General features: G+C 36.3%; 9 protein-coding genes across 43 annotated transcripts in view; 7 read left to right on the top strand and 2 right to left on the bottom strand.

The window, feature by feature from the left end:
* Positions 1–31,741: 31,741 nt before the first annotated feature.
* Positions 31,742–59,486, top strand: LOC106082291 (myosin heavy chain, muscle). Of its 31 annotated transcripts, XM_059364779.1 has the most exons (19): positions 31,742–31,764; positions 35,272–35,628; positions 36,242–36,385; positions 37,453–37,833; positions 37,916–37,979; positions 38,301–38,399; positions 38,724–38,827; positions 41,954–42,361; positions 43,508–43,678; positions 45,095–45,681; positions 45,931–46,048; positions 49,730–49,993; positions 52,317–52,526; positions 52,696–53,582; positions 53,764–53,842; positions 54,772–55,947; positions 56,057–56,962; positions 57,520–57,586; positions 58,269–58,359. In XM_059364779.1, the coding sequence occupies exons 2-18, from the start codon at positions 35,425–35,427 to the stop codon at positions 57,565–57,567; spliced, it is 5,850 nt and encodes a 1,949-aa protein (XP_059220762.1). In that variant the 5' UTR covers positions 31,742–31,764; positions 35,272–35,424; the 3' UTR covers positions 57,568–57,586; positions 58,269–58,359. The 31 variants fall into 31 exon arrangements, with proteins under 31 accessions (XP_059220762.1, XP_059220760.1, XP_013100163.1 ...); XM_059364777.1 differs by lacking the exons at positions 38,724–38,827; positions 43,508–43,678; positions 45,931–46,048; positions 53,764–53,842; positions 57,520–57,586 and adding exons at positions 40,386–40,489; positions 44,173–44,343; positions 47,518–47,635; positions 54,169–54,247 and having other exon boundaries at positions 58,269–59,486; XM_013244709.2 differs by lacking the exons at positions 38,724–38,827; positions 45,931–46,048; positions 53,764–53,842; positions 57,520–57,586 and adding exons at positions 40,386–40,489; positions 47,518–47,635; positions 54,169–54,247 and having other exon boundaries at positions 58,269–59,486.
* A 4,751-nt stretch (positions 59,487–64,237) lies between these two features.
* LOC106082297 (cytochrome b5-related protein) lies at positions 64,238–113,938 on the bottom strand. Of its 2 annotated transcripts, none has more exons than XM_013244730.2 (5): positions 113,765–113,938; positions 71,412–71,580; positions 71,225–71,352; positions 64,961–65,343; positions 64,238–64,861 (listed from the first exon to the last, which is right to left on the bottom strand). In XM_013244730.2, exons 2-5 carry the CDS (start codon positions 71,497–71,499, stop codon positions 64,351–64,353), a joined length of 1,110 nt encoding a protein of 369 aa, XP_013100184.1. In that variant the 5' UTR covers positions 71,500–71,580; positions 113,765–113,938; the 3' UTR covers positions 64,238–64,350. The 2 variants fall into 2 exon arrangements, with proteins under 2 accessions (XP_013100184.1, XP_013100183.1); XM_013244729.2 differs by having other exon boundaries at positions 71,022–71,352; positions 71,417–71,580; positions 113,765–113,927.
* On the top strand, positions 87,476–93,658 carry LOC106082296 (cytochrome b5-related protein). The gene is made up of 4 exons (XM_013244728.2): positions 87,476–87,795; positions 87,851–88,181; positions 92,558–92,940; positions 92,997–93,658. The coding sequence occupies exons 1-4, from the start codon at positions 87,689–87,691 to the stop codon at positions 93,520–93,522; spliced, it is 1,347 nt and encodes a 448-aa protein (XP_013100182.2). The 5' UTR covers positions 87,476–87,688; the 3' UTR covers positions 93,523–93,658.
* On the top strand, positions 97,545–101,687 carry LOC106082295 (UDP-glucosyltransferase 2). The gene is made up of 3 exons (XM_013244727.2): positions 97,545–98,311; positions 98,375–98,546; positions 100,758–101,687. The coding sequence occupies exons 1-3, from the start codon at positions 97,614–97,616 to the stop codon at positions 101,514–101,516; spliced, it is 1,629 nt and encodes a 542-aa protein (XP_013100181.1). The 5' UTR covers positions 97,545–97,613; the 3' UTR covers positions 101,517–101,687.
* LOC106082298 (UDP-glucosyltransferase 2) lies at positions 110,704–113,758 on the top strand. The gene is made up of 3 exons (XM_013244731.2): positions 110,704–111,397; positions 111,452–111,626; positions 113,002–113,758. Exons 1-3 carry the CDS (start codon positions 110,709–110,711, stop codon positions 113,746–113,748), a joined length of 1,611 nt encoding a protein of 536 aa, XP_013100185.2. The 5' UTR covers positions 110,704–110,708; the 3' UTR covers positions 113,749–113,758.
* A 1,029-nt stretch (positions 113,939–114,967) lies between the features above and the next one.
* Positions 114,968–115,519, top strand: LOC106082289 (U6 snRNA-associated Sm-like protein LSm7). The gene is made up of 2 exons (XM_059364782.1): positions 114,968–115,067; positions 115,129–115,519. The coding sequence occupies exons 1-2, from the start codon at positions 115,050–115,052 to the stop codon at positions 115,438–115,440; spliced, it is 330 nt and encodes a 109-aa protein (XP_059220765.1). The 5' UTR covers positions 114,968–115,049; the 3' UTR covers positions 115,441–115,519.
* A 27-nt stretch (positions 115,520–115,546) lies between these two features.
* LOC106082294 (chitin deacetylase 1) lies at positions 115,547–125,643 on the bottom strand. The gene is made up of 5 exons (XM_013244724.2): positions 125,269–125,643; positions 120,381–120,635; positions 116,931–117,399; positions 115,941–116,463; positions 115,547–115,878 (listed from the first exon to the last, which is right to left on the bottom strand). Exons 1-5 carry the CDS (start codon positions 125,525–125,527, stop codon positions 115,597–115,599), a joined length of 1,788 nt encoding a protein of 595 aa, XP_013100178.2. The 5' UTR covers positions 125,528–125,643; the 3' UTR covers positions 115,547–115,596.
* Positions 125,644–129,416: 3,773 nt separating this feature from the next.
* On the top strand, positions 129,417–137,443 carry LOC106082293 (serine-rich adhesin for platelets). 4 transcript variants are annotated; one of them, XM_059364962.1, is made up of 5 exons: positions 129,417–129,604; positions 129,692–129,890; positions 132,846–132,867; positions 132,931–134,471; positions 134,547–137,443. In XM_059364962.1, the coding sequence occupies exons 4-5, from the start codon at positions 132,951–132,953 to the stop codon at positions 137,235–137,237; spliced, it is 4,212 nt and encodes a 1,403-aa protein (XP_059220945.1). In that variant the 5' UTR covers positions 129,417–129,604; positions 129,692–129,890; positions 132,846–132,867; positions 132,931–132,950; the 3' UTR covers positions 137,238–137,443. The 4 variants fall into 4 exon arrangements, with proteins under 4 accessions (XP_059220945.1, XP_059220947.1, XP_059220946.1 ...); XM_059364964.1 differs by lacking the exon at positions 129,692–129,890; XM_059364963.1 differs by having other exon boundaries at positions 129,417–129,885.
* A 6,705-nt stretch (positions 137,444–144,148) lies between these two features.
* The window catches only part of LOC106082292 (structural maintenance of chromosomes protein 4), a 5,802-nt gene continuing 5,771 nt past the window's right edge, over positions 144,149–144,179 (top strand). Inside the window, exon 1 of the mRNA XM_013244722.2 lies at positions 144,149–144,179. This exon is cut by the window's right edge and continues 740 nt beyond it. The gene's annotated coding sequence lies outside the window, so the exon portion shown is untranslated.

Genomic DNA, 144,179 nt, shown 5'->3' with positions numbered 1-144,179 from the left:
ACGACCTTAAATTTTTACGCCAAAAAAGATTTGGTTTTTGCGATTTTTTTCGTAGAAAACTTTACATTATTGCTTCGTCCAGCACCATTACGGAAAGGGAATTTCTTGACGAATCCAACGGTGTCCTCCGAATGTTGATATTCGCAAAACTAAGAATGTTACAGCAATTTCAAACTCACCTCGATTTTTTACAATTTTTCGAATATTAATTACGCGATTTTGAGCTTGTTTTTTTAAAGAAAAACCATAGGAGTTGCACTAATCCGATTTTTTTGCGATAATCTTCAATACTGTATACTCAACTCGAAAAATTTTTTCGCACCAAAAATCGAAAATTTTCATAAGGGGTTAGCCTTTGCCAAAAAAATGCAAAAAAATAAAATGTGAAATTTTAGGTAATTCTGTTTAATGTACGAATCTTCTTTGAATTTAGAACTGCGGAATTCTGGAAAATTTTCGAAATTCGAAATAATTAAGGAGCTACAGCGTTTTTGACCTTGAAAACGACCTTAAATTTTTACGCCAAAAAAGATTTGGTTTTTGCTTCGTCCAGCACCATTACGGAAAGGGAATTTCTTGACGAATCCAACGGTGTCCTCAGAATGTTGATATTCGCAAAACTAAGGATGTTACAGCAATTTCAAACTCACCTCGATTTTTTACCATTTTTCGAATATTAATTACGCGATTTTGAGCTTGTTTTTTTAAAGAAAAACCATAGGAGTTGCACTAATCCGATTTTTTTGCGATAATCTTCAATACTGTATACTCAACTCGAAAAATTTTTTCGCACCAAAAATCGAAAATTTTCATAAGGGGTTAGCCTTTGCCAAAAAAATGCAAAAAAATAAAATGTGAAATTTTAGGTAATTCTGTTTATTGTACGAATCTTCTTTGAATTTAGAACTGCGGAATTCTGGAAAATTTTCGAAATTCGAAATAATTAAGGAGTTACAGCGCTTTTGACCTTGAAAACGACCTTAAATTTTTACGCCAAAAAAGATTTGGTTTTGCGATGTTTTTCATAGAAAACTTTACATTATTGCTTCATCTAGCACCACTACGGAAAGAGATTTTCCTCACGAATCCAACGGTGTGTGAAAAATTGTAAAGTTTGCAAAACTAAGGAAGTTACAGCAATTGCAAACTCACGTTGGTTTTTTTAATTTTTTGGATATTAATTATGCGATTTTGAAGCAATACTCTAAAGTTTTCAAGTGAATAGGAAAGAGTATTGCTCCGTCCAGCACCATTACGGAAAGGGAATTTCTTGACGAATCCAACGGTGTCCTCAGAATTTTGAAATTCGCAAAACTAAGGATGTTACAGCAATTTCAAACTCACCTTGATTTTTTACCATTTTTCGAATATTAATTACGCGATTTTGAGCTTGTTTTTTTAAAAGAAAAACCATAGGAGCTGCACTGATCCGATTTTTTTGCGATAATCTTCAATACTGTATACTCAACTCCCAACATTTTTTCGCACCAAAAATCGAAAATTTTCATAAGGGGTTAGCCTTTGCCAAAAAAAAATGCAAAAAAAAAATAAAATGTGAAATTTTAGGTAATTCTGTTTAATGTACGAATCTTCTTTGAATTTAGAACTGCGAAATTCTGGAAAATTTTCGAAATTCGAAATAATTAAGGAGTTACAGCGTTTTTGACCTTGAAAACGACCTTAAATTTTTACGCCAAAGAAGATTTGGTTTTTGCGATTTTTTTCGTAGAAAACTTTACATTATTGCTTCGTCCAGCACCATTACGGAAAGGGAATTTCTTGACGAATCCAACGGTGTCCTTAGAATGTTGATATTCGCAAAACTAAGGATGTTACAGCAATTTCAAACTCACCTCGATTTTTTACCATTTTTCGAATATTAATTACGCGATTTTGAGCTTGTTTTTTTTAAAGGAAAACCATAGGAGATGCACTAGTCCGATTTTTTTGCGATAATCTTCAATACTGTATACTCAACTCGAAAAATTTTATCGCACCAAAAATCGAAAATTTTGCCAAAAAAATGCAAAAAAAATAAAATGTGAAACTTTAGGTAATTCTGTTTATTGTACGAATCTTCTTCGAATTTCGAACTGCGGAATTCTGGAAAATTTTCGAAATGATTAAGGAGTTACAGCGTGTTTGACCTTGAAAACGACCTTAAATTTTTACGCCAAAAAAGATTTGGTTTTGCGATGTTTTTCATAGAAAACTTTACATTATTGCTTCATCTAGCACCACTAATCCGATTTTTTTACGATAATCTTCGAAAAAATTTTTTTTTACCTAAAATCGAAAATTTTCATAAAAAATTTTTGCTAAAAAAAATAAAATGTGAAATTTTAAGTAATATTGTTAATTGTACGAATCGTTCTCGAATTTCTATCTGAGGAATGCTGGAAAATTTTCGAAATTCGGAAAAATGAAACAGTAACAGCGTTTTTTACCTTAAAAACGTCCTTGAATTTTTACGCCCAAAAAAATTGATTTTAGCGGTGTTTTTTTCAAATTTTTCTCATTAATCCGACGGTGTCTAAAAATTTCTGAAGTTTGCAAAACTAAGGGAGTTACAGCAACTGTAAACTCATGCTGTTTTTTTTAATTTGTTTTTTGGATATGAATTATGCGATTTTGCAGCAATATTTCAAAGTTTCCAAGCAAACAGAAAAGTGTATTGCTTCGTCCAGCACCATTACGGGAAGAGATATTCCTCGCGAATTCAACATATATATGGAAACTATATTTAAATCTGAATCGATTTCTATGAAATTCACCATTAATGTTTAGAATTATCAGAAACCCCCTCGTGCGAGCATCGTGAGCATCGGTTTACAAATGACCATTTTATTGACCTTTCCTTTGTACACAAATTAACATGAACAGACAGACGGACGGACAGACAAACAGACAGGCGGACGAACAAACAGACAGACGGATTAACAGATAGACATACAGACGGACATAGCTAAACCGATATAGAAAGTATTTCTGAGTCGATCGGTATACTTATCAATGGCTCTATATCTCTTTCTTCTGGGTATCACAAACAAATTCGCTGAGTTATAATAATCTGTACCACAGTACTGGTGGTATCGGTACAAAAACCATGGAATTTCTTGTGTTAACCTTCCAATAAAAGAAAACAGTGCAAAAAACTTGACAAATGCTATCCATGGTGAAGGCTATATGCTTTAACTTGCTTAAAATATTATTGCAAATGCTAGTGTAATTGGTTATAATTATCGCCTTATTGTAAAAACCTATCTAAAGCCACCACTATTCCACCAATAAATATAATAAACCAAACGCATACAGACAGCTCAAAAAGTAAAATTTCAAGTATTTGTCACAGATGAACAAATATTTGATTCATTGATATTTCATAAAAATTGTTGAAGAGGAAATGATGTGTCATATACCATGTTATGTATCAGTGGCCACAATGTGACTATACTAGACAAATTCAAATTGATGTTTGTTTATGGTCTGCAGAAATGGATGTCTTTTCCCATTAAAATCTTTTCTTCTTTACCTCCGAGAAAATGTAATAAAATTAGAACCAAAAATAGATATTCTCAAATGAAATATTGATGACACATTCATATACATACATATATACACGACATATACGGGCATATTTGCACACGTGTGAGTGTAAAGATATTTGTCAAATTTTTGCTCATAACTGTGAGTATGTAAAATCCACAATTTTATTGCAAAAATTTACATACCTATACTATAGACACTCATTAAGCCAGACATACCCCCATAATAATACCAGTGAAAATTGGCTTGTTAAAACCATTTAGAAGGCGATGAAATGTATTTGTATCGATTTAGCTGATAATAAGAAATCAAATTATGTTAAATTTAAATAAAAACCAGTAAGGAAGGGCAAACATCAGGCGGAGCAGACTATATAATACCCTACACCTACCCTATAAGTACAATGGGCCCCATCCGGAGCTCCCCCAAAATGATTTTTACTAAAGAAAAATTGTAAACTAAATTTTTACTAAACTAAAATAATATTTTTTAAAATGACAAAATTGCAATAAGCAGGGAAAATTGTAAAAAACACAAACTTATTATTCATCAGCATATACAACAAGAGTTGGATTCAATTTTTACCGGACATCTTTTCCATAAAAAATGGGTTTTCGATCGACTTTAATTAAGTTCGTAGAATATATGAGCGCAAATGAAATCATGTAATCAAAATACTGAAGCTGATTCGCTGAAACTTTTCCTATTAAACTAAGATGTTCGCAAAGACAACTGCACTTTGAAGGCTTTGATAGATTAGGATCGGTCTTTAAATAGTGTGTTGGCAATCACTACAAAATTCAGCTCTGGCTTTATGACCAAATGTCACCGGCGATGGTTCAGTTGCTGAAACCAACAACGACCACAATTTTCCAAAAAAAAAAAAATAATTATATTTGAGGTTTATTTGCCAAGTTAACTGTAACAGAAGAATTATGTCAATTTTCGATTTTGAAAATCCTGACTACGTCCCTGATGGGAGCTATAACTAAATCTAAACCGATTGGGAGCAAACTTCGAAGATATTGTGGTAGTAATCGAGAAAAGCGTTGTACAAAGTTTTGGCAAGATTAATCAATAAATGCGCTTGCAGTGGCTCTGGGAGTGAAAATCGGGCGATATACATATATGACAGCTATATTTAAGTCTCGGCCGATTTTTATGTAATTCTCCAAGAATGTTGAGAGTCATAAAAAAACCCTTCGTGCCAAATATCGAGAGAATTGGTTAACAAATAAGCACTTTATTGCAATATTTTTCAAAATCGGACGAACATATATATGGGAGCTTTATCTAAATCTGAACCGATTTCGACCAAACTCCCCAGATATTGTGATAGTCGTCAAGAAAAGCGTTGTGAAGAACTTTGGCAAGATTAGTCATTAAATGCACTTGCAGTGGCTCTAGGAGTGAAAATCGGGAGATATACATATATGACAGCTATATCTAAGTCTAGACCGATTTCTTTGAAATTCACCAGTAATGTCGAGGGAGCTATATCTAAATCTGAACCGATTTTTTCCAATTTCAATAGGCTTCGTCCCTAGGTCGGAAAACATGCCTGTACCAAATTTCAAGATGATTGGACAAAAACTGCGACCTGTAATTTGTACACAACTTAACCTGGACAGACGGGCAGACAGACGGACATAGCTAAACCGAATCAGAAAGCGATTCTGAGTCTATTGGTATACTTAGCAAGGGGTCTACCTCTCTTCCTTCTGGTTGTTACAAACAAATGCCACTGTACCACAGTTGTGGTGTAGGGTATAATTAATATAATTAATGCATTAAATTCGGCAGGGTTGAAACTTGTGTATCCTCCACAGTCCAACAAAAAACTTGCTGAATTTTTACCAACTTTGTAAGGGAAGTTCAAGCCATACAGCGCCACCGGTGCACTTAAGTCATCGGTGAAATAATTCCGCCATGTATGGAATTCAGCGCATGAACAATCACAAAATGGAGAATAGGAAATCAGCAACACTCCCATATTCATTTCAAATCGTTACATCTTCTGACATTCTTTAACGATCTTGCCAGAAAACAAAAACAATGCTTCCATACAGGAGTGCAACTATGTAAGGAAGCACCCGCTTACGCTAGAACACCGACAACGCGCTAGTTTCGGTACTACCATGTTTTTTCATTGGAACAATCCATTGCACTATAATAAATATTTTCTCCCTTACAAAATTACTAAAAATAGCGCCAAATTCAACACAAGAAATAATTGGAAAGAAAAGCTAGAGATCGCAACACACGCCAACCACTATGGAACGCGTTTCGTCATTTGGTTAGACTAACACATGGGCCGTATTAGGTGTGAAGGGCCTTTTCATTGAGCTCAAAACTTGAAGCGGATAGACCTCACCATAGGATGGAGGTGTACTAATTTCGTCATTCTGTTTGTAACACATCGAAATATAAGTCTAAGACACCATAAAGTATATATGTATATTCTAGATCGTCATTACATTTTAAGCCGATCTAGCGATGTCCGTCCTTTCGTCTGTCGAAAGCACGCCAACTTTTGAAGAACTAAACCTAGGCGTTTGAAATTTTGTACAAATACTTTTTAATAGTGTAGGTCAATTAGGCATTTACAATTCCAAAACGGCCCATGAATTGATATAGCTGCCATATGAACCGATCTTGGGTCTTGACTTCTTGATCCTCTAGAGGGCGCAATTCTCGTCCGATTTGACTGAAATTTTGCACTTGGTGTTTTGATATCACTTCCAAGAACTGTGCAAAGTATGGTTCCAATTGGTTCTTAACTTGATATAGCAGCCATATAAACCGATCTGGGATCTTGACTTCTTGAGCTTTTAGAGGGCGCAATTTTTATCCGATTTGGCTGTAATTTTGCATGTGTTGTTTATGTATCACATCCGACAAATGCGCTAAGTATATTTTAAATCGGTACATAAACTGATATAGCTGCCATATAAACCGTTCTGGGATCTTGACTTGTTGAGCCACCAGCTCCCATATAAACCGATCTCCCGATTTTGCTCCTTAAGCCCCTAAAAGGATCAATTCTTATCCAAATGGACTGAAATACTACAAAATGACTTCTACAATGTTCAACATTCAATTCATTTATGGTATAAATCGAACTATAACTTGAGATAGCTCCAATAGCATAACAGTTCTTATTCATTATTCTTTGTTTGCCTAAAAGAGATACAAAAAACTCGACTAAATCGATCCTGGTGGAGGGAATATAAGATTTGGCCCGGCCGAACATAGCATGCATTTACTTCTTATTATTTTTTAATGTTTTTTGGGTTTTTTAACCTTTGACTTACTTTTCGATTTCACATTTTAAGGCTTGTATTGGAAATGTTTTTTTTTTTAAGTGAAGTATTGGCTACTCTGGTTGTATAGTAGCCTCAACAGGGTATATCCCACATACATTCTAACAAGACAAGAATTTATTGAACCCTTTTTATTAATATGATTGTCTAAGAAATACATATAAGCGAAAATATTTCTAATTTTTTTTTTCATTAACAATTTAAAGCAATTAAAACATTTGGCACACGGCAAACAAATGCGATTTCATATTTACGCTGATGCTGATGATGGTGATGGCGATGGGTATGGCAATGTTGCACCCAACGACAGTCCGACCAAAAATGTCACAAAGAATGGTCATATTGATGGCGGCATTTTTCAAGCATATTTGGGGGCATTTTGAAATGTGGCAAGCGCCACAAGGATCGGAGCTTTTTGAATTGAAATTGATTGCAGCAACTGAATGTCAATGCAACAAAAATGAAAACAAATTTCCCTTAATGTCCCCAATGATAGAATTCAAATTGTACACTTATGTGAATTCTTCAATAAAATTATGTGAACATTCTTAACACGTTGAGAGATTGCTGCAACAGATTTCCCACATTTTATTAATTTTGTGACATTTTTGCCAGCCATAACATCACAAACCAATAAAATCAGTGAAATTGTGAAAAATTCTCAATCACATACAAACTGACTTTGAAAGACGGTTTAACCGGGGGCGAACACCATTATTGCGAAAGTCTTCTGCCGAAAGGTTTAGAATTTTTCAGAGAGCCCCATAGTCTCACTTCTCAAGCAGATGTACTCGTTTGAGCATGAGGAAACATAATATTTTGGCTTGGACCTTTCATAATATGAATTTAGCAAATTTCTTGATTTGATTTTCGAACACGCTTCCCCATCAGGGAACTGAACGCCGAGTATGATTGGCCTCTTGTTCTGTTTCTGGCAGCGACAAACAAATAAATAAGCAAACAAAAGTTTTCAAAAGTTGCGAGATGTCATCGAAATGTAGTATGAGTGCGTCTGCCTTATGCTCATGGTGTTGGCTTTCTTTTTGTGTCTTCGCCTTAATTTTTTGGCTAAAGGCATATTTTTATACAGCAAATATTTTTATACATTAGAATATTTTTTCTTTTGGTCTAGTTTGTTTATTATACGAAGACACCATGAAAATTTACGTATTGGAATATATACTCAATTCATGGATAAGGTTTTCTTAAATAATACATTAGTTTTGAAAGGTTTAAAACTACAAAAATTTTAAAAATGTTGAGAATAATATGTGAAAAACGATTTTCATGGAAAAGCGGTTGCCAATATAGGCCTATTGTAAAAATTCATCTTTCTTTACTCACCACCAGAGGATAGGAGGTATATTCTTTTGCAGTGAAAAATTTGTTGTCCTAATTTTAAAGATTCGAGCCAAAGATTAGCAAACTTAGTATAAAGAAGATCAAATTTCCAACCTTTTAAGGAAACATTTCCTTTGGTGAAAATTTTTCTCCTCCATATTAAGGATTTTTATACCCTCCACCATAGGAGGGGGGTATATTAATTTCATCATTCTGTTTTTAACTCTTCGAAATATTCGTCTAAGACCCCATAAAGTATATATATTGGTGATCGTCATGACATTTTAAGTTGATCTAGCCATGTCTGCCCGTCCGTCTATCTGTCGAAAGCACGCTAACTTTCTAAAAAGTAAAGCTAGCCCCTTGAAATTTTGCATGAAATTTTTTGTTATGATTTCCAATATATGTGCAAAGTATGGTTGAAATCGGTCCAGAACCTAATATAGCTGTCATATAAACCGACCTGGTATGGTATGGTTCAAATCGGTCTATAACCTGATATAGCTGTCATATAATCCGATCTTGGATTTTGATTTCATGAACCACTAGAGGGTGAAATTCTTATCCGTTCGGGCTGAAATGTAGCATGACGTGTTTTGTTATGACTTCCAACAAGTGTGCAAAGTATGGATTAAATTTGTTCATACCCTAATATAGCTGTCAAATAAACGGATCTGGGATCTTAACTTCTTGAGCTTCTAGAGGGCGTAATTATTATCCGATTTGGTTGAAATTTACTACAGCGGCTTCTCCCATGACCGCCAACATACATGTCATTTTAAATGATATTAACTAGTTATGTCGAAAAATGTAAGAAAATACCTCCTGCCAAATTACAAACGAATCGGTTAACAAATAAGAACTTTATTGCACTATTTCTCAAAATCGGACAAACATATACATGGGAGCTATTATATCTATATCTGAACCGATTTCGTGTAAACTTCTCAGATATTGTAGCAGTTATCGATAAATGCGCTGTGCAAAATTTTGGCAAGATTGGTCAATAAATGCGTTTGCTGTGATTCTAAAAGTTAAAATCGGGAGATGTATAGAGATGAGAGCTATATCTAAATCTGAACCGATTTCCATGAAATTCACCAGTAATTTTTCCCAAATTTCGAGAGAATCGGTCTAAAAATTACCATTTTATTGCATTATTCCGGCAAATTGGACAAATGGGAGCTAAGCAAATCTGAACCTTTTTTCTCCAATTTCAATAGGCTTCGTCTCTAGGTCGATTTTGCTTCTTGAGCCCCAGATCGGACTATAACATGTATTTGGATATTTTGGCCTATAACAGCCAAACCATTGAGATTTTCAATCCAATATTAAGAAAAAAATTGTAGCTAAGACAATAGTTAAGAATTCTCATCGCAAAAGAATTGGAACGCTCCTTCAAGCAGTTTGGCCTTGTGAAAGTTCAAATTTTTCGTGAAAATACGAGTATTGATAAATTACTATGAACTGAAAATGGTCTCGACAGATCGGCAAATCGGCAGATCGGTCTATATGGCAGCTATATCGAAATATAGTCCGATTTGGACCATATTCGGTTTGGACATCAGTAGGCATGATAAATGTGGCTTTTATGTATTTTTCGCCGCTCTTTCCATACAAGTTCGATCACAGTGGGTCGGTAGGACGACGAAAATCTTTTGGAGAAAACCGAACCATGAGAAGACAAAGCTATTACTGAAAGGAAGTAAAAAAGGAAGTGAACATGGCTTTCGGTATCAAAATGGGACACATAGTACTACGAGCTCTCTTATGCAAAATCGGTGCGGCAAGTGAAAGCATGAGTAGGGCATGTGATCGATCGGATCGGATTTATTGCCCTATTTTGCTGAAACTGTGACTTTTACAAGAGTACTCGGTCCTTAATCAAAATACGATTCAGACCAGCCCATATGACTAAGGTTATAGCAGTGTAGTAAAGGCCAAAACAAAATGTTTTTGAGCGATGCGTTGAAAAATTAAACTCTGCAAATAAAGGGTAATTTACAGCAATTATCTTTTTGGCAACACTAGTTTTAACAGCTCACGCACGATTCGTGTTTTGATTCACTGTCAAACATCTACAGTTTGGTCTATAATTTAATCATGAATCATCTTACAAACGAACAACGCTTGCAAATTGCTCTATTAAGAAAGTTTATCGAGCGCTTCTTCCATTGAGCGACGATGCTCATTTTTGGCTCCATGGTTACGTAAATAAGCGGAATTTTCGATTTTGGCCTGAAGCACTGCTAGAGCTACCAATGTATCCAGAAAAAGTGCGGTTTATGGGCTGGTGGCATCATTGGACCGTACTTCTTCAAAGACGATGTGAATCGTAACGTAACTGTGAATGATGAGCGCTATCGTGAGATGATATCCAACATTTTTTTACCCAAAAAGGCAAGAGGTTGACTTGCTGGTGACTTGGGATGGTGGCATCATTGGACCGTACTTCTTCAAAAACGATGTGAAACGTAACGTAACTGTGAATGGTGAGCGCTATCGTGAGATGATATCCAACATTTTTTTTGCCCAGAAAGGCAAGAGCTTGACTTGCATGACATGTGGTTTCAACAAAACGGTGCCACAACCACGCAGCACGCGTAACAACGGACTTAATGAGAGGCGAGTTCGGTGAACATTTTATTTCACGTTCGGGACCGGTCAATTGGCCGCCTCGATCGTGCGATTTAACGCCTTTAGACTATTTTTTATAGGGCTATGTTAAAGCTCATATCTATACAGACAAGCCCGCTTCAATTGATGCATTGGAAGGCAGCATTGAAGCATTTTTTCATGAATAATCAGCCGAAATATTGGAAAGAGTATGCCAAAATTGGACTCAGCGAATAGACCATTTGAGGCGCAGTCACGGTCAACATTTGCATAAAATAATCTTCAAACATTAAATTATATGGACCATACTATCGATTTAAATAAAGATTTCATGTATTTTACTGAATTTTATGTGTTTTTTTTATGCTTTCCTGTAGGTCTTAAAAATCACCCTTTAAATCCCAAAAAAGCAAGTCACAAAAGTTAAACGATTTTTCACTTTTTGTTTGCATTCTTATAGTAATCTAAAATAGAAATTTATTATCTAAATTTTGGTTAGGGTGGCTAAGGGGGCCGCCTCTTCCCAAAGCCCCCCAAATGAATATATAAACCAATCTGGACAATATGGGATTCAAGTGAAAGGTATTTGAAAGTAAAAAACGAACTTGATAACCAAATGTGGAACCAAGTGTTCGGGGGGAGTGCATCCCCCTAAACACTCTCCAAAATTGACATACATACCGACCGTGACGATATGGGACTCAAATAAAAAGTCTTTGAGGGTAGAGCATGAATCTGATATTCTTAACATTCGGGACAAAAAGCCTAGGTCACGGCGTCACCCCCATGCCAGCCACCAAATAAGACGTATTTGCAGACCTTGGCAATATGGCGCTCAAATAAATTTTTTATTTTCGTGTAGAGCACGAATCTGATATTTTTTTCAGGGTCAAGTCTCTGGATGGTCACTTCAACTCATAAATGCCAATTACCCAGTGGCCGTCTCACCCTCATAACATCCCCCAAACAGGACGTATTTGCTGACGTTGGCAATTTGAGGCTCACATAAAAGGTATTTGAGAGTGGAGCACGATGCTGATAATTTTCAGGGCCAACCCTCTAAACATCCCCCAAACTGGAGATATTTGCTAAGGCAATAAGGGACTCTAATAAAAGGTATTTGAAAGTCGAGCAAACGCAAATTTGCCCTTGAACATTCCATAAAGGAAGAGGTGTATGCTTCTCACATATCAAAAGGTGCTGTCCCATTCAAGTTTAAGCTCAATGATAAGGGACCTCCTTAACGATACTGATAATTTTCAGGGCCAACCCTCTTAACATTCCCCAAACAGGACATATTGGCTAAGGCAATAAGGGACTCAAATATAAGGAATTTGAAAGTCGAGTCCATGTAGGAACAAGCAAGCTTCTCACATACCAATATGTGCTGTCCCATTCAAGTTTGAGCTCAATGATAAGGGACCTCCTTTTTATAGCCGAGTCCGAACGGCGTGCCCTAGTATGACACCACTTTGGGGTGAAGTTTTTATATGACTTCTATGCATGACATAGTATCTCACAAGTGTCGCCAGCATTAGGAGTGTAAAACCATGCAACCTCTGCGGTGGGCTCAAATAAAATTACATAATGAATCTGATATCTATTAGAGCCAAGTGTTTGGGGGATGCCTCATCCCATAAATTCCCCTAAACCAAATAAATATATCGACCATAGCAATATAAAGCTAAAATGAAAATTATGAGGGAGTAGAGTAGGAGTCTGTTAAACATTTTCGGGGAATATTGTTTGAGTCCATATTAGTTCTCGCTTCTGAAAAAAGAAACAACGGGCAAACCCTTATTTTAAAAGTTGTCTTACTTTTGAGCAGTTACCAATATCACTGACCATTTTCCGAAGTCAAGATTTCCAGTAACTAACTGGTTGCGAATTTGCAAAATCGATAAACATATCGCCCTTAGCTTTAACATTATTTTTCTTCAAAGGACAAAAAGAAGAAACAGTAAGCGACTTCCATCATCCCAAACCAAAATAACCCTGTTCCTTATTGGAATGTTCATGATCAAATTTGCAATGCATTTTGATGAGGATTATAAGTGATCAAGATGGCGTATGACGTATGGCTTATAATTATCGAATGATAATCATACGCTCGTATGTCCACTAAATATAATAAAGAAAATATTTGAAATGTTTGGGGCTGTGTCAAAGGAAATCGCCATATTAAGCGCATCTAGTTTCCCACTGGACAGGATGAAACTACCGCGCCTTTTTAACATTCAACATGAGGAACCCATGGTGATGATAAGATAATTCTATTGTCGCCGCTTATCGGAGATTTTTTGCAATGAAAGAGGAAAGCCAGATCACAACACTCCAATCACTATGGGACGCGTTTCGCCTTGGGTTAGAAAACTTTTCATTTTGCATTACATTGTGGTAGGTTGTAAATAATTATATCGAATATACAGTGAAAACGTTTCCACGATGTAAGCTCAACAGTAGCACAAGTTTAACACCTTTCGCACTAGCTGTTCCCTTCCGCCGCATATGTTTCTTGTAGTGATAGACTTATTCTTTATAAGACAACCTTGCTTCCATTGCATACACATGTGATTTTGTGCATCTTTTGGAAGTTGTATTGGAGGATTCGAACTCTAGACGACGGCAATGATTTTCAGAGGTGGTTATCTCTCCCTAATGCTGGCGACATTTGTGTGGTATCGTGCATGTAAAAATGTCTATCCAAAGAGATGTCGCACTGTGGCACGCCGTTCGGACTCGGCTATCTTTTCATTGAGCTGAAACATGCATCGGACAGCACTCAGTGATATTTGAGAAGTTTACCCCTGTTCCTTAATGGAATGTTCATGGGCACATTTGCAAATTTTAATACTATATAAACATTTTTTTTTGGCTTTCCACTGGTGTAACCTGACCACATATAATTTTTGGCATTTAGTAATAGGGATTAAGGGCACAAATACACCGGACTCTTTTCTAAATGCAAATTAAGAACAACATAATTTATCAGAATGTTTACTATATAGGTTTTTTTTGGCTCTTGACTTTCATTTGATTTCGCTTTGAAGCATCCAAAATAAAAAGAATATAATATTCAGTCAAAAAAAAAATCTCGAGAATATGCTCGTGTTTTCCTTGACCAGTGGTCATTTTGTCTTGTGTTTTTAAGCGTCAAACAAATTATTTATTAAATGATACGCATACACGTTCCGAAATATTTGCCCCATGGATATCAATATAAATGTAGCGTTATATGAATGCGCATATATTATTGGATTGTATAATTTTTCTGAAAAGAAAAACATTAACATATTTTCAATGAGATGTAGTAGAGTGAAAAATCTTTGATACAATATAAAACTTGGACAAGTATTTTGTCCTTTGGGACGCTATGGAAATTTATTTTAAAGGGAAATATAAGAACTGATTTATTATGTATATTATGACGTGTAAACAAAACAAAAAACATTTGCCTTTATTACACCCAAGGGGATGTTAGAATTTAATGCAGAGAATTGTATATTTAAATAACCTGCTATAAAGGGAAATCAGAGAAACAGATAAAAAAAATAATTTTTTCTTGAGTTGTTTAGCTCGTTAAGGTGAAGATTATTACATTTTATAATATTCATTTTCGAGACGAGTTAAATGATCAAAAATTTGGAAATTTGAAAAATTAAAGATGTTACAGCAATTTCGGACTCACCTTGAATTTTTAGCATTTTTCGAAAAAACATAATAGTTGCACTAGTCCGAATTTTTTGCCATAATCTTCAATATTGTATACTCAACTCGTAAAATTTTTTCCCATCAAAAATTTAAAATTTTCATAGGGGTTAAGGGTTGCTAAAAAAAATGCAAAAAAATCAATTGTGAATTTTTAAGTGATTCTGTTTATTGTACGTAATAATTGTAATCTTCTTCGAATTTTGAACTGCGGAAAGCTGGAAGGTTTTCGATATTCGAAAAAATGAAGGAGTAGCAGCGTTTTTGACCCTGAAAACGACCTTAAATTTTTACGCCGAAAAAAAATTTGGTTTTTGAGATGATTTTTACGGAAAACTTTACAGTATTGCTTTATCCAGCACCACTACGGAAAGCCATTTTCCATACGAATCCAACGGTGTCGGAAAAAGTTTGCAAAACTAAGAAAGTTACAGCAATTGCAAACTCACCTGGGTTTTTTGATTTTTTGATGTGAATTATGCGATTTTGAAGCAATATTCTAAAGTTTTCAAGGAAACAGAAACAAGTATTGCTTCGTCAAACATCATTACATAAAGAGTCTTTTTTTTGCGAATCCAATCCTCGAAACAAAAAGATGTTACAGCAATTTCAATCTCACCTTGATTTTTTTAGCATTTTATGGGATATTAACTATGCGATTTTGAGCTTGTTTTTAGAAGCAAAAGCATAAGAGTTGCACTAATCTTAATTTTTTCCCATTATCTTCAATACTGTATACTCAACTCAAAAATTTTTTCCCATCAAAAATTTCAAATTTTCATAAGGGGTTTGCCTTCGTTAAAAAAAATCTAAAAAAATAAAATGTGAAATTTTAAGTAATTTTGTTTATTGTACGAATCTTCTTCGAATTTCGAACTACGAAATGCTGGAAAATTTTCGATATTCGAAAAAATTATGGAGTTACAGCGATTTTGGCCTAAAACATTTTTACGCCTCAAAAAATATGGTTTTTGCTAAGCTTTTTACAGAAAACTTTACAGTATTGTTTCATCAACGAAAAACGATTTTCGTCACGAATCCAACGCTGTCCGAAAAATTCTGAACTTTTCAAAACTAAGGAATTTACAGCAATTGCAAACTCATGTTGTTTTTTTTTTTTGAATTTCTATACCCTACACGACCACTCGCCCGATTTCCACTTAAATTACCGTAGTAACTACAATTCAATCAACCGATCTGCACAAAATTTGGCACGAATTGTTTTGTTACTGATCCTAATATATCTGCAAAATTTCATCAAAATCGGTTCAGATTTAGATATAGCTCCCATATATATGTATTCCCCGATTTGCACTTAAATGGCCGTAGCAGGTAAAATTTGTAACCAATCTGCGCAAAATTTGGCACGGATTGTTTCGTTACTCATCTTAATATATCTGCAAGATTTCATCAAAATCGGATGTAGCACCCATTCATTTTTATCGCCGGATTTGCACTTATATGGCCATAGTGACAACAATTTTCAAATTATCTGATTGAAAGTCAGTTCAGATTTGGATATAGCTCTCGTATACATATATATTTGTATATTGCCCGAATATATAATTGTAGGGTAGGTGTAAGTATAGTCGGCTCGATTTTGAGGCAATACTCTAAAGCTTTCAAGGGAACAGAAAAGTCTATTGCTTTATCCAAATTATCCATTAACAGAAAGATTTTCTTTTCGAATCTAACTGTGTACTCAGAGTTTTGAAATTCTCAAAACAAAAGGATGTTACAGCAATTTCAAACTCACCTTGATTTTTTAGCATTTTTCGGGTATTAATTATGCGATTTTGAGTTTGTTTTTTGAAGAAAAAACATTGGAGTTGCACCAATCCGATTTTTTTGCCATAGTCTTCGAGTAAAAATTGCTAGACCTCGCAGCCCTGGTTTAGAGTTAACTTAAAGTTTTTAAGTCAAAACTTTGATTTGAAGTTTCCGATTAACATGTTTTGATGGAGTCGCGAATGAAAGTCATTTTCCCTCTACGACGCATAGTTTATTTAGAAGATACAATAAATTTAAAATTTTCAAATATTAATTTTTAATATGACTTACTCATGTTCATTAAATTGTAAAGGCAGGTCCCTCTCTTACGGTTCTGTGATTGCCTTAGTGTTTTGCCAAAATGTAATAAAAATTTAATACTTTGTTTTTGTATGGCAACAAATGCAAAAATATAAACATTTTTGTGGCTTATTCAGAAGCATCATCATAACCCGTGGCAATCAATCATATTTTTATTATAAATTTCCTTTAAAACAACACCAAATGCCAGACACAAACGACACTTACATATGTAACAAACAACAAAAATCGTACATGTGTTCAACCTTAGCCATACATACATACACAATATATACTATATGAGGATGTGTATAGGGGTATTACTAAATAGACGTCTTAAGTAATTAAGCGTATAAAAATAGAAGCATGAATTTACCTTCTCTGCTCTCACAAAGGAGAATAACAATGCCAAAAACACCATGCTGGTTAGTTGTTGTTGTTGTTCTGTTTGCACACGTGTAGATGTGTAGCTATCTAGGTAAGAAAGTTTTGAGATCGCACAATGAGTGTGAGTGTGTGTGCGTGCTCGCCTTTCTCTTTGGTAGTTCATCCATAGTCGCTCGTCCAAGAAATAACGAGCAAAAGATAAGTAAATGAAACTAACCAACACTAATATCATCAAATACCACTACCACCGCAAACAGACTTGCGTTCAAAGGCACACATGCACATACAACAGCACTGTTGTGTAAATCCGAGCGAACAAAGATGATAGAACCATTTGTGTAATCTCAACCTAATGCATGAATGTTTGTATGTTGTATGTATGTTTGTATGAATGCTGGCCGCTTGGTTTAGGGGGTGTATATAAATAAACGTTGAAATATTTAAGCATTTATTCATAACAAATTTTCAGAATAAAAACAACATTTAGCGGCAGCAAAAGATTGAAAATCCGAATAAAATTGCTGACATACACTTGTACACGCACACACACACACATACATTCATTTATTAAAAAGCTGACAGACCAACAAATAGACAAAATAATCACATCTCATTACATCACAGGTGCAGGCTCATCAAAAAGCACGAGCGACAGGACGGAGGATGGCTGACTGATTGCAGTGTTGGCCAATTTACCGCCTTTCGCATTGCATTAGCCACGCTTGTTGCCCTCAAGGCATCGGGCCACTGTACGTATGAGTGATGGCATGGTTTTCCAATAAATTTACGCCAGCGTAAGTGACGCACTCATAATTCATAAATATCCCATAATTCATGGCATAGATTTAAAAAACGAAACCATGGCTAAAGACAAAATGAACTAAATCCCATCACCACCAATGTCATCGCCATCACTGATGACATCACAACCAGAAAAGCATTGGCCTCTTTAGGCATGGGGTTTCTTCCTGCTTATGGCCCGGGACAAGCCTCTTACAGCAAGAAATTCTTACATTAAATTGTTGGCCGATGACTATCAGCTAAGGGGCCTCATACAAATAAACGACATTGACCGCAAAACAAAGGCTGACTGCGACTTCTTGAACTTAGACACTAGAGGCAATATGTTTTTTGCTTTAATTTCGACGAAAGAAAATTGTCTTTTCTAATTGACGACGTCCGTCACTGAAGGTGTTGGATTTCCCTGTCGATTTAACCGGCCGGTAATCGGTTTTTGCTCGTCTTCCCATTGAAATTATTTAAACATTTTGAAGATGAATTCATTGAATTTTTTTGAAGGTCATCCAAATGTTCGTCTCAAATTTGCTTCACTCGCACACATTTGCCTTATGTGCCTAAGTGTGGGACTGGCTATCTTTAGAAACATAGTTATGTACTCGTGTGTGTGTCTGTGAACAGGAACACAAGTTCTTGAAGGTTGTTGTTAGTTAATTATTTTTCTAACCATAGACATAAAATAAAATGAACAACAATATTTTCAATGCTCCTGTTATTTCGAGGGGTCAACAACTCACATAAGTACCTTTGAATGTATAAAAAGCAAAAGTAATTACAAAAATAAATGATAGAAGTGTTTACTTTTTCAGCTGTCCTTTCAAGATGAGCTCTTCGAATTTTAATAATTTGTTTTTAATTGAAATTCAAATTTTGTTTGTTTCGAACAGACTCGAAAACGGCTAAACCGACTTTCTTGAAATTTTCAGACATTGTTTCTAATGACACGGAAGGAACAAGTGGTTATTAAAAATTTTCGTATAAGAAGGGGTAGGGTCCATTTCACGTTACAAATTGCAAAAATGTTTGCTAAAATAACAGTTTTTGTCTGCTAAAAATGGAAAAGCAGATATGGTTGCTGTTGCGGCAAGCAAAGGGCTGCTGTTGTGCTACATTTCGACTGCTATTTCAACTACATATCTGCTAAAATATTGAAAACGCATTTCTGCTGAATAGGAAAAAAGTTTTTGCATATAGTATTGATTTATTTCATTTTATTTTATTTTATTTTATTTTATTTTATTTTATTTTATTTTATTTTATTTTATTTTATTTTATTTTATTTTATTTTATTTTATTTTATTTTATTTTATTTTATTTTATTTTATTTTATTTTATTTTATTTTATTTTATTTTATTTTATTTTATTTTATTTTATTTTATTTTATTTTATTTTATTTTATTTTATTTTAGAAGGTTAGAAACGCCTCAACAAACTATGGAGATGCAATGAAAGCTCACATACTACAAAAGTCAGGGTCTTCAACAGTAGTGTGAAATCTATTTCATTATATGATTATACAACTTGGAGCATGACACAACCGACTATCCGTAAAGTCCAAGTTTTCATAAATCGCTGCCTACGACAAATACTTCGAATTTTTTGGCCAAACCGTATTTCAAATGAAGAACTGCAAATAAGAACAAACACTTTCCCTGTCGATGTAGATACGAAAAGATACGCTGTACGAAAAGAGAGCGTTGAATCAGCCCATATATAGTGAAATCAAGCCAAGGCTTTGGCCAACGTTAGAGCACGATGGAAAGAGCTTGTTGATGCCCTATATTTACACTGAACAGTTTACTATTGGCCATATTTTATTGTAAATATACCCTACACCACTACTGTGGTACAAGGTACCATAACTTAATACATTTGATTCTAACACCCAGAAGGAAGAGAGATAAACTCATTGATTAGTACACCGATGGACTCAGAATCACTTTCTGATCCGATTTAGCTATGTCCGTCTGTCTGTCTGTCGGTCTCTCCATGTTAATTTGTGTACAAACTACGGGTCGCAGTTTTCATCCGATCGTCTTCAAATTTGGTACAGGCACCTTTTTCGGCTAGAGACGAAGCCTATTGAAATTGGAAAAAAATTTATTCAAATTTCGTTATAGCTCCCATAGATATGTTCGTCCGATTTGCAGTAATAATGCAATAAAATGCTCATTTCTTAACCGATTCTCTCAAAATTTGGCAGGAAGGATTTTCTTATATCTTTTAATATTACTGTTGAATTTCGTAGAAATCGGTTCAGATTTGTACATAAATGCCGTATATCTATTTCACCCGATTTTCACTTCTGGGGTTACTGCTAGCGCATTATTGACAAATATTGCCAAAATTGTGCATAACTCTTTCCTCGATGCCTACCACAATGTCTAATAAGTTTGGTTAAAATCGGTTTAGATTTAGATAAAGCTTCCATATACATGTTTGTCAGATTTTGGCTAATTTGTAATAATGTTGTCATTACAATAAACAGAAATACTTAAAAATTCACATTTCACTTTTTTGTTTTTTTTTTATCAAGGGCTAACCCTTTAGAAAATTGGCAATTTTTGATGCGAAACAATTTTTCGAGTTGAGTATACAGTATTGAAGATTGTGGCAAAAAATTCGGATTAGTGGAACTCCTATGTTTTTTCTCCAAAAAACAAGCTCACAATTGCATAATTAATTTTGAAAACTGCTAAAAAGTCAAGGTGAGTTTGAAATTGCTGTAACATCTATTGTGAAATTTCAAAATTCTGAGGACACCGTTGGATTCGCGAAGAAAATCTCTTTCCGCTATGGTGCTGGAAGAAGCAATACTCTTTGCTGTTTCTTTGAAAATTTTAGAGTATTGCTTCAAAATCGCATTATTCATATCCAAAAAAAATTCAAAAAAGAAACCAACGTGAGTTTGCATTTCCTGTAACTTACTTAGTTTTGGTAACTTCAGAAATTTTCAGGCACCGCCGAATTCATGAGGAAAATCGTGGTGCCATATGAAGCAGTACTGTAAAGTTTTCTGTAAAAAACGTCGCAAAAACCATTTTTCAAAGCCAAAAACGCTGTAACTCCTTAACTTTTTTTAAATTCGAAAAATTTCCAACATTCTGCAGTTCGAAATTCGAAGAAGATTCGAACAATGAATAGAATTACTTAAAAATTCATAATTAATTTTTTTTGCATTTTTTAGAAATTAATAAAATTTGTAATTTTTGATGAGAAAAATTTTTTCGAGTTGAGTGTACAGTATTGAAGATTGTGGCAAAAAATTCCGATTAGCGCAACTCCTATGTTTTTTCTTCAAAAAACATGCTCAAAATCGTATAATTAATACCCGAAAAATGCTAAAAAATCAAAGTGAGTTTGAAAATGTTTTGCTAATTTCAAAACTCTAAGGACACCGGCGATTCGCAAATAAAATCTCTTTCCGTAATGGTGCTGGACAAACATAATTCATATCCAAATCAGCAAATATGTTAAAACTGTAATAAATACGGTTGACAAATGCAAACATTATTGCAAATTAGCCAAAATCTGATGAACATATATATGGGAGCTACATCTAAATCTGAACCAATTTTGACCAGATTTCATTGATATTGTGGTATGCATCGAGGAAAGATTTGTGCACTATTTTGGCAATATTGGTCAATAATGCGCATGCAGTGACCCCAGAAATAAAAATCAGGCGAAATAGATATATAGCAGTTATATATAAATCTGAACCGATTTATATGAAATTCAGGAGTAATATTAAAAGACATAAATCGATCCTGCCAAATTTGGTGAAAATCGGTTAACAAATGAGCACTTTATTACTATATAACATATATATGGGAGCTATATCTAAATCTGGACAGATTTCTTGCAAACTTTTTAGATATTGTAGTTGTCATTGGAAGCCATTTTATTGCATTATCACTGCAAAACGTACGAACATATATATGGGAGCTATATCTAAATCCGAATCGATTTTTTCCAATTTCAATAGGCTTCGTCTTTAGGCAGAAAAACATGCCTCTACCAAATTTTAAGACGACCGTATAAATACTGCGACCTGTAGTTTGTACACAAATTAACGCGAACAAACGGACAGACAGACAGAGAGACAGACGGGCATAACTTAATCAAATCAGAAGGTGAATCTGTGTCGATCGGTATATTTATCAATGGGTCTATCTCTCTTCCTTCTGGGTGTCACAAACAAATGTGCTAAGTTATTATACCCTGTACCAAAGTAGTGGTGCGGGTTATAAAAAAATCGATATATTGTAATATCCTGTAGCACAGTAGCGGTTGGTGTAGGGTATGGAAACTAAGATCGCTTCGTTTCGTGTCCTTCCTTTGCATCTTCATTATGGATCTATAGTTTTGGTTTTTTTTTTCATAGCTTTTAATTTATAAATATCATATTTTGTTTGGCCCTAAGAATATTCCCTTTAAACTCAACAAGTAAGTACTTTATGCTGAACTGCCAATATAGGGTATACTCGTACATACTCATATACACAGCCATAAAATTGTTTGTTGTTTTTTTTTTTTAATTTGTGAAGCAAAAGGAGAAAAAATAAAACATTTTCTAAAAATTCACTTTTGCCTGCTGACAGATAGAAAAAATAGATTCGCTCGAAACGAGCAGATACTGTAAAAATAACACAAATAGCTTTCATCTTGTATGTCCGTCCGTTCATCTCATACTGTGCTATCCCATTCTATGCCATGCCATACATCTATTGTGTGATGGCATCGTATTGTATAGCATCGTAGACATTCTTAGCCTGTATGTAGTTTTAACATTTGATTTTCAAAATCAGTCCGTCCGTTCGTGCTTTGGCATGGACTATCGTTCTGAAGCAATCGACGAATCACACACATATTTCACTTGAGCCACTTCTTTCCTCGTTTATTCATTTTCACGTAAATATGCGATTCTTTGGTTTATGTGGGTTGGGAACCCCAAAAAAAAAAAATAGAGAAAAAACACACAAAAGTTGTTTTTTCAAATTTCGATATTTTGTTTTTTATTTTCAAAAAGTATAAAAAAAATTGTTTAAAGAAGAACCCAGCAAATTGTTTATCCATCGAATATATACGTAAATACTCAGTTCCAATGCTTTTGGGTGTACTTGTACACACACACACACACATATGTACTGCCTTACTAGAGTATGTCTTTATCACTATCTGTGTAGGTACTATACATACATTTGGTATATATTGTATGGCGTTGAATAATTTCAAATAGCGCCTAATTTTGAACATTTATGGAAATCCATTATGAAAATCTAAACAAATATACCTGTCTGAAGGCCCATTTTGACATAAACAAAAAATTTATAAATGATATTTTTATGAATTTGACGGTTATTTTAAATGCTTTCACCTCATTGTCTTAGGCAAAAAAAATCGCATGCACCAAAGTTCAACCCAAGTATTTAATGCACATGTAGGCAACCTTTGAACTTTTCAATATTACCCGAAATGAATCTCTCCTTCTTTGTATGGCCCCAATCTGTAACATTATTCAACTAGAATAGATTTCAATTTCAGTATAAATCCATGAGTCTTGACGCTAACCAAAGTACTTTAGTATTGGGGCACAATGGTCTATGGTCTTATGCACCCAAGTATTTTAATTTAATATTGTGCAATGTCGGAAAACTTCGATTTGAATCGAAAGGAAGATTCAATCTTAGCTAAAACCTCATTCTGCAACGTCAACCAACAAGAATAAAAAGTATATTGGCTATCCATATATGCTTTGAGGAAGCTGTTTGCTTCCTTTGGTGAAGAGAGTACTACGCTCCGGTTAAAAAATCTATACCCCCCTAAGCTTTGTATATCCAATCAACTCTCATAATGGTAGGTTTAAAATTGTAGCTGGCAATACCGTGTATCCACATTTGTATTTTTATACCCACCACCGTAGGATAGGGGTTATATTCATTTACTCATTCCGTTTGCAACACATCGAAATATCAATTTCCGATTCTATAAAGTATATATATTTCGGATCGTCGTAAAATTCTAAGACGATTTAACGATGTCCGTGTGTCCGTCTGTCCGTCTATCTGTCTGTCCGTCCGCCTATTGCAAATTTTGCCCATGAACATTCTACTAAGGAACAGGGGCAAACTTCTCACATATCAACGAGTGCAGTCCGATTTAAGTTTTTAAGCTCAATGATATGGGGCCTCCTCTTTCTAGCCGAGTCCGAACGGCGTGCCGCAGTGCGACTCCTCTTTGGAAAGAAGTTTTACATGGCATAGTACCTCACAAATGTTGCCAGCATTAGGAGGGGAAAACCACCGTTGACAATTTTTTCTGATGGTCTCGCCAGGTTTCGAACCCAGGCGTTCAGCGTCATAGGCGGACATGCTAACCTCTGCGCTGCGGTGGCCTCCTAGTCCGTCTATTGTAGTCACTCAAAAATTAAAATATAGAGCTGAAATTTGGCACAGATACATCTTATTGATGCACGCTGGTTAAGTTCTTGAACGGGCCAAATCGGACAATATTTCGATATAGTTGCTAAATAGACCGATTTTCCAATAAAGGGTCTAATGCCCATAAATACTTTACTTTTCATCCGTTTTCGTTGAAATTTGAAACAGTGAGTAGTTTTAGATCATTCGATATCTAATTCAAATATGGTTCAGATCGGACTATATTTAGATATACCTGCCATATAGACCGACCTGCCGATAAGTGGGCTTCAGATAAATGCTTTATTTTTCATCCAATTTCGTTGAAATTTGAAACAATGGGTTAATTTAAGCCCCCCTACATCTGACTTAAATATGGTTCATATCGGACAATATTAGATGTAGCGGCCATATAGACCGATCACCATATAAAGGGTTTGAAGCCCATAAAAGCTTTATTTTTTATCCGATTTCGCTGAAATTTGAAACAGTGGATAGTTCTACGCCTCCTAATACAGGACCCAAATATGGTTCAGATTGGACTGTAGTAAGATATAGCTGCCATATAGACCGATCTGCCGATAAAGCGTATGAAGCCCATAAAAGCTTTATTTTTTACCCGATTTCACCGAAACTTTAAACAGTGGGTAGTTTTAAATCTCCCGATATCCATCTGAAATATGGTTTAGATCGGACTATATTTAGATACAGCTGCCATACAGACCGATCTCCCAATAAAGCGACTGAAGCTCATTAAAGCTTTATTTGTTAACCGATTTCGCTGAAATTTGAAACAGCGAGTAATTTTACGCCTTCCAACATAGGACCCAAATATGGTTCAGATCAGACTGTATTTAAATATAACTGTCATATAGACCGATATGCCGGTTAAAGGTCTGAAGCTCATAAAAGCTTTATTTATTTTCCGATTGACGAAAGGGGGTTTACATATATACCCGAGGTGGTGGGTATCCAAAGTTAGGCCCGGCCGAACTTAACGCCTTATTAGTTTTTTTTTCTTTTTTTGAAGGCATTTATACCTATAAAAATAACAAACAATTTAAAATTTTTACTCACTGCGCTATGGCGAAGGGTTTCAAAACTGAATTTTTATGGGAGGTAGGATGGAGGTATACTAATGTCATTATTCTGTTTGTAACACATCGAGATATTGATCTGAGACCCAACAAAGTATATGTATTTTTGATCCTCTTGGTATTATGAATCTATTTCGATGAAGTAACGCTACATGCTTGAAATTTTCCACAAATGCTTCTTATTAGTGTAGGTTGTTGTTGTTGTAGCAGTGTGTTGTACAGAGGCGGAACCCTCTGCCGATGAAGGACTTCATCGGATAATTCCGGTACTTACTACTGGCAGTCATGAGATTGATTTGTGTAAGTCGGTTGGGATTATAAATGGTTGATTAGGGTGGTATTAAAATATTTTTTGACGGCACCACTTTAAATGTTTTATTTTGTTAGGTTTTAAGATTCCCAAATTTGAGCACAATTGGAAGATGTTAACACGTGCTGCTCGGGCCTCAAAGTTTTGAAAATTTAGATTTTGTAGCTATTTGGCGACTCTCAGGGCTTCGACGACCCATATCTCTAACACGGCTTAAGCTTTTAGTCCATGTCATACATCAAATTAAAAGCCATTCTCTTTTTAACATTTTATGTTCAAAAATGAAGAAAGTAAGTAGTACTGAATTCGAGATAATGAAGACAATGTCCCTAAAAACATGCTAGCTAACCTCTGTGCTGTTGGTCAGACTGTCGTTTTTTGTAATTAAGGTAGAAATCACATTTATTATCCAATCATCACGAAAATTTGCATATATCACTTTCTAAGCCCAAAGACAAACGCTATGAATTTTGGGTTCAGATTTAGATATAGCTTTCCATATATATAATTCTCCGATATACACTTAAAATTGCGTTGTTACAACAATTTTCGACAGATTTGCTCAAGGGTTTCCTTGCACATTTTTAGATATTTTTGGGTATATGTGTAAAACGATTCGGTCAGTAATTTCTTTTTTCTTTAGGACACTTTTGTCTACATTATTAAGATGTCTCTATTCGTTTTTTTTTCTTATATTTTTTTTTTGTCGTGAATTTTCTTTTTTAAAAAAATGCAAATTTGAAATATTTCTACCCGTTCTCAAATGGCTGATATATTTTTTTAACTTTTTTGATTCTACCCCACAGTGAAGGTCTTATACCAGCCGTTGTACCAGAGAAAGGTGATGACATGCGTGAACTTATAGTGCACTACCATCATGTGACATACAGTGAGAAAAAGGCATCCTTGGGCATTTCTTTCACCTGCATACATTCGCTGCTGAATGGATGTTCATGAGTAAATTTGAATTGCATACTTGCTTATGAACATTCCAATAAGGAACATGGGCAAACTTCTAACATATCAATGAGTGCTGGCCAATTCAAATTTTATGCTTAATGATAATGGGGCTTCCTTTCTATTGCAGTGCGGCACCTCTTAGTGGAGCTTTTATTTGGATTTTGCATTAAGAAACAAATGCGTGGTCAACGATTTTCATCGCCAGAAGATGCTGTTGTTCATGTTCAATAACCATGTTTTGGAGGTGTTTCAATTGGAGTGGAAAAAGTGTTTGGACGATTGGTTTGAGTGTAGAATACTTTGAAAAACAATAAAACCATTTTTGATGATAAATATTTGTATTTTTATGACTGGTGGTTTGTACACAAATTGACATGGACCGACAGACAGACAGGCAGACATAGCTAAATCGAGTAAGAAAGTGTTTCTGCGTCGATCGGTATACTTATCAATGGGACTATCTCTCTTCCTTTTGGGTGTTGAAAACTAATTCACTAAGTTGTAATTCCCTGTACCACAGTAGTGGTGTAGGGTATAATTGAGGTATCTTAACCAATTTCACAGTAACAGAAGAATTCTGGAGATCAGTTTATATGAGAGCTATATTTAAATATATAGCTGAGTTTCTTATTTACGGCAAATTGCTGCAGCTGAAACCAGATAGTAGTTAAAGCTTTCAACACTACCCTTCAAACAGTATATATATTTGGTCGAACGAAGAAAGTTGTGCTCCAAAAAACACGAGGAAAATAACATACCAAAAACTACATACTTGAACATAAAACGTTATAGTCTACAACAACAGTTTAACAAACGATTGTCATATTTTCTTAAATTGCACTGTTGGAGCATTTTCCATTTATTTCATTATACAATAATACGGTTAAAGAAACCAAACAATTAAACACTACAACCAACGACAACTTTACCAGATGATATCTAAATACAGAGTTGCCACCTATGTCCAATATGTTGTACTTTTGGGCTTTCCAATCTCTTAGGCATAAAACGTAATTTTATACCCCCCACCATAGGATGGGGGTATACTAATTTCGTCATTCTGTTTGTAACACCTCGAAATATTGATCTAAAACCCGTCCGTCTGTCTATCGAAAGCACGCTAACTTTCGAAGGAAGTACGCTTGAAATTTTGCACAAATGCTTTTTATTAGCGTAGGTCGGTTGGGAGTGTAGATGGGCCATATCGGTCCATGTTTTGATATAACTGCCATATAAACCGATCTTGGGTCTTGACTTCTTGAGCCTCTGTAGGGCGCAATTCTCGTCCGATTTGGCTAAAATTTCGCATGAAGCGTATTGGTTTCATTCACCAACAACTGTGTTAAGTATGGTTTAAATCGGTTCATATCCTGATATTGTTGCCATGTAAACCGATCCTGAATCTTAACTTCTTGAGCCAATAGAGGGCGATATTCCAATCCGATTTGGCTGAAATTTTGCACGTGGTGTTTTATTATGACTTTAAAAAACTATTCTAAATATGGTTCAAATCGGTTCGTAACTTTCTTCAGCTTTTAGTCGGCGCAATTCTTATCCGATTTGGATGTAATTTTGCATGACGGGTTTTGGTATCACTTTTAATAACTGTGCTAAGTAAGGCGCAAATCGGTACATATCCTGTTATAGCTGCCATATAAACCGATCTGGGATCTTGACTTCTTGAGCCTATAGAGGGCGCAATTATTGCCCAATTTGGCTGAAATTTTGTACAACTGCTTTTCCCATGACCTTCAACATGTGACATGTGAAATATGGTCTGAATCGATCTATAGCTTGATACAGCTCTTGAGCCCCTAAAGGGCGCAATTCTTACTCGAATTGGCTGAAATTTTACACAATAACTTTTACAAAATTCAATTCATTTATGGTCCTAATCGGACTATAACTTTATATAGCTCCAATAGCATAACAATTCTTATTCATTATTCTTTGTTTGCCTAGAAAGAGATACCACGCAAAGAACTCGACAAATGCGATCCATGGTGGAGGGTATATAAGATTCGGCCCGGCCGAACTTAGCAAGCTCTTACTTGTAATTTTTTTTAAATGGCTAAGTTAAAAAAAATAGACTTTTTGCATTTGATACTGTTTATTGGGCCCTTCGAGCATACTCTAAACAACGTATTATATCCACATAAAACACCCAGCTTAAGCTCTTGCTAGGATTGCTTGCTTCAAAGAAAATCTGTTGTAAAAATTTTTCTGAATTTAATTTAATAAATTAAAGGCGTGTGTACTATATTTCATGAGTGTCATTTTATCAAAACCATCATTAACTCAATTTTACCATGTCAATGGACTCAACCCAATTTCATTAAACAAAATGTTTAAAAGTGTTGAATGTCACAATAGAAAAAAAGTTATAAAGCAGACATATGCCGCAAATATATATGTGCATCGTGTTTTATCTGCTAACATTAACACTCATACGTTATGGTGTCCTAATAACTGCGATTTTTTTACACTTGTGGCGTATACATGCTGTGTGTCAATAGATATAGCAATTATACGCCACAATGTCCCTATAGAGAGTAATAATTTCAATAAAATATGTAAAACTGTTATTTTATTGGTTATTGTTTACATTTTTGCATGCAAAACGACCTGTTAGCCAATCTAAACTCTCAAGTTTTGGGATAATCAAAACTGCAGTAGTCAAGCAATAGTTTTTATGCGATGCATATAAAAACTTTTGCAAAACTGTTCTACGATATTAAAAAAATTACAAATTTTGGATTTTTATTTTTTTATTAATTTCTCTTGACTTTTACAATTTTGTGTAAAAAGTTGAAAGGGTTATTTCTGCTCTTCTTAAAACGACAATTTTAGTATGTTTTGCCCAAAGATGTTTGCCAACTAAATCATATGGAACCAACAGCAGAAGAACAATTGCTTGATTTTGTTTTTTTCTAAGTAAATAAGAAATCAGCTGTTTCAAACCGCCTGCTTACTGCACTTGCGTTGGCTTAAGATATTTCTTGAAGTAGAAAAAACGAGAAACATTCAATTTGAAAGACAGACCATCAACACGATGAGAGGTAGCAAGAGCGGCAGACAATGAATGCGAAATGAGAAAAAGAATAAGTAGCAACAACAAGGCGCCTTAGCATTAGTAACTAAGGGCAAAGAATGCACTTGTAAAGTGATGCCAAGTTTATGCAATATTGTTTATATGTCATACTTTAGTATGTACATAATGAGTATGTCTATATGTATTATACTACAGGGAAAAATCAAAAACTAGTGATTGAAATTAAAAGCAAATCGCTGCTATTTAGACTTGGGGACAATCACTTTGGCTGATATAATTAATACACTTGTGTGAGTGGTGCAATGCGTATTATTGTCAAAATACAAAAGTTAGTGTGATCATCAAGCATGGCAACAGCAACAACACTAAATTAAACTGATTCTTAGAATAACGCAAAAACACCTTGACAGCATCCATGCCAGAGACAATGGCAGGCAGCCACAATAGCAAGCTAGCAGCTCTTGAGAGGAATATGACCACTACATACTTTGCTATGTTCTATGTTTTAAATAGGTTTATGTACATATATATGTATATATACATATATATAGAATCATATGTGCTATATGTGCACATATACGAAGAATGTATGCATGCATGACCAAGTGAGCATTTGCCCGCAATACATACCACCAACATCACCCACTACTTTTCGATCATTTTTTTTCTAGAGTTTTTGTTGCTGTTTGTCTTTTATTTGCGCTCTCATTGGCATTATTTTGAGATAAGATAGCAAGGCATCGTTGGCTTCCCTGTAGTGGTAACACACATTTTTATCTCATCGCTCGCATTTGAATGGTGATGGTGGTTGTGTTGTTGGTTTTGCCATTTTTTTTTTTTAATTTTTTGTTTTGTCAAAATGACTAGACCAACGCAGTCAATGCCAACCGAATACACATGGCAACAATAACAAAAGCAAATCCCACAGCGAACAGCAAAAAGCTTTGCTATATTCCTTTTATTCCCTAACATTAAAATGGTTACAATAACATCTCCAACACACACAGTGTGAAACATAGAAAATGTTTGTGAATGGTGATCAAGATGATGACGACAGTGGTGGTTTTGCTGCCAATCATATTGATATTGCTGATGGTTATTTTTCTTTTGTTGAAAATTAATATGAAACCTAATGAGATTCCTAGCCCACACACATATAGGCACACATATTTGTTTTGATAATTTTATTTTTTTTTTTCTTTTGGGCTTCATATTGTCTGGTTCCTCTCCCCTTGATATAGCGTTATATTTTTAAGTTATATGAATCCTTGAAAGGAATTCCATGTATGCCAAAGTTGTGCCATTATATTGCCCAAACCAAGACAATTTTCCAAAGAATAGAGAGAGCTAAAGAGATGTGGGAAATACAAACATGTAGAGAGTGGAGAACGATCATTATCAGCACCCACACCATTGATATTTGCTCTCGTTTTCTAGCCAAAAACAAAGATAGAGAGAAAGTAAGAGAATTCTCCTCAATTTTATTTCAACATACTCTCCTATGCGTGAGAGTTCTTGCTAAAATATGCGCACATTGTTTTGCGCATTTGAGAGAGAAAGAGATTTTTGCTTTCCTATTGAAAGCTCTCGCCACTAGCATGCTCATTTCCACTAAAGAATCCTTTTTTCCACCACTCTATGCTAACTTTATACTAAACACAATTTATTGCATCATAGCTCACACACACACTTACACACGAGGCAATGGCGCTCTCGCGCACACACCTACTCATTTATTCACCATTGCGGTTGTTTACTGACTCATGTCGTCCACAATAGGTGAGCTTAATTTTCACCAATTGTACACATACACAATGAGGAACGCACAGCCAGTTTTTTTTTTCGCCATTGTATGTGTGCTTTTCCTGTAGTATATGCTAATGGCCGTTTATGAACTAATGTGTATGTATTACCAAGAGCAAGGGGTAGGAAATGATCTGATACGAAGACATCCCAGGGGGAGCGAAATCTAATGAAACTCTTTGCGTGCTATTTTGGGTGGGGGGAGAGAAGGAAAGCGGAGCAGCAAATATCTCGATGCTATAGCAGAGATTGTGTCAAACAACGGTATCAAATTGCCTCATATAAAAAGGAACACTACCGGCTGTGTGGGTCAGAACGGCTTTCGAACGCGTAAGTGCAACACCTGATGTTGACAAATTTTACTGTGGATTTTGGTTTCTATTGGATTTACCACACTATACTATAACCAAGAATAACCCACAGCGAGTAACAACAGCATAGCAGTACCAAAGGAATTTTGTGAAATTTTTTTGAAAAAAAAAAAAAAAAAATTTGTGGTGCATGAGAGTGTGTTCTTTGTAACTGAAAAAAAAAATCCTGAAGGAAAATCCTTCAATAACTAAAAAAAACTATTGCAAATGCAGAACAATTTACAAAAAGACAATAGAAATTAAAAAAAAAAACATTTAAAACTATCAATGAAATGTGCAATAATTTTAAAAAACAAATTGAAGCCAAAATTAAAAAAAATGGCTGCATTCAATAACCAGCATGGATTACTCAAACCTGTGGATTACCTGTATGGATTACAAACCAGACTTCGAAACGAATATTAACTTTTGAAAGTATTTATAGCCCAAACTTATATTCTAAGAGTGGGTGTGTTAACTGCGTCGGCGTAATGGCCTATTGGGATCATAACCTCAAATTACACTAGCTCAAGACTTGTATAATCAACAGCTAATATCAATTTGAAATTGAGTTGGGGATTGAGAATGGAAATATGAGATTTTTTAAGAAAGTTGAAATGAAAATGGTCAAGAAATGCAAATAACAAAAAAATTAAAAAAAATAAAAACGAAGCAACATTTTGGGCTTAGCCCCAATTATGTAATGATATCTGAAGTTCAAAACAAACATTTGTTAAAAAAAAAAAACATCATTGGAATACTTGAACTAAAACAATAGTTAGCAGAACGATTTTAAAATTGTCTAGTTACAAGAAAATTTAAAAAAGAAATCTTAATAACGCTTTAAAACCAAAAATAAACAATAAAGCTTGCTCTGCATTCAAAGACATTTGAAAAAAAACTGCGCTTATGCTTGCTTAAAAAATTAAGATGTTAATTTTTTTTTATAAAATTCCAATTTTTTTTTTTAAATTGAAAAAAAAAACCAATTTAATATTTTTTTAAGCTTATATTTTAAAATTGGAATTTCCTAATTATAAACTGAGGCAAATTAAAAAAAAAAAAACAATATTTGCAATTTCTTAAAATCTCAATATTTTCCCCTAAAAACCCCATACCCAACTTATTTGAATAGAAAATTTAGGTTTTTCTTTTTTTTTCCCAAAATTTAGTTTTGGGAAGAAGGCCAAAAATATTCAGAAAAACAAATTGTTCGACGCATTAAAGAACATTTGTTAGGAACAAAAAATCGCACATGAAAAAAAAACACACTTATATATTCAAAATGTCAAGATATTTTCAAAATTGGCAAATTTTTGTTTCGATTAAAAAGAGATAGTTTCGAAAGAAAAGCTTTCAAGAAGAGCCAGAGAGAATACAGGAATTTTCGAGTGAGAGGGTGAGAAGAGAGAAATCTACAACTATATAAATTACTATTATATGATGTATCAATGTTGGTGCTACAGATTTCGAAATTTCAATTCGAAATGTGTTAAAAATAAACTCAAAAATAAATTTCAACTATATATCACACTGGCACCTATATATGTGTATACACTTACATATACAGTATATGTGTGCATATGTATATATAGTTATATATAGTTGTAGCGAAAATTCGAAAAAAATTTTCAGAAAGTATTTTTGGGAAATTTTCATTCATTGCGTTGTCGCAACTCGGGCGTTCTACATCAATTCCTCTATCGGATGTGTACTTTTTAACAACGATTTCTAAACGATTGAATACTGAATTAGTCAAACGAAGCGAATATTTATGAAAAAAAGTGTCCTTTTTAGGAAAAAGAAAATCAACGAATAACAGTTAAATAAACGAATAGTAAGTGTAGTAAGAAAAAAAAAATAAAGAAAAAAGTGGAAAAAATTAAATAAAAAAATACCAGACTCTTTATGGTATTTATTTTACGTTAGTTAAAATATGACAGTTCATCAAAATTTTTTGTTAACGAAGTACAAAACAAAAATTTATATAATCAAAAAAAACGTAGATAGTTTTTTCCAATTTTTGTAATTTTGTTTTTGGTGATCAGTGATTTTTTTTGGTTTTTAGTGCATAATAGAATGTGCTCTCAGTCTCTCTCGGTCATTTTGGCCCAAATTCCCTAAAGCCAACAAACCTAACCCCACCCTCTGCAAATAGTGTCAGTGTTTGGAATTGCTATATATAGAACAACCCACACCTTTAGTATAACCAAACATACCTAGACATCTACATCTGGTGTTGGGCAACTAAACGAATGATCTCGAACATTTGGCCGGCCATCCAAGCACACACATAGACATGACACCACGTATGAGGCTGGCCATATGCCCGTATCGTTAAATCGGCATGTTGAGTCAATCGTGCCCCTAATGTATGTGAATATGCGTGCATATGTGTGCTTTAACTCTGCAATGTTTGTTTATAAAAGCAAGCAGAAAAAAAACTCTTACGCAGTCAACACCAATACCAATATATTTTTCAAAACAACTTTACATAAAAAATTTCTTGTTTATCAAATAAGCAGAGAAAATTCTTTGAAGCTTTTTGGAGATTAAAAATATCGAAAGCCCATACTATCCAATTACCTAGAGAAAATTTTGCTCGAAAAATTTACTTATTTGGTATTTCGAAAACTTTAGCATTTTTTCGAAAAATCAAATAGCATGCCCAAGGCAACATAGGAGTAATCCATGGAAACAACAGCAACAAAAACTAGGTCACACTCAAAATGCACCACAATAAAAAAAAATGCCCACAAAAATTCTTGGTATTCAAAACAATAGAAACCAAATTATCACAAAACAATGGAAATAGAAATCAATAAACAAAGAAAAGTATTAAAATTGGAAAAATAAAAAATATAAAAAACAAGAAATAATAATAAAATAACAAATAAAATAAAAAAACAAAAAAAAAATAAATCATAGGAAAATGTAAAAAAAAATAAAATATAAAAAAAAAACAAAAAATAAATAAGAAATATAAGATTATAAAAAACAAAACATTAAAATGAAATGCGAATTATAATCCTTAAAAAAATATGAAAATAACATAGAAATATCAATTAATTAAAAAAAAAACTTTAAAATTAATTAGAATGAAATGCGAAATATAATCCTGAAAAAAAAAATATGGAAATAAAAATGGAATTTCCATAAAATAAAAACAAATTTAAATAAAAAAAAAAAATTATAAAGTAATAAAATTATCAAAATTAAAAAAAAAATATATAAAAATATATTAAAATTTTAATAAAAAAAATAAAACTCCGTGTCAGCCAAATGTTTTACGTTACGTTTGGTCAAAAATTATAAGCGGCTTTTAACAGCCAACTAAGGTTGACATGAACCAAAAATAGGATATATTTATAAAAAGAGAAAACTTTTGCAGAAATATTGATTTCTATATCTTGACCCCCTTTAAAAAAAAGCAAAAACATAAAAACAACAACTAACCTCTTACTATCTCTTTACTTTTTCTTTACAGGGAAGCATTTGGGCTGAGACGACGAGATAATTGATTTTAAACGGATTTAAAAAGAAATTTTGCTTTTCGCAAAAGAAAAATCTAGCCCTTTCTCAAACGAGCTTAAATTTTCCTTTTTTACGTTAAACTTTAACTGCGAAACCTTAATTCAAGATGCCACGTCCAATTGCTAGCCAAGAAGATGAGGATCCCACCCCATACTTGTTCGTTTCATTGGAACAAAGACGTATCGATCAATCGAAACCCTATGATTCCAAGAAGAATTGCTGGGTACCCGATGAGAAGGAGGGTTATCTCCTTGGTGAAATCAAAGCCACCAAGGGTGATGTTGTCTCCGTAGGCTTGCCCGGCGGTGAGGTAATATAAACGGAAAAACAAACAAACAACTCACACAACTCATACACAACAACATAAGCTTCACAAAAAAAGGATTTAATGATTTTTTGTCTTTGAAAAAAAACCAAAAAAAAAACAACAAAATTTTAAAATATTCTTTTGCTTAAAAAAAAAAACAAAAGAATATTTTCAAATTTTTTAAATTTATTATATTATTCATATGAAATTAATAATTTCTCTTGAAAACCTAAATAGACAAAAGATTTTAAATCCCATCTTGTGGAGAAAACCAATCCACCGAAATACGAAAAAATCGAAGATATGGCCGATATGACTGTCTTGAACACGCCCTGTGTGTTGCACAACTTGAGACAACGTTATTATCACAAGCTTATCTACGTAAGTATCCAGTATCAGACCATACTAATCTATTTTTCTTTTCTTCTTCTTCTTCTATCTCTTGCTCTGTCTAACCGTAATGGTCTTTATCTTGAAATTGTTGTGGCCCCTTAAAACTTTAAACGAAAAAATAAATACTCTCAACTGACCCAACAAAACCTTTACGGGATTCTATTGACCCAATGTGTGACCCAATATTGAATCCCCTCTTCGCCAAAAAAATCCATAAAAAAAGACCAAAGACTTCAAGAAGGACAAACTTCAACAAGTCAACCCCCCCAAATACGAAAAAGCTGAGGATATGTCTAACTTGACATACCTTAACGATGCCTCTGTACTCCATAACTTGAGACAGCGGTACTACAACAAACTTATCTACGTAAGTATGCGGCCGGCTAGCAAGCTTTTGTGTGAAAGCCCTGCATCTTCCATGTGAAGGTCCAGCTTTTTTGTAAAAGTCAGCAAGCTTTCAATGTTTTATCCTATTTAAAAAAAAATTAAAACAAAACAAACAAACAAGAAAAAAAGTAACTAAATAATCCGTTAGTATTCCTTTGTTTGAAGAAAAAAAATTAACTAACAAAAAAATCACCATTCAAAAGACAGCAAAGCAAAGTAAAAAGCTTTTTAATTAAAAAAAAAAAAACAGTAAAGAATTGAAGCAATTTTTATCATCTAACGCTTATTAGAGAAATTTTGTAGCAATAGCTAACTTTGCTTGCTTTTGGTACTCTAACGCATAATTTTCCTTACCTTGTCAGGGGTTGGGTTGGAAAACTGGCGTTTGAGTTCAAACTCGGTACAGAAAACCTTAAACCTCTAGGTGTAGGGAAAATTACAAAAATCATCTAAAACTCATTTGTTGTGTTAATTTTTTTGTTTTATCTCATCAATGTTTTAATCACAAGCCTAAGCTTTGCCATTAAAAACACCTGAAGAAGCTTAAAGCCCAGCAAAAACCAGTCAAGCGAACAAGAACTGGCCGCACCACACACCACAAAACACCAACGCCAACACCATGGAAAATTTACACCAACCACTGGATGACCAGCCACCAAAATCCATTAAAAAACGAAAACACAAAATTCATTGCCCCCACCACCCCCAGAAAATCCAGCGTTAAATCAGTGAAACTATGACCTAACTGAGCTGGTTTTCTTCATTCTATTGCATCCCCTTCTTTTACGAAATCATTGAAAACTCCACCTTTTCCCCCCACAAAAAAAAAATACAAATAAAAACCGTAGAAAAATGTTAGTCTCTCTATTCGTAGTTTTTTGCATCCCCCCATTTAGTTCGTTCCTTATCCCCACCAAACGTTTGTTTGAAAAGTTTATTGATGACATTTTGTTTTTCCATTTCCATGAAAATGCTAATCTTTACCCATTTGTTTTTCCATCTCTCCTACTCGCTGTTTGTGGATTTTTATGGGACACGTGTGTTTAGACCTACTCTGGTCTTTTCTGCGTTGCCATCAATCCCTACAAGCGTTACCCCGTATATACCAACCGTTGCGCTAAGATGTACCGTGGCAAGCGTCGTAATGAAGTGCCACCCCATATTTTCGCCATTTCTGATGGTGCCTACGTCGACATGTTGACCAACCACGTCAATCAATCTATGTTGATTACCGGTGAGTCTGGTGCTGGTAAGACTGAAAACACGAAGAAGGTAATTGCCTACTTCGCCACCGTTGGTGCCTCCACCAAGAAGGATGAATCCCAAAAGAACAAGGGCTCCCTTGAAGATCAAGTCGTACAAACTAACCCTGTTCTTGAAGCCTTCGGTAACGCCAAGACCGTCCGTAACGATAACTCTTCTCGTTTCGTAAGTATAGCAAAAAGTCAAAAGACTTGAGCAAACAAATGGACTTATGCATAATTTTCGCTCTCTTTTTCATGGCACATAGGGTAAATTCATCCGTATTCACTTCGGTCCCACCGGTAAATTGGCTGGTGCTGATATTGAAACTTGTAAGTATTAATCAAAAAAAAACTTGTAAAATTTTAAATAACGGCATAACAAGGCAAAGCTTTTATTTAGTCAATGGGCGCCTCAAGGCATACAGCTTTTGACTTTGGCCAAAAGCTTTTTTATGAATAGAAGAGGCATTCATTCTATGCTTATTCTATTAAACAACCTTTGCGAAAAAAAGCTTTAAGAGAAAACAATTCAAATCTTAGGCTTTTGAGTAGATGGCATTTTTAAGAGAACATTTTCTTTTGCCCTTGTGTTGTGCTACTACTTGGGCTTTGGACTTGTCTAATTTCTCTAATTTTTTTTCTTTCTTACAGACTTGTTGGAAAAGGCCCGTGTCATCTCCCAACAATCTTTGGAACGTTCTTACCACATTTTCTACCAGATCATGTCTGGCTCCGTTGCCGGTGTTAAAGGTATAAACCATCATGCCATTTCTCCCACTCTCATTTTCACTTTCACCTATCATTTAAAAAAAATGATCAACATTTTGATTTTTGAAAAACAAAAAATTTTTCTTTGAATAATTTTTGTTTTCATAACTTGATCACATACACACCACTACACTCTAAACTTTTGGACTTTTAAAATTTTCTACTTACCCTCGTTTGAGAAGAATGCTTCTCGCCTTATGAAAATTTTAGAAAAAACTTTTATAAAATCTTTTCAAAAAAAAATGTTTATCCAAATCAACCCATATTAACCATATAAATCTTTTTCCTCTTGGATCTGCTATACAGAATACTGTTTGTTGACTGACAACGTCTACGACTACCATATTGTCTCTCAGGGCAAGATTACAGTCGCCAGTATCGATGATGCTGATGAATTCACCCTTACCGATGTAATTATCTTAAAAATGTTAGACTATGCCAAACTAATACAAATGAAACAAAATAACTGCCTCTTCTAATGCGCTCAAATAGCAGCTAAAAATCTAAAACCAAGCAAAAAAAAAAAAACAAAAGTAATTCTTAACCCATAACTAGAACAAGTAGGTCAAAAGGAATCACTTTTCTAACATTATGAACTTTTTTGAAATGTACTACAGCATTAGAATGCTGGCTATAATCAAGGATTTTTTTCAAATATTTTTTTCTTACAAACATTTCTTTAGCTTTTCTTTATCCCACTCTTAAATCATTACCCGGTATCTTTTGTTGATTTGTAAATAGATCATCAACAATTAAACTGTTAGAGGCTTTTTTATATATAGACTTGATAAAGTTCAAAATATTTTTTTTGAAATCTTATATATTTTTTATAAAAACAAAAAAAGAGATGACATATTTAACGCCACATATTGGCGATTATCCCGGCATATGCCAGGGTAAAACCAGGATACCCGGTGTCAACGATGGTGAAGAATTTGAATTAACCGATGTAAGTTGGGCATTATGTTTGTTGGTTGTTACTATCCTGCCCTGCACTCCTGCCTGAACAAGCAGTAGCTTTCTCTCTCTCTCTCTCTCTCTCTTTCTATCTCTGTTGAAAGTGTACAAAATATTATAAAAAAAACTTGTGGCTATACTCCTTCTTACTCTCTCTTTCTCTCTCTTGCTCTAGGCCACTGTATATCTTGTTTTCATTTTCATTCACTTAAGTGTGAAACAACTTTCAAATTCTCTCTCTCGCTGTGAAAAAGAAACACCCACCTGCTAAATACACCTTTCAATTTTAAATGTAAACAAAAAGTGTAATTAATGCAACATACTTTGGTAAATATGTTTTATTTTTGTTTGTTTATGAACAAGCTATGTAAATATGAATAACTTTCTTAATGTTATTCCGGAATTATTATTTCCTCTCTCTCTCTCTCTATCAAATTTTCTGGTGATGTTGGACATATACACTTATGCTTTTTCTCTATCTCTCTCTCTTATTTGCTTCACCACAAAACTATGCCCTCTTAAAGGTTATTAAGAGCTTCCCAAGCCCAGGCACTAAATTCCAACAAAAGAAAAAATAGTTTAAGTGTAAACACACTTAGGAAAACATTTTTGTAAATGAAACTGGGTCAGGAGCAGCAGACTTCCCTGGCTTTTGTATTGTTGAAACCAACTCATGAACAACTTGCCAAACGTTAAAGAAAATTCTCTACAAAGAACACCGGTATATGCTAGTTTTATTCCAAGGGGATGTGTACAAAAAGCCTGCTCCTGGCTAAGATATGGACAAACCGAACGTACGAATCCTTGCCCCTACCAACTCCCTACACACAACATACTCCCATCTCAAAAGTTACCACGCGCAGAAACAGGAAACAAAAAAGGCCACAAAATGTGCATTAAGATAAAGACCACAACAAAACATCATGGATTGCGCTGAGTGTATTTTCTATAATATCGTTTTGGATTTGCCTTCTAAATTCTTTTTATATGCCCCCTTTTTTCGCATCTCAGATATGTGTTTCTTATCGGACAACATTTACGATTACTATAACGTATCCCAGGGTAAAGTAACTGTACCCAACATGGATGACGGCGAAGAATTCCAGCTTGCCGATGTAAGTTTCACTTTACCAAAAACAAAAAAAAAACAAAAACAAAATGGCTGACCAGACACACAACACCAACACCAGGAAAATACTCTCCAAGCCTTTCTTCCCTAAGCCCACAATGAAAAACACCTTCCTTTGGGAGAGAGACTAGTTCTCACTCCTTTGCCGTTTCCCGGTATTCCCACTTGGCCAATAGAAACACTTGTCCCCCACAACAACATACACATACCACACACACACACACATACCATACATGCATAAGGTTATACTCGTTCCACTTACGAAATCTCTCTGTGTGTTCTCCTATGTTTTATGGCTCTCCTCTCTGTCTGCATACCCACATATGGCTCAAGCCTAACGGCACTTGTGCTAGTGTGGTGTGTTAAGGCAACAGCTTGAACAAACATTATTGGCTACTTTGCCATACCCTCGTGTTATGTTATGATTCTTATGTATGTAATTGTTATCTTTTTTATATGAATGAAATCAAAAACAAACAGCGAATTGTTAGACTTAAACTCTACGTACCTGGGTCTACACAAATCGTTAACGGTGACTAAACCAAGAACAACGAGGAATGTATTGTGTTTTAAGGCATGATAACACCAACATCTGTACAAAAAAATAAAACCAAAACCAAATCCCCCATTACACTATGCCCAAATCCCCAAATGTGGCACTCTTTGCAAAGGGAGTGAACACAACGCTTTTGTAGGCAAAATGCAAAAAGGTATGCATGTGATATGCCGTCATTGTCATTATACCCCCAAACAATCGTACACAATACCCCAAACAGTTTATCTAGAACCCCCCAATTTTCTCTACTCCTTAAATTCCGGAATATTCTACTGACATTTGCCTGAAGAAAATTTTACATGTTTAAAATTATATTCGATTATTTTTCCCATCCCTTAGGAATGCCGTGAGTTTGTAAAAAAATCCCCTTCATGAGTAACTAATTGAAAATAAGAAATATTTTATGTTAAGTTGCCGAAGCAACTTTGAACAGGGTTAACCAATGAAATAACTAACAAAATTAAAAAACGAAAAAAAAACAATAACTAACCAAGAAAAAAGCTTAAAAATTGTGACAAAATGCCTGACAGCCTGCTATTAATTATAAATTTAAGATGTTTTAAAAAGAAACTCTAAAATTAAAATGAAAAAATAAAAAAAAAACAATAGGCAAACAAAAAATGCTTAAAAACAATTTTAGGTTTTCTTTCTTCAAAAAATTAAAAAAAAAAAAACAACTAACAAGAATAATAAATAATACGCATGTAGACCAAACGTACCTAGCAAAACACAAAAGAAAAATCTAAACAAAAATGCTCTAAACACACACCTAAAAAACCGCTGCCAGTAAAAATATTAATAAAATAAATAAAAAGAAATGCACCTTCAATTTGGCCCGCAATTAATGTGTCATCGTTTTTCTCCCATTTCCTCTTTATGGCATCGCCAATATAGCAAGCCTTCGATATCTTGGGCTTCACCAAGCAAGAGAAGGAAGATGTCTACAGAATCACCGCCGCTGTCATGCATATGGGTGGCATGAAGTTCAAGCAACGTGGTCGCGAAGAACAGGCTGAACAAGATGGTGAAGAAGAAGGTGGCCGTGTTGCCAAGTTGTTCGGTTGCGATTGCGCTGAATTGTACAAGAACTTGTTGAAGCCCCGCATTAAGGTCGGTAACGAATTCGTCACCCAAGGTCGTAACGTGCAACAAGTCACCAACTCCATTGGTGCCCTCTGCAAGGGTGTGTTCGATCGTCTCTTCAAATGGTTGGTCAAGAAATGTAACGAAACTTTGGACACCAAGCAAAAGCGTCAACACTTCATCGGTGTATTGGATATTGCTGGTTTTGAAATTTTCGACGTAAGTTTTCAGTGTGCCAACATATGCTACACACTGATACACATCTCACATATCATAAACAAAACAAAAAGCGAACAACCAAACTCATACTCATACCATAAACACATTCACACTTCTATCACCATATAGGCAATGGTTGTGCCATATCGCCCCCTGAGGAGAAATTTTGCCTTAAAGCATAGGCATTTGCAAAGATTTGGTTGTTCTTTTGAAATGCCTACATTTTGGGGCTTAAAAACAAACTTTAGCCCCAGCAAAATTTTACCTAGGGTCTTGGCTACATCCAAAATGAGAACACTAACACCACCACAAGAGATCTACAAAACACAGAGGTTCAATATTGTATACCTTCAGTACACTCTAGAGAAGGTGTTCCCTTGTCTATTCGTTAAAAAATTTCAAAAAAAATATTCTTCACTCATTCACTCTTTAGTACAATGGCTTCGAACAATTGTGTATCAATTTCACCAACGAAAAATTGCAACAATTCTTTAACCATCACATGTTCGTCTTGGAACAAGAAGAATACAAGAAGGAAGGTATCAACTGGGACTTTATCGATTTCGGTATGGACTTGTTGGCCTGTATCGACTTGATTGAAAAGGTGCTTATGCCAATTTCTTGGTGTCATTTCTAGCCAACGTTTTTTGAATGTCTATTGTATGGTGAAAGCACTTATCTTGTTAGATTATTTCTTTGCACCAATTTTTTGTATAAATGTTTTCAGAATTTAGTGCACAATTCCAAATGGTAAGATACGCATCAATGTGAAGTGACATAAGGCACTACACCAACGGAAAAGGTACAGCCCACCCCTCATATGTGTCTTTTCCTTGGTATGATGATGATTACCTACCTGGCACACAAGCATAGCAACATGATCTTTAGCACAAAAAACATGTATGCCAAGTTCCCATGAGATTTCCATGTCTGACACTCCCTACCTCTGTGTGTTTGAATATTTGTGTTTCTATGCACTCTCTCCCCTTGTGACATCTCTCGCCCATCAAATATGTATTCTCATCACCAATCACCGTTCTATAAATCGCCCTCACCCCACACCCTACAATCGCCCACCACCATCGCCCCAACTACGACGACCCTGGATAAGCACTTGTATTTTATCTGGTTCATTACAAATTTTAGTACAACGGTTTCGAACAATTGTGTATCAACTTCACCAACGAGAAGTTGCAACAATTCTTCAACCATCACATGTTTGTTTTGGAACAAGAAGAATACAAGAGGGAAGGTATTGACTGGGCCTTCATTGATTTCGGTATGGACTTGTTGGCCTGTATTGATTTGATTGAAAAGGTTTGTCTTCTCCTCCAAAGCAGTATAAATTTAGAAGTGTATCTAACAAAACGGGCCTCAAGTTATGGAATGCTATGAAAAAAAAAACACAGCCAAGGGAAAATTATACATATACCCTGGGCATGATTTTATATGGAATGAACTGCTTACCCTTCAAACTGCTAGGAACTTGAGGTAGAAAACATTTTACAAAGTGTCTCTCAAGTTCTGAAACTCTCACCCCACCAGAATATAACCCACCACAAAAACAAAACTCTTTTGAAAGCCCCCACAAAAACCTACAAAACTCAAGGGCCTTTTAAAAAGAAAGTAACTAACTCCTCATCAATCTCTCTCTATGTCTGTTTCTCTCTCTCTCTCTCTCTGTCTCTATAAGTATTTATATATATATATATATCATTCACATCATTCATTGACTATTTAGAAAAATATTATTACGAGTTTTATCTCTCATGAAAAAACAAACTGTTCTAATCTTCACCACATATGCGCAGTATAACGGTTTCGAACAATTATGTATCAATTTCACTAACGAAAAATTGCAACAATTCTTCAATCATCACATGTTTGTCTTGGAACAAGAAGAATATCAACGCGAAGGCATCGAATGGACTTTCATTGATTTTGGCATGGATTTGCAATTGTGTATTGATTTAATTGAGAAGGTATTCATTCAGATTCAAGCGATAACAAAAGAACCCCAGAAACACTACAATAAATAACCCTCAGCTAATATGTGGGTAGTGTTGTCTAATATCTTGGTGTCGTCCAAAAAAACATCAAACAAGAAAAAGCTGTACACAATGGCCAAAATTAAAAATCTAAATGCCTCTTTTTAGCATTAATATGCTCTCAATGTGTATATCTCTTCTCGAGGAGATAAACACTGTAAAAAAACATGCTTTCAATGTATTTATCTTTCCCATGAGATGGATAACTTTCTCTAAAAACAATGCTCGAAATTCTCTCATTAAAAATTAGAAACTACAATTATTTCCCTTCCTAATCTCTTTCAAAAATACTCACCACCAAAAAATGTCTCAATTTTCTAATCCATAATCATCTAAAAACATAACCTTAGCCATAAGCGTTCCGTTGTAAATTTTCCTCTAATTCTCTAATAAGGATGTAGTGGCGTAAAAAGCTAAAAATCTCTCTCTTGCTCTCTATCTGCTTTAATTGCTAACCGAAGGTAAGAAATCTGTGGTTCTACTAAATGCAAATTTTGTTAATATGGCTCGTGAAAAATTTGTTAGAGAAACTAAATTGTTTAACCTTTACGAGATGAGCAAAAACTAATGAATTTTTCTTCTCTTTCTCTCCACCCACTCTGTTACGCTGCACACCTGCCGTTCGCTGTTCGACGCTGTGGCCCTGTCCGTGTGATGTACGTGCGTTTGGTTTTTAATAAAACAGCCTATGGGTATCTTGTCCATCCTTGAAGAAGAGTCTATGTTCCCCAAGGCTACCGATCAAACCTTCTCTGAGAAGTTGACCAACACTCACTTGGGCAAATCTGCTCCCTTCCAAAAACCAAAACCACCAAAGCCCGGCCAACAAGCTGCTCACTTCGCCATTGGCCATTATGCTGGTGTTGTAGCCTACAACATCACCGGTTGGTTGGAAAAGAACAAGGATCCCTTGAACGACACTGTCGTTGATCAATTCAAGAAGTCTAAGAACGCCTTGTTGGTTGAAATCTTCGCTGATCATCCTGGCCAATCCGGTGGCGGTGATGCTAAGGGTGGACGTGGTAAGAAGGGTGGTGGCTTCGCTACTGTATCTTCTGCCTACAAGGAACAATTGAACAGCTTGATGACCACCTTGCGTTCCACACAACCTCATTTCGTACGTTGCATCATCCCCAACGAAATGAAACAACCTGGTCTTGTTGATGCTCACTTGGTAATGCATCAATTGACTTGTAACGGTGTACTTGAAGGTATCCGTATTTGCCGTAAAGGTTTCCCCAACAGAATGGTATACCCCGATTTCAAGCAACGGTAAGTATTAAGTGACACAATATGTGGTCACATCATCTTACACTTAAAAAAAAATCAATTGCATAGATGATCGTTAGGTTCATACATACATAGGGAACTATACTTAGATCTTCCAATATACGACTTGTGTTTTCATTGTAGTCAATCTAGTCTCTCTGTATCAATACTTGATGGAAATTTTAATTTTTTTTTTTTTGCAAAATATTTTCTCTCTTTTTTCCCTCTCCACATTTAAAAAAAAATAAAAAGTTATATGATTTTGGCCCCAGCCATTATGGCTAGTGAAAAGAGTCCCAAGAATGCTGCAGCTAAATGTTTGGAATCGGTCGGTCTGGATTCCGATATGTACCGTATTGGTCACACCAAGGCACGCAAGCTTTTACAATAATAATTGTGGACAATAATATTTTCATGTGATCTTGTTTGTGATAAACCAATTGTATCCAACCTCCAATAGAGTAAATACCCATCCTCACCCCAGGTTTAGATTGTTGGAAGTAGAAACCCTTTCCATCCTCTTTGTGAAGCATTGATGAAAAATCCCTCTCATTGATGCTTGTTATACAAGTTATATGTATATAAATGTATACACCTGTTGACTATACGTCTTTGTTCCTCACTCTCTCTCTTTCTATCTCTCACTGTTAAATGTAATTTGTCTTTTTTTATTGTAGCTATTATTTTGGGTACTCATGGTAGTTAAGCTCATGCTCTCCCCTTAGAAAAAAAACCGTTTGGATCCCTCTACACATGAAATATTCCTTTCACTTAATATGCGGGGAGAGCTTGAGATTTCGTAAATTCCTTGTAGTCACACACACACGTTTTGTGGATCCCCTATGTAGTTCGTTATACACTTTATAACACTTTTGGAAACCATTTAGTATTTGTATCATACACCAGTAATTTATGGATTATTCTATGCACATCACACCCATCCATCCACCTATCACAACATTTATGCATTAAAAAAAAACACATCAATGGTATACTGGCTCTCATTTTCTTTCTCTCGATTTGAATAAAATGAGGAAACAATTCTAGTCAATTACACTCAATAGTCATACACATTCAGAATTTTCTTTTAGTAAATTCAAAATTCTCTCACTAATGCTACTCCTACTACACACTTCAGAGAGTACATATTATACTTCACAGTGAGATTTGACTTCAGCATTCATCAGTTCCCCTTTGCATAAGTATTGACATAAGTGTGTAATAATTTTTTCAGGTACCAAATCATTAACCCAGCTGGCATTCTTACCGCTAGCGATCTTAAGAAGCAATCTCAAATTATTCTAGAATCTACACCATTGGATGCCGATATGTACCGTATTGGCCACACTAAGGCAATGATCTTGTTTTTTAAACTTTGGTTTTTATACAATGCCTCAAAAACACTTTACCCCTCTACAAACGGAAAAAGAGCCATAGCCATACAAAACCATTTAGACAGTTGGTTTGAAGAGTCTTGAATCCTCTCCTTGCTCTATTCCATTCTCTTTCTCTCTATTTTTTTTAATTTGCTTGTGATTCCTTTGAATGTGAATGAATGACTTCCTCTACATCGAGTCATTTATGTTTGAAACCCCCCACCCCAAATCAAAAAGGACAATGAAATGTCAAATGGCTTTTGACATTATACATCACATTCATTCTTTCTCTATCTCTCAACCCTAGGAGTGTGCATGTTAAAGGACCTCCTGTCTACCAATACACATTGAATTTGCACTTTTGTCTGCAATATTCTTTTATTTATCATTTGTTATGTTATTCATTTATTGTTTTACTTTTCATCCCTGGCCAACCCCAACAACCTATACGATAAACATATAGTTACCAAATCTTGAACCCCAAGGATATCAAGAACTTGGATGATCCCAAGAAACAATCCAAGGTCCTCATTGAATCCACCGAGTTGGACAGCGACCTTTACCGTCTCGGTCACACCAAGGCATGTTATCTTCATAAGCATTTTGAATTGAATTTTTGCCAAAACAAAAACAAAAACACAATCTTAAAGTTATTTTTGTTATGGTTTTTTTTGAAGCTTTTGAAACACAAACCCAAATACACATTTATACAAACGGTTCTTAAAACTTCTTGACCAGTAAAGGACCTTACACAGCAACCAACAGTATATGGCCCCTTTGTTTGAAGACTAAAATCAGCCAGTCCGAAAACTGCGAGACTTATCAAGGACTTGTGTTGATTGTTCATAGGGTGACCAGCATCAGTACTGCCACCACACACACACACACTTAAGCACATCCACACATATACTACATACACCCAAAGCCTTGTTTAGATATGGCCCGTAGTAGTAAATAATCATTTTTTTCTCATTGTTCTCATTATTGATTGATTTTGAAAGTTTTTCATAGTTCGTGGTTAATTAATTCTTTTATATTGTTATTATTATTATTATTGTTACCATCTACAACGACACACACCCACACACACTTGTTATTAATTATCATCAACACTATTTAGTTACCAAATCCTCAACCCCAAGGGCATCAAGGGAGTTGACGACCCCAAAAAAGCCACTAAGATTTTGATCGAATGCACTGAATTGGCCGATGATCAATATCGTTTGGGTAACACTAAGGCATGTGCACCAATGCTCCATTTGAATTTGCTCATATATATATATATTTATTTTTTTTTATTTTTAAATTCTTCAAATACAAACAAGAACACTCGAAATGCAAGGAAACCCCACTTAAACACTTCTTCCCCACTTTCGAATGTTATGTGTGCTCTTTTACTTTCATACGCTCTCTTTTGTTTATGCTCTACACCCACCCACTCGCCCACCCATCAACATCATACTCAAGTTGTAGTTACAAGCCTTAGGCCTGGGCTATGACTTGAGTAGACCCCAAAACTCTCTCTGCTACTCACTTCTTCTATATGGAGGTGTAGTGGTAAGAGGGTTTACTCACCTTTACTCAGTAGTTAGAATATGCCTTACTCATTATATCTCTCTCCCTTTCTCACACACTCCGTTGTTTGTTATGTTTGCCCATTGTAAAGAAATCCTCTTGAATCGGGACCTTAATATATGGGTATTTTTTATTATTGTAGTAGTTAGTTGGAATGTTTAGATCGTTTGTTTTATTTTTTCATATTTATTTTGTTATGATTTTGTTAATTTATTTATAAATCATTTAATTTTGCACGTTTATCCACCATTACCATCACATATACAAACTACACACCACCACCACCACCAAAACCACCACCACCAAAACCACCACCATATATACTACACAACCATATGATGGCACATGATCACCAAAATGCGCCTACAGCTACAAGATCATGTGTCCCAAAGAATTGAAGGGCGTTGACAAAGACATCAAGGCAACTGAGATTATCATTAAATATATTGATTTGCCTGACGATCAATATCGTCTTGGTCGCACCAAGGTACCGAAACTAAAACACAAAAAAAAAAGAAAAAATTTAATAATAATTGGTGTACATATATATATATAAATGTCAAAAAAAAAAAAATACTTGTCTTATACTATTAACTAAACTTTTTGGAAAATCAAACAAAAATTCACTCAACACAACTCACTTTGGAATCATTTGGAAATTTCTTTCATGGTTAATGTCCTTCTATTTGTTGTATTATGTTTTTGTGTAGTCCATCCCCACTTGTTAATGTTAATGTTTTTGTATCTTTTACCTATCTAACATTTCCTTATGAAAATTACTAATACCTACCTTGTATCTCCCCCACCCCCCTAGTATCCAGAAAATTGTGTTTTTGAAGAATTAAGCGCTTTTAAATAAAAACAAAGCCATAATTTTTCCAAAAAGAGATAAAAAACAAAAAACGGGAAAAAATTTTAATTAAAAAGCCAAAAATAATTCTTGATAGAAACCGAAAAATTCAAATAATTTGTTCTGAAACCTGTGAAAACTTGTGGCTTTTTTTAACGCTCAAACCTAGACTCCACAGTCAGCACCGTCTAACATGCATTATTTTTTCCCTCTCCTGTTGGGATTTTTCTCCTTACTTGCACTTATATAGGTATTCTTCCGCGCCGGTGTCTTGGGTCAAATGGAAGAATTCCGTGATGAACGTTTGGGCAAGATTATGTCCTGGATGCAAGCCTGGGCTCGTGGTTACTTGGCCCGTAAGGGCTTCAAGAAGTTGCAAGAGCAACGTGTTGCCCTCAAGGTTGTCCAACGCAACTTGCGCAAATACTTGCAATTGCGCACCTGGCCATGGTACAAATTGTGGCAAAAGGTCAAGCCTTTGCTCAATGTCTCTCGTATTGAAGATGAAATTGCTGTAAGTATCACATATAAAAACTTCTTAGCCCCTAGGTATCGTCATACATGGCGAAAAGGAGTTGCATAGCTGTTGAAATTGGTTCATATAGCGCAGTGGATAGTGGATTCTGGACATTGGCACTACGACACAACATAAGCGTTTGTTGATTTTTTCGAAATTGATTATTTGTCTTGAAGAAACAGTTGTTCTTCTTTAAAAAAGAACATTCTTCAGTTTACAAATTGTACCCATTGAAATTGATTACTTAATTTTCAATGGAAATTTTACAGCTTATATACCTTACATAAATCTAATATACTGAAGGTATATATTCTAAATCACTACATTTGAGTAAAAATCTTTTGCTCTTTGCACCTACAAATCTCATTTCCCATATGAGTCTTACATTGACACTCAATTAATTTATCAGTTCAACTTCAACTCGAGAAAATTGTTTTTCTTTTTTCAAATTTTCTATGAAACATTCCTGGGTAAACCTTAGAAAGAGCACAAATGAGCAAAAATAAATACAATAATAATGAGCATTGCCATACATTCATTATATGCCCTCGCAGCATATTTGAAATATTTCAAAATGCCGAAACATTTGCCTCAATATGTCTGTATCGAAATACATTTAAGACTTATTACAAACTTGTTTAGCAGCTGTTGCTGGCTAATAACATCCAATTATCCAATACACACCCATACAAAGCATAAAGAATGCGTTTTGACTTACCTCAAGCAAAAGATGTAGAGAAATTTGCCCAAAATCAAAGCATGAGGAAGCAAAAAATCTGAAAATATTTCAAAAAAACCCACCTACGCATTGGCACCGCTTGAATAATGACTAAATGAATATTGACTTGTTTGAAAATCAGAATATTTGATCTAAAATTAAAAATCAATAGCTTAGTCATCACTCAGATAGAAGAAGAAGAAGAAGTGCTGCACTTCTAATATGGGCCACATATGTGTATACGAAGATTTTCATCTGGAACCTGCTTACCTGATAATTAATGAGTTAAGGAAATGCTTGGATCTTCTTTGGCATGCAAATACCATAAAACCTCTTCATCATCATCATGGTTTTTGTTGGCGTCGTCACCGGCCAATTGGCTCATTAATTTTTGCAAAAGATTTACACCATGATTACCAATAATTCTATATATAAATGGTTGGTTTTTTATACATGACAAAATGTGTAGATGTTAGCTATGGGTCTGCAAGCACTCACTCTATTTTTAATTAGTTATAACGAAGTGAACAAGTGTTTCGGCCCTCTCACATGGTCCAATCCATTCCTCCATCTTTGGCTTTTCAAACACCACTACTCCCCCCATGAGGTGGCAAGAGCACCACCCAAGCAAATACCATAACTCACTCACTCACTCGAGGTTTTGGGTGCCTGCCTGAGTTTTCTGATTGAAATTCATTAGATGAGTAATGGCAACCACATGCAACAACAGATGTGGATGTTATTAATAATTTAATTGAATTCTCATCATTCATATTTCCATTGGAAAATAGCACTCGAATGTTAGACAAGGTCCCTTACATAGGCTTGCATCTTAAGAGTGAGTGAAATAGTTTACCACTGTTGGCAGCAGCGAACAGCGCAAACACACCTGTGTCATATCGATCGTTTGGCATGATCATAATTTCTTATAACATTGAGACCATCATAAATGATGGCCAAATTGAGTGAGATACTCGCTATGGTAATGATAAGGCACAACAAATGTTGTGTTGTCAAAACGATCCCATCCCACCCTAAGCATTGCATTGCATTGCATCTACAAATGAGTTATTGCTCATAATTTTTTTCATCTTGGTCGAATTCTAATCAATGTGGGGCGTTGCTAATTTTGCAAAATGCAAAATTTCAATTTCGAGTAGCCAATTCAATGCAGCAGTTGTAAAAAATTGCAACTAGAAGCATTCCAGTTGTTGACCAGTAGCTAAACGGTTCTCTAGTTACCTGGGCCGATACTCTTGCGATTTGAATTCAAATATTTTTAATAATCTAAACGATTTACAACGAAATAACTGCCAAATAAATCGACGACGCTTTTCTGCGAAATAAATTATAAAATCAAATAAAATGGCTGAAGATAAAAAAGCTAAAAAATCGAAAAAATCCGAAAAAGGTGAGGAGTCTACCACACCTAAGGCCACAGAGGAAGGTGCCCCAGCCGAAGAAACCAACCCAGAAGCTGCTCCACCAGCAGCTACAGAAGAGCCAACACCAGCAGCAGCTCCTGCGCCCTCTAGTGATGATACTGCAGCTGGACCTGCGGCAACATCAGAAACTAATTCGGGTTCTTCTAATGAATTACAGCGTCTTGAAGAGAAGGCCAAGAAGGCTGAAGATGCCCACGCTGCTGAAGTTAAGGTACGCAAGGAGTTGGAAGCCCTTAACGCTAAATTGTTAGCTGAAAAGACTGCCTTGTTGGACTCCTTGTCCGGTGAAAAGGGTCAATTGTCCGACTTCCAAGAACGTTGCTCCAAACTCCAAGCCCAAAAGAGCGACCTCGAAAACCAATTGCGCGTAAGTATTAAAAAAAAAACATAAATTATTACCAGGAAATTGCCTTAACAGCAGCCAACTAAGCCCTAGTGTTATGGCAATTTCCTCATCAGATATTTGATTAAAAAAAGCCCTGAATTGCTCTAACCATCCCTGTCGCATTTTTCTTTCTCTTCAATTCTCTATATAGGACATCCAAGACCGCTTGACCCAAGAGGAAGATGCCCGCAACCAATTGTTCCAACAAAAGAAGAAGGCTGACCAAGAAATCTCTGGCCTCAAGAAGGACATCGAAGACATGGAATTGAACATCCAAAAGGCCGAACAAGACAAGTCTACCAAGGATCACCAAATCCGCAACTTGAACGATGAAATCGCCCACCAAGACGAACTCATCAACAAGTTGAACAAGGAAAAGAAGATGCAAGGTGAATCCAACCAGAAGACTGGTGAAGAGCTCCAAGCTGCCGAAGACAAGATCAACCACTTGAACAAGGTCAAGTCTAAGCTCGAACAAACCTTGGATGAATTGGAAGATTCCTTGGAACGCGAGAAGAAATTGCGCGGTGATGTTGAGAAGTCCAAGCGCAAGGTTGAAGGTGACTTGAAGCTCACCCAAGAAGCCGTTGCCGATTTGGAACGCAACAAGAAGGAATTGGAACAAACCATCCAACGCAAGGACAAGGAATTGGGTGCCCTCACCGGCAAGTTGGACGATGAACAAGTTGTCGTCAACAAGAACAACCGTCAAATCAAGGAATTGCAAGCCCGCATTGAAGAATTGGAAGAAGAAATCGAAGCTGAACGTCAAGCCCGCGCCAAGGCCGAGAAACAACGTGCTGACTTGGCCCGCGAATTGGAGGAATTGGGTGAACGTCTTGAAGAAGCTGGTGGTGCTACCTCTGCCCAAATCGAACTCAACAAGAAGCGTGAAGCTGAACTCAGCAAATTGCGCCGCGATTTGGAGGAAGCCAACATTCAACACGAATCCACCTTGGCTAACTTGCGCAAGAAGCACAACGATGCCATCGCTGAAATGGCCGAACAAGTTGATCAATTGAACAAGATGAAGGCTAAGTAAGTATTGCTCTCTATGTCTCCCCCTGTACTTTCTCTCTTTTCTAGCTGTATACCCTGAGCTGATTGGAAATCGTACGCATTACGCAACGTTTTGTGTTTAAAAAATTTTCCATGTGAAAAAGAAAGCATTTTAAATTTTTCTCTTAATATTCTCTTCTTAAAACCTCGCAAACCATAGGGCTGAACACGATCGCCAGACTTGCCACAGCGAGTTGAACCAAACTCGTACCGCCTGCGATCAACTTGGCCGCGAAAAGGTAAAGCAATTTCAAATCCTTACCAAAAACGAAAGGATTCTTAAGACACTCCACACTAAAATCACCAAAATCACAAAAAATCGTACACTTTTTACACACAAACCTCCCATACCTCATAAGGAAAACAAGCACAGAAGACTTCTCCTTTGCTCCAATTTGTTTTTGTCCAGACGGCAACTAATTCTTTCAGTACTTCTTCGAAATGGGTATTCAGCAACGCAGCGATAATGAGAAAAATTTATATAGGGCACTTTTTACCGATATTCCTCCCCATACACTGTTAACTTCTGACTAAAACCAAAAAAAACACTCTAATTTAAATCTAGGTCTGAAAAGGAGAAGAACGAATACTATTCTCAAATGAACGATCTCCGCATTGGCTGTGATCACCTTTCCAACGAAAAGGTATAGCAAAACGATGATTCCTATGTGTCATAAAACGCTGCTGTATAAAAATCGCTGTAGTATTTTGCTCCGTGAAAAAAAAAACCAAAAAGGGGTTTATTGGAGATTCTCATGGTTTTCGGAATCAAAGAATCGCCTATAAACTTAACCAGCTGTGCTTTGAAGAAAACGCATAGAATCTCCGGGATTTGTTGGTCGAGACAAATCCCATGACATTCTCTCTTTCTCTAATTCTGTAGTAGTGTCTGTTGTGAATATACTATTTACTCTCCTGTGAATATACAACAAATTTTAACCTTCCCAGAGTAAAAAAAAAAAATAAGAAATTGCCGCACTAATCCTTAGCCAAACTGTGTATATATCCTTAAAATTAACACACACTCATAAAAACGCCACTAACTGTACATAGTCTCAACACCACTCTGCCACAATATACGTGCCTACTAGAACCTCTCACCTTTTGCGCCCTCCCCTTTGATTGCAAAACTAATTGTCGATTTTTCATTAATCAATCAAATGTATAGGCCGCCCAAGAAAAGATTGCCAAGCAATTGCAACACACCCTCAACGAAGTCCAATCCAAATTGGATGAAACCAACAGGAGCCTCAACGATTTCGATGCCGCCAAGAAGAAGTTGTCCATTGAAAACTCCGACCTCCTCCGCCAATTGGAGGAAGCCGAATCCCAAGTTTCCCAATTGTCCAAGATCAAGATCTCTCTCACCACCCAATTGGAAGATACCAAGCGCATGGCCGATGAAGAATCCCGCGAACGTGCCACCCTTTTGGGCAAATTCCGCAACTTGGAACACGATTTGGATAACTTCCGCGAACAAGTAGAAGAAGAAGCCGAAGGCAAGGCCGATTTGCAACGCCAACTCAGCAAGGCCAACGCTGAAGCTCAACTCTGGCGCAGCAAGTACGAATCCGATGGTGTTGCCCGCGCTGAAGAATTGGAAGAAGCCAAGAGGAAGTTGCAAGCTCGCTTGGCTGAAGCCGAGGAAACCATTGAATCCCTCAACCAAAAATGCATTGGCCTCGAAAAGACCAAGCAACGCTTGTCCACCGAAGTCGAAGACTTGCAATTGGAAGTCGACCGTGCCAACGCCATTGCCAACGCCGCCGAGAAGAAACAAAAGGCCTTCGACAAGATCATTGGCGAATGGAAACTCAAGGTTGATGATTTGGCTGCTGAACTCGATGCCTCCCAAAAGGAATGCCGCAACTACTCCACCGAGTTGTTCCGCCTTAAGGGTGCCTACGAAGAAGGCCAAGAACAATTGGAAGCTGTCCGCCGTGAAAACAAGAACCTCGCTGATGAAGTCAAGGACTTGCTCGACCAAATCGGTGAAGGTGGCCGCAACATTCATGAAATCGAAAAGGCCCGCAAACGCTTGGAAGCTGAAAAGGATGAACTCCAAGCCGCTTTGGAAGAAGCTGAGGCTGCTTTGGAACAAGAAGAAAACAAGGTCTTGCGCGCTCAATTGGAATTGTCCCAAGTTCGCCAAGAAATCGACCGCCGCATCCAAGAGAAGGAAGAAGAATTCGAAAACACCCGCAAGAACCACCAACGTGCTCTCGACTCCATGCAAGCCTCCCTCGAAGCTGAAGCCAAGGGTAAGGCTGAGGCCCTTCGCATGAAGAAGAAGTTGGAAGCCGACATCAACGAATTGGAAATTGCTTTGGATCACGCCAACAAGGTAAGACACTTCACATGCTAAATGTAAAAAATTCATACCCACTCCCTTTGTATTAGCCATTTGTACTTACGCGAGCATTCTTCCTTTCCTTCTTTTCTGAATATTGCAGGCTAACGCCGAGGCCCAAAAGAACATTAAGCGCTACCAACAACAACTCAAGGACATCCAAACCGCCCTTGAAGAAGAACAAAGAGCCCGTGACGATGCCCGCGAACAATTGGGTATCTCTGAACGTCGTGCCAACGCCCTCCAAAACGAATTGGAAGAATCCCGCACCCTCCTCGAACAAGCCGACCGTGGCCGTCGCCAAGCCGAACAAGAATTGGCCGATGCTCATGAACAACTCAACGAAGTTTCCGCCCAAAACGCTTCCATTTCCGCTGCCAAGAGGAAATTGGAATCCGAACTCCAAACACTCCACTCCGATTTGGATGAATTGTTGAACGAAGCCAAGAACTCCGAAGAGAAGGCCAAGAAGGCTATGGTTGATGCCGCCCGTCTTGCCGATGAACTCCGCGCCGAACAAGATCATGCCCAAACCCAAGAGAAACTCAGAAAGGCCTTGGAACAACAAATCAAGGAATTGCAAGTCCGCTTGGATGATGCCGAAGCCAACGCCCTCAAGGGTGGCAAGAAGGCTATCCAAAAATTGGAACAACGCGTCCGCGAATTGGAGAACGAATTGGATGGTGAACAAAGAAGACACGCCGATGCCCAAAAGAACCTCCGCAAATCCGAACGTCGCGTCAAGGAATTGAGCTTCCAATCCGAAGAAGACCGCAAGAACCACGAACGTATGCAAGACTTGGTTGACAAGCTCCAACAAAAGATCAAGACATACAAGAGGCAAATCGAAGAAGCCGAAGAAATTGCCGCCCTCAACTTGGCCAAATTCCGCAAAGCCCAACAAGAACTCGAAGAATCTGAAGAACGCGCCGACTTGGCTGAACAAGCCATCAGCAAATTCCGTGCCAAGGGACGTGGCGGTTCCGTTGGTCGTGGTGCCAGCCCCGCGGTAAGTTATCAACTTTAATTTACACATCCTCTTTGGCCCCCTCCCTCCCTTCCGGAGTGGGGGTCAACTGCTCTGCCTTTTCTTTTGTGATTATTTTGCTCAAATCATAATTACAGAACATTGTTTCTACTTTTATTACTCAGCTCTAAATCCAACTATGGCACTGTATATGAACCATGGTCCACATCAAGAATCAGAAATAAAACAAACAAAAAAAGAAAACAGCCACCAAATTCAAAACTAGCTCATAAGTTTAAACTTTAAGCGTTTCTGATCCACAACATCCACTCCAAAGCAGGTGAAATGTCCCACCCACACAAGAAACGATCAATCGACCATCTTCAATTCTTTTTTTGCAAATGCTTGCAACCAGCTTAAAATAATCACCGACCACCACCAATAAACAACCAATCATGCCCCAACAAAACGAAAAATCTATCATCAAAGAATACATTTCTCTGCTTTTTTTATTATATACGAAACCCAAAAAATACCAATTATAATTATTATTTCTACTATAAATAATATGTATATGTATGTGTGTGTATACCATATAGCCGGGAATGCCAAAAGGTGGCCGCAACAAGAGTGTACTGGATCAGTAAAGCAACTTTCATTACATTTGTAAGTGAGACAGGACATTGCTATCACTACAAATATGTTGTGTGTGTGTGTGTGTTAATATAATCCCTCTATACATGTGCATTTCTTTGACATACCTTGTCACCAGCTCGTAAGCCATCTCTCGCGCACGCACACTTGTATCTTCGAGTGCATGGTCACTCAGCGTTTCACGCTCATTAAGTACACATGCATACATCAACCAAAACGTGGTAGTCTGAAAAAGTCATTGCTCGTTTTGTGGCATCAGAGAAATTGATTCATACATACATTCCCTTTCCCCTCCATGAAAGGAAAAATCATTTCCTACCTTTACTTGATTACTTGTTTATGAGAGTTCACATTTCTTGTTGTTGTTGTTTGGTTTGGAAAGTGTCACATTTGTCTCCATCTAAAACCCAAAAAGAGAAGAACGCCACCATGTTCTTCTCTCTTCAATCTCCCAAATGTTCCATGGATCTTGCTCTAATAAATTTAGATAACTACTTAGTATTGTTCTCTCTCATGAATATCGCATTAAACGTTCAGAATTGGGCTCCTGTAGGAGCAGCTGGCAGTTCTCCCCATCATCAGTAATACTATTTGGAATTTTGCTTGTCCTTTTGCATGCTTAGCTCTAAATATGGATATTTTAATACAATATAATAATGATCGCCTCTTTATCTCTCTCTCTCTCTATCTTTAGCCCCGCGCTATGTCCATGCGGCCACAATTGGACGGTATGGCTTTCCCACCAAGATTCGACCTTGCTCCAGAAAACGAATTCTAAATGCCATTAAAACACTTTAATTTATTTTATTAATACTATTTCATAAATTATTTTATTTTACTTTAATTTATAAATATTTTACAACAATTTTTGTTTTTCTAATTAATTAAAAAAAGAAAGAAAGAATGAAAATAAAAAACAACTTTTAAAAAAGTTTTGAAAAATACCAAAAAAAATACGTCAACTTAACTTAAAAGTCTAGAAAAGCTACACCCAACGAACGACGGGAGGAAAATGCACTACTTAGGCATAAATGATTAATATCAGCAAAATTAATTTAGTCTTAAAAACACAATGACAGCAAATCAGCAATTTAAACAAATCAAAAAATCAAAAAAAAAAAAAAACTATAAATCTAAGAACACCCAGCAAAAATGATGAGAAGATGATGTAAGCAGACCCAACATCTACTGTAGCATTATGGAACATTTCTTGTTTTGGTGTGTAGACGATCATCCTTGATTCACTTTCGGATTGGAGTGACATTTGCAAATACTCTCGAACTCAGCCCAAATGACAAAAGCCCAAGAAAAGCCTTTTCTAAAAACGAAACCTTTACTCATATTGTTGTAAAAACGATTTATTTATACTTATCTATTTATAAATTTATATGAAAACAAAAACAAACAAAAAAAAACAAGAACCCTATTTGGAACTTGACTTAAGCCCCGTCTAGATTCCAGATCAGTTGACAAGATCGAACTACTTACTACCATATGTATGTTTAGGTTTAAATCTAACACTGTATTTTTATATATACTTATATATATATATATATCTATATATTGCGAAAAAATGTCATCTATGATGAAAGCTGAAAACATAAAACGAATCACTACACATTCGAAATAAAGTCAAATTATATACGCCATATAATAACAAAAAAAAAATACAAACAAAAAACACTTGTTTCTTATTAAACAGCATACAAGAAGCATTTGTGCCTTCGGGTGCAGATGTTATACACTCAACTTCAGCAAACTCATTCACGGGCCCTCGGGCTCGTCCCAAACATTTTCATTTCAATTAAAAGAAAACATAAAAAAAAACAATTTTTAATATGAAAAAAAACAATTTTTAATATGAAAAAAAACACAAATAAATGAAAATCGACAAAAGGAACAAATTTTAAAATTACAAATCTTTGAAATCACCAATTGTGGATGGAAGTTAGGACCAGGGATTCGGAGCGGGTGCCTTTTTTTCCGCTTCGCTTTGCTCCCGCTCCGGCAAATTTTCTTCAGCTCCGCTCCTTAACATTTAAAATAACTTTTTATTATACCCTCCACCATAGCATGGGGGTATACTAATTTCGTCATTCTGTTTGTAACACCTCGAAATATGCGTCTGAGACCCCATTAAGTAAATATATTCTTGATCGTCATGTCATTTTAAGTCGATCTAGTCATGTCCGTCAGTCCATCCGCCCGTCTGTCTGTCAAAAGCACGCTAACTTTAGATGGAGTTAAGCTAGCCGCTTGAAATTTTGCAATTTGGGATTGTAAATGGGCCAAATCGGTCCATGTTTTGATATAGCTGCCATATACACCGATCTTGGGTCTTGACTTCTTGAGCCTCTAGAAGGCGCAATTTCCGATTTGACTGAAATTTTGCACGTAGTGTTTTTGGTATCACTTCCAACAACTGTGTTAAGTATGATTCAAATCGGTATATAACGATCTTGGGTCTTGACTTCTTGAGCCTCTAGAGGGCGCAAATCGGTACATAACCTGATATAGCTGCCATATAAACCGATCTGGGATCTTAACTACAATTCTCATCCGATTTTTCTGAAATTTTGTTTGTAGTGTTCTGTTAGGACCTCCAACAATTGTACCAAGTACGCTTCGAATCGGTTAATAACCACCGATTCGGTGGTTATACAAAAGCGATCCGTGGTGGAGGGTATATAAGATTAAACCCGGTCGAGCTTTGCACGCTCTTACTTGTTTTTCTATTTCCTTCTTTTACACACCGCACCCTATGTAGTGATATTTTAAATTTCTCATTAAGTTAAGTTATATGTAATCTTCATCGCCGTCTATATCGGACCATATCCTTATAAACCCCATATAAACGATCTCCTGAATAGATTTCTGCCTCTAGAGGGTGTAAGTCTCATTCGATTTGGCTGACCTCAAAATCTCTGACTTCCCGATATACTTCTTGAGCCCCTAGGCGGCGCAATTCTTGTCCGATTTAGCATTATTCCTCCTACGACCTCCAACTCGCGAATAATCCGACATCTCGATTTTATTCGTAAGCCTCTAGAGGCCGCAATTGTTATGCGTTTGACTATGTTTATGTTTGACTGATTTGCCATAATGATTTCTCCTATAACCTTCAACATCCACAGCAAGTATCTTCTGAATATATCTCTATTGCTCCCATATAAACTGATCATCGGATTTTACTTACATAAACATATTCACTTACTTTAATTGGCTATGACAGAATATTCGTTCCACTAGACGAACGTAGAATAGCGTTCCAAGCGCCTCGATCTTCTGAGCACATTCTAAAATCTCTGACATCGGGGTGACTTTCACCACCTGATCTTTCCATCGGGCTTTTGGTCTTCCCGGTTTGCGTGTACCACCGTGTTTGCTGGAGCTTCTTCATCCATTCTGACAACATGACCTAGCCAACACAACCGTTGTATTTTGATGCATGTAACTATGATATCGTCGTCATACAGCTCGTGGTTCATAAGTCGCCTATATTCTCCATTATAGCACACTGGTCCATATATTTTACGAAGAATCTTTCTCTCAAATACTCCAAGCACTGCCTCGCATGCTTTCACAAGCACCCATGCCTCGGAACCATATAACAACAAGGGTAGTATCAATGTCTCGCATAGTGTTACCTTCGTCTGTCGACAGGTGGCCTTGTTTCTAAACTGCGCATCTGTTTGCCAGTATTATTCTTTGCTTTATTTTAAAACTGGTGTCGGATGACCGACTTATAGTGCGAAAATCTTTGGCTTTTGTGGGATAAGATTTTCCTGCTTTTGGAATGAAAATTACCTTTGTGTCCCTCCATCCCACAGGTGTATGAGATATGATGATACCGCAATAGTACATCTCCCGGAAAATGTGTATCTATGAGTAGTTCTAGTATTGTCTCACAAGACATTGTTCATACATTCTCTGACGTCTGAATGTATCCCACCCTAGTAGGTTTCGAGGATAAGAGGATTAACCATTAAGCCAAGGATAGCCAAGAGGCCTTAGATCAAAAAGGTCTAAAAAAAAACCATTCATTGGCGACTTTTTTTGCTTAAATCGAGAACGCTGAACCAACATGATGTTGTATTTCAAGACTACTGAAGAGCGAGATACTGAAGATAAAGTTAAAAGAACAAGTTGCTTCCCTCCCCTAAAAGGCCCGATTCTTATGCGATTTGATTGGAATTTTACACATATACTTACACTGTGGTCTCCAAAACTCAATAAGCAAAGCAATTCTTTCCTTTTATCCTAGGTTTATATAAAAAAGAGATACCGGGAAAGAACTCGACAAATGCGATTCATGGTGGAGGGTATACAAGATTCGGCCCGGTCGATCTTAGCACGCTTTTACTTGTTTCATATAAAAAAACTAGTCGTGTGTGTGTGTGTGTTTACCCACACCTTTGCCAAATCAACCTCATGGCCTTGGTACGAATTTCGTACTACGAAAGCAGACGACAAGAAAAATAATACTCTATCTGAAGCCAAATCGCTCAAGAACATGATATAGCTTCCATATAAACCGATCTCCCGATTTAATATTTTGAGCCTTTACAAGCCCCAATTTTTATCCGATTTTGCTGAAATTTTGATTTTAGTTGTCTTGTTATGACTCTCAACAACTGCGTAAAGTACGGTTAAATTCGGTCTATTACCAGATATAGCTCCCATATTTTAGCAGAATTCATGGTGGTGGGTTCCCAAGTTTCGGCCTGTCCGAACTTATCACGCTTTTACTTGTTTTGCATTGGTGTCTTTTTATCTGTTTTACTCAATTCTCAACTAAATCATACAATGTTGAATTTTAAAACAAAGAGTTCAGTTATTGAAAACTCTACAATTGTCTTGAAAGCAGAAATGAATATAGACTTCCCAATCGTGTGGTGCCCTTGTATTGTATTGCTATCTTTAAGAATGAGAGCGTTGAGTTGCGTTGTGCAACGCGACACTCCTCAACGCGCTCAATCTGTTTAGGCCTTTGCAGTCAGCAGACAATGTTTGCTGTTTTCAGCAAACTTTATTCTATGAGCGCAAGAACCGATGGTTTGCCAGCTAAACCATTTATGATTGAAGGATTATGTGTAAGTTATCTTTTCTTTTCTTATATATAAAAATCAATTTTTGTTTGTTTGTTTGTATGTTCCGTATAAACTCAAAAACGGTTAAACCAATTTTCTTGAAATTCTCTCAGGTAGTGCATAATGATCCCGTGGTGAAAATAGGGTACTGCTTTTTGGATATCTGAAGGGGGGGGCGGACCTCCCCTTACCCAAATTTTCAGAAACGTCAGATCTGGAAGATGGGTGGTGCGATTTTGTGTGCTCTCTTACAGTAACCTAAAAACAAAATTTCGGATGGGGTACCTAGGAAGCCGCCCCACCCCAAAAACCTACCAAATATATATATATATATATATATATATATACTAAAGACAATATGGGACTCAAATGTATGGGACTCAAATGAAAGGTATTTAAGATTAGAAAACGTATCTGATATTTAATTGTAGGACCAAGTGTTTGGGGGACCGCCCCAACCTCCAAAACACCCCTAAATCGGACATATTTACCGACCATGGCAATATGGTACTCAAATGAAAGGTATTTGCGAGGAAAATATGAATCTGATATCCAAATTTGGGACCAAAATTCTGGGGGTCTACCCCCTCCCCTATATCAATATGGGGCTCAAATAAAAGCTATTTGAGTGTAGAATACGAATCTACGGATATAAATGTGGGACCAAGTGTTTGGGACCCTCCAAAATGAAAGGTCTTTGGGAGTAAAGAACGAATCTGATATCTTCATTCGGGATTAAATGTCTATGAGGCCACCTTACCCCCATTACCCCACCCAAATAGAACGTATTTGCTGACCATTACAATATTGGACTGTAATAAGAAGTATTTTAGAGTAGAACATGAATCTGAGCCAAGCGGCTGAGTGGCCGGCCCATCCCCCAAACCGGTCATGCTAGCCGACTATGGAAATATGGGTCTGAAAGGTATTTGAGAGTAGACCACGAATCTGATATCAACATTCGGGACCAACTGTCTCGAGGACCACCATTACAACCAAATAGGAATTTGCTTACAATGACAATTTGGGTCTTAAAGAGATTGGAGCTCGATATTGATAGTTTTTAGCGCCCATACGCCAAACCCGACATATTGGCTTACTTTTGCAATTAAGGTTTTTAAATGAAAGGGTTTTGTGAACAGAAAACGAATTTGATAACTAATTTTGGGGCCAAGAAGTTGGGGGACGCCTGATACCCACATTCGCTACCACGTTTCTGGGGGCCATACCACCCTTTAACTCACAAACCATCACCTCATCATACCACCCTTTAACCCACCATTGGGGACTTTCCTAGTCTTTTTAGAATCGGGTACACCAAACAACCACACTTAATGATCCTAAGACCCCCGAGCGAATTCTTAGACCAATTAAGATCATATGGGATTCAGATAAAAGCATTTATATTGTTAGTCAAGTGATATTAATATACAGTTTTCGTAGCATGGTATTTCACTAAAAACTCTTTAAAAGTCGAAAGAAATATTTAAAATTTAATTTTGCTCCATATAAGGTAGAAGAAGGCACAGCGGAGCGTGCCCGGTTCAGCTAGTAAATAATATTTACAACGAGCTTAAGAAAAAATTACAATGTTTTATTACCGGGAAAGGTGGATTAACAATATACTAAATATAAATCTTAAAAATTCACAATGAAATAACAACTCAATATCAATTTAGCAAAAGTTTAAAGCTTTTGGGAGCCTGGAGGCAACAAATTAGGTTGTATTCTTAGCAATTGTCTGTGTTGCCCCAATATATGTTCCAAATGATTGCATTCCCTTAGCTCCCCCTTGAACTCATCCAAGGTTTGATACAACACCGGATACAATTGCGGCAATATGCCGTGATCCAGTGTGGGAAACAAATGGTGTAGAGCATGATCACCAAAATGTGTTAATACCAGAAATTGTGATTTTTTCAAATCACCACGATCAATTATGGTGTCCACTTGAAATAGGCCCCAGTCGCGATCTTCACGATTGGCATCACCTTCATGATGTATTCGAGGATCATGGTGTGCAGCATTTAAGCCAATTATACAGAATGCAGCACTAGCAATCGCCGTAATGAGCAACCATTGGCGTATACACATCAACAAGTTCCAATCTGAGCTTAGATACATCGACAGTGGTATGGAGAGAGATATAATATCATGCCAATACATGATGTTTGTGTGCAAAAGGGAATAGACAATTCTACGTACAAAGAAGTAAAGAAGAATTCGTCATATTTGTGTATATTGGATAATATAGATGAGAATTTGTTTGCATGACAAAAAACTGGATTTTACTTACCTTGTGCCAATTTGTAAATACATTGCAATTGCATACACTAGTGGTTCTGTGACCCACGACACATAGCGCATCATCAACGATTTAATATGGAGATTAGGCACCCAACACAAAAACGGCTCAAACATTGATAATTCCAAATCCAGATAGGAATTGGGGTAGATATGATGGGACATGGCATGCGATATACGCCAAGCACAAAAGTTCATCATGGACAAATTGAAGGTATACATTCGCCAATTATCGCGTCTGTGGAAATAGTTATGGGCTGATATAACTGTCCAACATAACGTTGTACCCGCCAGTATGGTATACAACCAACTATTGAATTTTACACTAGCCACAGCGAACACAAACATCGATATTAGCAAAGCTAAATGGATGATCTGAAAATGAATATTTAAAAAGGTGATTTAATTAGGAATTGGATTAAAGCCTATTCGGAGTTAAATATTAATTATAACAATTTTGAAAACCTCAGACCATTAAAAATATTCTTCACTTAAAACAGCATTAGGATAAAATTACAAAAATATTATAACCTCAGGCAATTAAAAAAATTCTTCATTTGAAAAAGCATTAAGCTAAAGGGAAAATGTATTTGCAATCGTCTGACTTATTCCTCCGCATGATTGTTTTTAGATCGCTTTTCGCGACGCAAATCAAAATTTTTTCGATTTTAAGATAATAGATTATAAAGCAAAAAAACTTCATTCAGTAGGACCTTCCCTAATTACTTATGGTAAGATTATAATAAAGCAAGTAAGGAAGGGCAAAAGTCGGGCGGTGCCGAAGAGATTCAAAATCCTTCCTCTCAAATTTCGAGAAAATCGGTTAACAAATGACTATTTTATTGCAATATTACTGCAAATCGGACGAACAAATATATGGGATCTATATCCAAATCTGAACCGATTTTTTCCAATTTCAATAGGCTTCGTTTCTAGGCCGAAAAACATCCTGTACCAAATTTTAAAACGATCGCATGGAAACTGCGACCTGTACTTTGTACACAAATTAACATGGACAGACACACAGACAGACGAACAATGAGTCGATTGGTATACCTATCAATGGGTCTATGTCTCTTCCTTCTGGGTGTTACAAACAAATGCACTAAGTTATAATACCCTGTACCACAGTAGTGGTGTAGGGTATAATTATTATGTTATTGTTGAGATTTATGCAGTGTTTCAAGAAACAAATCGAGAAAAACATGAAGTTTTCACTGTGAATCACGAGCATAGTACCCGCCTTAAATCTTAGAAAACTTTTTTAGAGTAGAGACGAAGCTTATTAAAATTGGATATATGTGCTCGTCCGATTTGGACTAATATTGCAGTAATGTGGTCATTTGTTAACCACTTCTATCAAAAATTAGCAGGAAGAATTTTCTTTGGATTTTCTTTCGATATTACCACTTCATAGAAATCGATTCAGATTTGTATATAGTTCTCGTATATATATATATATATATATCGCCCGATTTTCACTCCTAGAGCACCACTGCAAGCGCATTAATTGACCAATCTTCCCAAAATTTTGTACAACGCTTTCCTCGACGACTACCACAATATCTAAGAAGTTTGTTTGAAATCGTTTCAGATTTAGATATAGCTCCCATATTTGTTTATTTATTATCCGATTCTCTCTATATTTGGCAGGAAAAATATTCTTATGACTCTTAGTGTTACTGGGAAATTTCATAGAAAGCGGTTCAGATTTAAATATAGCTGCCATATATGTATATCGCCTGATTTGCACTTCTTAAGCCCCTGCAACGCATTTATTGACCAATCTTGCCAAAATGTTCCAAAACAAAGTTTTCTTCGACGACAACTACAATATCTATATATAGTTTGGTTGAAATCTGTTCAGATTTAGATATAGCTCCCATATATATGTTCCTCAGATTTTGGGTAATTTGCAATAATGTAGTCATTTATCAACCGTAGTAATGACAGTTTGAGATCATACTTGGTAGGATTGTTGAAAGTCGAAACACTATGTGCAAAATTTCAGCCTGATCAAATAATAATTGCAGCATCTAGAAGCTCAAGAAGTCAAGTCGAAAGACCACTTTATAAAGAAGCTATATCCAAATCCGAACCGACATGGCCCATTTGCAATCACTAACGACCTACATCGATAAGAAGTATCTGTGTTAAACTTTATGCAGCTTACGCCTTCGATCACTGTCATGATTTCAACAGCCGGGCGGACGGAAGGGCATGGCTAAATCGACTTGGAATGTCAAGACCGTCTGTACTATATATACTTTATGGGGTCGCAGATCAATATATAGAGGGTTTACAAAGTATAAAAACTTAACTCTATTTATGTTTAATAAACCAAACCCTAGAAAAACAATTTAGGAACCATATATCGAGTAAAAATGATCTAGAGAGCTCTAAAGGCTATACGCAAATATGACCCGATGGAATTTATAGTTTACTTGGAGAGATGTCTTAAATAAATTTCTGTTCCAAAGTTCAGCGAATACGGATGACATATATGTAAATCGAAAGATCGGTCTATGTGGTAACTATATCCAAATATGGTCCGATTTAATTGAGAGAGTTGGTATATAACTCACTCATGCAAATTTCAGCACCGGCTAAAAATAGGTATTTTATAGGCCAAAACCATTACCCGAGATATAGGTCTATATGACAGCTACATATATAGAACATCTATCTGATTTGGCCCATGTTTGGCATGGTTGGGGAAAGGCCCAAAACAAGTCTTTGTTTCAATTTTGAGGGACATCGGATAGAAAATGAGCATTTTGTGGTCTCGGGAATTAAAATAGGATGATATATTTTAATGGGACCTATTCCAAAACTTTGATCGATATGGTCCATTTATATACCCTCAACCATAGGATGGGGGTTATACTAATTTCGTTATTCGATCTGTAACACATCGAAATATTGATCCGAGAACCAACAAAGTATATATATTCTTGATCGTCTTAACATTCTAAATCGATTTAGCCCTGTCCGTGTATCGAAAGCACGAAAGCACTAAATTTTGAAGGAATAAAGCTATGCGCTTGAAATTTTACACGAACACCTCCTACAAGTGAAGGTGGGTTGAGATTGTAAATGGACTATGTCGGTCCATGTTTTGGTAGAGCTGCCACAGCCGCTAGAGGGCGCAATTATAATCCTATTTGGCTTTAATTCTGCACAATGACTTCCACTGTGTTCTCCTAATTTTGCATGAAGTATTTTGTATTAACTTCCAATAACTGTGCCAAGTATGGACTAAATCAGTTCATAACCTGATATAACTCCCACATATTGACTTTTTAAGTCGCTAGATGGCGCAATTATTATCCGATTTAGCTGAAATTGTGCATGAAGTGTTTTGTTTTTGTTTCAAGTATGGAACAAATCAGTTTCTAACCTGATGTAACTCCCATATAAACCGATCTCGCGATTATACTTCATGATCCGATTTGGCTGATATTTTGCTCAACGACATCTTCTATGACCTTAGACAAATGCTAAATATGTTCCGAATCGGTCCTTAACCTTAATATTGGGTTGCCCAAAAAGTAATTGCGGATTTTTTAAAAGAAAGTAAATGCATTTTTAATAAAACTTAGAATGAACTTTAATCAAATATACTATTTTTACACTTTTTTTCTAAAGCAAACTAAAAGTCACAGCTGATAACTGACAGAAGAAAGAATGCAATTACATAGTCACAAGCTGTGAAAAAATTTGTCAACGCCGACAATTACTTTTTGGGCAACCATATATTGGGTTGCCCAAAAAGTAATTGCGGATTTTTCATATAGTCGGCGTTGACAAATTTTTTCAAGTTTTTTCTAAGTTTTATTAAACATGCATTTACTTTCTTTTAAAAAATCCGCAATTACTTTTTGGGCAACCCAATAGCTCCCATATAAAAAGATCTTCCGATTTTATTTCTTGTTGACTACAAAGCCGCTTTCGACAGCCCTATACGTTCAAAGATATTTCATACCATGTCTGAGTTTGGTATCCCTGCAAAATTAATAAGACTTTGCAGGATGACACTTGCTGATACACTTTCCTCAATAAGAATAGGAAAGAATCTATCCGAACCATTCAATACCAAACGAGTTTTCAAACAAAGAGACAGTTTATCGTGTGATCTCTTTAATATCCTGCTGAAGAAGAATGTACTAGATGCAGATGTGATTAGATATAGCACACTACTCACAATACAACAAATGCTACTCGCCTATGCCGAATACATATCATAGGTCGATCACCGGAAGCAGTAACTGCAGCCTATGAAAGAATCGAAAGAGAATCAATGAAAATGGGACTGGCAGTAAATGGAGATAACTCAACTCTCAAAACGCCTGTACACCGGAGCATATAAAGACAAGTAAAAGCGTGCTAAGTTTAGTCGGGTCGAACCTTGGGTATACACCACCATGGATTCCGCTAAAAATGTGCTCTTATTAACTGAGTCTGTATTTAATTATTTTCGTCTCAAGAAGTCATACCGGGATATCGGTACTTAGGTCTATAACACCATATTGACCGATTCGGATAAAACTTAGCACTTATGATGTATGTCATAAGATAGGTTTTTAGGCCAAAATTCAGCCAAATAAGGAAAAAAATAGGCTTCTAAACGCTAAAGAAGTCAAATCCAGGGATCGGTTTGTATAGGGGCTACATCTGTTTAAGGACTGATTCGGACCATACTTGGCATGGATATTGGAAGTCATAATTCAAGTCTTTGTTCCAAATTTCAGCCAAATCGGATGGAAATTGAGGCTTCTAAACGCTAAAGAAGTCAAATCCGGAGATCGGTTTATACGGGGGCTATATCTGTTTATAGACCGATTCAGATTATACTTGGCACAGTTGTTGAAAGTCATAACAAAACACTACACGCTAAAGTTTTGCCAAATCGAACAAAAATTGCGGTTTTCAGGGGCTCACGAAATCAGATCGGGAGATTGGTTTATATGGGAGCCATATCTAAATATATATCTATATCTATATCTAAATATGTACCGATATGCCCCATTTGCAATCCCTAACGCGTTCGACCGCTTTCGTGACTTCCACAGACTGTCGGATGGACAGATATGGCTAAATCGACCTAGAATGTCAAGAAGATCAGGAATATATATACTTCATGGCGTCGCAGATCAATATATCGAGGAGTTAAAAATGGAATGACTAGATTAGTATACTCCCATTCTATGGTGGCGGGTATAATAATGCAGAAATTTGAGAACCACAACTTTAAGTTAGTCGACAACTTTATCTGCTTGGAACACTATTCTTATCATACCCTCAACCGAAACGAATGACACCAGTTTTGAAAGCACTCTACATATACCCTTACATTTTAAACATATTTGTATTTTGCTTTCTATTCTAAATAGAAGCAAGATCAAAGCCTGTTGGTTTCAGCTTGACGATTTCTTTGTCAAAGATAAAGCCAAGAATAATACTGGCAAACATATGCTTCTTTGGATTGAGAAAGCAGTTTAGAATCAAGGCAACCTCTCGACAGACGAATATCACGCTATACTACCTGCGTTGTTATATGGTTACGAAGCATAGGTACTTGTGAAAGCAGACGAGGCAGTGCTTGAAGTGTTTTAGAGAAAGGTTCTTCGTAAAATGTATGGATCAGTTTGCATTGACGGAGAGTATGAAACACAAACTGAATAAGCTGTATGACGACGTTAGCATAGTTATACGTATCAAAATACGAGTACAACGGTTGCGTTGGCTAAGTCATGTGAATGAAGTGGCTTCAGCGAACAATCTTTTGAAGGCGATCACTGTAGTACACGCAAACCTGGAAGACCAAAAGTTCGATAGAAAGAGCAAGTGGTGAAAGACATCTCGAAACTTGGTGTCAGAAATTTTAGAAGGAGCGCAGAAGATCAAGGCTCTTGGAACGCTATTCTGAGTTCGGCTAATGGGACAAATGTTTTGTCAGAGCACATTCAAGTAAAAGCTTATGTTTACATTCAAACTACGTAGTATATGGTTTTAGAACCACGATTTCTTGGACAAACAAAAATAACACTTACATCACTCTTTTGCTTTGGTCCATAATCGAGGTTTTTCAATTTGTCAACTACACGCCTTTTCAGTGTTTTATAAAAGCCATTCTCATTCAAGGTCAAGGTATAAATACGCGGTTTTGCTGCATCTGCCACTTTATATTTTTCGATCATTTTAGCTGGGACAGAAGAAAAGTGATGGACTTCAAAGACTTCAGTTATATCCGTACCTTTGGTTTCTTGCAACCAGAAGGAACCTCCAGGGTGTTTATGAATGAAATCGGTAAAGTCGTAAATACCATCATTAATACGCCATAAGCCCTCAGCTTCGTCATCCTCACACTTGCCCGCCAACCAACTGCAATAAAGCAAATCCAACTGATACACGAAAAAATAATTGTTTTATATGATCATTACAATACCCTTGAGATGTAATCAATTTTGAATTGCGATAGGTAGGAAATTTGGTGGCAATGCCAGACTTTTTCCACTCTTCAACGACCATTTAAAAAAATTCACCAACGTTTGTCTTGAAAATTTCCGACTTTTTTAAACTAGACTGGACGCTTTGAATTCTTAATTGCTACTAAACCCGCATTCAATAGAAGAATGAAATAGAAATTCTCATTATTGAAATCCACTTAGGTCAATATGCTTATCAGTAAAATTTTTAATGTATATATTTAAATACATTTACAAGTCTTCATCACGGAGATAGTGTTTGATATGAGATGGTCTATGCCAGCTTACAGTTAGTCGAAGACATGATCGAAATCTTCTTAAAAACGCAGCATTATGGTAATACATGCAAACATTGAACATTAGGTTGGTATTGCCAAAAACACGAAATATAGAATTCTTATTAACTGGTGAGTGACATTGTTTTCTGTAGACAGAAACTAAAAGAGGATAATAAGATCAAACTGTAAATTTTATGATTTCATCGGATAAGATTTGCGCTCTATATCTTAGAAGTGGGTAAATTTTTTTAGGCTGTCAAAAATAAAATTATTGTAATTTTCGTCAAAGAAATCTTGGTACAACAATCAAAATAAAGCTTCCCATTTTAAACAGCAAGCAAGGAAATCGGGTTTTATTGTACCAAAAGAAATGGTTGTCGTCAAAAACTGGAAGCTCGATTTTTAATTTAGAACCATAGTTTTTTCTACAATGTAGTCCTTGTTATTCCCTCCACCATAGGATGGGGGTATACTAATTTCGTCATTCTGTTTGTAACTCCTCGAAGTATTCGTCTACGACCCCATAAAGTATATATATTCTTAATCGTCATGGCATTTAAAGTCGATCTAGCCCTGTCCGTCCGTTTGTCCGTCCGTCCGTCTGTCTGTCGAAAGCACGCTAACTTTCGAAGGAGTAAAGCTAGCCGCTTGAAATTTTGCACAAATACTTCTTATTAGTGTAGGTCGGGTGGGATTGTAAATGGACTATTTCGGTCCATGTTTTGATATAGTCGCCATATAAACCGGTCTTGGATCTTGACTTCTTGAGCCACTGGAGGGCACAATTCTTATCCGATTTGGCTGAAATTTAGCATAAGGTGTTTTATTGTATTTTGACTTCCTATAACTGTGCTGAGTATGGTTGAAATCGGTCCATAACCTGATGTAGCTGTCATATAAACCTATCTGGGGTCATGACTTCGTGAGCCTCCAGAGGGCGTAATTATTATCCGAATTGGCCGAATCGGACCATAACTTTGTATAGCTCCAATATTATAGCAATTCTTTTCTTTTATTCACTGTTTGCCTAAAAAGAGATATCGGGAAAAGAACTCGACATATGCGATCTATGGTGGAGGATATATATTGGGTTGCCCAAAAAGTAATTGCGGATTTTTTAAAAGAAAGTAAATGCATTTTTAATAAAACTTAGAATTTAGAATTTAATCAAATATACTTTTTTACACTTTTTTTCTAAAGCAAGCTAAAAGTAACAGCTGATAACTGACAGAAGAAAGAATGCAATTACAGAGTCACAAGCTGCGAAAAAATTTGTCAACGCCGACTACAGGGTGGCTGATGAATATTGCTACAATGATGAATATTGCTACATTTTTTTTTCGGTGTATGGAATACATTTTTCTTTTATTCATGTTAAATTAAATTATTAAATTAATTATTAAATTATTATTAGTTAAATTAATTAATTAATTAATTAAATTAATTATTAAATTATTATTATTAAATAGAAAAAAAGTTATTACATTTTTTTTTGGTAGCGGCTTTCATCAGCCACCCTGTATATGAAAAATCCGCAATTACTTTTTGGGCAACCCAATAAGATTCAGCCCGGCCGAACTTACCAGGCTTTTACTTGTTTTTATTTAAGAGCCATATTACATATTAGAGAAAGGTTATTTTAAAGAGCCCTAAGTTTTATATTTCGTTAAATATACTTTTGTGGACATAGAATAGAAAGACTTTGTTCACAATTTTTGACAGGAAACACAATACACCTACTCCCAAGATGCCCATTCTCCAGTAAACGATTGAGGTCATCCAGATAAACCTCCACCGTAACTAAATGAACTACCAATTATTATACCCACCACCATAGGATGGGGGTATACTAATCTAGTCATTCCGGTTGTAGCACCTCGAAATATATATTCGTGGTTGTTTCCACATTCTTAGTCGATCTAACCATGTCCATCCGTCCCTCCGTCTGTCGAAATCACGATAGCGGTCGAACGCGTAGAGCTACCCGATTAAAATTTTCCACAGATACTTACTCTTGATGTAGGTCATTGAGGACTGCAAATGGGCCATACCGGTTCAGATTTGGATATAGTTCCCATATAAACCGATCTCCCGATTTGACTTCTTGAGCCCCTGGTAGACGCAATTTTTGCCAAATTTGGCTAAAATTTTGCAAATAGTGGTGTGTTCTAACTTCCAAGAACGGTTCAAATCGGTATATAACCTGATATAGCTCCCATATAAACCGATCTCCCGATTTGATTTCTTGAACCCTTATAAACCGCAATTTTTGTCCAATTTGGCTAAAGTTTTGCACATAGCGTTCTGTTCCGACTCCCGATCTACCGATTTGACTTCTTGAGCCCCTGGTAGACGCAATTTTTGCCAAATTTGGCTAAAATTTTGCAGATAGTGTTGTGTTCTAACTTCCAAGAACTGTGCCAAGTACGGTCCAAATCGGTCTATAACCTCATATAGCTCCCACATAAACCTATCTCCCTATTTGATTTCTTGAACCCTTATAAGCCGCAATTTTTGTCCAATTTGGCTAAAGTTTTGCACATAGGGTTCTGTTCTGACTCCCGATCTACCGATTTGACTTCTTGAGCCCTTGGTAGACGCAATTTTTGCCAAATTCGGCTAAAATGTTGCAGATAGTGTTGTGTTCTAACTTCCAAGAACTGTGCCAAGAGCGGTTCAATTCGGTATATAAACTGATATAGCTCCCATATAAACCGATCTCCCGATTTGATTTCTTGAACCCTTATAAACCGCAATTTTTGTCCAATTTGGCTAAAGTTTTGCACATAGCGTTCTGTTCCGACTCCCAATCTACCGATTTGACTTCTTGAGCCCCGGGAAGCCACAATTTTTGTTTAATTTGGCTAAAATTTTGCAGATAATGTTCTGTTATGACTTCCAATAACCGTGCCAAGTATGGTCCAAATCGGTCTATAACCTCATATAGCTCCCATATAAACCGATCTCCCGATTTGATTTCTTGAACCCTTATAAGCCGCAATTTTTGTCCGATTTGGCTAAAGTTTTGCACATAGCGTTCTGCTCCGACTCCCGATCTACCGATTTGACTTTGATTGTTCAATGCTAACACTGGTACTCGGCCGATTGTTCCAGCATAGAAAACATTGAAGACAATGTCAACATAGGATTACGACTGATTACTATCGAAGATAGTTGTCCTCGTCGAGAAAGGTTATCAGCTCAGAAAAACCCTGGATGACCGGGGAGATTCGCAATGTTGGGAAAGAGATCCGCAGACTTTACAACAGAGCACGTCGTTAAAAAAGCGGGAGTTTACTGGGGTGTGTACTTCACACGGCTCAAGGAATACAATAAGATTACCAGAGGTCGGTAGCGTTAATGACACCGCCAAGATGTGAAAGTTTCTCTCAAAAAGCCACGCCCAACGGAAACATTAATAGAGAGCAGACACAACGGAGGACATATTGAGGCTTTTGATGAAAACGCATTTTCCCCAGGATACGACGGAACTCTCGAGGACTCCGAAATCTTAGAATAATGTGGTAAATCGAAAGCTTATCATTACGGAATTTATGGTAAATGAAGCCTTGATGAAATATTTCCGACGTTACTACAAAAGGTAACCGACTATCTGGCGCCCCAACTGGCCACTATTTTCACAGCGTACCTACAACTTGCATATACTCCGAAAGCCTGGCAGAAGTCAAGGGTGGTATTTATACCCAAGCCCGGCAAGGCAAGTTATGATACACCAAAGGCCTAAAGCCGAAGACCTATAAGCCTTACGTCCTTTCTATTCAAAACCATGGAACGTATTATGGATACCATGGTAAAGAGAGGACAACCAGCGAACTGCTCAAATACAAACACCATGCCCATGTCAGGGGAAGGTCGGTGGAGACTGTCCTGCACGAGGTTATGCATAAAATAGAAGAATCCTTCGATGCCAAGACGTACACACTGGCGGTTCGCATTGACATCGAGGGGGCTTTTAACAATGTGCGGACCGGACCTGTTCCCTAGCATATGGAAAAACCATATGCTAGGGAACAGGTTGATAAATTGTGGGTCTCATTACATAAATATAAGGGAGAAAGTGAAGCAAGGCTCGCAATAGGGGGACCATAAATGACCTATTACGGCGAAGGGATTTTAACCCGTCTGCTATGCAGATGATGTTACAATACTTCTATGAAATAAGGATTTGAACCAGCTATGCAGAAGTACCGAGGGGTCTTGCAGATGACATACGACTGTGGTGGGCCCAGAGGTCTCAATGTTAACTCAGAGAAGACTGAAATCTGCTTGTTCACGAGAAAGACAAGGGTGGGCTAATTTGACGCACAACATTTCCTCAATGCAACGATTTCGATATCTGACAAGGTCAAAAGTGATCTTGGAAAGGAAACGTAATTGGAAGTGTCACAATCAGGAGCATTTTGATGTTAGGCACCATGTAGACGGACCGTAATCTCAAAATGGGACCTGAATCCGAGGATATTGCACTGGCAATATAGAGCGTGATTAGACCAATACTTACTTACGCCTCAGTAGTTTGGTGGGCTGCGGTAGAGGAGAAGGATGATGCAATAAGTTCAAAGAACATGTTGTTTTGTCATAGGCTGAGTGTTGAAGACCATGACCACTAGGGACCTGCAGACTTTTCTAGATATGCGACCCATTGACATACAGATTAAATGGGAGACTGCCACTGCGGTTATGAGACTTAAGGCGATGGGAGGATGGATAGAGAATAGGAGCAGGCCACGTCATAGTGGCATAATCGAGACGACGATAGGAAACCCGCATTGATAAGAAGACGTTTCCGGTCGAATACCTGAGATGACACTTGAGGTCGAGTGCGAAACACTGCTACCAGAGACACAGTATTGGATTGACGGAATTTTAATATTGCTATCAGGGAGATCATGCTATACATATTGATGAAAGCTAAAGGACAGAGTGAGCCTGGGGGCTACATTGAGAACACAGGGACTGAGATCTGTTTTCGACTGTCTGACCATAATATGGTCCTGCAGACAGAGATCCGGGCGATAACGGAATGATGCGTGATGTGGTGCGCTGTTCACGCGAGGTAGTCGAATGTGAACATCCTTACGGACAATAGACTAGGCATTAGGGCAATTACAACCAGGGCGGTAAGGTCACGAACAGTCTTGGAGTGTAAGAAGGAGATTAACGCCTTCTCTGAGGATGGCGCAATCCACATCGTTTGGGGACGGCTCATAGCGGAGAAAGGGCGAATAAAAGAGTAGACGATTTAACAATGAAAGCAAGAGGACTACCGTTAATAAACTTGGTTAACCCAAAGCCTTTCGGGTCGACGCATTCCGAGTAAAGGGCGTGGTCAACGAACACACATGTAACATTGTGGAACAGCGAAACGGTCGGTAGGACGGAGAAAATCTTATGGGGAGATGAAAAGCCGGAAGTCGAGGCTATTGCTGAAAGGAAGTAAGAAGGGGATCAGTATAGCTATCGGTATCATAACGGGACACATAGGACTACGAGCTCACTTGGGCAAAATAGATGCGGCAAGTGATAGAATGTTTAGGGCATGTGGGGAAAATGTTTAGACGTTAGAGCATTTCCTATCTCATTAGCTGACTTTCGCGGCCAACAGCCACCGGTACTTAGGTGGTGATACAATAACAGACATGAACCAATTAAGGGACATGTTATGGAAAACAATTAAGAATTTTGTAAGTAGAGCGGAATTCATAACTTAGATTTTTTTTCGAGATTACTTTTTAGTATTTAGAGAGCACACCAAACCGATTAGTGGCTCAGGTGTGACCATAATAGCATGGGGCGGATTAATATCGGCTCCCTCTTTTCAACCTAACCTTACCTTTTTCATCATTTTAAAATTCTTTATTTACACTGGCAAATCTATTTCGTCACCCCTAAAAGCATTACCCTCCGGTCAACATTTTTCAATTCTCATAATAGTTGGTAAAGTCAATTTCCGGAATAGTCTTCTGTGCGAGTAGATATCGGTTTATGTGGTAGCTATATCAGGTTATGAACCGATGGACCTTACTTATCATAGTCGTTGGAAGTCATAACAAAACACCTCGTACAAAAATTCAGCCAAATCGGATAAGAATTGAACCCTCTAGAGGCTCAAGAAGTCAAGGTCCGACATCGGTGTATAAGGCAGCTTTTTTAACAAAACATGGAACGATATAACACATTTATAAACGACCTGCTCTAATAGGAACTATTTGTGCATAATTTCAAGCGCCTAGGTTTACTCTTTCGAAAGTTAGCGGGCTTTCGACAGACGGGCATGGATATGGCTGAATCGACTTAGACGATTAAGACATTGTGACATGCATACATATATACTTTGTTGGGTCTCAGATCAATATTTCGATGTGTTAAAAACAGAATGACGAAACTAGTATACCACCATCCTATGGTGGAGAGTATAAATATGTAATTGTATGCTTCTGCGTTGCATAAAATAACGGATTTCAATACTCACAAGCTCCACCTAGCAGTCAAGCTGGGCAATGTGGGTCTTTTAGTGTTGCCATATCAACGCGAAACTGTATTATCTTTCACATCCTAAAAGTATGCTACATTTTCTACAATCCAACTAGAAACAGTAGGAGGCTTCGATCGTTAAAAGGACTATAATATAGTTTTTTATATTTCAGAAATTTATATATAAAAATGTTCTATATAGATTAAGAGCATATACAGTTCCTGTTCCTTAATGGAATGTTCACGGACATATATGCATTTGCATAAAGAGCATATCAAACTGAAGTATTTTAAATTTTACCCCCAAAAACTTATATTTAAAGTTGGTCCTTCATAAAATGTCATTAAAATGTTCCTTCAAATGCCTTAAAAGAATACTTAATCGAATTTTTGTCTTTAGAGCATTCCTTCCCTTATAAATTTGTCTTTAAAATAAATTTATACAAAATTAAACAATTTGCCTTTTCACAAAATTGCATACATTTTTATACCCTCCACCATAGGATGGGGGTATACTAATTTCGTCATTCTGTTTGTAACTACTCAAAATATTCGTCTAAGATCCCATAAAGTATATATATTCTTGATCTTCATGACATTTTAAGTGGATCTAGCTATGTCCGTCCGTCTGTCCGAAGAAAGCACGATAGCTTTCGAAGGAGTAAAGCTAGCCGCTTAAAATTTTGCACAAATATTTCTTATTAGTGTAGATCGGTTGGGATTGTAAATGGGCTATATCGGTCCATGTTTTGCTATAGCTGCCATATAAACCGATCTTGGATCTAGACTCTTGAGCCACTAGAAGGCGCAATTCTTATCCGATTTGGCTGAAATTTTGCGTGAGGTGTTTTGTTACGACTTTCAACAACCTTGCTAAGCATGGTGGAAATCGGTCTATAACCTTATATAGTTACCATATAAACCGATTTGAGGTCTTGATTTCTTGAGCCACTAGAGGGCGCAATTATTATCCGATTCAGCTGAAATTTTGCAAGAGGTGTTTTGTTATAACTTTCAACAGCTGTGCTAAGTATAGTTCAAATCAGTCCATAACCTGGTATACCTGCCATATAAACCGATCTGCGGTCTTGACTTCTTAAGCCAATAGAGTACGCATTTATTATCCCATTTAGCTAAAATTTTGCATGAGAGGTTTTGTTGTGACTTCAAACTAAGTTGATCTGGGATCTTGACTTCTTGAGCCTCTAATGGGCGCAATCACTATCAAATTTGGCTGAAATTTTGTACAACGGCTTCTCCCATGACCTTTAACATGTATATGATCTGAATCGGTTTATTGCCTAATACAGCTCCCATATAAACCGATCTCTTCTTCAGCCCCTAAAGGGCGCAATTCTTACTAATAGATTTGGCAATGACTTCTATTATGGTCTCCAATATGCAATTCAATTATGGTCCGAAAGGAACAATAACTTGATATGGTTCCAATAAGATAGCAATTCTTTTCTTTTATCCTTTGTTTGCCTAAAAAAAGAGCTCCACAAATGCGATCCATGGTGGAGGAAAAGAGCTCCACAAATGCGATCCATGGTAGAGGAAAAGAGCTCCACAAATGCGATCCATGGTGGAGGGTATATAAGATTCGGCTCGGCCGAACTTAGCACGTTTTTACTGGTTTTCATTTATAAGCTACCCTACCAACTAATAATCTACACGGCAATCGCTTTCTTTTGATACCCATATTGCTTAGATTAAGAAGTTCAAAAGTTTCAAGGTCCCATAGGTCCTCCTGCCCGGGTCCAATTTTTGACATTTATTTTGCACATTTGTAATCTACTCTTAGTACCTTTCGTTTGATATACATATTGTCTAGCCTGGAGCACTTCTCATTAAGGGGGCTTTTGTCCGAAGAAAAGACTTCAGATTCGTGTTCCTGGGGTCAACCCACATAGCAAATTTCATCGAAATCGCAAGTGCGCCCTGTAAGTGCAGTTTTGGCTTTTTCTGCTTTTATCAATTGTGCAGCGATTGTTCGCCATCAAATAGCTTCATTTATAAAACACGCCCAATATTATCACTAATCAGGTTCGCAGCCACTTTTGCCATTCTCATACTTTTTCTAGGTACGAATTAAGAAAGCACTATTAGAAAACCAGTTTGAGAAATACCTACATTTTTCTAAAACGCCAAATCTTTGCAAAACTAATACAGTACCAGAACGTTGTGCTCGAATTGGAACAAAACAAAACAATCATTCTGATTCTCTCTCATGTGGTTTTCAAGTGGCTGCTATTAATTGTGGTCAATGTCCACTTAAGTGTCAAACCAAAACGCAAATGGGCCGTATAATAGGCCTTTTCATGGCGTTGCATTGATTTAACGAAATGATTAGTACAGGCGCTGTAGATTTATATACCCTCCACCATAGGATGGGGGTATACTAAATTCGTCATTCTGTTTGCAACTCCTCGAAATATTCTTCTAAGACCCCATAAGGTACATATATTCTTGATCTACACGACATTTTAAGTCGATCGAACCATGTCCGTCAGTCTGTCTGTCGAAAGAACGCTAACTTTCGAAGGAGTAAAGCTAGCCACTTGAAATTTTGCACAAATACATCTTATTAGTGTAGGTCGGTTGGGATTGTAAATGGGCCATATCGGTCCATGTTTTAATATATATAAACCGATCTTGACTTCTTGAGCCTCTAGAGGGCGCAATTCTTTTCCGATTTGGCTGAAATTTGGTATGACGTGTTTCGGTATGACTTCCAACAATTGTGCTAAGTATGATGGAAATCGGTCCATAACGTGATATAGCCGTCATATAAACCGATCTGGGATCTTGACATCTTGAGCCTCTAGAGGGCGCAAGTATTATCCGATTTCTTTGAAATTTTGTACAACGGTTTCTCCTATGACCTTCAACATACGTGTCAAATATGGTCTGAATCGGTCTGCAGCCTGAAACAGCATCGGTCTATAGACTGAAACAGCACAACAGAGATGCCGGGAAAAGAACTCGGCCGGCTGAACTTAGCACGCTTTTACTTGTTTTATCTTGAGATAACACTTTACCACGAAATGACATTTGTGTGGTACTGAACAAATTTGTATCCTAAATTCGATTGTAACATTTCGCTTCAACATATCAAACGTTAGCCATAATCGTAGTATTATTGAAAGTAATTAACTTTGTTTATTTAGCAGCTTCGTCTACGGTAAAAGAACCTTCCTTTTGTTGCAAAACCAAAAACTCTTTAATTGCAAAAGTACCAGGTCAATAATTATTCTCTTTTTGCTCTCCAAATAGAGGGAAAGGGAGAGTATTTGAACCTATAGACCAGTGGTTAGCAGAAATACTCACTTTATTGTAAATTACTTTGTACGTTCACAAGAAAATTATGCCAAACATATCCATAGGCATGCAAATAATTGCAATTGTGTGCTCGTCACTAGTATAGACACATTCTCACACTCAACATTTTTCCCTTTTTGTTTTGAATGAGCAAAGAGCAGTCAGCATATTGAGCAGCGGATAGACGAGTGCGAATGGTAAACTCGGAATGTGTAATTTTTGACGTAGCTTAAAGTTACTAACAAATTGAGTTTAAATTATGTTACAACATTAAATTGAACTTTTGTCGTTAAACTAAGTTATAAATAAAAACTATTGGGTTGCCCAAAAAGTAATTGCGGATTTTTTATATAGTCGGCGTTGACAATTTTTTTCACAGCTTGTGACTCTGTAATTGCATTCTTTCTTCTGTCAGTTATCCGCTGTTACTTTTAGCTTGCTTTAGAAAAAAAGTGTAAAAAACTATATTTGATTAAAGTTCATTCAAAGTTTCATTAAAAATGCATTTACTTTCTTTTAAAAAATCCGCAATTACTTTTTGGGCAACCCAATAGTTGAAACCCCGAATAACATGCTCTATATATCAGGAATGAGAGGCATTGTCAGGGCAAAACAACTTTATATATGTCACAAATTCTTACTAGAATTTATCGCAAAAACATGTACTTTTATGGTAAACAAAGTCCAAAATTTTTTACAAAAGAAGTTTACTTGGCGAAAATTTCCTTTATATCAAACGAATTATTTTTTTGCGTGTAGGTACCCAAGATTTGGTCACGATGAACTCAGCGCTTTTTTTATTTGTAAACGACCAACATTGAGTGTTATAGTGGAATCATCGCCTTCATTAGCATGACCAATTTAAAGGCCCCAATGCATGAGGCCTCAAATGTTTTGACATTGAATATTTGGTCAGTGGGTCTTTTCTGATATTCATTAATTAATCTGTAGCTTAATACATAAACAATAAGACAGCTGCGCAGCGATCGACATTGGCGTCGTCGTAGCCGTATCGATGGGTGGATGATATGGCATTTAAAGATAAAGCCGGTCGCTTTTAAATAACGGAATATGCAATAAAACACTACAGACATAATGTATACAAATACACACATGCCCGAAAAAAATATAGGTTCACCCAAAAATACAATGAAAAAAACGAAAATGCAAGAAATTGTTTACTATTATTTTGTATTTATAAGCATGTTAGTTATTTACATAAACTAAACCTTAAATTAATTAGTATTTTACCTAAAAAAGCGTGCACAGCTCGGCCTGGCCAAATCTCGTATACCCTCCACCATAGATCGGATTTGCCAAATTCTTTGCCCGATATCTCGTTATAGGGAAACAGGTGATATTGGATAAGAATTGCTATGCTTTTGAAGCCATACCAAGTAATAAACCAATTGGGACCACAATTGGTTTGGTAATTGGAGACCAAAGTGGAAATCATTGTGCAAAATTTCAACAAAATCTGATAAGAATTGCGTCTTCTATAGGCTCAAGAAGTATAATAGGGAGATCGGTTTATATGGGAGCTATAAGAGGTTATGAACCGATATAGACCAAACTAGGTACAGTTGTTATAACAAAACACTTCATGCAAACTTTCAGCCAAATCGGATAACAATTGCGCCCTCTAGCGGCTCAAGAGATACGTTCATAAAGGAACTATATTAGGTAATGAATCGGTGTGGACCATACTTGACACGGTTGTTGGAAGTCATGCGGGTTGCCTTTTATCCTTGTGCTGCAATCTGCCAACCGACAGCTCTATCGTAAAGCTTGACATTTTTGAGGTTCTATGTTCTCAGAACGTTTTGACATACGAGCGCTATTTGTGTTGTTTACAGTAACTTACAGTAATTCACCTCGCCCAAAAAATTAAATTAAATCGTAAACATTTTCGTTCGATTAGTTTTTACAACTTTCGACGTGAATTAACTCAACAACAATACATCGAAGAACTTATTTAAATTCTTGGCGATGAAGCTCCATCACGGACTAGTGTTTATCGATAGCATGGTGAATTTAACCGAGCTCGTAGTTCACTCCAAGACGAATTTCGTGAGGGTCTTTAAAATCAGTTGTTGTTCCAAAAACCATTGATGCTGTGCGCCAACTGATATTGCAAGATCGTCACGTGACCTATCGTGAGATTGGTCATTAGAGGGAACAGCATACATTCAATATTGCATGAACATATGACCGTCAAAAAAATTTGTTCGCGTTGGATCCCACATGATTTGTCAATCACTCAAAAAAAGGCTCGTGTCGATTGGTCGAAAAAATGCTCCAAACATACGATTGCGGTAAAATCGCGCATGCATATGTGTATAGATCTGAATGGGGAGTATTTTGAAAAACAATAAAGTGATTTCCGATGATTAAAAGGCAACCCTACCTAAAAAAAAAACTTCATGCAAAATTTCAACCAAATCGGATAATAATTGCTCCCTCTAGAAGTCAAGATCCGAGATAGGATTATATGCAAGCTATATAACGGATATATATCGATCTGAACCATACTTGACACACTTATTGAAAGTCATAACAAAACACCTCATGCTAAATTTCAGCCCAATCGGATAAAAATTGAGCCGTCAAGTGGCTCGAGAAGTCAAGATCCGAGATTGGTTTATATGGCAGCTATATCAAAACATGGACCGATATGGCCCATTTGCAATGCCCAACGACCTACACTAATAAGAAATATTTGTGCAAAGTCTCAAGCGCCTAGCTTTATTCCTTCGAAAGTTTATGTGCTTTCGACAGACAGACGGACGGGCGAACATGGCTAGATCGACTTGAAATGTCATGACGATCAAGAATATATGTACTGTATGGGGTCTTGTTGTTGTTGTTTTCGCACATTTATCCCATAAATGTATGTATGTGCTTTATAAATTCTTGTTGCGTTTTCTTGTACCCGGCAGCCATTTATGTGTTGCTCCAATGATTTTTGTCATTTGATGTACCAGCGTTTTTGTATCGAAACTTTACGTACGAGCTGCTCAATGTACTGTCTACTCTTTGCTCAGTCGCAACAAAATAGGAAAAAATGTTGCGTGTGAGAACGTGTGCATGACGAGCACACAATTGCAATTATTTGGAAGCCTATGGGTCAGCTTGGGATTATTTCCTTGTGTACGTACAAAGTAATGAGCAATAGAGTGAATATTTTTGCCAACCACTAGTCTACACGCTCAAATACTCACCCTTTCTTTCTAGTGGGAGAGACACAAAAGAATAATTATTGGTCTAGTACACGAATAATCGTTTGCGGTTATCGAAACACTTTTGCAATTAAAGAGTTTTTGTTTTACAGCAAAAGGAAAGTCTTTTTACCGTACAGTAAGCTGCTAAAAGGTTTACGATAAACAAAGTTAGTTACGTTCCAAAAAAACTACATTTATGGCTATCGTTTGATATGTTGAAACAAAACGTTACATGGTTACAATAAAAGCAAAACTTCGTGATAAAAGTATTTTGTTTGTCGTAAAAATTTTCCAAACGTTTTATTTTTTTGAGTGCAGGACTTTTCTTGTATTATAATCTAAACCCAAATTTAAAAATTGTCTAAAGGGAGATTCTTAAATATCTCCCTATTTTCTTTGCAATCGCCTGATTGGAGAGCCTTTTGACCTTTAAAAACTTATATTTTTACTTTATCTTCCACTAATAAAGGGTTTCCATAAACAATTTCAGTATTTAAGCGTTTATAAGAAAAAAAAAAGTGGTAAGAATTTATATTTTCCCAACTATCACATCTAATGATCATCAACAAATCAGAAACAATGTGTTCCTTTTAGTCTATGTTCATTAAAATTGCAGATCCAATCTCTAAAATTAACTTAACCTATATTTATTTAACACCCATTCTCCATAAATTCGAAATATTTTACTTACTTTTATTGAGAAACGTAAACATGTAAGATTAAGACTTTGTTAGAAACTAAACACCTAAAAATAATAAAAACAATAAATTTAATTTCATGAATTCATTTTCCTTTATGTTTTCGCATGAACCTATATTTTTTTCGCCCACTGTACATAAATGCATGAACCTATGTTTATTAGATTGGTTAAGTGCGTGTATAATGTCAAAATCACATCAAACCGCATTAGCTGAGTTGTGTCGAACTTTTTACACCCACTACAGAGTTTGTTCCAAATGCTTTTTGAACTTCGGCCCAGTCAAAACTAAAATTTACTTAGGGAATAGGACAACTCTGTACCTTTATTAAATAATCGGTAAAGCCTTCACATTTTAAAATATAAGTAAGTATAGATTTTAATTCAAAAATTGGATTTGTCGAAGAGTTTAAATTGAGATGCAAAATGAGATTCAGCCATCAGTGGAAATTTTAACTAAAAGTTTGTGTCACTTCAAGATAAGATAAATTATTTGAATTATTGTTGCCTTGTCTTAAAATCATTCGCAAAATCGCTCTATCAAGAAAAAATAGTAATTTAGGAGTTTTTTATAGATACTCGTATGTCCATCTTCATTTATTTTTATACCCTCCACCATAGGATGGGGGTATACTAATTTCGTCATTCTGTTTGTAACACTTCGAAATATGCGTCCGAGACCCCATAAAGAGTATTATTCTGTCTGTCGAAAGCAAGCTAACTTTCGAAGGAGTTAAGCTAGCCGCTTGAAATTTTGCACAAATACTTTTTATTAGTGTAGGTCGGTTGCGATTGTAAATGGGCCAAATCGGTCCATGTTTTGATATAGCTGCCATATAAACTGATCTTGGGTCTTGACTTCTTAAGCCTCTAAAGGGCGCAATTCTCGTCCGATATGACTGAAATTGCACGTGGTGTTTTGGTATCACTTCCAACAACTACGCTTAATATGGTTCAAATCGGTCCATGTTTTGATATAGCTGCCATATAAACCGATCTTGGGTCTTGACTTCTTAAGCTTCTAGAGGGCGCAATTTTCGTCCAATTTGACTGAAATTTTGCATCTGATGTTTTGATATCACTTCCTGTGCTAAGTATGGTTTACATCGGTTCATAACCTGATGTAGCTGTCATATAAACCTCTATTCTTATCCTATTAGACTGAAATTTAGCAAGACGTATTTTTTTTACTTCCATTAACTGTGCGAAGTATGGTCCAAATCGGTACATAACCTGGTATAGCTGCCATATAAACCGATCTCGGAACTTGAATTCTTGTGCCGCATGAGGTGTTGTGTTATGACTTCCAACAACTGTGCTAAGTATTGCCCAAATCGGTACATAACCTGATATAGCTGGCATATAAACCGATCTGGGATCTTGACTTCTAGAGCCACTAGAAATTTTGAACAACGGCTTCTCCCATGATATTCAACATACGAGTCCAATATGGTCTGAATCGATCTATAGCCTGATACAGCTCCCATATAAACCAATGTCCCGATGTTGCTTCTAGAGCCCCTACAAGGCGCAATATTACACAATGACTTCCACAATGTTCAGCATTCAACTAATTTATGGTCCGATTCGGAATATAACTCGATATAGCTCCAATAGCATAACAGTTCTTATTCATTATTCTTTGTTTGCCTCAAAAGAGATACTGCGCTTAGAACTCGACAAATGCGATCCATGGTGGAGGGTATATAAGATTCGGCACGGCCGAACTTAGCACGCTCTTACTTGTTAAAACTTTAATAACTTCAACGCACAAAACTTGATTAGTAATTAAATATTTTTAAGGTAACAACTGTAGGGTATTTTTACGACAAGCTAATAACGAACTTTAGTTTTATTCATTCATACTCCTAAAATAATCACATGCCCCTTAAACTCGGAAATGTGCATACATACATTCATAAATACTTATCTTCGAGAGTATTGTCAACGGCGCTGTCAGCGGTTTTTTAATCGCTGCTGTCTGCAGCAAACACTTCTTACGCTCGGGTTAAGCTAAAAACAGTGCCCGAAGTGTAAACAAACAAGAAACACAGCTGAGCGGACTATTGCAAAAGCCACAGCTAACGATCATATATGTCGTGTTTTTTTTAAATGACCTCAAATTATTGAGTACAGGCAACTGTTTGCATGTTTTGCTTTATCGGGATTTAACAAACTCAAAGGTCAATATTTAAAGTTATACATTTATTTCAAACTAAAATGACAACAAATGGAGCTGCAAGAGTGGAAAATGATGATTGGAAAAAGTCAACAATATCTCGAAAATTTCCAACATATCGCCGTAAGCCAATTGTCACCAATCGGAGGTAAAAATTAGTATACTTAAAATTTCAAGTTTTAAACACATTTTATTTTAATCAGCTGGCTAAAGGGAAAACAACTCGACGATGAGGCCGAAGGTCTCTGGCGTATATATGACAATTTATATGATTTGACGGATTTTGTGGCTAAACATCCTGGTGGCTCATTTTGGTTAGAGCGGACCAAAGGTACCGACATCACCGAACCCTTTGAGACACACCACATTAAAGGTGTACCTCAATCAATATTAGATAAATATTTTGTGCGCAAAGCTGCAAAACCACGTAATTACACTTTAACATTGAAGGAGAATGGATTTTATCGTACTCTGAAGAAACGTGTAGCGGAGCAATTGAAACATTTGGATTATTCGCCGAAGAGAAGAAGCTTTGTGAGTACCAAAAACAAGTAACAGCGCCGCGTTATATTCGGCTGGTCGAATCTAATTTGTACAATTTATATTTTTAAACTCAAACTAAATGTATTTAAAAAGAAGTCACAACTAAAGGTCCATGTGGATTTTGATACCCACCCATCATAGAATGTGGGGTAACTAGTCATTCCGTTTGTACCACTTCAAAACATTGATCTATGACATTATATTTTTGACATACTATGGCGATCTGCTAGCTCACTTATGCAAAATTAGTGCGGCAAGTGTAGGCCATGTGGGGAAAATGAGGAGACGCTGGAGCATTTCTTATGTCATTGCTCGGCTTTCGTGGCCAACAGACGCCGGTACTTAGTTAGGGACACAATACCAGACATGAATCAACTTAGGGGCGTGGTACGGAAAACGATTAAGGATTTTGTAAGCAGCACGGAATTCCTAAGTAAGATTTTCTTTTTCGAGGTTACATTTTAGTATTTGGAGCGCGCAACAAGTTAATTACCGGCTTAGGTGCATGCCCATAGTGGCGTGGGATTAATATCCGCACCCTCTTTTCAATCTAACCTAAGGCGATCTACCAGTCCGCCCGTTTATTTGTCGAAATCAATAGGTGTTGAACAATTAAAGATATCCACAGATACTCCTTATTGTTGTACAAAGGCCGTTGTGGTTTCGAAATGGAACATATCTGTCCATATTTGTACAACAGGTGAAATCGTCAGACCTTTTTATGTGGGACTTATGTACGATTATGGACCACTGCGAACCTTACTTAGATGGGTTAATGGAAATCAAAACAGAAGTTATCGGACGAAATTGTATATAAATCGGGTACAAATTGCGTCCTTCCCTTATTCAAATGTCAAAAACGGCAGTTCTCTTGAATGGGTGTGCGGATTAAAGCAAATTTTGGGTGCAACCAAATTTGTGTTTGTTTGTTCCCTATGGACTCAAAAACGGCAAAAACGATTACCTTAAAATTTTGACTGATTTGTGTAGGTTGGTCTGCAAAGAAACATAGGATATATACATCCCAAAAACACCACCCCAAATCAAAAGTAGACCGATCGTGACAAAATGGGTATCAAGTGAAAGGCACTGACGAGTAGAATACGAATTTGATGTTAAAATTGGGTCCAAGTACCCAGGAAATCTCCCTTACCCCAAAACTCATCCAAGCAGAGAAATTGAACCTTCATATCAATATGGGGCTTAAATGAAAACTATTCGGGAGTATATTACGAATTTGGCATTCAATGTTCATGTCAATATGGAACTCAAATGAGAGGTATTCGGGAGTATGGAAAAAAATTAAAATGATTGTAAACCACCCAAATGGACATTTTAGCCGAACATGGCTATATGGGACTTAAATGAAAGCGATTTGGTAGTAGATTAGGAAAATTATATTAATATTAGTGTTAAAGTATCTAGGTGGCGCTTAACCTCCTCAAAACACCACAGATGGGTTATTTGACTCATCATAACAATATGAGACTCATATAAAAGGTATTTAAGAGTAGAAAAGGAATCCAATTGCGGGACCAATTGTTTGTGGGTAAGCTCCAAAGCACTCCTTAACTGATCTTATTTCAATTTTTAGGGCACAGTGGCGGCGTAGTGCCTGCCCCAAAAAGCCCTCCAATGTACATATTTATGGACTATGGCAATTTTGGGCTTAAATGAAAGTTATTTGGGAGTAGAACATGAATTTGACATCCATATATATGTGAAATGTCTATGGTACCATCCTACCTCCAAAGAGCACGCCCCGTCAGATGGATATATAGAACAATCACGACAATATAGGGCTCAAATGAAACAGGACTTATTTTCCGACTATGGTAATATGAGGCTCATATAAAAAGTATTTGAGAGTATAGCACGGAGCTTATATTTACTTCAAGGGCCAAATGTATAGGTGGTCACCTCACTCCCAAAATACACCCCAAACTGCAAATATTTACCCACTGCAATATAGGAATCCAAAGAATGGTATAAGAGAGTAGAGCAAAATTTTGCCCATGAAAATTTCATTAAAGAACAGGGCAAACTTCCCACTTTTCAATGAGTGCTGCCCGCTTCAAGTCCCCACAGTACGACATCTCTATGTGGCTAAGTTTTTACAATACATGACATCCTTGCATTTACCATATAGAACCAACACTTAAAATGTTCCCAATGTTCTCGTCAGGATTTGATCCCACCGTCTTTACATCATTGGCGGACTTCATTACCTCTGCGATTCAATGGCACTAATTCGATATCCTCATACGGTGTGAATGTGGATCTACCAAAACAGGACTTAAGAAGGCGCTGCTGAGCGGGCCCGGTTTGGTAGTTTGATATAAAAATGTAGAGCTAATTGACTGGGGCAAGCACTCCACCCCCAAAAACCCGCAAACTGAGATCTAATAAATTAAAGTTTGGAATCAAGTCAAGCCGGCCACTCAAATAGAACCAACAAACGGACATGTGGGTCGATCCGGACAATATAGGACTCAAATGAAAAATCTTTAGGTGAATAGGGTGTATTCGATATCACTCCAATCTTGGATCTTGACTTCTTGAGCCACTAGAGGGTACAATATAATATAATTAATTTTCAACAACTGTGCTAAGTATGGCCCCCCAAATCGGCCCACAAACTGATATAACTGCCATATAAACCGATCATGAGTCTTGACTTCTTGAGCCACTGGGGCGTAATTCTTATCTGATTTGGCTAAAATTTTGCACAAGGTGCTTTGTTATGACTTCCAGCAACTTTGCCAAGCATGGTTGAAATCGGTTCATAACCCTATATAGTTGTCACATAAACCGAGCTGGGGTCTTGATTTCTTGAGCCCCTAGAGGGCGCAATTCCTATCCGATTTGGCTGAAATTTTGCACGACGTGTTCCGTTCAAATCGTTCCATAACCTGATATAGCTGCCATAGAAACCCATCTTAAATCCTGACTTCTTGAGCCACTAGAGAGCACAATTCTTATCCGATTTGGCTAAAATTTAGAATGACGTGTTTTAAATATAATGACTTTCAATAACTGTGCCAATTATGGCTCAATTCAGTTCATAACCTGATGTAGCTGCCATATAAACCGATCTGGGATCTTGAATTCTTGAGCCTCTAGAAGTCGCAATTATTATCCGATTTGGCTGAAATAATGTACAACAGCTTCTCCCATGATCTTCAACATACGTGCCAAATATGGTCTGAAGCGGTTTTTAGCCTGATACAGCTCCCATTTAAAACGATCTCCTTATTTTACTTCTTGATCCCCTAAAGAGCGCAATTCTTATTCGAATTGGCTGAAATTTTACCCAATGACTTTTACTACTTTTCCAAAAATTAATTCGTTTATGGTCCAAATAGGACTATAACATGATATATCTCCAATAGCATAACAATTCTTTTCTTTTATCCTTTGTTTGCCTAAAAAGGGATATCGAGAAAAGAACTCGACAAATGAGAGGTGAAGGGAATGTAAGATTCGGTCCGGCCGAACTTAGCACGCTTTTACTTGTTAAATATCGTATTTTCATTAAAAAAAATCGTATTTGTAAGTTGTTTCTCTGGCCTCTTTCATCTATCAACGGTTAATTGTTTCTAAAAAATAGTAAAAAATATTTAAAACTTTTTTTAGCATTTAACTAATATTATTTACATTAGCAAATTACAAAATTAACATTTAGCAACTTTTTGCGTATTTACCTGTTTCGTTTGAAATTAAAACCAAGACTAAAAAATTTCTCAAACTGCAGAGGATAGAAATGAAACATGGCCTGTTCTGCGCACGAGTAACGGTTTAAGCAGAAAAAAACTCCCAGAGCAACGTTGTTTTCTTTATACAATGGTGTACAAAAAGAACAGCATCAAAAAGACGAACTGTCCGCAACATACAGACTTTATTCTGTGACTGGTGATATGACCAGTACTTTGTGTTAATAGGGGTGAATTTACTCCAAACATACTGGAGGGTAAGATCCATAACACACACAAACAACGAAAAATAGGGTCTACTGATTTTGACAGACAGTGCACTCAATTCTTTGTTGCTGGGCAACTTCTCCTACCTTTTTAAATTTATCTTGGGTCCTAGCTTACTTTACTGTTGTAAACTATTTGCTAGCTGCGATTCTCGAAGCAGTCGGAAGATAGGTATGTTCTACAATAGTGTTGTACGCTATAATTAGGGGCTTCAACGTCTGTACTCGAAGTCTTAGTCTTAGATAAATTTCGATGGAATCACAAGCGGAATGAAGAATTCAGTCAACCCCTACTTCCCCACCCTCCCTCTTTAATAGAGGGTATAAAAAACATTAACATTAAACATAACATTAAAAAACCTAAGATACTCACATAATACTCTTTTAGCTCTATCACATGGGCCTTCTTTGTGCTACAGCGTTATTTACGCTAATGACGGCCAGACATAACAATATAATTTTTGAATTATCTGCCGCTCTATCTCTGGCTTGGTTGAGCATTGCTGCCCATAATTACTTCCATCAGCGTGACAATTGGCAAATGTACACCTTCAACTTGACACTAATGAATTTTAACGATTGGCGCATATCTCATGCTATCTCCCATCATATCTATACGAATTCATTACATGACTTGGAAATGTCAATGTTTGAACCATTCCTATGCTGGGTGCCCAACAAGTATATTGCTTCGAAAGCTAGACGTTACATATCGCTACTAGTACAGCCGCTGATCTATGCGGGCATTTTTCCATTACACCTGATTCAAAGGTAATGTAGATTAAGATATACTCATGCTATAAATGTTGACTTGTTTTCCTCTACAGAACCTTACGCTCACTATTTGCCAAGAATGAGTTGTATTGGCACGATGCAATTGGATTGACTTTACCACTTGCAATGATGGCCGTTTCACCCACTACTCCCGTAGATGCTCTGATCAAATGGGCTCGTATTATAGGAACTTCAAGTTTCATTTTCGGTCTTATTGGTTTAAATGCTTCTCACCATACACCGGATATATGCCATGATGGTGATGCCTTGCGAGAAGATCGCGATTGGGGACTCTATCAATTGGACACCATTATCGACCGTGGCGACATCAAAAAGTCTCATTTCATGAACCTAACACACTTTGGAGATCATGCCCTGCACCATTTATTCCCCACTCTGGACCATGGAATATTGCCACAATTGCAATCGATATTTTTGGAAACCCTTAACGAGTTCCGCGGAGAACTTAGAGAGATAACCTTTTGGGACCATATCATTGGGCAAAGTAAACAATTGTTAAGGACCCAAGTGAATAACATACCACCAGACCAAAGAAATACCAAAAATTATGATAAATAGGAACCTCGTAGAACATTAAGTGTAAATTTTGGTTCTAGTCGTTAAGGTCAGTTTGTACTACTAAGTTATTTTTTGTGTTTTTTTTACTTCGTCATGGTGATTAAATTGAAATAAAAGCTTTTTGCAGCACAACTAACGATACAATCTTCAAGATAATTGTTTCATATGTGAGCAAGCGTTATCAATGAAGTGGGTACGGTGCAATTGATTGGTGTGCGGTTTATTCACTCACATATAAAAAGACAGTGGCGTCCCTGTAGGAAAAGTCAATATTAAATCTATACTGACTTGCTTTTGACTTTGTCACCAGAACTTCTGACAAATTCTACGCAAGCCCATGCTTTTTGCCATAGACATTTTATATGAGCTTGTCATTCAGAAGTCAATAGGAAACATATAGAGATATTGCGGGATATATGGGCCGTTGTCAATAGTATGTCAGTAGGGACATTATATAGACATTTTTAATAATTTAGTCCGTAATTTTCGAACTATTCACTCAATATGAAAACTAGCTGAATAAAGCATTAAAATTAGTTTAAACTTATATTTACTTTACTTTATAAAAAGGAAATCTTTGGATATCTGCCATATGATCCGTCATAAATTGCTGTGTACAAATACGTGATGTCGCTGGCGTTCAGCATTATTACTAAGAATTGTCTTTTTCTGCTGTGTCTATTAAGTCAAACAAGAAGTTTAAATTGGCTTCTAGAATTTTTAATACAATCAAGTTATATACTTACACTAGCTGGACCGGGCCCGCTTCGCTGCGCCTTCTTTTATTTTATATGGAACAAAATTTTCCTTGGAATATTTATTTTTGACAATTAAAGAGCTTTTATATGCCATGAAAATAGTATATTGCTTGACAAACAGTTTAACAATATAAGTGCCTTTATCTGAATCCCATATTTATTGGTCTACAAATATAAGTTTGGATGTAAGGTGTATTCCATTCTTAGAATACTTCATTTCAGCCCGATATTTCATGATGTCTGATTTTGTGGTATTTTCGGGGGTGAGGTGGTCCCCCAGACACTTGGCCCTGAAAAAATATCAGCATCGTGCTCTTCTCTCAAATACTATTTTTTTAAACCCCATATTCCAATTGGTCTTGAGGGGAGTTTACAGGATGAGCCGTCCCCCAAAAACATGGCCCCAAGATTGGTTATCAAATTCGTTTTCCGATCTCAAATACCTTTCATTTGAGCCACATATTGGCATGGTTGAAAAATTTTTACCCTTTGGGGGGTGTTTTGGGGAAGGGGTGGTGCCTAAAATACATGGTCCTACATTTGGATATCAAATTCGTATTCTACTCCCAAATACATTTATTTGAGCCCTATAATGCGACGGTCAGAAAAATTTGTCTTTTTTGGGGTATGTTCTCGGGGATGGGCGGCGGATTGGAGGGTCCGCTCCCCCTTCAGATATCAAAAAATGTAGTACCCTATTTACACCACGGGATCATTATGCACCATCAGTGAAAATTTCAAGAAAATCGGTTCAGTCGTTTCTGAGTCTATAAGGAACACACAAACAAACAAACACAAATTGATTTTTTTATATAAGAAGATATGGGTCAACTTATATCACTAATAAGAAAACGATTAAAGAATAAAATAAAATAAATTATAATTTGTCACCTGTCAATAAAAACAAAGTAGGCAAGATTGTAGACAATTTGATGACAATATCACATATATAGTTGACAAAAGTGATGACTTGGGGCCAGCCTTCATACAGGGGTCTTTTCTCTCTCTATCTCTATCATACTAAAATAATAATTTAGGCGATAATTTAATTCGCTAGTTCTTTGATTTTCCTAAGGTTTAATGTTATTTTTAATTATATTGTTATGCCAATCTATAAGATTTTAAATCTAATTGAATACAAAATTTTGCATATATACCTAGTTGGGTGTTACAGATCGTTTAGTCCATTAGCCTAACTTAGAATGGATTTCCTATCCGTTCAATCTTTGGTGTTCTTTTTCCAATTTCTGACACTTAGTCTTTGTCCTGTATTCACATTTTGCGTTTACCACTGCCGTGTGAGACGTGTAGAGATATCAGCTTGAAATTTGGAATGGTTAGAGCTGAGATGTTAGCGAGATCCTATTGTCCGGGCGCCTCGTGGTGTCTTAGAAAAATATAAACTAAATTTTGTCTTTAAAATTGTTTTTGAAATACTGTCTTAAAAAGTGTCCTTGAAATATTATGTTTCGAAATTTTTTTTTTACAAATTTGTTTTTATAAAAATTTTATTGGAAAATTCTTTAGAAAAAATTGCATTAAAATTATTTAAAATTTTTTTTTTTAGTTTGGAAAAAATGTGTGTAAAAAAACGTTTGTTGAAATTTTGCTTAAAAAAAGTTTATTAAATGTTTGTCTTAAGAAAATATTTCATTAGAATTTCGGTTTACGTTAAATTCTTGAATTAAAAAAAATTACAAAAATGTGTTGCTTTGGAAAAAATGTCATTGAAATTTTATCTTTCAAATTGGATTTTATCCTTAAAACATTTAAATAAAATTTTGTCTTTTAAAATTTTTGAGATTCCATTGCAGGATAAATATCTTTAATATTGTCTTAAAAAATGTCCCTAAAACTTTGTGTTTGGAAAATCTTTTATTAAAAATTTGTCTTCAGAAATATTTCATTGAAACCATTAAAACTTTGTTAAAAAAAATCATTAAAATTTTGTACTAAGAAAAAAATTAATTTTATGCTGAGCAAATAGTCTTCTTTGGGGGTTGTTATGGGGGTGGGACTTGCTCTAGAAAGTTTGTCCCAATATCATGTTGATATCAGATTTGTGGTCAGCAAATGACCACATTATTGCAATATTAGCCCAAATCCGACGAACATAGAAGTAGGCATCAAAGTAATCCACTATTTGCTAAGATAATTGGTATATTGGTATATATAATTGGGGGCCACAGTAGTGCAGAGGATAGCATGTCCGCCTATGAGGCTGAAGGTCTAACCTGATCCTTCATAAGAATTTAATACGAAATGGCAAACATTCTGCTTGTATTCAATATTTTTTATGATGAAATAAAATAATTATGTATGTCATAATGCTCTTAGGCCCAAAGTAAAGAACTCTACTATGTAATTTTAAAAGATATGAGTGAAATTCATTGAGTCGTACGTTATACGAGTACAGAAAATGCAAAACAAAAAAAACATAATCATGCAACAACAAAACCAATTAGATAAGATAATGACTATTTTCGAACCGGTTTAAATACTAAATCAGACGTTTTAATTGGTGTAGATCGACCGCTTAGACTACTATGTTGCTATATATAAAATTTATAAAATGTTGATATAAGCATATGGGTGGGGCAGGGTAGTGTCACCTGCCCCTTAATCGAATGTTCATGGGATCGATCGCTTAGACTACTGTCTATGTTGCTATATATAAAATTTTGATATAAGCATTAGGTTTGGGCAGGATAGTCTCCTCTGTTCCTTAATCGAATGTTTAGGGAAATTTAGTATCAGGGTAGGGCAGAAGAAACATGGCTAGTTCTAAGGTATTTGTGGATATATCTAGACCATATTTTTGGATCTGTTCAGCGTATAAGTTTTTTGTGTGAATGTTTAAAAGTACTTAATACTAGATATTTATTTACAAAAATTTATGTTTTTTTTGTTTAATAAATTAATTTATTTGGATTCTTTAGATATTCAAACATGCTAAGCCAAATATGTGCAAAAACTTGATTTTCTAGTGTTAAAGGTACTTAACACAACAAGCAATTCAGAAACAAACTAAATATTTTAATTGCTCGAAAATTAAATAATAATATAATGTATCCCTCATCGTTTTTTGGTGAGTACAATAAAATAAAACAGTCTTCATAAATAGTCAATAAAAATCATAAACCCCTTTTATTATCGTAATTACTGTATAATACCTACAATAGCATGCACGGCTACTGCAACGACCAGTGATAAGTCGTACACAGCTACTTATCGACTTGTTTTGATATACTCACCCCTTATAAGAGAACATTGATTTTAGTTAGCCACCCACCGTCCAGATTACAACATCACTCACTCACTGCGCGATCCAAAATGAAACGAACGGGTAAATTTCTTTCCACGTTCCTTTTTATCGCCTGCCTTGCTTGGCACATAACACCCTCGAATGGAGCCAACATTTTGGGCTTGTTCACCAGCCACAGTCCATCCCATTTGATCGTTCACATGTCTTTGGTAAAGGTTTTGGCTGAAAGAGGGCACAATGTCACCGTTCTAGTCTCACAAAAACCCAAAGTAACTCATAAGGATATCAAGGTTATTCTGATACCACCTACCGATGAAGTAGAGCAACTTCTAAATCAAGAAGTTTCTGCCATGTCTCAAAGGAAAAACAGTATGTTTACGACAATGAAAAACATGTTCGGTTCACTGGGGATTCTAATCAACATGCAGGCCGATATGTTGAAAGATCCTCGTTTCACAGTGCTCTACGATAATCCAGACACCAAATTTGATTTGATAATTGCCGGTGTATTCATGAATGATTATCAACTTGGAGTGGCAGCAAAACTTAAGGTTCCCATAGTTCTCAGTTGGATGGGCCCACCAACGGTTATGACTGATGGTATGGTAGGTAATCCACCAGAGATATCATATGTGCCCAATATGAATATGGCGGTCAAAGTAGGGGAGAAAATGACGTTCATGCAACGCATTTCCAATTTCTTTATGAATGGATTTTTCAAAGTTATAATGACGCTTTTGGATATACGAATGAATAATTTCTACAAGTGAGTTTTTGGTGGACGAGTAAAGAAAAGTTGGAAAAATAATGTGCAATTTATCTATTTTAGGAATCTCTTTCCCACTGATGGAAGTTTTCCCTCCCTATCGGATATGAAGAAAAATGTTTCTTTGGTATTTTGCAATAGCCACTTTAGCGAAGGACCAGTGAGACCAAATGTTCCCGCTGTGGTTGAGATTGGGGGTATACAAGTCAAGGACAAGCCAGATCCATTGCCAAAGGTAAGTAAAACAAGTAAAAATGTGTTATGTTTGGCCGGGCCTAAATCAGCTTCGCTAATCAGAAGTACATTATTTTCGGATTTTTTTTTTTACATAAAGAAACGAAGGGATGGTGGTAGCACTTAATTTTTTATCTGATTCTTACTCTACCCTTAAATACTTTTCATTTAAGTACCATATTCCAGGGATCGCTATATATGCCCGTTTTGAGGGTTTTTTGGGGTGGGGTCTTCCCCTTAGAACCTGTACCACAAATCAAAATATCTAATTGGTGTTTTGGGTTACTACTAAGGTACAAACAACAAGTAATAGCATGCTAAGTTCGGACGAGCTTAATCTTATCCATCATGGATCGCATTTCTCAAGTTCTTTGAATGACTGTTTCAAATATATTTAAACCATATCAAGTTATTGTGGAAGCCACCGTAACGCAGAGGTTAGCATTCAAATCCTGTGGAGAACGTCAATAAAAATTCCAGCGGTGGTTATCGCCTCCTTATGCTGGCGACATTTGAGGCGAACTATGCCATTTTAAACCAGCAAGGAAAGGCAAAAGTCGGGCGGAGCCGACTATATAATACCCTACAATTATAAATTCGGGCAATATATAAATATATACGTATATCTAAATCCGAACCGACTTTCAAACAGATCGTTTGAAAATCTTTGTTACTACGGTCATATAAGTGTAAATCCGGTTATAAATATGTATGAATGGTACATTAAAATTTTAACCGATTTTGATGAAATCCCGCAGATATGTAACAAAACAATCCGTGCCAAATTTTGTGCAGATCGGTTGAAAATTGTAGTTACTACGGCCATTTAAGTGCAAATCGGACGATACATATATATATGGGAGCTATATCTAAATCTGAACCGATTTTTACCAAAATCAATAGCGTTCATCCTTGGGCCAAAAAAAATTATATGTGTAACATTTCGTGATGATTGGACAACAAATATTACCTGCACTTTGATTACAAGAATGCATGTACTCACAGCCGAACAGACGGACATGGCTAAATCAGAAAGTGATTCTGAGCCGATCGGTATACTTATCAATGGGTCTAGCTCTTCTCCTTCTTAGCGTTGCAAACAAATAATACCCTGTACCACAGTGGTGGTATAGGGTGTAAAAATGGTATGGCAGGCATGTAAAACTTCTGCCCAAAGAGGTGTCGCACTGCGACACGCCGTTCGGACTCGGTTATAAAAAGGAAACCCCTTATCATTGATCTTAAACTTGAATCGAACAGCACTCCTTAATGAGATATTCATGTTCAATCATAGTTGCAATTATTTACCTATAAGAACCGTACTTGTCATGCCTGTTAGAAGTCATAGAAAAATACCACCTCCAAAGTTTCAGCCAAATTGGATAATACTTGCGCCCTCCAGGAGCACAAAAAGTCTAATCGGCAGATATGTTTATATGGCAGCTATATGAGGTTATGAATGATGTAGACCATACATGCCAACTTGTTGGAAGTCATACCAAATCGACCTGTGCAAAATTTCAATCAAATTGGAAAACAATGGCGCTCTCTGGAGGGTGAAGAAGTCAAATCGGGAGATCGTTTTATATGACAGCTATATCAAGCTATAAACCGACCATACTCAGCATAGTTGTTGAAAGTCGTACCAAACCGATATGTGCAAAATTCCAGCCAAATCGGGCTAGAACCCTATAGAAGCTCAAGAAGTCAATAGGAGAGATCGGTTTACATGGACCGATAGTTGTGTTGTTGTTGTTGCAGCCAGGTGGCGATCCTCGTCAAGCTTCTGAAGATGAGCAAGCTTGTTCCGGTCCAAAGGTCCGATCGCCGTGGGCACACGGTGACCATTGGTTATTTAAAAGCGCCAATAACTCGCCTTGTCATGTCGAGCATCATAGGCACTCAGTACTTGTGCAAGAGCCGGTGCTGTCCGGCCTCTCACTGAGACTCCCCGCTCGAAACCGCTGATTGTCCGCGACTGCCGTTGCAGCTATTCCGTGTGGAGCATTCAACTATCCGCAACCTGTGGACGCGTCCGGTAGCTCTCAGCTAAGCTTCCCGTGAAAGCATTGAACACCACACAGATCTGACTTCAATACTGCGCCGGGCCGATATTTCTGCAAAATTTTAATCGCCTAGCTTTACCCCTTCAAAAATTTGCGTGCTTTCGACAAAATGCTGTAACATCTTTTTAAAATCTCTTTCTTTTTAGGACATTGCAAATTTCCTCAATGGAGCCAACGATACGGGGGCTGTACTTTTCAGTTTGGGTTCCAATCTTAAGGGATCCAGTATCAAACCTGAAACAGCCACATACATATTCAATGTTTTATCGAAACTCAAACAGAAAGTCATTTGGAAGTGGGAAGATTTGGAGCATACTCCAGGAAAATCACCTAATATTCTCTACCAGAAATGGATGCCCCAAGATGATATATTGGCTCATCCCAATATGAAACTTTTCATTACACACGCCGGCAAAGGGGGTGTAGTAGAAGCTCAATATCATGGGGTGCCAATGTTGGCATTGCCCGTATTTGCTGATCAACATGGAAACGCCGATAAATTGACTCAAGCAGGATATGGATTACAATTGGAATTACTCTCTCTAACTGAGGACTCGTTGCGCCAGAATGTGCTGGAAATACTCAATAATCCCGAATACCGTAGAAATGTGCAACAATTTTCTCGCCTCTATCGTGATCGTCCTATGAGTGCCCGTGAAAGTGTTGCTTTCTGGGTGGAGTATATTTTGCGTCACCATGGAGCAGCTCATATGCAAAGTCCTTTGGTGCACATGAACTTCATTGAGAGTATGAATTTGGATGTTTATGTTTTCCTATTAGCCGTGACCTACGTTCTGTATCGAGTCTTTCGCCTGGCATTTTGCTTTTTATGTACAAAGGTTTGCAAGAAGTTCTCCTGTTCCAAGACAAAGCCAAAGAAAACCCCTAAAGTTAAGAAGCAATAAAATTTATTGTTAAATGCTACTAGATTAAATATTATTCTATTATTTTCTGACTTAGTAGAATAAAATAAGAAAATATGTTATGAATGTTTTATAATAAACTGGCCCGGTGTGCTTCGCTACACCCATAAGGGTATGCAGCCCCCTTTTGACATGGTCCAAATTTGAAAATTATTTATATTCGTATTTAATTTAACTGGAACTTTTATATAAGTTTCGTAATCTACTCTAAAGTAAACTTCGTTTGAATACCATATTGTCCCGACCAGCCTTTATGTCCGTTTGGGGGTGGTTTTTGAGGTGGCACGGCCCCCCTGGGATTTTACCCCACAATTTTATATATATTTTGTATTTTACTTGCATTTACCTTTCTTTTAATACCCATATTGGTCCAATCGGTAAACATTTCATTTTTGGCCGGTTTTTCGAGGTGGGGCGGACACCTCGTCACGTGAGGTCGAATTGTTATATCAATTTCTTACTCTACTCTTAAATAGCTTTCATTTGATACCCATTTTGTCCCGATCGATAAACATGTCCGTTTGGGTGGTTTGACCCCAAAGTTTAATACCAATTTTGTTTATTTGAGTTACCATAAGGTGTCATACAAAATTTCACTTTAATCGATGCACCAATCTCCGAGATCTGGCGTTTTTAGATTTGTGGTTAGGGGGAGGATCTTTCCCCCCCCCGCGGATGTCACAAATTGAAGCACCCTATTTTCACTGTGAGGCTAAACTCTACCATCTGTGAACACTGAAAATCGGTTCAGGCGTTTTTAAATCTATTTGGAACAAACCATCTAAGCGGAACACTTTTATTTTTACATTTGTGTACATTCCAAATAATGACATGTTTTTTAATGCTCCACAAAGTGCGCTATTTTAATAAAACTTTCTCTAAGGACAAAGGTTTAGGTTTAATTCACCCGGATGTCTGTGTTAGCTCACTGTGATACCCTATTGAGAAAGAAGTGTTGGTGAGAAGATAAAGAAACAGTAACAACAAGTAAGAAGGCGTTAAGTTCGGCCGGGCCGAACTTTGGATACCCACCACCTCGGGTATATATGTGAACCACATTTCGTCAAAATCCAGTGAAAAATGCATACCTTAAGCCCCATAGCAGCTCTATAGATATCATCCGATTTAGACCAAATGCTTATAAGTACAAGTCATTGTTCAACTGAGAGATCGGTCTATATGGCAGCTATATCCAAATCTGGACCGATCTGAGCCAAATTGAAGACAAATATCGAAGGGCCCAACACAAGTCATTGTCCCAAATTTCGGCGACATCGGACAATAAATGCGCTTTTATGAGCCCAAAACTTTAAATCGAGAGATCGGTCTATATGGCAGCTATATCCAAATCTGAACCGATCAGGGCCAAATAGAAGAAAGATATCGAAGGGCCTAAGGCAAATCACTGTCCCAAATTTCAGCAAAATCGGATAATAAATGTGGCTTTTATGGGCCTAAGACCATAAATCGGAGTATCGGTCTATATGGCAGCTATATCCAAATTTGGACCGATCTGGACCAAATTGACGAAGGATGCCGAAGGGCTCAACGCAACTCACTGTCCCAAATTTCAGCAAAATCGAATAATAAATGTGGCTTTTATGGTCGTAAGACCATAAATCGGAGAATCGGTCTATATGGCAGCTATATCCAAATCTGGACCGATCTGGGCCAAATTGACGAAGGATGTCGAAGGGCCCAACGCAACTCACTGTCCCAAATTTCAGCAAAATCGGATAATAAATGTGGCTTTTATGGGCCTAAGACCCTAAATCGGAGGATCGGTCTATATGGCAGCTATATCCAAATTTAGACCGATCTGGGCCAAATTGACGAAGGATGTCGAAGGGCTCAACGCAACTCACTGTCCCAAATTTCAGCAAAATCGGATAATAAATGTGGCTTTTATGGGCCTAAGACCATAAATCGGAGTATCGGTCTATATGGCAGCTATATCCAAATTTGGACCGATCTGGACCAAATTGACGAAGGATGCCGAAGGGCTCAACGCAACTCACTGTCCCAAATTTCAGCAAAATCGGATAATAAATGTGTCTTTTATGGGCGTAAGACCATAAATCGGAGGATCGGTCTATATGGCAGCTATATCCAAATCTGGACCGATCTGGGCCAAATTGACGAAGGATGTCGAAGGGCCCAACGCAACTCACTGTCCCAAATTTCAGCAAAATCGGATAATAAATGTGGCTTTTATGGGCCTAAGACCCTAAATCGGCGGATCGGTCTATATGGGAGCTATATCAAGATATAGTCCGATATAGCCCATCTTCGAACTTAACCTGCTTATGGACAAAAAAAGAATCTGTGCAAAATTTCAGCTCAATATCTGAATTTTTAAAGACTGTAGCGTGATTTCAACAGACAGACGGACAGACGGACGGACATGTCTAGATCGTCTTAGATTTTCACGCTGATCAAGAATATATATACTTTATAGGGTCGGAAATGGATATTTCGATGTGTTGCAAACGGAATGACAAAATGAATATACCCCCATCCTTCGGTGGTGGGTATAAAAATGTATGAATCACCAGATAAGATCTAGAGGCGAGAGAGAAAAGGTAGCAAGACCCTATCATACACGCCCAAATGTATGTGCATCCCGGAGGAACACTAGTTCACTTCCTTCTTCACATATTCATCCGCCTTCTTACAATATTTCTCAGAATACTATCGTAGCCTAGAGCTAAGTCAGCGGTGTATCATGACATTCAGCGACTTCAAACAATCTGCCACGCACCTTTACCTCACTGTTCTCTAATTCAAGGCTTTTGAGTATATCTCTACCGACAATTATTCAATTATACTCCCGTGCGTGCAGACCGGCAACTATCGAACCAATTTCCACGTTGTTTAATGCCCACTCGATATTCAGGAAAACCTCTATATACTTCAGTAAGAGAGATATCTCCGCTGACGTACCTCAAGGGTATACGTGTTGTGCCCCAATGACGTAAACCAGAGTCAGTCAGTTGCAATATGTGGATCGGCGACCTTATCCTGGCTGTTTAAAAAAATGAATTTTTATCAGTAATTCCACTGTATTCTGGATCCTCTTGGTGTAAGTCCCGTTCTCCCTCCAAAAATTTCCATGAAATTTTCTCTAAAGACAAAATTTCCATGAAATTTTCTCTAAAGACAAAATTTCCATGAAATTTTCTCTAAAGACAAAATGTTCATAAAATTTTCTTTAAAGACAAAATGTTCATGAAATTTTCTCTAAAGACAAAATGTTCATGAAATTTTCTCTAAAGACAAAATGTTCATGAAATTTTCTCTAAAGACAAAATTTCTATGAAATTTTCTCTAAAGACAAAATTTTCATGAAATTTTCTCTAAAGACAAAATTTCCATGAAATTTTCTCTAAAGACAAAATGTTCATGAAATTTTCTCTAAAGACAAAATTTCCATGAAATTTTCTCTAAAGACAAAATTTCCATGAAATTTTCTCTAAAGACAAAATTTCCATGAAATTTTCTCTAAAGACAAAATTTCCATGAAATTTTCTCTAAAGACAAAATTTCCATGAAATTTTCTCTAAAGACAAAATGTTCATGAAATTTTCTCTAAAGACAAAATTTCCATGAAATTTTCTCTAAAGACAAAATGTTCATGAAATTTTCTCTAAAGACAAAATTTCCATGAAATTTTCTCTAAAGACAAAATTTCCATGAAATTTTCTCTAAAGACAAAATTTCCATGAAATTTTCTCTAAAGACAAAATTTCCATTAAATTTTCTCTAAAGACAAAATTTCTATGAAATTTTCTCTAAAGACAAAATTTCTATGAAATTTTCTCTAAAGACAAAATTTCTATGAAATTTTCTCTAAAGACAAAATTTCTATGAAATTTTCTCTAAAGACAAAATTTCTATGAAATTTTCTCTAAAGACAAAATTTCTATGAAATTTTCTCTAAAGACAAAATTTCTATGAAATTTTCTCTAAAGACAAAATTTCTATGAAATTTTCTCTAAAGACAAAATTTCTATGAAATTTTCTCTAAAGACAAAATTTCTATGAAATTTTCTCTAAAGACAAAATTTCTGTGAAATTTTCTCTAAAGACAAAATTTCTGTGAAATTTTCTCTAAAGACAAAATTTCTGTGAAATTTTCTCTAAAGACAAAATTTCTGTGAAATTTTCTCTAAAGACAAAATTTCTGTGAAATTTTTTCTAAAGACCAAATTTCTATGAAATTTTCTCTAAAGACAAAATGTTCATGAAATTTTCTCTAAAAACAAAATTTCCATGAATTTTCTCTAAAGAAACAATTTCCATGAAATTTTCTATAAGACAAAATGTTCATGAAATTTTCTCTAAAGACAAAATTTCCATGAAATTTTCTCTAAAGACAAAATTTCCATGAAATTTTCTCTAAAGACAAAATTTTCTCTAAAGACAAAATTTCCATAAAATTTTCTCTAAAGACAAAATGAAATTTTCTCTAAAGACAAAATGTTCATGAAATTTTCTCTAAAGACACAATTTCCATTAAATTTTCTCTAAAGACAAAATTTCCATTAAATTTTCTCTAAAGACAAAATTTCCATGAAATTTTCTCTAAAGACAAAATTTCCATGAAATTTTCTCTGAAGACAAAATTTTCATGGAATTTTCTCGAAAGACAAAATTTCCATGAAATTTTCTCTAAAGACAAAATTTCCATGAAATTTTCTCTAAAGACAAAATTTCCATACAATTTTCTCTAAAGACAAAATTTCCATACAATTTTCTCTAAAGACAAAATTTCCATGAATTTTTCTCTAAAGACAAAATTTCCATGAAATTTTCTCTAAAGACAAAATTTCCATGAAATTTTCTCTAAAGACAAAATTTCCATACAATTTTCTCTAAAGACAAAATTTCCATGAAATTTTCTCTAAAGATAAAATTTCCATGAAATTTTCTCTAAAGACAAAATTTCCATGAAATTTTCTCTAAAGACAAAATTTCCATGAAATTTTCTCTAAAGACAAAATTTCCATGAAATTTTCTCTAAAGACAAAATTTCCATGAAATTTTCTCTGAAGACACAATTTCCATGAAATTTTCTCTAAAGACAAAATTTCCATGAAATTTTCTCTAAAGACAAAATTTCCATGAAATTTTCTCTAAAGATAAAATTTCCGTGAAATTTTCTCTAAAGACAAAATTTCCATTAAATTTTCTCTAAAGACAAAATTTCCAATAAATTTTCTCTAAAGACAAAATTTCCATGAAATTTTCTCTAAAGACAAAATTTCCATGAAATTTTCTCTGAAGACAAAATTTCCATGAAATTTTCTCTAAAGACAAAATTTCCATAAAATTTTCTCTAAAGACAAAATTTCCATGAAATTTTCTCTAAAGACAAAATTTCCATGAAATTTTCTCTAAAGACAAAATTTTCTCTAAAGACAAAATTTCCATAAAATTTTCTCTAAAGACAAAATGAAATTTTCTCTAAAGACAAAATGTTCATGAAATTTTCTCTAAAGACAAAATGTTCATGAAATTTTCTCTAAAGACAAAATGTTCATGAAATTTTCTCTAAAGACAAAATGTTCATGAAATTTTCTCTAAAGACACAATTTCCATTAAATTTTCTCTAAAGACAAAATTTCCATTAAATTTTCTCTAAAGACAAAATTTCCATTAAATTTTCTCTAAAGACAAAATTTCCATGAAATTTTCTCTAAAGACAAAATTTCCATGAAATTTTCTCTGAAGACAAAATTTTCATGGAATTTTCTCGAAAGACAAAATTTCCATGAAATTTTCTCTAAAGACAAAATTTCCATGAAATTTTCTCTAAAGACAAAATTTCCATGAAATTTTCTCTGAAGACAAAATTTCCATGAAATTTTCTCTAAAGACAAAATTTCCATAAAATTTTCTCTAAAGACAAAATTTCCATGAAATTTTCTCTAAAGACAAAATTTCCATGAAATTTTCTCTAAAGACAAAATTTTCATGGAATTTTCTCGAAAGACAAAATTTCCATGAAATTTTCTCTAAAGACAAAATTTCCATGAAATTTTCTCTAAAGACAAAATTTCCATGAAATTTTCTCTAAAGACAAAATTTCCATGAAATTTTCTCTAAAGACAAAATTTCCATGAAATTTTCTCTGAAGACAAAATTTCCATGAAATTTTCTCTAAAGACAAAATTTCCATAAAATTTTCTCTAAAGACAAAATTTCCATGAAATTTTCTCTAAAGACAAAATTTCCATGAAATTTTCTCTAAAGACAAAATTTCCATGAAATTTTCTCTGAAGACAAAATTTTCATGGAATTTTCTCGAAAGACAAAATTTCCATGAAATTTTCTCTAAAGACAAAATTTCCATGAAATTTTCTCTAAAGACAAAATTTCCATGAAATTTTCTCTAAAGACAAAATTTCCATACAATTTTCTCTAAAGACAAAATTTCCATACAATTTTCTCTAAAGACAAAATTTCCATGAATTTTTCTCTAAAGACAAAATTTCCATGAAATTTTCTCTAAAGACAAAATTTCCATACAATTTTCTCTAAAGACAAAATTTCCATGAAATTTTCTCTAAAGATAAAATTTCCATGAAATTTTCTCTAAAGACAAAATTTCCATGAAATTTTCTCTAAAGACAAAATTTCCATGAAATTTTCTCTAAAGACAAAATTTCCATGAAATTTTCTCTAAAGACAAAATTTCCATGAAATTTTCTCTGAAGACACAATTTCCATGAAATTTTCTCTAAAGACAAAATTTCCATGAAATTTTCTCTAAAGACAAAATTTCCATGAAATTTTCTCTAAAGATAAAATTTCCGTGAAATTTTCTCTAAAGACAAAATTTCCATTAAATTTTCTCTAAAGACAAAATTTCCAATAAATTTTCTCTAAAGACAAAATTTCCATGAAATTTTCTCTAAAGACAAAATTTCCATGAAATTTTCTCTAAAGACAAAATTTTCATGGAATTTTCTCGAAAGACAAAATTTCCATGAAATTTTCTCTAAAGACAAAATTTCCATGAAATTTTCTCTAAAGACAAAATTTCCATGAAATTTTCTCTAAAGACAAAATTTCCATACAATTTTCTCTAAAGACAAAATTTCCATACAATTTTCTCTAAAGACAAAATTTCCATGAATTTTTCTCTAAAGACAAAATTTCCATGAAATTTTCTCTAAAGACAAAATTTCCATGAAATTTTCTCTAAAGACAAAATTTCCATGAAATTTTCTCTAAAGATAAAATTTTCATGAAATTTTCTCTAAAGACAAAATTTCCATGAAATTTTCTCTAAAGACAAAATTTCCATGAAATTTTCTCTAAAGACAAAATTTCCATGAAATTTTCTCTAAAGACAAAATTTCCATGAAATTTTCTCTAAAGACAAAATTTCCATGAAATTTTCTCTAAAGACAAAATTTCCATGAAATTTTTTTTAAAGAATATATAAATAAAATACTCTCTTAAAAACTTTCAATAAAAATTTTAATAATGAAAAAATGCTTATGTTAATTTAAATGCTTAAAATTTACATTAGATTATACTTATCACAAAACCAAAAATTTCAGAACTTTGATTTTCTTTTCAATTTGTTATCACAATGACAAGGCAGTTCGGAATACATACTTTAATATGAAATTGTTGTTTTTCACCCAACAACAGAGTGCATATTTCACAATTTGCTAGGGGTATGTGAACAGCAATACTATGAGATTTATGATAAGATATGGTCAATATTATTTCTACATTAAAAAAAAAATGTAGCAAAACTTAAAAAAAAAAATTATCATATTCTTGCCCTACAGCAACACTTGCTGTGTTTTATTTAAATACTACACTCCACCAAATTTGTTGTTCAAAACACCAAAAATGTTTGCTAAAACAGAAGTATTTACCTGGGGAAAGCAGACACTACCGCTGTTTCAGCAAACATAGGGCTCCTGTATTAGCAAACATTTCGGTCAGCTAAATCAGCAAACAAATTCTGTTGTTTTAGGTGCAAAAATATGCTAAAAAAATATATATATATCAGTGTAGCTAAAAGCTATTGGGTTGTATTTATGGTGTTACAGATTTTCAGTTCTGAACGGGGTTAGACGCACAGGAACATATGTCAGATGGGGTATGTGCTGTGTAAAAATCTGTTGTTGACGAAGAAGTCGTTTCAATTTTTTCATATACGCCAAATACCTTTTTGAATATCGACATTTTTATATTTCTTAGTGATTTTTTTTCCATTAACAATAATTTTGGTGTCCCTGTCCATGACAGTCATATACACATTAGTAGAGCAATAACAAAAAATGTGAGCGAGCTCAGCCATATTTCGAAATGTATACAAATGTATGCGATGTCATGTGTATAAGGAATCCCTTGATCAGGTATTCCACAAATTAAAATTATCTCCTCCAACGAAATTCCTAAAAAAAGAATTCTTAAAAAATGCCTAAGTAAAACAAGTAAAGACAAAAAAAAGCATAACTCAGCACAATTTTGTACTTAAAACAGCAGATTTTGTTTGCTAATTTAGCTGACCGAAATGTTTGCTAGTACATCAGCCCTATGTTTGCTGGAACAGCAGTAATGTCTACTTTTCCATTTACGGCAGGCAAAACTACTGTTCTAGCAAAAATTTTTGCTGTTTTGAATAACATACTTTGTTAAGTGTATAGATATATTTTTTGGAGTTTCGTACAATATTAATTTTTGCACTAAAAAAACTTGCATTTACGCACAAAAATCATATTAAAATACATTTTATTACAGAAAATCTATTTTATAAAGGCGACAACATTTCTCCGTCGTGTGTTATTGAATTAATTCGAAGAGATATTACAAATGTTTGCTAATAGTGTGAATAAAATAATATCAACAGGTAATGGAAAAATACCCAGTTTTTCTATCAGTGTAGTAACATTTGTGTTTAATGTATTTGTAAACATTGCTACAAAGAGATGCGAAAAACATACATGCCTTATAGCGTCTTAATTTAATATTTTCATATGTTAAAAACCGTTTGACAAGGTAACAAAACCTTACCATTGGCGAGGGTATAACATTTTGCAAGTGTATTTCTTTGCCGCAACTCCGTTAGCTTATCTATAAAGTTACCATCGACAAACTGAAATCAGTTGTTTACTAGACTTCAGCTTCATAAGTAGTTCAAGCGAAATGATAATATTTAAAATATTATTGATCCTCGGTATATCCTGGCAAATAGCCACAACTGATGGAGCCAATATTTTGGGCATATTCACCAGTCACAGTCCATCACATTTAATTGTGCATTTGTCGGTGGCAAACGTTCTGGCCGAAAGAGGCCACAATATAACCGTTGTAGCTTCATCTCAACCAAAAATTGCAATCCACAAGAATATTACAATGATCGTTGTACCGCTCACAAAGGAACAAGAGGTTATCATGCATAGGTCGATGGAAAAAATGGCTTCCAATAACGATGGTTTTTTAACTTTAATACGAAATTTTTTTGGTTCCCTAAAAATTTTCATTGATGCTCAGGCAGATATATTAAAAGATCCTCGATTTACGAAGCTCTACGAAAGTGAAGACACCAAATATGATTTGGTCATGTGCGGATTTTTTATGAACACCTTTCAATTGGGAGTAGCGGCAAAATTTAAAGCCCCCCTCATAGTAACATGGACGAGTGCTGCTATGTCTATGGTTGGAAGAATGGTGGGCAATCCTTCTGGAGTTGAGTATGTGCCAAGCCATACGGTGAATATGGACAAAGGACAAGTGAAGATGAATTTTCTGCAACGTTTAAAGAATTTTCTTTCGTACACTGTCTTTGATATATTAACTTTTATTATGGATATACGAATGAAACAAATTTACAAGTGAGATATGCTTTGAAATTTTATTTTAGATTAATTTTAATGCTGAATTCTTAGCGATATATTCCAAGATGAGGACGACTCTTTTCCAACTTTAGATGAAATGTACAAAAACGTCTCACTTGTATTTTGCAATAGCCACTTTAGTGAAGCCTCCATAAAAGCCCAAGTACCAGCCGTTGTGGAAATCGGTGGCATTCAGGTTAAGGAAAAACCAAATCGATTGCCTGAGGTAAGCACTTTTGGTATAGCATAGCTATTAAGTATGTCGTAAAATTCAGTACTGGTTCTGCAGAACTCCTAACACAGGATAAAGGGTCAATCACACGCACAAAAGACTAAGGAAAAAGAAACACTTGAACCAATTCGATCCCATTCATATTAAGGGTTACCACGCCCTTCTTAAGCGTTTGCAATCCCCAACGACCTACATCGATACTAAGTGTCTGTGCAAAATTTTAAGCGGCTAGTTTTACGCGTTCGACCTATATCGTGATTTCGACAGACGACCGGACGGAAATGATTAGATCGATTCAGAACGACGAGACGATCAAGAATATATACGAATATTGTGAGGTTTTACAAACGGAATGACTAGATTAGTATACCCCCATCCTATGGTGGTGGGTATAAAAATCGGTATTCAATCGGCGCTTTTTTTAATCAAAACAAATAAATAGGCGTTAATTTCGGCCGAGCCGAGCTTTGGATACCCACAACCTCGGGTATACATATGTAAACCGATGAAAAATGCATACCTCATCATACCCCATATCAGCTATATCAAAATAAATTCCGATTTGGACCAAATACTAATAAGTACCAGTCATTGTTCAATTGTGTATAACAAAATATTGATCTTTTTGGTAGCTATATCTAAAAATAAACCGATCTACATCATAAACGACACGGATGTCGAAAAGCTTAACATAAATGCGCTTTTTATGGGGCCAAGACTTTAAATCGAGATATCGGTCTATATGGCAGCTATATCCAAATCTGGACCGATTTGGGTTAAGTTGCAGAAAAATGTCGAAGAGCATAACACAACACACTATCCCAAATTTCGGCGGAATCGGACAGTAAATGCGCCTCTTATGGGCTCAAAACCTTAAATCGAGAGATTGCTCTATATGGCAGCTATATCCAAATCTTGATCGATCCATATCAAATTGAAGAAAGATGTCGAGTGGCCTAACACAATTCACTGTCCCAAATTTCAGCAAAATCGGATAATAAATGTGGCTTTTATGGACTTAAGACCCTAAATCGGTGGATCGGTCTATATGACAGCTATAAAGAAATCTGGGCCGATCTGAGCCAGATTGAAAAAGGATGTCGAAGATCCTAACACAACTCATTGTTCCAAATTTCAGCTAAATCGGATAATAAATGTGGGTTTTATGGGCCTAAGACCTAAATCGGCAGATCGGTCTATGTGGGGGCTAGATATCAAGATATCTTCTATCTTCTAACTTAACCTGCTTATGGACAAAAAAAAAAGAATATGTGCAAAGTTTCAGCTCAATATCTCTGTAACGACAAAAAGTCTGCAAAAAAAGGGGATTAAACCATTTTTTTCTTAATCTTTCTTTTCATTCTTTTAGAACTTGGAGACGTTCATCGAAAATTCCTCGGAACATGGATTTATACTTTTTAGTTTAGGCACAAATGTAAAGGGATCTCATGTGAAATCGGAAATTGCAACGCGTATATTCAATGTTTTATCAAAACTAAAGCAAAATATCATTTGGAAATGGGATGATCTCAAGCATACTCCCGGCAATTCTTCTAATATACTATACACAAAGTGGCTACCTCAAGACGATATTTTGGCTCATCCATATCTCAAACTATTTATAACCCATGCCGGTAAAGGTGGCATTGCTGAAGCCCAGTATCATGGTGTACCTATGCTAGCCATTCCCATTTTTGGTGACCAACACCCAAATGCTTTACATATGGTTCAAGCTGGTTATGGTCTTATGGTCAACTATTTCACACTAAGTGAAGAGGTTTTAAGCTCTTCTCTACAGGAGGTACTGCACAATCCCATTTATCGGGAAAATGTTCAGCGTTTTTCACGTCTTTATCGAGATCGCCCTTTCAGTGCTCGAGAAAATGTAGCTTACTGGACGGAATATGTTATGCGACATAGAGGCGCTACCCATATGCAGAGTCCTTTAGTGCATATGAATTTTATTGAGAGTTCAAACCTAGATGTTTACGTTGTTATTCTGCTTATATTGTATATAATGATCGTGATTTGTCGATGTGGATTTTTGTTTGTTAAGAGAAAAGTGTGTGATAAAAAATGTAAAAAAAATAGCAAAATAAAGAATAAAATTAATTGATTTCTCCCATACATACATGAGTTTGATACTCCATTGCTTCAGGTGAACAAACGAATCACAGCCAAAAACTATGAAAAAAAAAGGTTAAACTGGATATTTTAGTCGGAGATGTTGAATCTGCTATGTGATAATAGCTGTGTTTTATTTTATTACTATCGATTTATGTGCAATGAAATTTTTATGAAAATGACATCTATCCAGGACAACAAAGTTCTGGATATATATAATTTTCATACAAATTTCATTCCACTGCACTACATAGTACTAAATAAAACACAGCCAATGACGTCTGTTTGCGCTTTCTTTGGTCTTAACATCTTATTTAGATTCCATTGCAGCATATTGTCCGGCTAAAGACCATTTCATTCAATGATTTCTATTAAAAAAAATAGCACAGAAAAGAACTTTCGAAAGTAAGGCAAAATGTGTGATGTTGATTAAAAGCATTTGGCCGGCGTTCTCTATCGCGATTTAGAAATTGGAAGGCAAAATGACAATTTTGCTTTGGAGGGCAAAATGATTATTTAATAGTTGTACCATAGTAGCATGTGTTTTATTTGATCCGATCCATATAATATCTAGAGTTACTGCAAAATCAAAACAAGACCTCACCTTATAAGTGCATCCTGGTTTCATTTATCCATAAGCTTGCACATCTGCTAGATTGGTATATAAAACAACCCCAAGGAGATGCTTCTACCACATTGGAACGTTAACTGCTAAGAAAAACAATGATTAAAGTGTGTTTAGTTTTGATTCAATAATGCTTTGTGTGCTAAGATAGAGGCTCAATTTGCTGCTCACAAGGCCCAAACATACCTAATTTCAGGCATTAACGAAGAATGGTTGGAAAAATGCCAATTGATTACTTATATCATTCAACGACGAATGAACAAAGTTGTAGATACTTGAGCCATATATATGGGAGCTATATCTCAATTTGATTCACATATACAAAAAGATTTCTTTCAGATTCAAAATGCGCAATGTTTTGTAGGAGAATCGATCTTTGTAGCAACTATTATAATTCACACCCCATTTCATTGTCATAGGTGGGCATGCTTGTAATCTACAGATTCACCGTTTAGTTTCCTCTACTTATGAGTAATGATCGATATAACAAAAAAGTCATATCCACTAAAAGTCGACTTCGACTTTTCGATTTTTCTACACAAAAGTCTAGTAATCGATTAGTCGAAAGTCGGCATTTATAAAATCTTACATTCTAAGTGAATGTCAGACTAAGGAAGAAGAAGAAGACTTCGATTCTATGAACCACCACCACCACTCGTGTAAACATTATGGCTGATAAACAAAAAGTGAGTTGATTTTAAGTTTTTATTAAATAATTAACGAGACAAAATCAATAATTTTTCGTAGGGTGGCGGCAACGATGGCAAAGAAAAAAGGCGCAAGGAGTCTATTTTGGATCTATCAAAGTATTTGGAAAAACAAATCCGCGTCAAATTTGCCGGTGGTCGCGAGGCATCAGGTATACTCAAAGGTTACGATGCTTTACTAAATCTAGTTCTGGATAATACAATAGAGTATTTAAGAGATCCGGACGAGCCATTTAAACCCTCCGAGGAGACAAGAAATCTTGGTCTTGTGGTATGTCGAGGTACGGCTCTAGTTCTTATATGTCCACAGGATGGCGTTGAAGCCATACCAAATCCTTTTATAACACAATAATTGTGTTAATTTAAGTGGGTTTTTTTATTTAACGAATATGTATAGAATATGTTAATAAATAATTTCTTTTGTAACATAATGTAAAGCTTATGTTAAGTTAAATGTAAGCAAGTCTTAAGAATACAAACAAAGATGGATATGAAGCATGGCTGAGAGTTAGTCCAAACCAAACTCATTGCGTATCCACGGATATTGTGGAGGACACTCCTTGCAGGTGTATAAATAACGATCTTGCTGTAGCACTCTACTTCTTAATTTACAAATATTAGGATGATTGCATACTTTTTCGTTGGGTTCCAAATGCTTTTTGGCTTTGCATGACCAAGGTTCAAATTGATATAGAAGATTGTTGGATGTGGGATTACGCATCCATTGTATGGCCTCTTGGTTGGTCACAAAGTAAACATCGGGAAGCTTCTGTAAGTCATCGACAAATTTCTGAAAATTAAAAAAATATATATATTGTTATCCATATTCTATATTTCATTTCAAACACTTACCATGAAAGCATTTAAATACTCTGACTTCTTGAACCAAGCTGCATGAAAATACAGTCCCAAAGGAGCTCTATTCGATAGATAATGCCTTTTAAAATTATGTGTCAACATTCGATAAATATCTTCTCCGTTTAGATGGGGCGGGCAACTATCAATCATTGCACAGGTGTAGTCACCAGCCTCTAGCTGATTTAGAACCATCTCCCATATTCCTGGATAGCTACGTGAGGGACAGTTTTGTTTGTTGCCCATGCAAACGTGTGGCATTTTGTAATCCATTGTATATGGCCATAAAGGAGGATTTGAGAAGGGAGCAACCATTGACGAGTCGTAGGCAAACCCAAACTCTTTCATCATAAGAAATTGTCGATTCCATCCAACGCGTAAAAATGGCACACGCATACCACGTATCTCCTCCATTCGAACGCTGGCAAACCGATTTAATATATTAGCTTGACCCACCATTTCATCGAACCAATCTTCAATGGTTGCATTATGAGACCACCACATCTCGGGACCGCGATGTCTATATATATTTAAGATATAAATGCATTGATTATTTTTAGACATGCACCATTTGTAAGAATTTTCAGACATAAAAGCGTAGGATTCGTAAAACTTCGTAATTTTTCCGTAATCGAAATTATTGTTCTGAAAATGTCCACTTTAGGATGCTGTAAATTGAAGAATTGTTTAGCATCCAATTTCACTATGAGTTAACAAAGAAAGTAAATCTATAAATGTCACATTTTGGACACATCAAAGCTAAAAAATTAAGTTTATTTTTTTTATATTTTGAAAAAAGGAAATTTGGCAATGGAACGGATTTAGAGGGCTCCAGAAGTTTAACAAGGATCTTGGCTTATGTCGTGACTTAAGCTATTTATGGGCATATTGTAACCCAAAATGCTCTTTGCTTTAGAACCTATGCAACCGCATTTTGTCTATCATTGATGTTCTTAACTTTCAAATTAAAATATATTAAGAACTTACGTAACTGAATGTACCGCTATCTCGTGTCCATCATTCCATAATTTCTGAATGTATTGGTAATTTGTATATGGATGCGAAACAAAGAAGGTCGCCTTTATGGGACAACCATTGGGATTCCGACGTTGACCACTAAACAAAACTTTGGTGAATAATTCCCAATTCTCAAAATTGACCGCATCATCAAATGTTAAAAGTATCATTTGCGGTACCATATGAGGTTCCAGGCGTCCGGGTATTATTGTACCATCCTTGGAACAGAAACAGTCTGGCAGTTTACAGTGTTTGGGGTCGCATAATTCGGCAGCATTTGGGTCATTATCTGCATCGCACCATCCTTCATCCGATTCATCGGGACAATCCACAGAACCATCACAAAAGTATTCATTAGGCAAACAAGTAGCATCACCGCAAGCCCACTGATTGTCGGGACAGTCGGCTTCGTCTAGCAAAGGCTTTGGAGCTGGTGTTTCTAAATGTACGGGAATTGATGAATTGTTGTTCGATACTATGGTATAATGTTTTTTATTACTGTGGTATCTTTCAAAAGACAATTAGTTGGTTTGTTCTTGGTTTCGTTCCTCTGTCATTGACCTTAAACCTAATTCGGTCAACACCCATTGATATATGGGAAGCCTACCCGCTGTTCCTTATAAGTGTTCGCTTGAAATTTAATTTTATTGTCTGTTGATTTTTTTCGTTAAGTAACATTTTTGTCCTTATCGAAAAAGTTTGTCGACCACGGTATCTCCAAATCCGAATCCATGCTTTTGAAGATGTGTTTTTTATTAGGAAAAAGTTGAAAATTATAAAAAAAAGTTGATAGTCATTGCATTATAAGTCGATCTAGCCATGTCCGTCTTGCATTAACGGAACTCTGATATTGCCATCCGGTGGCGCATGCTACATGGATAGATCGGAGCTAATGGAGAGAACTGGTCTGCGCGTCTTCTTGAAGACTTCCGGCTGCCTGACGATAACACGGTTTTATAGGCGAAAATACGCTCGAGGACGTCGAGTCTAAATGTCTTTACGTTAGTCGTGTCACCCGTGAATCGTGAATGAGGTCCAAATCTAATCACGGGATCGCGCGAGACCTTGCTTGAATTGAAATTGTTGTTGTTGCAGCCACAATTGCATATAGAGGTCTGATCGCCGCGGAAACATGATGGCCATTGGTTATTTAAAGGCCCCAATAGTAGCTCTCAGCTAAGCTTCTCGTGATAAAAAAGAACACCACACAGATTGGAGCACACGAGAAAATCACGACTCACGAGACACCCACGAAACGCTCATGACTCACGAAACAAAAAAATAACGATAAAACAAAAATTTTCTCATGCTCTCAAATCGTACGGTATTTTAACGTACGAATATGTCTGTAGATGCAAAAAAGGAAAAGGCTAAAACAGTGGTTATGCAGGTCTGATACATTTTATACATTAATAAGTAAGAGCATGCTAAGTTCGGCTGGGCCGAATCTTGTATACCCGCTAACATGGATCGCATTTGTCGAGTTCTTTGCATCTCTTTTTAGGTAAACAAGGAGTAATGATTAAGAATTGTTATGCTATTGAAGCTAGTTTTAGTTCGATTTGGACCATAAATGAATTGAATGTTAAATCATAGTAGAAATCATTGGATAATATTTCAGTCCATTTGGATGAGAATTGCGCCTTGTAAGGGCTCAAGAAACAGAATCGGGAGGTCGGTTGATATGGGAGCTGTATCAGGCTGAAGATAGATTCAGATCATATTGGACACGTATGTTGAAGGTCATGAGAGAAACCGTTGCACAAAATTTCAGCCAAATCTTATAAGAATTGCCCGCTCTAGTGGCTCAAGAAGTCAATATCCAAGATCGGTTTATATCGCAACTATATCAGGTTATAAACCGATTTGAACCATACTTAGCACAGGAAGTCATAAAAAACACCTCATTCAAAATTTGAGCCAAATCGGATAAGAATTGCGCCCTCTAGTGGCTCAAAATCAAGATCTAAGATCGGGTTATATGACAGCTATATCAGGTTATGGCCCGATTTGAAACATACTTAGCACAATTGTTGGAAGACATGACGAAATACCTCATTCGAAATTTCAGCCAAATCGGATGAGAATTGCGCCCTATAGTTGTTCAAAAGTCAAGATCCTAGATCGGTTTATATGGCAGCTATATCAGGAACCATACTTAGCACATTTGTTGAAAGTCTTAACAAAACACTTCATGCTAAATTTCAGATAAATCGGATGTGAATTGCCACCTCTAGTGGCTCAAGAAGTCAAGATCCAAGATCAGTTTATATGGCTGCTATATCAGGTTATGGACCGATTTGAATCCTAATTACCACAGTTGTTGAAAGTCATATCGAAACAATTCATGCAAAATTTTAGCCAAATCGGATGAGTATTGCACCCTCAATCCCATGGCAGCCGGTTGTACGTACCGAATTGACCTGATGGATTCCTTCATCGGCTAGGGCTGCCGCCTCATTTTACAACACAATGCTACAACAACAACTGAATTGCACCCTTTAGTGGCTCAAGAAGTTAAGATCCATGATGGGGTTATATGGCAGCTATATCAGGTTATGGACCGATTTGAACCATACTAAGCACAGTTGTTGGAAATCATACAGAACAACTCATGTACAATTTCAGCCAATCTGAAGTAGAATTGCGCCCTCAAGTGGTTCAAGAAGTCAATATCAAATCAAATCAATATCAAAACATGGACCGATATGGCTCATTTACAATCCCAAACGACCTACACTGAGAAGAAGTATTTGTGCAAAATATCAAGTCCCCAACTTTACTCCTTCAAAAGTTAACACGTTCTCAACAGACGAACCGACATTGCTAGATCGACTTAAAATGTTTTGACAATCAAGAATATGTTCACTTTAGGGGGTCTTAGACGCATATTTCGAGGTGTTCCAAACGGAATGACGACATTATGGTGAAGGATATAGTACACGTACGTTCAAATGCTGTATGATTTGAGGCGCATGGAAAAAAATTATTATTCGCTTCATGGAAAAATATTTGTTAAACCGTGACCCGCGAGTGCCTCGTGAGTCGTGAGTCATGAGTCATGAGTGTTTCGTGAGTCGTGATTGCCTCGTAAGTCGTGAGTCGTGCGTGAGTAAAATTTTTATCTCGTGAGCATGAGTGAAAAATCACTCACGCGCATATCTCTAGTGTAAAGGTTGGTACTATTTTCGCTTTTCACGATTAGTTTTTTTTAGCTAATAGACTTTAAAACAAAGTAAAACTTGCTGATTTTATTCAGTAGGGGAATCCCTCATTACCTATGAAAACAGTTTAATAAAAGTATTGCGTTATCATTGGAGAATGTAGTGTTATAAAAAAGTAATACCACCTTAAGACCAAATACTGGTATGCAAGTATTTTGCTACAGCAACCAAAAAACCGTTCATATAAAATACTAACCTGCTGTCACATCGCAATTATCCACATTTTGTTTAAAATCACATATTTGTCTCACTACATCAAACAAGAGGCCTTCAGAACATTTGAAGTTGAATACTTCTCCCTCCAGGCACAAATAGTATTTAGAACATTCCGAGCTAGTCCATATTTTGTGAACCGGTCGGTTTGGATCTCTGTAGAAGCGGGCTATATCCTCGAGACACTCAATATTATTGGTAAGGCTACGCTGTGTATGATTGTGTTGAGCATAGGCATCTGAAAGGAAAAATTTTTTTAATTAATTTTCAGGAGATTGTAAAAGTTGCCGATAATAACAATTCTATCTATTTTAACGTGTTTGAGATGGAATGTTAGCTGAAGAAAGAATAAGGCCTGACATTTTTATGAAACAAGCCTGAGATGCGCAGATAAGTAAAAAATTAAACCCCACAGTGGGACAGAATCGAAAAAAACCACAACAAAAATCTATCATTTGAAAATGAATAGAAAATTCCAAAAAATAAAATTTAATAGTCCAATATCTACGAAACCAGGACAGATATTATAGACCTCAAGAGGGCTTAGGTGACCAGCCCCTAGTCATTCAAAATTTCAAAGAATTATCTCCATCCGTTCTAAAATGACATATTATTTATTTTTTTTCCATTCAATACCACTGTGCTACGGTCTTATAAGATTAAAAACGGTTCAACAATTTTTAATTAAGACAAAAAAATTTACTTTTTTTCAAAATCTCTTACTTAGTTTTTTTTTAAAGAAATCGACATCCTCTTATATACATAGGCTTTAAACAAACAAACATTCATTGTTCCCATTGTGCCTCTGCCATTCAGCTATGAGACCATTGGAAACCAGTTAAAATTATCGCCTCAGTCATTGTAATGTAGACACCAACAAGCGTTATAACATTTTACGTCATTATTTGCTCCACATCATTCAGAAAAAGAAAATGAGAAGAGATGAAGCAATATCATTAGCTATTTTTTCGTGGTTCGTGCAACCATGAATGCAGTAAACTTACATAGTGGTTTGATACATTTATTATAGCATGATGCATTTTTACAATAATTTGATAACTTTTTCATTAAGTTAACTTTTAGGTTGGCGTTTCGAATCCAACCACTATATTACTTACTATGTTTTTGATAAAAAAGTTAGTGTGGACTACAGTCGATGTTTTGATACCCTTGTACAACATTAGTATTTAAATCTGAAACGGTTTAATAATTACGCCTTTTATGGGTCCAAGACCTTAAATCGAGATATCGGTCTATATGGCAACTATATTCCGATCTGGACCAAATTGCAGAAAGATTAGAAAACGTATCTGATATCCAATCGTCGGAGCAAGTGTTTGGGGGACCGCCCAACCCCAAAACAACCCTAAATCGGACATATTTACCACCCATGGCAATATGGGACTCAAATGAAAGGTATTTGCGAGTAGAATACGAATCTGATATCCATATGTGGGTCCACCACTTCCCCAAGACGCCCCCCAAACAGGACTTAGTTGCTGACCATGGCAATATGGGACTCAAATGAAAGGTGTTTGCGTGTAAAATGCGAATCTGATATCCAAATGTGGGACCAAGTTTCTGGGGATCCGCCCCTTCCCCAAAACACCCCCAAACAGGACTTATACTGACCATGGCAATAGGGGGCTTAAATAAAAGGTATTTGAATGTAGAATACGAATCTGATATCCAAATGTGGGACCTAGTGTTTAGGGGACCGCCCATGTCCGAGAACATCCCCCAAAGAGGACAAAATTACGACCATGGCAATATGGGACTCAAATGAAAGGTCTTTGGAAGTAAAGCACGAATCTGATATCAATATTCGGGAAAATTGTCTATCGGGTCATCACATCCCCATAACACCACCCAAATAGGAAGTATTTGCTGACAATATGAGGCTCAAATTAGAGGTATTTTAGACTAGAACACGTATCCCCCAAATCGGTCATGTCTGCCGAGTATGGAAAAATAAAAGGTATTTAAAGGTATTCGTGACCAACTGTCTAGGGGACGTCCTACCACCATTACAACCCCCAAATAGAACGTATTTGCTCACAAAGACAATTTGGGTCTTCAAGACAGTGGAGCTCGATATTCATAGTTTTTAGAGCCCATACCCCAAACCGGAAATATATGCGGGCTGTTGCAATAAGGGGTCTAAATGAATGGTATTAGAGATTAGAAAACGAATTTGATATCAAATTGTGAGGCCAATGGCAATATGGGGTTCAAATAAATGATATATAGATATATGAGAGTAGAGCACGTTGCTGATATATTTTCAGGGCTTAGTGTTTGGGGAACCACCCCAATCCCCAAAACACCCCTAAATCGGGCATATTTACCGAACATGTCAATGTGGGACTTAAATGAAACGTATTGGGGGGTAGAGCAAGAGTTGATACCCACTTTCGGGACCAATTTTCTGGGGGCCTACCCCTTTCCCAAAATACCCCAGAAACAGCAATTTTTACTGAGCATCGAAATATGGGGCTCAAATAAAGGTATTTCGGAGTATAATACGAATTTGATATCCAAATGTAGAACCATGTATTTAGGGCATCACCCCTTCCCCAAAACACCCCCCAGATGAACGTGGTCTATTCTCATATACATATCCATATATCATTTATTTGAACCCCATATTGCCATTTTCTTCAAAATTGGATACCAAACTCGTAGGACGTCCCCCAGATAGTTGGTCCCGAATGTTGATATCAGATTCATTGTCTACTCGCAAATACCTTTCATTTGAGTCGCATTTTCCATAGTCGAAGAACATGATCGGTTTGGAGGTCTTTTGGGGGATGGACGGCCACTCAGTGACTTGAATTTGAAAATATATATCAGATACGTGTTCTACTCTAAAATACCTCTTATTTGGCCTCATATTGCGATGGTCAGCAAATACTTCCTATTTGGGTGGTGTTATGGGGGTGGGATGGCCCCAAAGTCACTTCCCGAATATTGATATCAGATTCGTGCTTTACTTCCAAAAACCTTTCATTTGAGCCCCATATTGCTATGGTCATAAATTTTTCCTCTTGGGGGATAGGCCGCCCCCCAAATACTTGATCCCACAGCTGGATATCAGATTCGTATTCTACACTCAAATACCTTTTATTTAAGCCCCATATTGCCATGGTCAATATATAAGTCCTGTTTTGGGGAAGGGGTGGACCCCCATAAACTCGGTCCCACATTTGGATATCAGATTTTTATATATCTCTCATTTGAGTCCCATATTCCCATGGTCAGTAAATAAGTCCTGTTTGGGGGGCGTTTTGCGGAAGGGGGGACCCCCAGAAACTTGGTCCGACATATGGATATCAGGTTCGTATTCTACTCGCAAATACCTTTCATTTGAGTCCCATATTGCCATGGTCGGTAAATATGTCCGATTTGGAGGTGTTTTGGGGGTTGGCGTTGTCCCCCAAACACTTGGTCCGACGATTGGATATCAGATACGTTTTTTAATCTTAAATACCTTTCATTTGAGTATATATATATATATATATATATATATATATATATATATATATATATATATATATATATATATATATATATAACTATTTGGTAGGTTTTGGGGTAGGACGCCTCTCCTAGTTACCCCATCCGAAATTTGAATACCAAATTTTTGTTTGTAGGTTACTATAAGAGAGCACACAAAATTTCGCTTAAATCGCACCACCCATCTCCGAGTTCTAACGTTTCTGAAAATCAGGGTAAGGGGGAGGGTCCGCGACCCCTTTAGATATCAAAAAATTTAGTACCCTATTTTCACCACGTGATCATTATGCACCATCCAATTTCAAGAAAATCTGTTCAGCCGTTTCTGGGTCTATAAGGAACACACAAACAAACGAACAAACACAAATTGATTTTTATATATAAGAAGACTAGGATTTAATGTTTTTTGGGTTCCTTTTCGGATTTGTGTTCTACAATTATAAAAAAGGCGGTACGTCATCAATACATGTCGGTGCTACAATATTTAAAACCATATGGTATTGTTTTTAATACAAATAGTTGTAATAAGGGCACTTATCAATTCTTCTATCGGTATACCGACCTGATACCGCCATCCTTACTTAAAATATCCCATCCCGAGATTGTCGAGATTGTTCGGTGTTATCTATTTTTAGTTTTTACCTATGCAGAAAAATCGTGCAAAGAACTTGACAAATGTAATCCTTCATGAAGGAAGGCCATCTTTTCTATATTTTTACCATTATAACCAGTCATTAAAATAATTTAATTAACTAATTTATATAAATGTTTTATGGTGGTAACTTTTGAACTTAAGACAGTTTTATGCCTGAACGTAATTTTTATTTAATTAAAAAATTTTTCACAATACAAGTTTCAAAACCCGATAACATTATGTGTTGATGTTTTATACATTTTGAACTTAGATATACTATGTACACATCAAAGACGATGTTGACAGTTTTTTAATTATACCGTTTAATTAAATCTGTTCGATTATGATATATCCATCCCTTTACTTTCATGGGTTGAGTTTGGACTTTTGTACATCACATCAATTTATAATTATTATGTAATATTTATATATTCTGTTTACTAATATTAACCATAAACAACTGTGACGTTATGTTTATATGCAAAAAAAAAAAAACACAAAGAAGAAAAAAAAACTTTCACGTTTACGATCATCACCGGCTAAAAGGTAAATTTACCGCCAAACTCGTGCCAAGAGAACGTTAAAATCATATTAAAACCAAAGTCAATTCATTCAAAGAAAGCAAATAGACGGGCAGGCACATAGAGGCATGGAAGACCATCAGAAAGCCACACCACTAAATGCGTTATCACATAATCGAGCGAGTTATTGGAGAAATTACCTATTCCAAAGACAATCGCCTCTATTAAAAGAAACAATTGGATAGCCAAACTGAACCGACAACTTTGATGTGGTAGTCGCAGTCTCCATACGACATTGTAAGGCATTGCGACAATTTTTTTCATGTGACTTTTACGATGGCCGGAAAATGGACGACCGACCTTGACTGTTGTTGTGCATGGCCAATCCAGACTTTCTGCTATTTTCCGGTTTGTTGTAATCTCTTTTTTTATTGCTTTTTCACCCGGTGAACACCGCATTTCTTTTCTCTAATAGTTGGCTTATTTAATGCACTAAGCCCTGGTTGCACTAAAAACACAATTTAATATGTAACACCACTGTTTGAATATCGTTTCTTTTATCCGTTATGCACCGCGCGCTTTGAGATCCAATTTATGACTGAAGCATGTTGCAAAGTTTCGAACACTTTTATAGGAACTATTCAAGTCACGGATTGCTTATGTGTAACTTTTCATACTCTCTTTAAGGAAAATTCAAATGTTTGTACAGAGAAAGAAAAAGAAATTGCAAGAGATGATCGTTGAGCCTTTCTTCTCTTAGGTTTACAGGCAATCATTTGTTATTGGAATAGACAGAAATGTGGAGTACAAAGGTAGCGATAAAATCAACAACCATCAACAAATGCTATAAAATCATCCACAAAAGTTCAAAAATCAACAACAGTTTTATGTGAACGAAAGGTTCGAAATTGTACCCAGACGTCCACATTCTTACAACACACTATGGGATAGAATCGAAGTAAATCTCATAAAAATCTGCCATTTGATAGACAGATAGAGATAATTCTTTGAAGTTTGGTATGGTTAGAGCTGAGGTGTTGTCGTGTTATGCATAATTTCAAGGTCCTAGGTGATCCGGGCACTTCTTGGCCGGGCTTTAAAGCTGCCAAATCTTTATTTGTGGTACGATTTCCAAATTTTGGCCCAGACAGATTTATGCCCATATTAACAAAACTTAAAGTAGCGTAAAGAAGGCTTATTTGACAGATTTCCTTTATGGAATTGTCAAATAAACCTACTATAAACTGTTTTAAGTTTTGTGAATACCGGAGTTAGTATTTTGCGGTTTATAAAGGGAGGTTCGATTTTGCGTTTTCCGAGCGTTTTATCAACAAAAATCATTGATTTTTAATAAAAATAGAAAAGCAATGCGTATACGCCTGCGCATGTTCATTCGTTGCTTTTTTATTCTAAAAACAACAAAAACGAAAAATTTAGAATACAGGCTTTAATATGATTTGAGTGCTTATAACATTTATTATATCAAGCTTTTTTCTGCGTTTCATTTGCCATTTATCAATTTCAGACTAAAGGAAGTTATTAAAATATTTAACTGCGGAAAGTTTACACAAAACATTGTTTCCTTATTGTAGAAATTTTCAAAAAAGCGTTTTTCCAATAAAATGAAATATATACAACACTCGCATCACATGTTTTACCACCAGGGGCCAAATTGGTCCGATCTTTACAAAATTTTGCACAAGACGTGTTTTTTTAATTTTCCAATATGTATGCATAACTTTTTCAAAATCGGTTCAGTTTTAGATATAGCTTCCGTATATATTTTTCATCCGATATGACATTTTTTAGATATAGCTTCTGTATATATTTTTCATCCGATATGACATTTTTAGGCTTTAGTAGCCATCATTTTGGTCCGAACTTTGTTGTAAAAAACATATATATAGGAGCTATATACAAATCTGAACCGATTTTGATAAAATTGTGCACACATGTTGGAGTATTAAGTAGAACGTCTCGTGCTAAATTTTATCATCGAACCAAAATTATGGCTACTAGAGCCTAAAAATGTCATATCGGATGAAAGATATATATGGGAGCTATATCTAAATCTGAACCGATTTTGGAAAAATTAAGCACACATATTGGAACATTTAATAGAATGTCTTGCGCAAAATTGTTTAACGATCGGACCAAAATTATGGTTACCAGAGCCTTAAAATGCCATATCGGATAAAAGATATATATGGGTGCTATATCTGAGACTGAACCTATTCTGATGCACACACATTGGAACATTAAATAGAACGTCTTGCGCAAAATTTTGTAAATATCGGACTAAAAGTATGACTACAAGAACCTTAAAAATATATCAGATTAAACATGTATATGTGAGCTATATGTAAAACTGGACCAATTTTGATAAAATTATGCACATATGTTGGAACATTAAAAAGAACGTATTGTGCAAAATTTTGTAAGGATCGGACCAAAATTGTGACCACTACAGCCTAAAAATGTCATATCGGATGAACCGATTTTGATAAAATTATGCACACAATTATGCAAGTTGGATTATTAAATAGAACGTCTCGTGCAAAATTTTGTAAAGATCGGATTAAAATTATGGCTACTAGACCCAAAAAATGCCATATCGGATGAAACATATATATGGAAGCTTTATCTAAAATTGCACTGATATTGATAAAATTATGTTAGAACATTAAAAGAACGTCTTTTGCAAATTTCTTAGGGAGCTAATGAAAATCAGAACCGATTTTGTTCATAATTAGTAGCGTTCATCCTTGAATCACAACGGTGACTTGTTCATAATCTTACGATAATCGAACAACAAATGCGACCTGTACCTTGACCACGAGAATATCAAATATCGAAAGAACAGGAAATACACTTAGAAGTCGAGAGGCGTGGATTAGGATTTTGTTTTTGATACATGGCTTCTTCGGTGAAACTTCTTAGAATTTTAAGTTGCTTACATTTTTGCTATAGGATTTTTTGGAAAAAAATCGACCCGGCCTAATATACATATATTCTCAATCGTCTGTAAATTTTAAATAAATCTAGCCATATTCATCTATCCGTTCAACATAAAGCCGAAATCACGATAGCGTTCGAACGAATGTGTCATGTCCGTATGTCTGTCCGTCCGCCCGTTTGTCTGTTAGTCTTTCTGTCAATGATAAATTGTATACAAAGTACAGGTCGCAATTTTCATCCTATCGTCTTCAAATTTAGTACAGGCGGACATGGTAGTGGATTAAGGTACAGTTTATGGTTTTGTAATAAAACCATATGCTGTATAGTATGCTATACGCATACTGCTTATAGCACGTTTACATTGAAATTTTTATGACCTGGATTTAATTAAATCCAAAAACAAATCCTGTCCGTTTACACTGAGTTTTTGGGGATTTAACAGACATACACTAGTATACATGAATGTGCGTATCACACACATACGCAATTCTTGACAACATTACATATTTTGGTACTTTTATCGATTATTCAGTCATGAAATCGGTTTTACTTGGGATTCAAAAATAAATCCAGCAAATCCAGATTTATTTTTGTATGGGAAAACCTGCCGATAAACAAAGAATTTAACACTTAAATCTCGAAAAGACCATAAGTCCAGATTTGGTGGCCAATGTAAATGTACTTTTAGTTTACCAATTTCTTGCTAGAACCTAAAATACTCAACTGGATTCCTTAGAAAACACCACATACAACTTTGGAAGTCGTGGCGGCACGGGATATCGTTAACCGATCGCCATAATATTTAGCATTTTGCTTATTAGAATCAGAAGGAATAAAAATGGAGGGGTATGCGTTTCTCTATTTGCAAAAAAATTTCGTCTGTAGCATGGGATGGGTCTAATGTATGTACACTGAAAAAAATGTTTTCGAGCCATAGATCTAAGAAAACATTTCCGACTGTTAACACCTGTTCGCGTGAGACCACCTTTTTAAATACGCCTTGATCGGTTTCAGTGGTTCGTTTTTCTTTATTTATTTGAGAAAACATATATAAAATATAGAGAAAACATAAGTGCAGATAAATAAACTTGTTTTGGTATGGACACAAAAACATTTGATTGCTGTCAAATTTCGCTCGTGAAACAATAAAAAATTGCAGCGGCTATTTCGAAAGCAGCATTAAAAATTGTTAAAATTTTTCTTCAAATATATCAACGACGTCGAACAGCTTAATGTACTTTGCCACGGCGACTCAGTCGAAGTCGCGTTAGCCGATTCGGCTTTGTAGTATAGTTTGTTTGTGTTCTGTCATTTGTTAAGAGGGCTGGTAGTTGCCGGTTATCCATTGTTACCTTGTAAAACGGTTTGTGGTATTCGTTATGCTGGTATTCGTAAAACTGGTATTCATAAAATAGGTACTCGTTGAATTGGTATTAAAATAATCGCAGAATTTTAGTTTCACGGCGATTGCAATAAAAACTGCATTATATTCTTATATTCTCTATACAAAACAAAGACGACAATGGGAGCATAAATAGAAAGCCTACCCAACTACCCATATAAAATAATTTGGATGTGGTAAGCCAATACAATTTTGTAAAAAAAATCCCATTTTCTACAGCCATAAAACATGTTGGGCTGTCGGTCGTCATTGTTCTTGTACAGGGAAAAATGAGATGTTGATGAGGCCAAATAAATGCGAAATGCGGGTGTGTTTATAATTGGCTAAACAAAAAATATATTGCAAGTTTTCTGGAAGTCTCAGTCGAGTTAATTAAACATATGAAATAAACAGAAGTATTGCGAAAATTTAGTTTCTATACGTGGACGCAATCAATATTCGATGATCTATCCATGAGGTGAGGTGAGTACTTGTTAACAACAACTGCGCATTGTCAGCGAAAAACACAAGTATTTAACAAAGAAATAAGCAACAAAAATTGGCCCGAATCCACCCGAATCGATTCATTCGCATACATACATTTCCAATGCCAAACAGCTGTCAAATTAGATCAGCTGATGCTTGAAGATGGTATTTTGTTGCCAATTGCATTATATATTTACGATAGATGGCGTTCACAAAGCCGGTTCTTGATTGTTGGTAACACATGCGCTCTTTATTAAATAATTTATCGACAGAGATCGTTGTTTGAATGTTAATTAAAAGAAAAGTGGATTGGCGATATTTTTAAAGTATAGATGGCATTGTTTTCTTTATGATGAAGCCACCACAAAATATTCTACAAAAAGTACATAAAGTGCATAGTTTAATCGATAAACATATTAATCTCACTGATGCAAAATTAAACTTTAAGTACTCAGTTTCACGCAAGTCGCAAAAGCAGATAGTCAGTTTTAACTATCGACACCTGTTGACCACTACATGTAACAGATAGATGGGACCAATTTTCTACCAACTATTGGGTTGCCCAAAAAGTAATTGCGGATTTTTTAAAAGAAAGTAAATGCATTTTTAATAAAACTTGGAATGAAATTTAATCAAATATACTTTTTTTACACTTTTTTCTGAAGCAAGCTAAAAGTAACAGCTGATAACTGACAGAAGAAAGAATGCAATAACAGAGTCACAAGATGTGAAAAAATTTGTCAACGCCGACTATATGAAAAATCCGCAATTACTTTTTAGGCAACCCAATACTTCTGATAAAATCTTTTAAATCCAAATCCATTTAAATATGCATATCAGTTTTTGGGTTTTTTGGCAGTTATATTAAATATCACATTAGCAATTGGTAAAAAAAACATTTTCCATAAATATCTCTAAGAACTTATAAGAAAGCCGAAAACAATTTAATTATTCCATAAGTATAAAATAGTAATATTAAATAGGTAAACATTTTTTTAAATTAGTTGTTGTTGTAGCGGTTTGTTGTGTTCTATCTTTCGTCTGCTTGATTCTGTTGAGTATCAAGATCCAGGAACTCTGCAACTAAGATGAGGTGCGCCCAGAGGGAGCTGGGCAGTTAAACAGATGACGTGTATCGTGTGGTCCCTGGTCACAATCGGGACATACATCTTGCACGTCAGCACCAATCCTTGCTCTGTAGTAGGAGTTCAGGCGGCTGCATATGCCGGAACGTAATTGAACCAGAACTACTCTCGTTAGCGGGGATAAGTTGTTCTCCAAGGATTACATACAACCAGTAGCTATTTACCGCATCTGCTACGGGTAAATAGCAACCGGGTGAATGTAGTCCTTGGAGAAACATAGTGCTCGTCTCGAAAGAGAAACAAGCGAAACAAATTTAATATTTTTCGATTTTAGCAGGATACTATCAAGCTACAGAAAACACACGAACACATAATTGCACATTACAGTGAATATACTTAGCATGTCGCGTCGCAAAAACATTTAAAAAAGGGTGAATGACCATGTTAGAAAATAGAGCCGACAGCACATACAAATCGTTAATGACGTTTTCATATAGTTGTCACCAAAATCATGCAATAAATTTTGTCGGAGACAAAATTCAATTTATCTTAAAGAAGTCCTTGAAGACAATGTCATGTCATGGAAGACGTTTGGACTGTTGGGTACATAGAGCTCAGTGTGCTTAGAAATAGTGTGCATATATGCGTGTGTGTGTTCCCATCACTACTTTAGGCTACTGTTTCCTTTTTTTATACCCACAATCATAAGATTGTTATTGCGAAATATCCATTTTTTTTACAATGCATCACACAGGCTGGAACTTTGAGGTCTGATCTGTGTGGTGTTCATCGCTGTCACGAGAAGCTTAGCTGCGATCTACCGGGCGCATCCACAGGTTGCGGATAGTGGAATGCTCCATACTGAGTAGAATTTCAGTGAGCGGCCGGAAGTCACCGGCTCTTGCATAAATATTGAGCACCTTTAGCCAATGGAACGAGCTTGTTCACTTACAGGGGCTTGACAAGGTTCGCAACCTCCACATGAAAATGTGGCTACAACAACAACAGCAAGTTCCCATACAAAACCGCTGCGATCGGGCCTATAGGACTTGGTTTTGTATGGGACTTCAAGAGATTCCAATAATAGGTTTTCAATTGCGTCTCTATAAACACTTTTTTAAGCAATTAGGACATTTGGCTTGAGTATGCCGTTGCTATATGTAGCGTTCAGTTTTCATCCTCGCTACGCTAAGCTGTATGTTTAAAATTTTGCTTGCAACTAACTACTAATTTATAAGAGCCCCATGGCCTAGGAATATTACGATGTTGGATTCTGAAGCTGCGAGATCATTCATTGTCACTCTTTTAATCTGCAAGACTAAATTTTTCCATCGTTGGATCAATAACATTCTCCAATTCTTCCACTTTTTTGGAAAGTCAAACCCCCTGACCGATGTCATTGTCAGGGCAGCAGTCATATGTTTACTCTGTATTTTATTTGTTTTTGCCAAATGTAATTTTCTGCTCAATGCTGCGACCAAGAACTTGGCAACGTATTATGCACACGTATTACTGTGCCAATCACTGTTAACCTAAAGCTAAATGTAGAAACACTTTCTTCTATTGGGTTGCCCAAAAAGTAATTGCGGATTTTTTAAAAGAAAGTAAATGCATTTTTAATAAAACTTAAAATGAGCTTTAATCAAATATACTTTTTTTACACTTTTTTCTAAAGCAAGCTAAAAGTAACAGCTGATAACTGACAGAAGAAAAAATGCAATTATAGAGTCACAAGCTGTGAAAAAATTTGTCAACGCCGACTATATGAAAAATCCGCAATTACTTTTTGGTCAACCCAATAGTATAGAAGTCATAGGCAACGCTTTAATATCCATATCCATAATAAAATACCTTCCTTATATTTCAGGGCATTTTAATTTCAGCAATCGGTAAGCATAAGCACTTTTTGTCAAGTCTTCTTCTGATCATTAAATATTCTTAATTTGGATAAGATGGTAACGTACACACACCTATGAACAAAATGCCAAAACCTTCTTCAGTCTCGACTGCATCTTCAACTGCCTCATCATCGGCAATGAACTCGAGCTCCAAACAAACATTAAATTCGCCGTCAGACAATCAGGTCTCATCATCATTCAGCACGACATCCAGTACGAGTTTCCAACACCCTTTAGCAAAATATCAAGGTCAAAAATGGACGCAAATTTTCGACATAGAAAAAGTTCTCAAACAAATACGTATGGCCGAAAAAATCCATATCAAAGGCAAACTTGGAACGTCATACTCGGGTGAAAGTGCTCACAGTAAAAGTTCCAACAATGGCAACAGTGGCGGTTCGCCGCCCGGCAAAGCGCGAAAAATGCAATTGCGCCAAGTACAAAGACTGAGTGGTACAGATATGCATTATTATGGAATTGTACCCAAGCAAACAGCAATGGGTGTGGTAGTGTGTAATGTTTGCATGGGCATTTATACGAAAATGGGATTTAATCAGCATGTCATGACACATCATCCATCAGTGTGGACCACTATATCGGCCAAATTTACCCCGCCATCGAACGAGACAAATTTTGGCACAAATGACAATAGCCAGGATAGTATTAAAGGTGCTGGTGTTGGTGAGCCAAGCTCTGCCGCAGCTGCACTCAGTGTAGAAATTACCAACTCCCCTTCAGATATATCGGGGACTATGTCAACATGTTCCAATACTTCGTCGAGTTCCATATCTACAACGTCATCAGCTGCCGTTGCAAATCACAACACGTCACATACGACGAGCAGTTCTCGCCAGAAAAGTAGTTCCAAAACGGGGAGTGCTTCTGGAGGTGGTGGACGCTCCCGAAGTAAAAGCAAACATCATGGGTCTTCTTCAGCTGCGGGAACAGCAACAACAACATCCTCGTCGTCGTCAAATACCACTGCGGAAATGTCGATTATTACGCCTGCTTCAACAACGGCAACACCGCCAATGACCACTCCATCTACACCAACAAAAAAGAGCTCTTCATCCTCTTCCTCCAAAAAGAGTTCCTCCAGCAGCAATTCAAGTACGTCAAGTTCCTCAACGAGTACTGCCAGTGGATGTGCTTCAATGACGACCGCACCTTCTAAAGAAGCGGTGGATGCGAAATTGTTAGCAACCACAAATGCAACAAGCTTATCCACCACTTCGTCGACATCGTCTTCAAAAGCAACGGTGCAATCGACCCCAATAGTTTCCACATCTTTGCCAACGATGGCGGTAATAGAAACTTCGCAAACATCGAATCGAAATGCAGCACTTTTCGGCTCATCTTCTTCTTCGTCATCATCTTCGTCGTCGTCATCTTCATCATCATCTTCATCATCCACCTCTTCGAATTCGTCATATTCCTTGCCACCAACCCCCAAAATGATGAACGTAAATATTCAGGATTCCCCACAACTAGGCGGCGTATTGACCAATATTACAGAATCTTCAACATTTTCGCCGACAGTCCTAGAGAATAGCAGGGAAAATTTAGCTTTAAATGGGAATTCAGATAAGAAAAAGGTAAGGTCTTTCGTATACAAGCATTTAGGAAGTAAGATTTGAAAATATTTTCTATTTTCTTTATCCCTCCCCTAGGCCAAAAGTCCATCCAACTTCAACGTCACAGAAAGCATGGAAGATATTGCATCAGAAGTTGGCAGCGCACCGAAGCCAATAAACGTGATTCAAAATCCACAACAACCCCAACACCAATACGAGGCGCAAATAAGTGAACTTGATCAGGCAGTGTCGTCTATAACAGGTGGCGCCAGTGGAGTCGCTGTTGGAACAGCTCTTGCAGGAACATCAGTTGTCAGTGTTGGCAGTGGTGTTACTGCTTCGGACAAAAAATTGCTTGATTCCCAAACAATAGTCGATCCAAATGTTATGGGCATAAAATTGGAGAAGAGCGGCATTGGTGAATGCGTCAACACCACTAGCCACACACAAGAGGTAATGCAACAACCACAACTCAATACTGATGATCATCAAATGGGCCACAATACGGACGACAGTGCAATGTTAAATCATGTCTTAGATGCTATGTTGGACAGCAAGTTGATCAATGAAATACTAAACGCTGATACGGAAACTGAAATTAATTTCGAGAATGTCTTGAACGAAGGTACAGCATCTTTACATCAGCAACCCCAGACGACGGTGTATTTGGAACAACCATTGACTAAACGTATGCGTTATGATGATGCGGCAGATATGAACTCACAGCAACCACAATTGACAAATGTTTCTGGCCAAGAGATCACAGACTTTTCTGTATTCCCGCAGCAGCAACAACAACAACAACAAGCTCAGCCACAACAGACACAGTACTCTCAATATGATGGATCTTCAATGTCAAACACTTTAAGCTTAGACGGTCAACAATACCACCAAATGGCCCTCGATCCTATGCAATTACAGATGTTGTACCAACAACAACAACAACAGACAATGGACTCTACAGCCTACTCGGGATCCATAGTCAATGCTCTTAATATTACAACAGTTCCTCAAACACAGCAACAAATATACGACCCCAATACAGCCATGGTAGACACAAAACAAATTCTGGAGTTGTGTTCTAGCGCTGGACAGCGTGAGAACAACGAATTGGTAAAGACTGGTGAATTTGTGACCATACCCGAAGATGTTTCGCAGCAATTTCAACTTTTTAATGTTCCTTCACTTACGGACGACATGGACACCCACACACCCCCGCAACAAACTCAAGTTACACAATATGTAATGCCGGCTGGCCAAGGTGATGAAGAACAACTTATCTATGCCATAACAACAAATAGTTCAGAGGCCAATATGAGCCAACAGCATCAACAGCAGGTTCTAGCTGAATTTCTTAATCAAGCAGCCTCTAGTTATGAACAGCAGCAGCAATTTCAACAACAAAAAATTACACCAATTCATCAAACAAGTGAGACATTATTCGAAGATCTTATGGAGTTCGATGACTTCCATCTCATTGAGACTGTCAAATCCCTTGGTAGTAGCAGTAGCAGCAGCAGCAGCAGCGGTAGTGGTAATAGTGTAACAGTAAAGAGCGAACGCGAACAACCATCGTCTATGTCATCGTTTACTACTGTCTCAATGCCTTCTTCTTCACCGTATCGATTCCATGAAGATATGTATTTCAATGTGTTCTTCTATTCAGGTATACCACGGCCTCTAGCCATCAATTGCTTTGGACTTATAAAACTACCTCAGGATATGGCTACTACGTTTCGCAAGCATTTGCTGACCTCTCGCAAGGCGAATAATAGTTTAATGTCGTTGGGTAGTGGGGCACTAAATGGTGTCGTCGGACAAAGTTCATCGTCGTCGGTAGGTGGACGCTTTACACCCAAACAATTGCCCAGCTATTTTACCAGTTTGGCAAATAGCAGTGGCAGTGCCACTAGTTTGGCGAATGAGTTTTCGATTGGCAGCATAACCATAACAAATGCTTCAAATTCCTCGTCATCCTCACAGCAGGGAATCAATAACGGAAATATTCAACAACAAGGCAAACAAGGGGGTATTTCTCCTTTAGAAAACAATACAACAAATGGAGGAGGTATATCAGCTACCTCGCCAGTTTCCTCCGTCCCTACCAGGGGTCGCACTAAGTCCAGTGGAGGAGGAGCGTCTAGCAACAATGCAAATTTTACTAATATGTCCTCTACGACAAATACTAAACACAAACCATTTGCTACTACGGCCCGTGCCACGATAGGTTCGCCCTATAATTCAAAAACCATACTCGTTAGCAGCGCTTCCGCCTTCAGCGCAGAAAGAAATGCTAAATTTATTAAGCGCAGTCTCATAGCAAAAGTACCAGATCTTTCCACGTTTGTGCCATCCCATCACCAACAACAATTTACGGCCAAGAAAATAGCGGACATAATAAATGGTAGAACCAATGCATCATCACTTATCATCAACAGCAGCCCGGCAGATGCAATACTAGAGATTAACAATGACTCCGCATTGTCAGAGAAACAAGCGAGAATAAACCGAGTGAATCGTTTCTACGAAAGAAAAAGAAAACTATTAAATATAACCCAACAACAACAACAACACAACAACCGGAGCAACTCATATGCAACATCATTAGGGGCACATCATCTGAGAAGCAGTGTAACCTGCAATTTCGGCAAACAACCACAACAACAGGCGCATCAAAAATTATTAAAACAACAATTGATGCGAAGTTTTTCGGACTGTGGCATAATGAATTCAACAACGAATACTGTTAACTCTGCAGACTCGAATGTTATGCGTGTTTTTGTCTAGGCTCTCCTCCTCTCCTTTATCGCGACTGAGGTCAGACTTTTTTTCACATTTCTTAGAAGTTTAAAACTTGATCGTTGTGATTACCAGACTGCAAAAAAATTTAGTACAATAGCTCAAAATGTAAATTTTTTTCCAATCAATGACAATGAATGATGTAGTTTAAAAACATTACGGGAGCAAATACAAATATGAGGTTGCTAACGAAATTCTGTTAATTAAAAAAATGTATGCATATTATGGAGGTGGCTTGAAGCCTAGCTTTTCAGTCTATGATGCCGAATTTTCGACTTCAAATCCTGGCAAGAACTTTTTAAGCGTTGGTCCTCCCATAGGTCTTAATCGTAGAGAGACACCAACACACAACCCATGCCCGTGAGTAACGGGAAAAACGAACAGAAGCACACGTACAATGTAAGCAACTTCGTGTGGCTTCGTTCGGGTGACGCATTTCTGTGATTAGACACTGCTAATGTACTTCTTTGGCCTTTCGGGTTTTACTGCTCTTCATACAAACACAATTTTGTATTTTCAACTTTGTTAGTTTGCCTATTATTGGTCAAAATCAAAATCGAGCTTCTGGTTTTTAACTTCCAAGGTTTTTTAATTGCCTTCAAACAGTTCAGCGATGATTGAGTATCTCATTATATACTCGCAGATAAAATGGCTGAGCCTAGTTTGCACATCACTGGTCAAAATCAAAATCGAGCTTCTAGTTTTTAACTTCCAAGGTTTTTTAATTGCCTTCAAACAGTTTAGCGATGATTGAGTATCTGATTGTTGACTCCCAGATAAAATGGCTGAGCCTAGGATCCTAAGATTTTGCATGGGGGACACTATTGTTGCGAAAGTGCTAGTTTGGACTGGGTTTTGTGTACCAAAAGTATTATCCGTTCTCCTTGGTTGTGTCTTTTGCATAAAAAAATTTCTGTTGTCCAAAAGTTCATTTTGAAAGTCGTACTATTTTAAGTTCTATATATGATACCAGACGGTTAAGCGAACCGGCTAAAACAAGAGCTTCGAATCACAGCAACCTTTCTTGCTGTCAAAAGCTAGAATAGGCCGACTGTTTCGGAAAGTGAACTATAAGTGTATGAAATAGAGTTTCTAAAAACTATGAGCAATAGTAAGTAAGTAATGCAGAAAAGGGACATTTGGATGAAAAAATATGTCGCCTTAGTGTCTTGAAATGTAGTTTGGAAAAGACAAATAATACCCACATGCAAAATTGGATTTAGAAAATCTTTTTAGTAACTTATATTCTAAAACGTTTATTAAATTTAAAACTTAAAATTTAAAGATCACACGACATATAGACATTACTAACAAGTAAAAAGGCGTTAAGTTCGGCCGGGCCGAACTTTGGATACCCACCACCACGGGTATATATGTAAACAACCTTTCGTCAAAATCCGGTGAAATATGCATACCTTATGCCCCATAGCAGCTTTATCGAAATATATTCCGATTTGGACCTAATTCTAATAAATAGAAGGCATTGTTCAATTGGGTATAACAAAATATTAATCTTTTTAGTTGCTATATCTAAAAATAAACCGATCTGAACCATATACGACACGTATATCGAAAAGCCTAACATAAGTCACTGTGTCAAATTTCAGTGAAATCGGATAATAAATGTGGCTTTTATAGACCTAAGACCCTAAATCGGCGAGTCGGTCTATATAGGGGGCTATATCAAGATATAGTCCGATATAGCCCATCTTCGAACTTAACCTGCTTATGGACAAAAAAAAATCTGTGCAAAGTTTCAGCTCAATATCTCCATTTTTAAAGACTGTAGCGTGATTTCAACAGACAGACGGACGGACATGGCTAGATCGTCTTAGAATTTTTTGCTGATCAAGAATATATATATATACTTTATAGGGTCGGATATGGATATTTCGATGTGTTGCAAACGGAATTTAACGATAAGACGATTTAAAGATGTCCATGTGTCTGTACGTCCGGCTGTTGTAATCACTCTACAGACTTCAAAAATTAGGATATTTAGCTGAAATTTGGCACAGATACGTCTTTTTGATGCACGCTGGTTAAGTTCTTCAACGGCCCAAATCGGACCATATTTGGATCTAGCTGCTATATAGACCGATTTTCCGATAAAAAGTCTAATGCATGCATCCATAAATACTTAATTTTCCATCCAATTTTGCTAAAATTTCAAACAGTGAGTTGCTTTAGGCCTCCCGTCATCTCACCCAAATATGGTTTAGATATAGCTCCCATATAGACCGATCTCCCGATAAAGGTCTGAATTCCATAAAAGATTTATTTATTACCCAATTTCGCTGAAATTTGAAACAGTGAGTAGTGTCAGGCCTCTCAACTTCGGTCCTAAATATGGTTCCGATCGGACTATATTTAGATCGAGCTGCCATATAGACCGATCTGCCGATAAAAGCTTTATTTATTACCCGATTTCGCTAAAATTTTAAACAGTGGGTTATTCCATGCCTCCTAACATCTGGCCTAAATATGGTACAGATCGTACTATATTTAGATAAAGCTGCCATATAGACCGATCTCCCCGATTATGGATCTGACGCCCATAAAAGCTTTATTTTTCATCCGATTTCAGTGAAATTTAATTTAGTGAGTAGTTTAAGGCCACCCGCCATCCGACCCAAATATGGTAAAAATCGGACTGTATTTACATATAGCTGTCATATATACAGATATGCCGGTTAAGGGTCTGAAGCTCATAAATGCTTTATTAATTACCCGATTTTGTTAAAATTTTAAATACAAAATTCAACAGTGACTTATATTTATTAGACCACTCAATGATGCCCGTGCCGAGTTATCAAATTTTCACCGCATTGTGACGAAAGAGGGTTTACATATATACCTGAGGTGGTGGGTATCCAAAGTTCGGCCCGGCCGAACTTAGTGCCATTTTATTTGTTTTTCTTAGATTTCGTTAGATTGCAATTTTGACAACCGCTTGGTAGGTTTTTTTTGGCCCGTACGTGATGACCCCCTCCAGTGTGTGCATACATATATATATACAAAAAAAAAACATACATATATACTTAAAACATAGTTTTGGTAAAATTTTAGACTTTTGATGAAATTAGGGGCCTTCAACTGTTTCTTCTCAAGTTTGAAGTAGTAGAACCTAATTAATCATTGAACATTAAACTATGCAAGCAAACGTTTGCCTTAGTAAAAAAAAGTTTAACAGAGTTGCTTTCAACTAAACTTTCTGAAAAAGAGTCTGATTGCTTTCAATTAAACTTTCGGAAAAAGAGTCTGAATTAAATATTAGCAAATGACATACAAACTCTTTCGTATTTAAGTGTCATAAATGTGGAAAGGATAATATTAGAATTCTTTTTTTTTTTCTTAGGCTTATTCACTTTCTTCTCTTACATGCTAAAATGCAAATACATTATGGACATCGACCACTGAATGAATGTTCCTTATCTTTATACCTTGTCATTCTTTGCCGTATACTTTATATGCAATCTCCTTCCTCTCCAATTTAAATTTTGTACGAACAGAATATTTTTGTATCTACTCTAAAAACAAATATTTTTTTTAATTAAAAACAGTATTCCTGTAAAAGATCAAGCTTTGTTTTAATTTTCAACATTTTATTTTCTTCTTTTATTGTGGTCCTTCAATAAAATTAAGTTTCAAATAGTATCCATACAATTTACATTTTAGTTTGTTTTTAATTTTAACATAGTATATTATATAAGTTTAAATATATATAAGTTAGTTATGACGTTTATTACAAATATACATACATATAATTTATATGAATTGTCAACAATTTTGTTACCACCTCTTTTCAGCATCATATATACGTTGTTTCTTTGTTCAAACTAAGGAAATGCAACATAAACTCTTATTTTACATTTTACATTTTCCATTCGACATTTGTATTATATTCACCAAATCTCACACATATGCTATAATGCTTTAGATATAAATTATAAATCTTATATATACATACATACTTTCATAAAAATATTTTATATACTCCCTGTGTCGTAGTTAATTTGGGTTTTCTTATTGTACCTAGTTTCCTTTGGGTATCGTATTTAGTTATATTTATTGATCGAATCTACTAAACACACTTAATATGCATTATTTATATATATTTAAATGAAAACCAATAATAATAATAAAAAAAGCTGAACAACGTAGTTTACCCAGTTTTATTTTGTGTCTGAACCAGGGCTGCGGAGTGGACCTGAGTCGAAGTCGGACTATTGAGCCAGAGTCGGAGTTTGGTTCGGAGTTGAGCACGTTAGCCCCGACTCCGAACCGCTCTCCGACTTCGGCTTAATACTCCGACCCGGGGTCGAAGTCAAGGGCTAGACCCCGCAGCCCTGGTCTGAACTATATATACCAAACAAGATATATTCATTTACAGGTAGTGGCAGTTGCTCAACAACAAAATATTGAGTACACATATGGCAAAATCAGTGATTAGTGCAACTCTGACTTTTGAGTATGTTACTATTGTAGTTCGAGCCATTTTTGGTTGTTTGTGTGTGTTATGGTTCCTTACTATAATGCACACACTTAACCAAAACTCGTCGACAGATAGCGCACTTCGCGAAAAAATTTTACTCAGCTGTTTACGGTTCACTACCTGGCAATTATGTCATGACACCAAAATGTGCCGTAAGTGCAAAATTTTGAGATTTTGAGTATTTAATAAAAATCGATGATTTAAGACTGTTGTTATGTTCGTTACAACCGCCTTTAAGTCTGGTACTATGTTCGCTTTTCACCTTTGAAAATCCATTTTTTCGCAACTAGTTCTTTGAAAAACTACACAATTCTCAATGATACGTAAAATAACAATTTTTTAAAATTGCGGCAAAAATGCATTTTATGTAGCGTGGCGTATATCTGATTTCGCTGAAATTTGGTATGTAGATGTGGGTTAATCCCAGGAACACTAATCTGAAGTTCATTTTTGGGGCGACGGACCCTGAGCCGATATGGATAACAAATTCGTGCTGCACTTCCAAATTACTTTAATTTGAGCCCCATATTGCTATGGCCGGTAAATATGAACCGTTTGGAGGGTGTTTTGGGGTTGGGGCGGCCGCTGGCACTTTGCACTGAAATAAGATATCAAATACGTTCATTATTCCCAACGTAATTGAAGTTCAGTTTAGGGGATACCCCAAAACACTTGGCTTCAAAATTGGATATCAAATTATTTTTCTACTCTCAAATACCTTTCATTTGAGTCCCATATTGTCATAATGGGTCAAATAACCCATTTGACGTACCTTTATGGGGGAAAGCGCCAACTAGACTTGAACGCAAATTTTAATGTCATATTCGTAATTTACCCCCCAATGAAAGGTATGAAAGGCATGATCATTTGAGTCTCATATAGCCACGGTCGGCTAATATGCCCATTTGGGGTTGGGCGACCTCCCAAGGGTAGGTCGGTTCACTTTTGATTTTGGGTTGTGTTTTTGGCATAAGGGGGAGGGTCCGTCCCCTTCCGATACCGAAAAATTATATAGCCTATGTTTCCTTCCAGACCAACTTACACAATATGCGAAATTTTGAAGAAAATCGGTTCTGCCGTTTTTCAGTCTATACGGAACAAACAAACCAAGTCCCATATATCCGTGATTGACTAATGTGCCCATTTAGGGCGTTTTTGTGGGGATAGAGTGACCTCCTATACTTCGACATAAATTTGTCAGATTCGTTATCTACTCCCGCATACTTTTCATTTGATACCCATATTGTCTTTATCGCTTCACTTTTGATTTTGGGTGGTATTTTTGGCGTAACGGTGGAGGGTCCGCCCCCTTCCGTTATCAATAAATTATAAAGCCTATTCCTACTTCCTGAACATATACGTAATCTGCTTCCGAATACCTTTTATTTGAGTCGCATAATGTCATGATCGTCAAATAAACCTATTTTAAGGAGTTTTAGGGCTGGGGCGGCCCCCCAGGTACTTGGACACAACTTTTGTTATGAAATTCGTATCTCCTCTTGAATACCTTTCATTTCAATCCCATATTGTCCCGATTGGTTCACTTTTATTTTTGGGTAGCCCTTTTGGGTAAGGGGGAGGGTCCGCCCCCTCCATACACCTACTATAATTGTACAATGATTTTTTTTATTATGCGTTTTGACAGTTGTTCGGGCGAAAAGTCGAAGTCAGTACTTGTTTCATCAGCATCAAGTGTCATCTTCGGTAAACGATCAGAAATCTCCTACAATACATTCTAGCTTTTCTAGCGTCACCCCGACTATCACGCGATACACGTTAAAAATTGTTTTAAAATTAAAACAATGCTGGATAGTCCTAAATGGTAGATGTTCCTCAATTGAAATAGGGAAGGATCGTTCAATGCTTAACGAGTTTGCATGCTGTGTGACAACTTACTATATTAACGTTTTAATATCCAACTGGGACGATTTTACAGATGAGAATAAGAACGTCGTTCTATATACAAAACGCCACATTCCATAATAGGTTTATTAAAAATTCATTTAAAAATGCACATGTTCTTTGTTTCAGTATTTGTGGTATCCAGAGCAAATCAGATGTTCTGGATTGAATATCAGTACACAGCATACGTATCGTATTGACCCGATGGAGTCCTTCATCGGCAAGGGCTGCCGCCTCAGTGTACAACACATTGCTACGACAACAAAATAAAATACAGCAATTCAATTAAAAAAAACAATGGTGACCCTTGTGCTGGATTTTGTTTAACGAATAATTTTACTTCTTCTATTAATTGAAAAGCCCATTGTTATCGATTATTCGAATATATATTGATTGTACTCCCTAGTACGCATCACTTAGATGACAGTAAACATCTCTGGATTTGTTGCCGCCTTGTTTGCATTTGTATGCACATGTTGTCAGCATTGTTGTTGTCATATTTAAAAAAAATGCTCATACGAAGCGTTAGTTCA

Source organism: Stomoxys calcitrans, chromosome 3 (assembly GCF_963082655.1).
Source record: "Stomoxys calcitrans chromosome 3, idStoCalc2.1, whole genome shotgun sequence".
In the NCBI taxonomy this organism is placed as follows: Eukaryota; Metazoa; Arthropoda; class Insecta; order Diptera; family Muscidae; genus Stomoxys; species Stomoxys calcitrans.
The sequence above is the reverse complement of the archived record's forward strand: the minus strand, read 5'-3'. Positions and strand labels throughout refer to the sequence as shown.

Excerpts from the sequence above, each read along its gene's own strand:
- LOC106082295 (XM_013244727.2), top strand. The coding sequence starts at position 97,614 with ATGAAACGAACGGGTAAATTTCTTTCCACGTTCCTTTTTATCGCCTGC. Across the intron at positions 98,312-98,374 it reads CGAATGAATAATTTCTACAA|GAATCTCTTTCCCACTGATG; the intron begins GTGAGTTTTTGG and ends TATCTATTTTAG. Across the intron at positions 98,547-100,757 it reads AGCCAGATCCATTGCCAAAG|GACATTGCAAATTTCCTCAA; the intron begins GTAAGTAAAACA and ends CTTTCTTTTTAG.
- LOC106082294 (XM_013244724.2), bottom strand. The coding sequence starts at position 125,527 with ATGCGGTGTTCACCGGGTGAAAAAGCAATAAAAAAAGAGATTACAACA. Across the intron at positions 117,400-120,380 it reads TAATTGCGATGTGACAGCAG|AAACACCAGCTCCAAAGCCT; the intron begins GTTAGTATTTTA and ends CCGTACATTTAG. Across the intron at positions 116,464-116,930 it reads ATAGCGGTACATTCAGTTAC|ACATCGCGGTCCCGAGATGT; the intron begins GTAAGTTCTTAA and ends AAATATATATAG.
- LOC106082296 (XM_013244728.2), top strand. The coding sequence starts at position 87,689 with ATGACAACAAATGGAGCTGCAAGAGTGGAAAATGATGATTGGAAAAAG. Across the intron at positions 88,182-92,557 it reads CGCCGAAGAGAAGAAGCTTT|CTCTATCACATGGGCCTTCT; the intron begins GTGAGTACCAAA and ends ATACTCTTTTAG. Across the intron at positions 92,941-92,996 it reads CCATTACACCTGATTCAAAG|AACCTTACGCTCACTATTTG; the intron begins GTAATGTAGATT and ends TTTCCTCTACAG.
- LOC106082298 (XM_013244731.2), top strand. The coding sequence starts at position 110,709 with ATGATAATATTTAAAATATTATTGATCCTCGGTATATCCTGGCAAATA. Across the intron at positions 111,398-111,451 it reads CGAATGAAACAAATTTACAA|CGATATATTCCAAGATGAGG; the intron begins GTGAGATATGCT and ends CTGAATTCTTAG. Across the intron at positions 111,627-113,001 it reads AACCAAATCGATTGCCTGAG|AACTTGGAGACGTTCATCGA; the intron begins GTAAGCACTTTT and ends TCATTCTTTTAG.
- LOC106082293 (XM_059364964.1), top strand. The coding sequence starts at position 132,951 with ATGAACAAAATGCCAAAACCTTCTTCAGTCTCGACTGCATCTTCAACT. Across the intron at positions 134,472-134,546 it reads GGAATTCAGATAAGAAAAAG|GCCAAAAGTCCATCCAACTT; the intron begins GTAAGGTCTTTC and ends TCCCTCCCCTAG.
- LOC106082297 (XM_013244729.2), bottom strand. The coding sequence starts at position 71,499 with ATGGTCGTTGAAGAGTGGAAAAAGTCTGGCATTGCCACCAAATTTCCT. Across the intron at positions 71,353-71,416 it reads AAATTGATTACATCTCAAGG|TTGGTTGGCGGGCAAGTGTG; the intron begins GTATTGTAATGA and ends GCTTTATTGCAG. Across the intron at positions 65,344-71,021 it reads GACCAAAGCAAAAGAGTGAT|ATCATCCATTTAGCTTTGCT; the intron begins GTAAGTGTTATT and ends ATTCATTTTCAG.
- LOC106082291 (XM_059364777.1), top strand. The coding sequence starts at position 35,425 with ATGCCACGTCCAATTGCTAGCCAAGAAGATGAGGATCCCACCCCATAC. Across the intron at positions 47,636-49,729 it reads ACCGTCTCGGTCACACCAAG|GTATTCTTCCGCGCCGGTGT; the intron begins GCATGTTATCTT and ends GCACTTATATAG. Across the intron at positions 52,527-52,695 it reads ACCTCGAAAACCAATTGCGC|GACATCCAAGACCGCTTGAC; the intron begins GTAAGTATTAAA and ends TTCTCTATATAG.